The 112691-nt window shown below is 37.1% G+C and overlaps 4 protein-coding genes across 8 annotated transcripts; all 4 read left to right on the top strand.

Moving 5' to 3' along the window:
- Positions 1-344: 344 nt before the first annotated feature.
- hyal2b (hyaluronidase 2b) lies at positions 345-9893 on the top strand. 2 transcript variants are annotated; one of them, XM_042507730.1, is made up of 4 exons: positions 345-520; positions 2676-3655; positions 5000-5089; positions 6437-9893. In XM_042507730.1, exons 2-4 carry the CDS (start codon positions 2705-2707, stop codon positions 6824-6826), a joined length of 1431 nt encoding a protein of 476 aa, XP_042363664.1. In that variant the 5' UTR covers positions 345-520; positions 2676-2704; the 3' UTR covers positions 6827-9893. The 2 variants fall into 2 exon arrangements, with proteins under 2 accessions (XP_042363664.1, XP_042363672.1); XM_042507738.1 differs by having other exon boundaries at positions 2682-3655.
- Positions 9894-11059: 1166 nt separating this feature from the next.
- On the top strand, positions 11060-18345 carry abhd14a (abhydrolase domain containing 14A). Of its 2 annotated transcripts, none has more exons than XM_042497136.1 (5): positions 11060-11415; positions 13811-14091; positions 14272-14387; positions 15951-16186; positions 17581-18345. In XM_042497136.1, exons 2-5 carry the CDS (start codon positions 13829-13831, stop codon positions 17761-17763), a joined length of 798 nt encoding a protein of 265 aa, XP_042353070.1. In that variant the 5' UTR covers positions 11060-11415; positions 13811-13828; the 3' UTR covers positions 17764-18345. The 2 variants fall into 2 exon arrangements, with proteins under 2 accessions (XP_042353070.1, XP_042353077.1); XM_042497143.1 differs by having other exon boundaries at positions 11060-11377.
- A 4301-nt stretch (positions 18346-22646) lies between these two features.
- On the top strand, positions 22647-37686 carry LOC121961092 (aminoacylase-1A-like). 2 transcript variants are annotated; one of them, XM_042510946.1, is made up of 15 exons: positions 22647-22929; positions 24490-24636; positions 26650-26714; positions 26807-26911; positions 27006-27100; positions 27292-27368; positions 29394-29483; positions 30631-30687; positions 30799-30872; positions 31767-31816; positions 33130-33274; positions 33430-33498; positions 33584-33663; positions 36763-36823; positions 36957-37686. In XM_042510946.1, the coding sequence occupies exons 2-15, from the start codon at positions 24510-24512 to the stop codon at positions 37119-37121; spliced, it is 1260 nt and encodes a 419-aa protein (XP_042366880.1). In that variant the 5' UTR covers positions 22647-22929; positions 24490-24509; the 3' UTR covers positions 37122-37686. The 2 variants fall into 2 exon arrangements, with proteins under 2 accessions (XP_042366880.1, XP_042366890.1); XM_042510956.1 differs by lacking the exon at positions 22647-22929 and adding an exon at positions 24184-24202.
- A 9084-nt stretch (positions 37687-46770) lies between these two features.
- LOC121958673 (voltage-dependent calcium channel subunit alpha-2/delta-2-like) lies at positions 46771-109214 on the top strand. 2 transcript variants are annotated; one of them, XM_042507761.1, is made up of 38 exons: positions 46771-47161; positions 65479-65560; positions 74486-74602; positions 75887-75946; positions 80293-80337; positions 80563-80698; positions 80820-80951; positions 82218-82275; positions 82374-82424; positions 85619-85718; positions 86235-86396; positions 86525-86635; positions 86757-86835; positions 94797-94846; positions 95032-95121; positions 95255-95320; positions 95510-95584; positions 95687-95761; positions 95957-96028; positions 96216-96287; positions 97235-97296; positions 97440-97516; positions 97609-97669; positions 97756-97853; positions 97964-98054; positions 99452-99514; positions 99620-99723; positions 99950-100048; positions 100347-100438; positions 100534-100581; positions 101661-101732; positions 102540-102692; positions 102783-102835; positions 103046-103101; positions 103213-103336; positions 103444-103553; positions 103668-103750; positions 105212-109214. In XM_042507761.1, the coding sequence occupies exons 1-38, from the start codon at positions 47046-47048 to the stop codon at positions 105305-105307; spliced, it is 3291 nt and encodes a 1096-aa protein (XP_042363695.1). In that variant the 5' UTR covers positions 46771-47045; the 3' UTR covers positions 105308-109214. The 2 variants fall into 2 exon arrangements, with proteins under 2 accessions (XP_042363695.1, XP_042363703.1); XM_042507769.1 differs by lacking the exon at positions 46771-47161 and adding an exon at positions 57261-57345.
- Positions 109215-112691: the final 3477 nt, after the last annotated feature.

Raw genomic sequence — 112691 nt, forward strand, 5'->3', positions numbered from 1 at the left:
CCGGTTCTAAATAAATAGATAAATAAATAAAAGAGACACTGTATCAGGTGAGAAATCTGTTTCATATTCTCTCTCCTCTACAGTTTATTCAGAGCAGAACTTGAAGAACAGACTACTTTGGTCTGTTACAGGGGGGTGAACAGCACTGGAATGTAATTTTACCTTCAAATCAATGCCAGACAGGATTATGATAATACTTGAGTTTTTAACAACTTATCTCTAAAAGGTAAAATTCTGTGTTGTATCAACAGAATCGGCAAAACAAGACAGTGTGTATTTTTATATATTTTATAAATCCCCCCCTACTGAGGCACTCGATGCAGTGAACTGTTGTTGCTCAACGTTGTCCCCGTCGCTCCTGCCGTGGCTCCTGTTAGCCTAGCTGGCAGTTTTATTAATCATCATCATGGATTGAACGGACTCTGACTGCTGTATTTCACATGGCAGGGCGGTGGAAAAGCAATTTATCCGACGGTTTCATGAGAGGAATAAGCCCCCGTCCTCAGCTTCATCACAACAGGTCAGACTGGTTAGGAAGAAGAAACAACACGTTAGCTAACTTAGCACCTTTTGTTAGTTTCAATGAAACTTTGAGCTAATTTGTCCAGTTTACGCTGACTGAGTTCGTGTACGGAAGAAGTCTGAAGTGGTCCGAAAGAACTTAAATGCAATGTTACATGTTTAAAGTGGATGTTTTTAAGCGATTACCACAAAACTTAGTTGCCACAACTGATTTCGGAAGTAAAATGATTCATGAAAAGTCAATCAAAAAGGGAAGTTGACACCTATTCAGTGCTTATGTGTAACTAGATAAATTCACTTAAGTACAGTATTTAAGTAGCCTACTTATACTTATACTTGAGTATTTTCTTTTCATGACACTTTATTCTTCTACTCCACTGCATTTCAGAGGGAAATATTGTACTTTTTAATTTACTTCATTTACCTGGAAGCTTTAGTTACTAAACAAAGTAAGATTTCTGCATTAAACGAAACCTGAGAAGAGTTTATAAAATCTGATGTTTTGTTAGAATTATGTATTTGACATTTTATACAATATTAATTCTTCAATACATAAAACAAAAACAAATACACTAAACACAACACAGTACAAGTACACAACACAAAAGACAGTTTGGCAGAGACTACAGAGTAGAAAAACTTTTATATTTTACACACTTTATATATTTTACACATTTTACACACAATTTAAATATTCACATATTAGTACCAATTGTCTATTATTGTATTTCTTTACAGCTTTTTTTACACACTTACATACTTAGCATATTATATATATGTTATATTATTGCTCACTCTTACTCTCTGTACTTCTATTTTTATATACTTGCGCTTGTACTTATTCCTACTTGCTTTAATTCTCTATGCTGACATCAGAGGGACTGTTCGAACCACAGTTTCCCCCGGGGATCAATGAAGTATTTCTGGTTCAGAGACATTATTATGATACACAGGTGAGAGGATTATGAGTGGGTTTCTGCCGTCTACATAAAGTGTTTAGTTCCAAATTAGTTTACTGGCTTATCTTAAAAAACAAACAATCAAAAAACATCTCTTAAACTAAATTATATGCCTCTTGTTTCTATACGAGTGTTCATAGTCCATCTAAATCATCTCTATAAAACCTCTGTAGGGCTGATACTGCACGATCCGTCATTATTAGTTATATAAAGTCTTTCAGCCAGTTATTTATATGAAAATAGTTTCATTTTTGCACATGGATGATCCTTTTCACGGAGAGATATGCCAGATTTAGCACTAAATACAGCATATTTTTGACTCCTCAAAATGTTCTTATTTCTAGACAGTGCCACAAAATATGTTTTAAGGATCCTCTATTTCCACAGCCATGTCAGCATAGATCTGAAATATGATGATTCATTTTATTGAGATTGTGTGACATTATATATGTTCAATACAAAATCTCCATCTGTTTAAGTTCATATCTAATGGAATTTAATAAGTAATTTTTTAGTAAAGTTTTGTTAGAAATTAAACTACCCAACAGTTTGTAGCACAGCTGAAACAATTAGTCGATTAGTCAGTTTGCTGATTAACTGACAATTAATATATTTTTTACATTTACATTAAAGTCATTTTCTAGTTTATTTAGAATAATAATATTTGTTATGTACCGGATACTTTTACTTGTAATACTTTAAGTACATCTTTGTGATAATACTAACTTATTCTTACCAAGTAACGTTTTCAGTAAAGTATTTTCACAGTTTGTATAAGTACTTTAACTTAAACAAATTATGTGAAAACTTTCTCCACCATTGCTCCTATTAAGCGTTGCATTACCTGGTAATAGTGGTTTAAAAAAAGTCTCTTGTAATTTACTTTAGACATATTAAAGGTACTGTTTATGCTGTCCTGATATCCTAACAATGTTTATTCCCCAATGTTCAAGATGCTCACTGAAATTCAGTTTACCTTTGCAATCATACTGCTTTTAATACACCCGAAACTCTATAAAATATTACCATAAAGTCAACCAAAAAATTTCCTATTTTCACAGATTTATTGTTGGTGACATTATTGGAAAAGTGTTTGTTTTCTTGATTCTCCTCACAATATTTGAAGCTGTTTTTGTTTTATTTTTATTTTTGGCTCAATTTTAAAAAAAAAACTGCTTTATTTTTCTTTTCAAGAGAAAGAGGAGAGAAGGCGAGCGGTGACCATGGAGGCTGTATTTCACCCTCTCTTCCTCACAGTTGGCCAGCTGCCCTGGTTGCTTCTGACTCTGTTAACATCGTGGACAGTCCTGTGTTCAGCAGATATAAAGCAGACAAGATGGCCATTATATTCCCAGAAACCAGTTCTTCTCGCCTGGAATGCCCCGACACAGGAGTGTGCCCCGCGACATGGCGTTACTTTATCTTTGGACCAGTTTGACATTGTGGCATCCCCCAATGAGGGCTTTGTCCGACAGAACCTCACAATTTTCTATAAGGAGCGCCTTGGGTTGTATCCCTATTATGAGCGTGGTGGCACTGCAGTGAATGGAGGCCTTCCACAGCTTGCCAGCCTCACTCAGCACTATGAAAAGATGCCTGACGGTTTGCAAAAATACATACGTGAGCCAGAGGCAAAAGGTTTGGCTGTAATTGACTGGGAGGAGTGGCGCCCATTGTGGATCCGAAATTGGGATATCAAAGATATCTATCGAAGTAAATCCCGTGAAATGGTGGCCAAAAAGAACGTTAAGTGGACCCCAGAACAAGTGGGGAAAGTTGCACAGCAGGAATTTGAGCTATCAGCTCGCAAATTCATGCTGGAGACTCTGAAACTTGCCAAGAATTTGAGGCCAAATCAACTGTGGGGCTTCTACCTGTTTCCAGATTGTTACAACCACGACTACAGGAGTGGCCTGGAGAACTACACAGGCCGCTGTCCTGCTGTGGAGATGGCCCGCAATGATCAGCTCAACTGGCTGTGGATGGAGTGTACGGCCTTGTTCCCGTCTATATACATTGGTTCTGTACTCGGCTCTACAAATTATGGACGCCTCTTTGTCAGAAACAGGGTGAAGGAGGCGATGCGCCTGGCATCTGTCGGGGATGGATTAGCACGGCCTGTTTTTGTTTACACTCGCCCTACCTACATGAATCAGATGCACCGCCTAACTCAGGTTAGTTGGCTGGAGGAACAATTCATCGAATACAGGAGGCTAACACATTTATTATGTCTTAAGAGGTTTAGTTACACATTGCTGTTGAACAGAAACTGCCTGTAGTAAGGCTGGGTAATAATCAACATTATTTCAATATCGTGATATGAGACTAGATATTGTATTATATTGGTTATTGTAATATCGTATGTGTTTTTTTTTAATGGTTTTAAAGGCTGAATTGCAGTAAAGTGATGTCATTTTCTAAACTTAAGAGACTGTTTTAGCTGTTCCATTATTTGCCTTTACACACTCAGTTGTTATATATATTAGGGATGCACGATAATATGGGCATGCCATCGGCATCAGGAGATATTGGCTTTCAGTCGAAATATTGGAATCAGCCAACATGCTGATTTCTGCTGATATCACAAACTGATTTTTCTTTTTTATTGACAAAGTGAACATGTATTTGATTTTTTTTTTTTTTTTTTTGCACAATGAATGAATAGCCCATATAATGAAAAGCAGTGTATTATAAGTCTCCAGCTGCTGATGGGCCATCACAATGACAGTTTGCATAATATGTTAATTCCACTACAGAAAAGACTTTACTAACTTTGCTATTAATATGTAGCAAAGTGGCCATATCAATATCGTTTATTGGCCACATGAGTTGTTATTTATTGGCATATCTGATATTGTGCATCCCTGATGTATATCCACATTATTGAAGATTATTTATTGAAATTTTATTGCGGAAATATTTTGTGTAATCACCAATAGTTAACCCTACAACATTGTTGCAATATTGATATTGAGGTATTCTGTGTATGAGTCAGTGAAGTCTGGGAAATCAGCAACATAAAACATTTTTTAATCTCGCTTGACACTATAATAACTGTTAAGTTAAGATAAAATACAAGCTAAAAGTAAACTATGCAGGATTGTCGGTAACTGTTTGTACCCCAGATTCCCTCTTATTTGGCATTTCGCTATATTTGTGGGTTTTTTATAAATCCCTGTCCTCACCTGAACACTGTGGGGGCAAACACCCATAAATGCCCAGAACACAGAAATTAAGAAGAAAACAAGAAACTACAGGCAGAGGGCAGAGTCTGTGCAGAAAAACACACCCCCACACACTTTATCATAAGTGATGATTCACAGGGATACTTCTGTATGAGTCTATGCATTGATTTTTGGAAAATCCTGCCTCCTATACCATTGACATGATGCTTTTTTCATTAGCTCAATGACCATTCAAAGTATTGACTTTTGTCAAATGTAAAAAAAAATATTTTCTATGTGATTTTTCCCTCATTGTATGGTACACCACTGAACTGTTTGTGTCATGTTTTGTAGACTGATCTGGTCTCTACCATTGGTGAAAGTGTTGCACTTGGAGCTGCAGGTGTGATCTTCTGGGGGGACACCTCCTACGCAAGCAGCAGCGTAAGTGTCATCCCCTCTGCTCATTTGGTGCTGAATAGCCTAAAGCTGGGATCTTAAATGTTTTCAGGCCAAGGACCACCTTAGCTGAAAGACAGAGGGAGAACCGACCCCACACTACATGTGCAGAATTGAGCTGCATATTTAACTGGGCCTGCAACCCTTTGAAACTTGACTGATATCAGTTTCTTGTGCTCATTGAGATGCCTTTCAAAAGCTATTTGAAATCTGAGCAAATTGGCAAAAAAAAAAAAGGCAAAGACCAGCTCCCCAAGAACTGCCTCCTAAAATTGCTAGAAATTAGAAATAGGTGACAAGAAAATATCCAAAGAAAATAGAGAAAAGTGTCCTTAAAAATATGTATATATATAAATATATTTTTATATTCAAAATTATGTCATGGGGAATATATATATTATGTCATGGGGAATATATATATATAACCCTTTTTTTAGCTTATTTTCAGGGGATTTTCTTGTAACTTTTTGTTATTGTTTTTGCAAATGTTTGGGACATGTCTTGTTTAGTTGCTCATTGCCTTCTCCACGTGTTTTTGAAAGAAATCAAACCAATTTGTTCTGGTTTCAAAGGGTTTACATATCTGGATGTAGTGCATACAAGACTAAGCTTTTAAATGAATAATTATTGACAGATTTATGTATTTATACATCATGGATTTATTTGATTAATTAATTAATTATCTAATTTATTATGAAATAATTAATTAATTAATTTGGTTTTATCTTTACTAATAATATGCTTGGTTTATGTTAATGTGTATTTGTAGACATATTTTTATTTAAAAAAAAAAAAAAGAAAAACACCTTTAAAAAAAACAATACAGTGGGGGATATACCATAATTTATCCTATGCAATGTCCAAATATGTCTTAGAAAAAAATTTTTTTTTTAAACTGAAATGTTTTGCTCGAACACCTCAACCTACAATTTTTTTTTAAATCATTGTTGTTATTATGGTTACTTTAAATTTATTTTAAAATTTTTCTTTTTCTTTTTTTAAATTTCATTTTACTATTTATTTATTCTTTGGGGTGGGGGCAGGGGTGGATTACACCGGTTGTTGTTGTTGTGTTAAATCTTGTCCAGTTTTTTTGTTTTTCTGTCTGTTTGTGTATTTATACAAACATATATACAGTACTGGTATGTGTGTATGTGTATGTCCTTGTTGCTAAAATCAGTAAAGACATTAGTAAAAAAAAATAAAATAAAAAATACACAATTTGGCAGCCCCTCTGCAGTGACTTTGAGGTCCCCTAGGGGTCACGGACCCCCCTGTTAAAAACCCAGGGCCTAGTGTTGACGTAACATCTTTTTCTCTTTTTGCCTGCAGGCCAGCTGCTCCCACCTGAATAAGTATCTCCAGGGCGAGCTCGGTCGGTACCTTCTCAACGTGTCTACAGCAGCAGAACAGTGCAGCAAGGTGGTATGCAAATCTCACGGCCGTTGTCTGCGAAAAATACCAGACAATGACGTGTACCTACATCTCAGCCCCTCGACACACAGCATCACCAGTCAGGGTGGCCAGGTGAAGGTTACAGGCGCGCCTGGCCAAGCCGAGCTGGCTCTTTACCGCACACACTTCCAGTGCCAGTGCTACAGTGGGTACAGGGGTGAGGCCTGTGCTCAGAAAGAAAAAGGGCAGAATAGAGCCTCCTCTGTCTTAGGGACCTGGCCTCTTTGCTTTTTACTCCCACTAGGACTCCTCACTCTGCTACACTGAGGAAACTGAGAAGCCCAAACTATTAACTGCCTCTGCCAGCCCTGAAAAGGACAGTTCAGACTTTTTGACATAAAGGGGGCAAGTTACTGTGCACCAGTGATGCTGATGTGTTGTCAGCAGCAGACAATCAGTCCTGTCATCAGAGATCTCCCATTACGATGGGAGATTTTTATCCCAGCACACAGAGCTGGAGGAGCTCCAACCTCAGGACTGATGTCAATCTACCAATATTGCAACTGGTCATTAACTTATATAAAATTATGTCAAAAATCAGATGTCTTAAAGGCCTCTGTCATGCTCCATGCTGACCCTGACCTCCAGATGAGGAGATGCTGTTTACCATCACTATGCATTAAGTTAGACTATAGTGTGATTGTTGGACTGTTCCCAGAGAGGATAAAATGCCTGAAAAAAAGACTGCTTAAACTAAAAGTTTTTTTTAATTATTTATCATTTTTTAATGAAGGACAGTATAATAGAGCAACAAAAGGCTTGAACAAAAAAGAGGAAGAAAGGTGCATTTAATGCCTAGCGACATACAGTGTTGACAAGTCATTCTTGCATCACAACAGAACAACTTAATGTAATCTGCATTTGCATATTGCTGCCCGTCTCAAACATTATAGTTTGTATCTTTAATATCTGCTGATGGGTCAAGCTGTTAGGTGTTGGCCTTATGAATGAAATGTAAATATTTAATTATGCCAGACAGTAATAAATTATGAGAAATTTAATCTGTAAAATGATTCGGCTTATAGAAACAACATGGCTGGACCTGCCTGTTTCACTTCCTAATTGTGCCTTAACTGGGTGATGAAGTGCTTTTTTTTTTATCGTTGCCTTTGTTTACAAGTTGTGACTATTGAGGTTTTTAAAGCAGTGTTTATCTAGGCCCTCTGCAGGGCACCGTGCTTTATACTCTATACTTACACAGTGCTTTATGAACTCCATATGCCTAAAAGTTTTCATTTTAATTAAGAAGGAAAATATATGTATTTGTAACAAGAAGGGTTGACAGAGCTGTAAAGACAGAAAAAAAACATCAGTGTTACTGTTTAAATGCAAATGTTGTCCTCTAATTTAACTGGACATCACTGTGACACAGATTTTCATGTCAAAAAAGTTGCATTGCAGCATCCAGGTAATTTCACTTTTTCCAAATTGCTGTTAATTTTCATGGAAACAGACACCAGCAGCATCTACAGCTAAACAATAAAAGTCCAATAAAACATGGCAGGATTCCTGCTGAATCTTAAAAACTATTTGAAGGCACTGAACAGGGCTCCTGCAGACCCTTAAAAAAATCTTAAAAGGAATTAAATCAATCCATGTAAAAATAAGGCCTTAATTGGCATTAGAACGTCATAAATCAATCTTTCAAAAGTCTTGAAAAATGCTTAGACAGAGGAAGCAGGATATTATTATTATTATTATTATTATTATATAAACAAAATAGTAATTTACTGAATCCCTCTCGCATTTACATCACTCAGATCAGGATATAGGAAGAAAGTACTTTTTTTACCAAAATTTGAAGTAGATCAACAGACTTTTAAACTTGACCAAAAATGTCATGCTTTATGTTAAAGATTTAGGTGAAATTGACCCTAAACCACAAGTAATTCATGTAAGTTCATTTACATCATTTTTCCTTTTGTAATCATGAAATTGGCCTTAAATTTCATTCCAAGTGGCATTAAAAAAACCTTAAAAACTTAAATCTTACTTGCCTTAAAGCTGTAGGAACCCTATTAAATTTATTGATCTAAAAAGACATTATGAAGTGGTTTTTAAATGTATTAAATTAAAACAAAAAAAAACTGCCAAGGTGAGGGAGCTAGGATATTAAGGCATTAAGTAAGAGGCTCTGTGCATTTTATGCTAAAAGTTTTTCAAACGATGAGAATCAAGGTGGTGGAAGTCAACATACAGAGGGAGAAACACAAAAATGCCAAAAAAAAACCTGCCTACAAACGCCACTTATGTAGCAGTTCTGTTTTACTGTCGTTTGTGCCGCGAGATAAACTAAACACAACAATAAACACTCAGGCAAAATTATCCTAACACTTCTAATTGATGTCAATTCATGTTTTTTTCGTCAGTATTGGTTATTATAAAACTGGTCTTGAATTTAACTCCAAGTGGCAATACGAAAGTCTTAAAAAGTCATAAATCTAACTTGCAGAGATACTGGTATTGCTGTATCTGCCGGCTGAGAAATAACCATAACGTATAATACAAAAATGCCAAATATGTGTTTTCTTCGCTACACATTTACATGTGTTACCCACAAATATTTAAAAACCAAATGTAAGGGATCCGTTTGATCATGTTTGTGTTTATGCTTTTAAAAGAGCAATTTTTGGCTCTCAAATATCAACATCAGCCTCAGAAATGTAGTTTTGCTCTGGCTTTATACGCAATTATCAGTTTCGATTTTTTTTGTGTATGTGTGTTTTTGACCAGCTTGCGTGTCAGCTTGTGTCGAGGTTCCTGCCAGTGATACTATGCTGATAGCAGCTACTTTAGTATTACTTTATTGCCAAGTAAATATATTTGCTGGACTGAAGCTAGCTGAGCAGTTTTATATTTATACAGTAGATTCTGTATTTATTCTCTGTGGCACCACTCACAGAAGTATTAGCTGCCTAGGCAAGTTTATTTAAATAGCACATTACAGCAAAAGGGCAATTTTAAGTGCTTTACATGAAACATCAAATGTATCAGTAGCATTATGATACCAGTGTGCAGGTGGAGGGTTGTGCTGTCTTTCACAAACTGGATATTGCAACAGAACGTTTTTATATGCTGCAAACATTTTTAAAATACTGCACTTTAACTACTTTTTGTTGAGGTGGATCTGGCTTAATTTCATGTTGATACTAATAAGAAGTGAAATTCTGTTCTTTTTTTTTCTTCCTTTAACGTGTCATGTTAAAGATTTATTCCACTGTGAAGTCTGTCTAAAAAGAAACGCTTTTATGATTGTTATGCCTCCCTTGGCTTCTTTTTAGTTGCATTGTAAAGAATAATAGAATAAAAAGTTTTATCATTTGTCATCTTTAAATATGATTTTGTGTTGGAGTAAAGACTTTTGAACGTATTAATCACATTTAGAAACAGTGTTGGATAAAGTATTCAGATGAGTACATATATATATATATATATATATATATACACATATTAGAGGTATACGTAAAAATAAAAAACAAGACAAAAAACAACAAATAAGATAAATAAGGGTACAATCATACAGAAAAAGTACATTCAGTCAGAAAATGTATTTTCTATTGACAAAATGAATATGTACAAAACATCAGGTAAATGGTAACAGCACCTGTAAAAAGCAAAATATCTGAATAACTGAAGTATGTATGAAGACAATAAATGACAAAAGAACAGATAAATAGACAGACAGAAAAAACCCCAAATGGGTACAAGCATATGTTTGAGAGATTATTTTTATTTTTACCAATATATTTTCCATAGATTTTAAGAACTTATTTTCTATTCTATTTTTGTAAAAATGTTATTACTATTTTCTCTTTAAGATTTTTTTAATTTGTATTTTCAAAACATCTGGAAAATATTAACAGCACATTTAATATATATATATGAATGACATAAGTAAATGAGAAGTATACATAAAAATAAACAGACAACAAAAAATCAAACAAAAAAATAAAGAGCCCTTTAAGAGATTATTATTAGTGTTATAATATTATAACTATTGATATAAGAACAGATTAATAAACAGACAAAAAAAAATGTGTACAAGCATATGTTTGAGAGATTATTTTTATTTTTACCAATATATTTTCCATAGATTTTAAGAACTTATTTTCTATTCTATTTTTGTAAAAATGTTATTACTATTTTCTCTTTAAGATTTTTTTAATTTGTATTTTCAAAACATCTGGAAAATATTAACAGCACATTTAATATATATATATATGAATGACATAAGTAAATGAGAAGTATACATAAAAATAAACAACAAAATCAAACAAAAAAATAAAGAGCCCTTTAAGAGATTATTATTAGTGTTTTTATATTATTATTATTATTATTATTATTATTATTATTATTATTATTATTATTATTATTATTATTATTATTATTAGTGCACTATTTTTTCCCTCATAGCGTCAGCAAGGAAATGACGTCTGGTGCTTCGCCGTTGTTATGTGCGGCTCGCAATCTGCTCCGATGAGGAACAGACGATTTAAGCCGTTTATGTGTAACTGTTAGGAAACACACATTCAATTAAAATTCCTGTGCATTTCTCGACTCTCGTGCGACAGTTTCCATCCCAGTTTTTACTCGATTATTGTTCGGACACTTCCTATCGAAGGACCGTAGAATACACAGGCGGTTTCTCGTTAGTTAAACAATGTCCAGCTAGCGTGAAGCCAACAGTTTATCCTTCCAGTTTGAGACGCTAGCTAACACCACCAGCACCGACCCCCGGAGCCTTCCTGCAACATCTCCCATCACTGGCAACCAGCGATGCAGAAGACATGACGATAAAGCAGACGACTTCGTCCTCCTGTCAGTGAGCGTGTCTCCGTGTTATCTCCTGTGTGTCGGTATGTTTACACACGGTGCTGCATCCTTTATGTCTCCAGCAGCGCCCCATTGTACAGGCATTTAGCTAGTAGACAGCTAATGTTAGCTTATTTGCATATTTTGGCTAAATTACATTTGTCAGCTGACTGTTTCTGCTCCACTATTGTATTGATTTTTTGTCCTCTATCACGTAGTTAACATTCCCTAAACTGACTATTTCTTGGGTTTTCTGGGTTCACTTTGTTTCCCTGTAGTCCTAACTGTTGAAACAAATTGATCGTGTTGACTAAACTCTTAGAAACCTGGATCATCATAGATTTTCTCGCGCTGCTTTCAGATGCCTCTCATAAGTATTTAAACCTTTGATCTGTGAGCAAATCGGCTTGATTTCTTTCAAAAACATGGGGTAAAAAAACTATGAGCAACTGGTATGAAATATTTCATAAACTGCAAGAAATTAGTAGATTTAGAAAATTATTTTTGACAAAACGCATATGAAAGAAAAAAGCCAGGGAAAACTTCTGTCTATAATTATAATTTCTTTTTACAAATTATGTTATAAATGTGTTATGAGTTTTAAGGTGCTTCTTTTTTTTAATTTATTGTTCTTTCTTTCTTTTTCAACTAATTTTCAGATAATTTTCTTGAACTTTTAAAAATAAAAAATATTTAGATTTTTTTTTGCTGATTTTTGGGACACTCCCCTGTTTTTGAAAGAAATCAAGCCAAACTGCTTAGGTTGCAAAGGATTAAGACACGACAAGACAAGACTTACTCCCACACTAGGGAAATTCACACGTTACAGCAGGTCAAGAGTCAGAAGCAGAGAAAAATGCAACAAGGTGATTTGAGTTAAAAAAAAAAGGTTTAAATATTATAAAATGTAAAATAAAATTACATTTAAAATCTATATACACTATATACACCTTTTACTTATACAGATACTGTATGTACATGATTGATAGTTGCTTGGAGTAACAGAGACACACATGGTGTTTGGTAAATTTACTGTAAAAATATAGAAATATAGCTTATAAATATAATTGCACTGTGAGTGGTAAAAAAAATTACACAGCATGTTTCAGTGTATAACTATAAAACATACAAATATGCACATATTTTTTGTAAAAATGTTCTGATTATTGAAAAACAGATTATGTGCAGTATATATAATTTGAGGTGGAAAGTGCAAAAGTAACTGCCTCGATGTAAGTTACCGTTCAACGACATCAAACACTTTGCAATGCACTGTTTTAAGCATTGTGAGCAGGAATCATTCAAGTCTATGCTTGGATATAGATGGCATTTGGGAATTTGAAGACAAGTATTCATATATATAATTTTGCTTGTTCTTTCTTTTTTCATTTCCATAAATCTAAAGAGATCAGTGCAAAATAATTTATTTAAAAAGTGTAGGTGCAATGAGCTAAAGCTTCAGTATACACCTTTTTGGTAATCATGAACTTGCTCTGGTTTGTTACTGCTTCAAAAGTAATGCCTTATTATTGTGTGTATTTGAGTTGTATAAGTTGGAAAATTAACAAAATACACTAAACTAAACTGAACTGATGCCTGCCTTCCACACCAAATCAAGGTAGAATTGCCTGTTTTTGATTTTCATTCCTAAATGTTCTGCCAAAATTTTACTCAAGTCAATTGCTGACACCTTGCGACACCTTGAGATGTTGCAACAAGTGTAGACAAAGCTTGCATTCTTGTTCCTCGTATTTCAGCAATGCACTTGGTGAGTATGTTGATAGAAATGATGATTAAAACTATGAAAATGAATTTGGTTTGCAAGATAAGATAAACCTGTATTGATTCCCAGAGGCGAAATTCGAGTGTAAATACAAAGCCATAGATTGAACCACAATGGTCTTGATAAGGGGTCGACTCATATTAGGTCTTCAGTGCTGATACCGTCTATTAGTAGTTAATGAGACCGACAACCAATATTTGGAACCAATATGCATTTACAATAAAAATGAAAATCTTAACATCAATATTTGGAATTTGGACTATAACAAACTCCAACACAAAACTTTGTTTAAATGCCTAACTGAGACTTTCAACATGAAATACAACAAGTTCTAAGCAGCTGTTTTTTTATAGTAAAGTGGCAAAAAAAAATTAAACATGAATGAGTAAAAATAGCTCCCAGAGATTTTACAAAGTAAAAGTTCCTCCCATGCTGGCACTTTCTTTGCACTTTTTATTTAATTAATTTTATCTGTTATCACTAAGATAAAACACTGATACAGATAATCAGCAAAATGCCAAATATTGGCTCCATTAATTGGCCAGGCTGATAATCTGTTGACCCCTGGTTTCTATTGTCAAACAATGAGGAATATTGTATGATCAGAATCCATATGATGGTTTCTCAGACTATGCTCTGTCTACCACTTTTCCCAGATCATTCATCCTGACTAAATGAATTTCTTGCGTAATCGTCTGGTTGTTCTGGGCCTGGTGTTGTTGGCCACGTTACTACTCTACCTGCTGCTGCCATCCATTCGCCAGGGCAGCATGGAGCCGTCCCTCGAAGCCCAGAGAATGGGGCTGATGGGCACCCCTCCTCCTCCGCTTCCAACTATCAACGTGTCCATTCGCACCGGCCAGCTACCCGGGGACCCTCCGCTATTCTTCAGAGAAGCTTTACCTATTGATGGAGCTGGGCGACAGATACTGCCAAGGTGAGGTGAAAGATCTGAGCAGATAACAGGTCTTGTCCTTGTAATCAAGAACAGAGTGAACAAACCAGGCAGTGAGGACAATAAATTAAAACTTGAAGTGCTTCTAACCGACAGCTCTACGCAGATAGTAAATGTCTTGCCTGAAATAAAAACATGAGAAAAAGGTGTTTCTCTGTGCAGGCTGCAAGTGGTCCTTCTGCACGGCCAGGCCTTCACATCCAAAACCTGGGAGGAGCTCGGTACGATGGCCCTGCTGGCAACTAAAGGATATCAGGCCTTAGCGATGGATCTTCCAGGTAAAACTTAAGTCTTATTGTTCATAATCAGCACTTCCGTAAGTGACTGTAATGATGATATTGCTAAAATCTGGAGTATACACAAATTTTTTTTACAACATGTTTAGTCTGATACACTTATGAAGTAGATTTAAAGAGCTGGATTACTTCAAATTTAATATGAACTCAGATAAGGATGACCTCTGAGATTTGGCAGGCCAAGAATTGTCATCTTCTTGTCGTGGTAACTTTTCATCAAATTTCGTGAAGTTGTCTCGTTGAATGCAATTGACCATTTAATAGATTCTTGTGTGTGATTGTCAATGTATAGTAGGAGACTTAGAAATGCCCTGCTGTCAAAAAGTCTTGATTTGGAAAAAGGAGATGACGCTTAGAAACTGTTGTTCATAATGTAAATATGGCGTTAATTCCTGTTTCTCAACATTTCCCCCTCTGTTTTACTGTACTTCTACACTATTTTTTGTGACGTTTTTGAACACCAATATTTAAAATCTATTGATGATTTTGTATTTTTATATTTTATGTCTTGTATGTCCTTTGGGTGAAGCTTTTATATATCCAGTATAGGTTTGGCATGACTTAAGTCGAATAACAGTGACATTCAAACAGTTTTCATCACAATGAATAGTAAAATACTGAAGTCCGTACTGTGCAGAAGTCTAAAAAAAAAAAAATAAAGATGCGTATATGAACATACTCATTCTTAAACAAACCGCACCAGGTCAGTATTGGTGTTTTTTTTTTTTTTTACAGAGAATATCTTTTTTTGCTTGAGTTTCATGAGCTAATAGTGCACTCTGGTGGTCTGAAATTAGAAAATGTTTTATACCTGATCTGACAAGGGGCACATAGGATGTTTCTTTTTCATCTCTGAGATGAAAAAAATACCAAAATAACATTTTCTAAAAGATATACTATGCAGGATTTTCCTAAAAGAACAATGTCATGCAGAAGTAATCCTTCTCAATCAACACTTGATGAGCTGTGTGGTGGTGTATTTTCCTACAGAGTCTCTGCCCTCTGCCTGTATTTTCTTTTTATTTTCTGTGTTCAGGACTTTTTGTAGGGTTTGTAGCCCCACAGTGCTCAGGTGAGGTCGGGGCTTTATAAAAAGGTAGCGTCCAAATGCCAGACTGTAAGCAGCAGCTATCCAAGAGACACAGCGCTGAAAAAACACAAATATAGCGAGGTGAAATGCTAATGAGAGCAAATTTTGGGTTAGTTTTTATTTTTACTTTTGATGATGAGCATGTTCACAAACACTAACCAACAATCCTGCATAGTGTAACTGATTATTTTAAATTAAGTTCGACATAAGCAGTGACATTAGTACATGAAATTTGGTGACTTCATGCCGTTCTCAGCACTGCTCTACCCACCATCAATCTAAACAGAGGTCTAATCAGCCGGAATAAATCCGGATAAACTCTGAGTCCTGAGTCTGAAAAAAGTCACTTTGTGCACATATAAAAGCACACTGGTGTGAATGGATACTGATCTGAGCACACTCATTTTCTAGTTACGCTTACAAACATGTTTTACATGTTGTTGTTCTTCTTGGAGGGTACGGAAAATCGCCGGACTCGGAGGCTCTGAAGACAGATCAGAATCGAGTGGACCTCCTTTCAAGGTTCATGGAGTCTTTGGGCGTCAGGGCCGCTGTGCTCTTGAGCCCTTCCATGAGCGGACATTACTCCATCCCCTTCCTCATGAAGAACAGCGAGCAGCTACATGGCTTCATTCCCATAGCGCCAGTCGGTACCCGAAGTTACACTCCACAGCAGTACCAAAATATCCAGGTGAGTGAGGTGAAGACAGTGGTGATTAATGTATTCAAACAGAAACAACACATGATGGAAACAGCATTTGTGTGTCTCATGTGAGTAAACAAACTCTTCTGGTGTTTCTCATGAAACACTGTGAACTGTAGGGGGTTTGTGTCTGTAACGTGTCTTAAAGTACCCAGTAAGCACAGCACTGTGTGCTTTTTTGGTTCCAAAGGTAAAATACCAGCAGCTTTTGATGGAAATGCAGCTTTAGGGAATGGGCCCTATGGCAGTTGTAAATTTTGTCCAGTCTATAAACGAGCTTCTCAAAGAGGCCGAATCAATATTTTTTATAGCTCATAAAGGAGCAGTGCTTAGGATTTTGCAGATTGCAACAAACTGAATGCCCCTTCCCACATTTCTTACTTTCCAAGTGTTTAGAGAACCTGCGGTGACCTTCAGGTATTGTAAAAACATGAAAGGTCCTCTCTAGAGCCAGTGTTTGGTTTGTCCATTTGGGGCTACTGTACAAACATGGCGGGCTGATGCCTTGGTCCTGCCTGATGCCATCTACTTCTGCTATTATTATACACATATAATTATTATTGTCACATATACATATACTATAATGTATGCATGTCATTTGATATTTCTACTTATATTACTATTGTTATATTTTATGTTATAGTTATTTTACTCTCTCTCTCTCTCTTTTCCATGTGTTGTTTTGTCATTTTGATTACCGTAATTTTATGGTTCTGTAAACATGGCATCTATTTCACGTCTATTTCAGGTTAAAGGTTTTTTTGGGGGGAGTTTTTTCTTATTCGCTGTGAGGGTCCAAGGACAGGGGGATGTCGTATGTTATAGAGCCCTCTGAGGCAAATAGTGACTTGTGATAAAGGGTGCTTTATCAAAAAATAATCAAAAACAATTATTATTTTCAGGTAACTGTAAACTTATGACAACTTAATTATGAATAATATATTCCATTTTTGCCCATATCTCCCCCTAAATCATACACACTGCTCCTTTAAGCATTTCTGTAACAGTAGTGGGAAACTAATGGATTCATTATTTTCATTGTCAACTTGTCAGCTGTTTAATTGCTGGTTAATTATCTGATATCTAAAATGTCACAAAAATGTCTAAAATGGCTAAAGTGGCATTTGGCTAGTTTTGTCCAACAAAAAAAAAGATATTTAGTTTACTATCTTACATAAGGCAGTCAATAGCAGCACATTTTTCATGCAATAGGCACAATTTAGCCAGTTACAGTAGATTTACCACCCACTCATATGTCAGAGGGCTTTGTGTATCTTCACACAGCTGCATCCTGATATTGGTTTGTGTTTGTGTGAAAACATTTTCTTACTCTGTGTCATCTCATCGTCCTCTCACTCCTGTGTGACTTTTTTTTTTTTTAGACTCCCACTCTAATTGTGTTTGGAGCTCTGGGCACAAATTTGGGTGCCCAGTCCCACAAGAACCTCATGCAACTCCCAAATCATTCGGTGCTCAAGTTAGAAGGAGCTCGTCACGCCTGCTACATGGACAAACCCAGAGAATTTCACCAAGGGTTGATCGACTTCCTGAGCAAACTCAAGTGAGACATGTGGCAGAGGAAGAGGAGGTAGAAAGATGAAAACAGTCAGAGGAACACTAGTCAGTGGTTTAGGTTCTAAGATCTTCATCATTCTCATATTATTATCACCTGAAGAGAACAGTGGCATGGGAACAGGTTTTAATACATGAAAATTGGCATGTGAAACCTTGCAGCTACACTTAACAGTACAGTATTTCAGATGTTTCCTTTAATTTTCCATTGTGTCAAATACTAGTTCAGCTGAGCTTGTTCTTAAAAAAAAAAGCTTCAATTTGTATAGTGGTAAGTTTTGTTTCATGTGTTTCATGTCTCTGTTTGCATGTAAAAACATGGAATGTGTTTGTTTCACTCCGTTACCATTTTTGTAGGTGACACGTAGGCTGCTGTAAATATGCAAATGTATTAGGTGCCTGTGTTTGAATAGCTTCTATTAGCTTCACATTTGAGAAACACATTTGTATATTAAGGTCTGGTAACCATTCCAGCTTCTGAGGAAACACATGCTTGACAAAAGCAGAATTGATATTCACTGTAAAATTAAAAAAAACGCACAAAATGGAAAATATAAAATGAAAAAAAAATCACACATTTATTTATATAATGACAAAGTTATATGTAATATATTTGCAATAAGTTTGGACAATCATGCAAAAAACAAACTTAAAATAAGAGATATGCATAGCTTAAAATAAAAACAAAAATGGTGTGTTTTTGTATGTGTCAGTTGATAAAATGCCATATTTTGGGGTTATTTTGATGTACCTTCTGTACTGCTGGCTTTTTCCGTCTTTTGTGAAAGTTTTTGAGAGATACTGACACCACTTTTTCCACCCACTGCTCGCATCTTTTGCAAATGTTGAATACTGTAAGAGGCTGTCTCGGTACAGTTGGTCCCCTCTGGCCTTTAAGTGAGAAAACCCAACAGAACTGTTTCACTTTGCAGCATTTTTTTTCTTTCTAAATGCTGTACATGTGTTGTCAAATCGCTTAGGAGGTTTTTTTATTTTACTTGTGTTTTGTCTCTTTGTATGTTTTGAGCTCTCAATGCCACTGTATGTTTTACTCTTCTAGCGCAACAAATGTCAGAAATATTTAGTTAGAAAGGAGGCAGAGAACACGTAGATTATGTAAAAAACATATCTAAGACCAATGCATATTATATAAAACTAAAGGTATGCTTTTGGCCACGCTGAGTCAAACCATGCCTGGCCAATAAGCATTTCTTTTGTCAGTTTTAACCATAGATTGTGTGTAAAGTATCTTTATATACAGTCTATGGTTTAAACATGCTGAGTATGTGTATTGTATTGTGCTCTCATGGTTCCCTACATTACTTACTGTGTAGAGGTATGGGGAAACACATACAAAACCAATACTATATCCAATTTTCATGCTACAGAAGAGAGCTATAAAATGTGTAAATCCATTGAATTATTATGAGCCAGCCAGCAATATATTTATTAATTTACATTCTTTAAAATGTTGTTGTCTATTTCATATTAAATCTGTACAGAAAAAGTACAAAGCACAAAATAAATAAAAATTTGCCTCCTAACAGTATTCAAAAGTGGTTCTAGCAAGTACAATAATAATCATAATCATCATCAACAAACAAACAAAAAACAAAGACAGACCTAAAGAATTGATGTAACTGTCAAAGGCGTTAAGTTGTCGAATGGTTGCAACAAGGAATAACAACTGTAGTTTACAAAAAAACTGTAACTAAAAATAAGATGTAAACAAATATAAATCTGGGGGATGATTATTATTTTGTATGTTTTTTTTTATTTTGTTATTGTTAATGTTTTGTTGTTTTTCTTGTTGTTGTTGGTTTCTTTTTTTTTTTTTGTATAACCGCATAGTGAATGAGTTCCATATAAGAATAAGCTAAAGTGTAGGAATAATAAGCTACACCTTTCTTCTGTATGTGATTTTGTTTCCCTTTGTTTTTCCTTTTAATTTAATGCCTTGTTTTTATTTATTCTTTATAATCTTTATTCCTTTTGGAAAAATGTTAAGACGCCCTGAGATAAATTACGACTACCACTACTACACAAAGGAGGGAAGGTAATAACAAGAAGAAAAAAATACAAACTTTAAAAAGGATTTGCATGCAAAACATACACTTTGACAGTCAACAACTTGTTGTTGGAGCAGGTGGCCAGCAGGAGGTGTCGTGTCACGTTGGTAAACTGACAGTGATTCCTGTTACTCCTCAAAGACCCGTGGCAGCATGGCTCGTGTCCTGTTCTTCACCTGCAGTAAAAGACAGTTTAAAAAAGCTTTTTGATAAAATGACAGTAAAATTACCAACAGAAAAGCTGAATTTTGTTTGTATAATACTTGCCTATTCGTTGCTTTCATCATGATAGTTTTCTGCTTACTTTGACCCAGAGCCCTTTAAGAGATTTAAGATTTTGTTTATTCTAGTGCACTAGCTTGACCTTCCTGTCACTGGAGCAGGTTGCTAGGAGACAGTTGTCAGAGGAGACAGCACAGCAGGGCACCTCGTTACCGTGGGCCTAGATCTCTTCTCACATGAGAGGCTTTAAAACACCTGAGTCCAAAGGTACAGTGACAACAGTTACACAACTGTATTCAGTTATAGTTTTCTGTCACCCTTTAAGAACACAAATTCCTTCCCAGTGTGAGGAGGTAAAACATCTAATAGTCCACTATTAAATTGGTGATAGCTGGTTTTGCTGTTATTCACTATGTAGCCTGCTGTAAAGTGATTTCCCCTGTGAGGCATTTTCTGCAAATGTAGCTGTATATGCGCAGAAAAACTGCAAACAAACAATACTAAAGATAAAATATGAAACCTACGATGCATCAAAAAAGTTAAAGTTCAAGCGCAAACTAGGATGCTCAGGTTGACATTTATTAACAGTTCACATTAAATAAGAAGGAGCAAACTATGTGTTTTGCATATCACTTTAACAGATTAATTTTTTGTTTAATCACCATCAGTTATTGTTATTATAAATCATCACCTGCTCATTGGCATAGGATGAGACAGGGTGCTACAACATTAAAATTCATGTCAGCTTTAATGTTACTATGTAGAATTCATTTCAATATAAATATACATTTTATAGGATAAAAAATACAATTAATGTAAAGATACAGTGAACAACATATTATAAGGAATATATTCATAAGGGATAATACAATATCCAATACTAAAGACAGAAAAATGTCATAAAGATACCATAAATATCATGTAGTACAAAAAATATATACAAGTACAATACAAAAAAATCATAGAATCTACAAATTAATAAATACACTACAATTCAAAACACATACCAGTAGGGAGAGGTGTATGTTATTTTTAGAGTAAATATATGAAAACTACGGTGTTTTGGCCACAGACATATGTATATGGTTATACAAGATACATGCATACTTTAGGCAGTGTAATTTAAGTGGATGCTGATAAAAAATACTGCATTTTCATTTTTCAAATAAAATCATCCAGCATGGACATACAGTATGTGTATACGTGAAAGGTGTTCACAGCGTATATGGATTTTATATTTTTATACATCGGCTTAGGCTAGAGACATAATGTTTTCAGGCTATCTGTCTGTCCACCTGCCTGCCCATTTTCCTGAACACGATATCTCAGGAGCACTGTGAGGAATTTTCTTCAATTTTAGCACAAAAATCAGCTAGAGCTTGAAGATGAACTGATTAGATTTTGATGGTCATAGGTCAAAAGTCAAGGCTGCTGTGACCTCAAGAACACATTGAGGGAATTTCTTCAAATTTGGCAAACCTGTTTGAGTAGACTAAAGGATGAGCTGGTTAGATTTTGGCGGTCAAAGGTCAAGGTCACACTGACCTTGCATGGGCCTCATTCTTGTGAATGCAATGTCTGAAGATGGCCTTTAGGGAATTTCTTCAAATTTGGCACAAACGTCCACTTGGACTCAAAAATGAGCTGATTTTAATCTAGTGGTCAAAGGTCAAGGTGACCAAATAATAAAATAATTGGCCATAATTCAAAAAGTATTCCGCTCAAATTTTTCACAAATGTCTAATAGGATATATGGAGGTCTGACATTTTATAAATAAGAGGTCAAAGATCAATTGAGACATTATAATGTTCTACCAAATTGCTTTTCTGGCCATTATTCAGCTTCAGAACTACATTTGTTCAGAAACTGAATTGGTGACACTAATCTTATGTGTCCACCTTCAAACATTGCTGGTGCATAGATCTTCTGTGCTGCTGGGGGGGAAGATGTGGGTGACACATCTATGTCTTAACAGACATGGATGTAAACTGTAACTGCAACTTGACTGGTACACAGGCATACAACAGCATGGCTATATAGTTGTTTTGGGTTTTTAGCTTATTTTTATTTTTGCTTTTTATCTAGTCTCATTTTCTTTATCACTCAATTATTTTTTTCTTTCTCCTGCTTCTGACTCTTGCACTGCTGTAATGTGTAAGTTACCCTGGTGATAAATCTTAATCTTAACTTATCTTGTCTTATCTCACCTTATCTTATCTTATCCTATCTTATCCTATTGTATCTTATCTTATCTTATCTTATCTTATCTTATCTTATCTTATCTTATCTTATCTTATCTTATCTTATCTTATCTCATCTTATCTACACGGGAAATGCAGATGTTTGAGGTGTTGTGGCAAGGGAGAAGAGGGAGATTTGTACGAACTGAGCTGAGTTGTTGGTAGATAGAAAAATAGATACATACATACACACATGCATACATACATATAATATAATAATATACCACATGCAATACATACATACACACAAACACACACATGTATATATTTATAGATTTATATAGATACATATAACTATATTATAGCTATACGGGCTTTTGGGCTGGGGAAAAGGGAGCTTACAACAAAAACAATGATAAATGACTGCAATAAAAGCTTCTACCAACAGATGCCACTGCAGAGCGAACGGGTTTTAAAACATTTTAAAACGTTTCAAAGCAATGGTTTAAAGGTATTGAAACGTTTCAAAGTGCCGAATTTGCCGTCTCTAATTTATATACACATCACTGGTGAAACAGTCTTCAACACACCGGCGACGTGTTTTATTTTGAAGGGCAGGAAAAATCTCCACAGCAGCAGTCAGCTGACTGAGCGCAGCTTACCTGATCAGCAAGTTGGACACACGGGGTGAGTCCTGTCACTACAAACTCTCGCAACAATAATTTAATAGATATACGTTGTTCGCTATCGTATAGTCCACATTTACCACCAGCAGCCCCAGACAGTGAGCTAACAAAGCGAAGAGGACGCAGCCAGCTCTGTCTCCTCCTGAGAGAGGTTAACCAGCTACAAGGCTAGCTAGCTGTTTCAGCATTAAAATGGTCCTCGTCGCAGCTTGACGCAGGTACCGTTGATGTTTCAGGCTGCTGGCCTGGCACCTGACGGTCACACTGCAGCTATAACCGGAGCTAACGTCAACACGGCGCCGTTTACGTTGCCAAGAGAGAGACAAGACAAGAGACACAATCACTAGACACGTCTCACTCGATCCCAGTGTTTTGGCATCATGAATATCTAAAATAATACTGTGCATAGCCAGTGAACTCTTGTTATGTTAAAACGGTGTCCTATCTACATGTCAACAGATATCCAAAATATATGTATAGAAATCTACACTTCCACTGTTACTTGTTTAGTCTTAAATCTTATTGAATATGTGTGGAATTGCATTTTTACTTGTCACAATGCCATTTGTGGATAACCATAATAACATTTTTAATGTGTTTATGATATTCGAAATTAGATAATGGGTAGCTGGAATATGTTTTTATTGTGGATATCTAAAGTTAAAATTCTGACTAGTAACAGTGGGATTGTAGATATCTAAAATGAGAATTATTCCTAGTAGGAATTCAATTGCCAATATTCAGAATGGTTATTCTGGATATATAAAATGACATAGTTTGACATCTAAAATTGAAAGTTTTTTCTTTCCCATTGTTTATTTACATATCAGAGTGTAACAAATATCCAGCATGCAGTTTTCGCATATACAAACAAAACAGTAATAAAAGCCACTGCAGTGTTACGTTAAATAAAAACATTATAAGACATACAGATGTAAAGTGTCTTGATGACCTTTTTTGTTAATTGAATCATTGAGTAATTTCATGCAATGTTGAATGTCCTTCAGAAAACTGACAGTATTAGATCTGTGATTGCTAAAGTCATTACCAAATTAATTATGAAATATAGTTTGGGTAATTGAAAAACCCAAACATCACATTTTCCCAAAATATTGTAAAGTCTATGGTCCATGATCAATCTGCATATGTACTTTGTACTTTGTTCTTGGTGTGAGGACAATGCCAAAAAAGATGTAAAACATTTTCAGAGTGCCCATCACAAAACGTGCAGTTCATGTTTGTTTTTCAGATTTCTGCACTGAGTGACTGGAAAGGTAGTACTAAAAAATTTTGTTCCAAAATTAAAAGCCCAGTACACATGGAAGGCAAAATGGATGTCATGTGTCCTCGGAAGAATGACGTTGTGGATATCCTAAATGACAATTGTAGATAGGATGAATGTCATTGTACGTATTTGAAATTTTCATTTTGACCAAGGAGTTTTTAATTACAGATAGCCGCAATACATATCCAGTCTAGCTATTACATGTGAAAACATCTTGCCATTTGCTATTGTGTTTTATTGTAATATGTTTGTTCTAATGTGTTTTTGTGTCCTCAGAGGAGTAAATAAATCGCACCATGCTACCTGACAAAGATGGTCCAGCTGTTGGAGGCGGACAGAGCTGTCCTGAGGGGGAGGACCCCTCTGTGAGTCTGTTCAGAGAGTACCTCCGTCTCAGAACTGTCCACCCAGACCCTGACTATGGTGAGATATCCTCTTTACAAGACACGGATATATCAAGCCATGCCCTTTGGAAATGTCACAGCTGGATTTTTGGCATTTATTTAACAAAAATGTTCAGGGTCAGAGTCAAGCCAGATGTTTGAATATGCCCAAAATGTCTGGAGTGTCCCCCTCCAGTTTACAGCACTTTCTATAATAATATTTATAAACTTTATTTATGAGGTCCTTTTTTAAACAAAGTTACAAAGTACTTTACAAGGTTAATCCCAGATTTAAAATAATGCAGGATTTAAGCAAAATAAATCAGACACTTTCAAGAAAAACAAAGAAACAGCAACCCCAACAGTAACATAAATACCATCAGTGAAGCAGATAAGCAAAGTTGGCAGCTAAGTGCCCAAAAGATTGCACTGAGGTATATAAAATTTAAACAATGAGAATAAAACAAAAATGAAAAAGCATACAATACCCGATGAAAGTTTATGATGATAACATGATTATAAAATAAGACATGTTTAAAATGAACAGTGTGCTAAAATTCATATAATGCTTTTTTAAACAGATAAGTTTTAAGAAGTGATATAAAAGATGTCACTGATCCTGCAAGCCTCAGATCCTCCTTTTATATTATTTTAATACTCATTTGTAAAATCCTTGAAAGTTCTGAAAAAAGTCATGGAATTTTTTTGTTACATGAAATTATTTGTTACAGTACTCTTATGTTGGTAACTTTCCATGTAATGTGGAAGGTAATTGTAAAGCACTTTGTGCTGCATTTCTTGTATGAAACGGCCGATATGCAGTTTATTTTTTATCATTATTATTATTGTAGCTGTGAGGTAATATAGCTTTAATGTGTCAATACGTAAAAACGTTTGTTTAGCATTACATTTGTTTCATTATTTTTTTCTCAAAAATTCTGTCTTTTTTTCCACATATGTCAGCTAACTGGAATTATGTTTCAGTAGAGTTTTAAATCTGACAGATTTAAATAAGAGAAAAATTATGTTGTGACAGTATGATTTAACATGAAGGGCATTGAATCCCAGAGTTATTCCCCAGCTATTCCCCACTACTTATTTTATATTTTACTGCATTTCTGAGATGTTATACATTGTTAATATTCATGAAAATTTCACCACAGGCCCTTTAAAAGTTATGGAAAGGATTTGAAATGTTGCCCATAAAATATGTGGAAACCCTAATCAATTTGTCTTCTGTGATTTATCAAAGTCCAGCTCTTATCTGCATCAGTTAGACATTAAATGCTTCCAGTCATGTATCTAGCTTGCAGTATTGAAAAGAAACCTGGGCAGCTGAGCAAGGCTCTCACTTCACTGGTCAAACAAAACAAACAAACTGGGACCTTGACTGCACATTGACAGCTAAGATTGTTTGTCTGCAGGAAGTTTTGCCATTTGTGTTGGTTCAGGTTAAGACTCACTTGACTAACTTTGCAATTTTGTTACAAATAAAACCCTAACCCTACCCTGTTTTTTCCAATTTAACTTTTTATCAACTTAAAAGCCTAAAAAGTGAGAATTTTCTTTTCCATCTACTGATATTCTAGCACAGTTTCTATCATATATCCTGCAACTTGACACAAATAAAATGAAATCAGATTTTTTTTTTGGAAAGAAATTTAGTTTTATTTCATATTAACATTTTATTTTAATCAACTCATCCTTCAACTCCAAAGATTCAGTAGGATCAAGGACAAATTGTAATTTCTTATTATTACTTATAAATCTATCTTGTATCTTGTACCTTTTACATTTACTTTAACATTCAAATATTTTTTCATTTATGTTATCTATTAGTGTGTTTAGACCAGTATGTGATACAATCATGTTGGTATCAGCAGCAAACAAAATAGGAAAAGAAAATGTACAAACTACTGCAAAATCATTAGTGTAAATAAGAAATAATAAGGGTCCCAAAATATATCCTTGTGGTACACCACATGCTATATAAACTGTGCTTGAAGCATAACCAAAGGGTATTTAAACAGATTGTTCTGCCATTCATTTACAGATGCTGCACTTAAGTTCCTGGACAGAATAGCAGAAGATCTTGAGCTACCCATGAGAAAGATTGAGGTGTGTGCCATTGATAATATTATAATTGATCAGAAATGTTCTTTGTCTGAAACGAAATAGTGGTTCTTATCTGTCATTCCCTCTCCCTGAAGGTTTGTCCGGGCAGAATCGTGTCGATCATGACATGGGAAGGAACGAACCCGAACCTGAAATCCATCTTACTGAATTCCCACACAGATGTTGTACCTGTTTTTCAGGTATGGTGTCTGTCTCTGTTTGTGGAGTTACAAACCTGTTATTATTTGTAATAGACATGGAAAAAAATAGATTTGATATCAATCTCTTCTCCAGGAACATTGGAAATACGATGCTTTCAGTGCTTTCAAAGATGCAGAGGGCAACATTTATGCCCGGGGATCACAGGACATGAAATGTGTAACTATACAGTGGGTATAAACTGCATTGATAACTTGTTTTATTGAACAGGATTTGTACTCTAGTGTTTTTTGATCTTTAGTTTCAATTATGTATGAAACACCTCTCCTAACACCCACCCACTCAACCTGTATACTGTCAGTTCAGACTCCATTTCTTATTTCTGTCATAACTCTGACATGTTTTCTTTTGTTCTTTGCAGGTACATCCAGGCAGTGAGAAGACTGAAGGCAGAGGGACGGAAACTGATGCGCACTGTGCACTTAATGTTTGTTCCTGGTAAGATTATGTGATTGCTTCCCTCCTCTGTGTATAGTGTGTTCGCAAAGCATCTGCCAACCCTTGGGCCACCCATACAGGTGTTTCTACTTGTTTCGCCAGAATGCTTAAGTCTCTCCATGTCACTGCTCACACATGGCCCAGGTGTAACCTGTAGGGCAGGTGATGTACACTGCATGCAAAACATCCTTAATACAGCCTCTCCAGTATGACGTTAATAAAAAGATGATCGTCCGTATTTTTGACAGTATTTAAAAGTACACCTGCAGGATTTCTAAATATCCAACTATACTATAATACCATGATACCGCCTATGCCTAGAGGTTAATCCATATTGATCACAGCAATATAAACCAGACAGTTAAAGAGTCATGCATGCAGATCATGATAGCAAAACCAACAACACTCATGGTAGCTGTCACTGTACCCTGGACAATGTGGGGAAGTGCAAATTCATTAAAAGTTGCCACTCAAAGTTCCCGTGAAATGGAGGAAAGAGTGTCTTTATCTTCTGTACTATGTGTATTTCACAGTGAAACAGAATATTTGAGCGCTGTACAGTTACAAGAGGAATTTAAATCAAACCCCTCCCATTTGATTGGACAGCTAAAAATTGTGTGGGCTTAGATTTTTGCGCAATACAGAGCTATCGAAGACTGCGTGCTCGACACAAACCTGCCTCACTGTAGATCAGGAGGAGGACGAATGAGAGATGAATGAATTAGACCTCCACCAAATGAAAACAAAGCTTATGCCCACGTAATCCAAACGCACATCTCTTCTTACCTCTCTCTATATTGCTATGTTATCTACAAAGACCCACAAACAGTTAAGTGCAGTATATGACCGGTGTGGCTGGCTAATCACCCAAAGTCTCATTTGTTTGGACGAACTTTTATAAACACCCTTGAGTACAGGATGTCATTAAACATTTGAAACCATTTTGCCTGGTTTTACAAAAAAAAAACAGAAGACAGATTTTTTATGTAAAATTACTTTTTAAACTACTTTTTTATGTAAATATTTGTAACATATATTTGACATATAACACAGTTTAGATGATTGAGTTACAGAGTAACAAAGGACCAAAATCAGGGAAAAGGGATTTTCATTTCCTGGGGACTTAAACCAAGATTTTGTGGCATGGCTGTAACTGGTAGGAGGCAATGCATAAGCGGCTTAGTGTATTTTATATAAATATGTTTTTCAAACTGGGAACAATAGGAATCAGACAGTGGAATTGTTCTGTAGTCTTATTTAGCCACCTGTTAGCCGCTGTCTTTTTTAAGACACATTAAAGCTTCAAAGTTCATTGCGGGATATTTACTGACAAATTTTATGTGGTTAAAAAAAACAAAAAACGTGAAAGTCTCTTACACTAGTGTTAACCTCAGATCTTATTTCAGGCATCTAACCAGAAACATGTTCAAAAAAACCATTGACTTTGAGATGAGATGAGATGAGATGAGATGAGGCACCAGATGTGCTGAAATGCTAACAGATTTCTGCATTTTAGGACTCATTACTGGGGTTCTCTATTAGCAGATAATCAAGCAGTGATTCAAGTCTGCACACACACTGGGCTCAGAAGGATTGGGGTGAGGAAAGACGAAAGGAGTCTCTCCATGTTCTGCAGTGTTTTGCAATACTGGAAAAAAAACACCAGTTTTTTTTCTGTCCTCGTCAAATGTCTGTTCATTCTGTAAACCTACAGACTGTCTGTACATAAACATCATTGCTACTGTAAAATCAAAATGTGTTTACCCTGTGAAAAGATTCCAATGTCAAAACATTAGTCCCTTAACTCCTCAAACCACGGGTCCTGCATCATATTTCCGCCCTCGTTCTCATGCGCTCCATCTGTCATGCTTCTGTGCCTTCCTAGTCGGTGCCCGCCACACAGATTGAGAAACGCTCAGTTAAAATATATAACTAACATAACAGACTCTTACCAACTATGAGCATTTTGGCAGTGCAAGTGTGAAATTCATAACTATTATGTGTTTTTTTTATCATTCTTCTTAGATGAAGAAGTCGGGGGTCACAAGGGAATGGAAACATTTGTGAAGCATCCGGAGTTCCAAAAATTAAACGTTGGCTTTGCGCTTGATGAAGGTAAATAAATAACGTTGTTTGTTGTTTGCAACATCTTTTAAGAGTTAATGAATAAGAATCTGAACACTGAAGGTCACTCAGTTACTCAATAAGCTGACACCAGAGCCAGTTACAGAGTTTATACCATAACCTTGAAAAAATCAATTTTCTGTTTCGTTGGCAGGTATTTATTTAAAATTGTATTTCTTGACACCTCAAACATTCGTGCCAATGTTGTGCAATTATCACTCCAGGTCAAGGTACATTTTAATAAACTGCAGGTTACTATAGCAACAACACATTTTCTACATTATCAGTGACTGCAAATGAACTTAAGAAAATGTATGTAAGTTAAATGTATCTTCTTGTATTTGGTTTAATGTCCTTCGAGGTCAAATGAAGGTTGGAGAGATGGAAACATCACTCCAGCCTTAACATTAATTTTATTTCCATATCAAGATATCTTATCAGGCATTTTTACCTTCTTCTGGGTGGTTAATACAGACTAAACCAGTGCTGGCTGATATTACTTTAAAAATTGACATTTTTATGTTAATTATCATAAATGCAAACTATAATTTTCATGCAAATCGCCTTGAATATAAGTTTTGGAAATGCTTAATTATTAGGGGCGTAACAGTTCAGAGGCCGAAAGCAAAACCTTTGAAACCGACGGCCAGTCTCATTTCATGGTTCTGTCTTTCGTGTCTCAGTCTCTGTCTGCACCGTAACTCACAGACTAATCATGTAATGGGGAAAGGTTGCATGATTTATTTATAGCAAGAAAAGGATTTCTGGACATGAAAATTAATTTAAACTCCAAGATCACCTTTATAATTTGACTAAAAGTGAAAATATAGCCATTTCCTAAATTTTGGCTTTTTTGCATAGTTTTTGCAACATATGCTAATAAGGAAAGGTTGCATGGCTGCACAATGGTAACAAATGGATTTCTGGACATCACATACACAGACAGACATGTAGATTAACTTTATATGTTTATCAGAAACAATGCAGTAGCCATTTCTCTTTTATGCTAAATAATTAATTTGCACTAATTATAGTTTTAATTTCAGTTTATAGGAAACAACATTTCTAGGTTTAGTACAGGCCATAAATGAGTTTCCAGTAGACTAAAGGTGTTTTTTTTTCTGTGTTTGTTCTGTAGGTCTGGCCAACCCTGGTGAGGCCTTCACTGTGTTTTATGGAGAGAGGAACCCTTGGTGTGAGTATAAAATACATAAAGTAAAAGACTTCCACCATCTTATCAGACTCCGGGATTTATGAAGGATGATAAAGTCAATGTTGAGTCAAGCAGATGATTTCTTCTCTCCAGGGATCACAGTCCACTGCCCTGGCAGTCCAGGTCATGGGTCTCGGTTTGTGGAGAACACAGCTGCTGAGAAGCTGGTACGTGTCAGTGTCATGTCACAAGTTAATAAAATTGTTTAATCATATAAACACGTAACAAAGACTGAGAGGGACTGTAAGCTGTGGATTCATGGAGAGTATTTCTTCAAGTCGATTGAAATAATTTTGATTAGAGCTTCCACCTTAACTGAAATAACAAAGTAAACAAACTAAAAAAAAAAATATGTGGCATTATCACAATTCCACTAAGTGCAGCATTTATTATTTCAACAAAATAAAATAAACAAACTGAATGTGTCTTCAGGAAATGCTCTCAAATCCACTTAGTGCAGTATTGTAATAAAAGTACAGAGCACTATAATTGAGTAATATAGTAATACAGTTCCACTTATTACAGCATTATCGCCAAAGTAGTCCACTAAATATGAACAACAAAAATTTAAATTCCCCCTAAAGTGGTGTAGCAGCTGAAGTTGAACATAAAAAAATCAGTTTCTACTCTTTGGAGAATCAGCATTACAATAATATCTGCTGCACATTGTGCTCTTTGTTTATGACACCTGTATGATGGCCGACATCAACAAAGGATCGGGCGGCAAATGCTCAAAAAAATCGGTCCAGATCAACTAAAATATCTGCTGATCGGGCCTGATACCGATCTGTCCGATCCGATTGGGACATCCCTAACTGCTAGTGTTAGCAATACAGACAATTCAATACAATCCAGCAAGTTCACATTGCTGTCTGTAGCGACAATGTTACATCAGGCTTATAATTTCTTTATTTATAATTTATAATTATTTATAATTCCTTCTCATCGGACAGGATCAAGCTTGTCTTTTGTGATTGAGTTGGTTTTAGGAGGGATTTTAATTCTGACTATTAGTATAAACATACCTATTGTGAGTGACCGTTCTGCCTTATTCTTCTCAGCGCCAAGTCATAAACTCCTTCCTGAACTTCAGAGAGAAGGAGAAACACAGGTGAGATTGAACTTGATCTATTACATAATGTATATGGCAAGACAGATTTGCTCATTAATACTCGCTTTGGGGTTTAGCTTGAGTTGACAACGCTTGATCTGCTTTGTGCCGTTATTCTACAAATGTGTGTCTTTGCTGCTTTTCATACAGTAGATTCAAATAACCTGCGGTAAGCATCTCTTAAGGGCTGTAAAATTGACATTTTGTCTATTCCAACTGTGCATGTTTTGCTTTGAATGGCCTGTATGTCTGTTTATGGCTGACTCCTCCTGGAGTATTGCGACTGAGATGTTTTAATGAACCATGTGTAACAGTAAAAATGTTGCGTTCATGTTCAGACATTAAGATTGTAAGCAGCCCTGATTTATGGTAGAACCTGTCGAGGCAATAATCTGCCACCTGCGCTACAACCCATTTAACAGAATAATGGCAGTAAAAACGAAGTGACACTCATGGAATACTGATGTTGTTATGCAGGTTGTGTGCTAAACGTGATTTTTTTTTTTAGATGTTTCACAAATCAACAGATGTGGGATTTGGACCTTTTAGTCTTTCACAGTACAGGGACATGTTGCTTACCTTGTATCTTCTGCATGTTAATACTTTATTTTACAGGACTTCATTCAAGGGAATTATTATGAATTGATAGACATGTAGAGGAATTGTAAGAAACTTCATGAATTTGACTCCCGGTCATTTCAACAAAATGCTTATCAGTCATTCAGCCTTATTCAGCAATATTCTCTTAACTTTCTTTTGTATTTTCTGGGTAAGAGAAAACATACCAAACATACTTAACCATCCAAATCTGCTCTTACCCAGGTGTGCTCAATGCTGAACCCCACTTGATCATAAGTCAGGGTTGTAAAAAGAAGAACTTCTGCAGTAGTGAAAGTTATGTAGGCCTACTGTTAAATGTATTGAAGTATTAAAAGTAAAAGTACAGATGATTTTTTTTGCATTAGAAATGACACGATTAAGGAAGAAGAGCAAAAATAAGAAAACATAAGTAAATCCCAAAAATTAATTGTGTACCCACAAAAAAAGAACAAATTGTTGATACGAACAAAAATAAGGCTCATGCATGAGGCCCATTATGTGTTGTGTTTGTGTCCCAGAGACATCAAACAACATGAGCGCAAATGAGTTGATTATTTGTTTTTTTGGTACAAAGAAAAACAAATTTGCTTTGATTAAAAGTTAATTTTCAGTGTTCATGTGAGAGAAATGCAATTTTACTTTAGATTTCATTATGCGTAATTGTGTTGAAATTGCAGTGATGCCATTAACGTGTGTGTTTGTGTGTTTTTCAGGCTAAACACCAGTGAGTGTTTCACGCTGGGTGATGTCACCACAGTGAATATGACCATGGTCAAAGGCGGCGTCGCCTACAACGTCATCCCAGCTGAAATGGACGTCAGCTTTGATCTCAGAATACCACCTACAGTAAATCTACAGGTGTGTACAAGTGCATGTCTGAATGAGTGTGAATGTGAGTCTGAGTTTGTCTGTGTGACTCATGCACACATCTGGATCCACAGGCAGATGCGACCTTGTGAAATGACCTCCAGCTTATTGCTAGCTCTAAACTAACACTATTATTATCCTACCAGGAGTTTGAAAGACAGATCAAAACGTGGTGTAAAGAAGCAGGAGAGGATGTGACCTATGAATTTGCTCAGGTCAGTGCACTTACACCTAGAAATAAAAGTGCTGGTGCTTTGTTCCTGCTGTCAGACAGTTTAAATTCGCTGTCATCTATTGCAGAAACACATGAACCAGAACGTGACTTCTACAGAGGAGAATGATCCTTGGTGGAGCACCTTCAGTGCAGCCTGCAAGGCAATGTGAGTACTGCCCACACCAATGGATTATTTGAATTGGATTTTCTTTTGCATGTTAGATGCAGGGGCACATACAAGGCAGATCTTGTGAAAATGTATTTTTCTAGTGACACTACCCACTAGATAAAAGCAAGTAAAAGCTGCAATATATTGTGACAATTTTGTGTTGTAATCAGAGTTCCCACAGTCATGAAAAACCTGGAAAAGTCATGGAATAAGTAAAAATAGTTGAAAGTTATAGAAAAGTCATTGAGGTTTTACCCCTTTGAAACCTGAGTAAACTAGACTGATTTCTTTCAAAAATAGGGAAAAGACAACAAGCAATGTAAAAGAGGAAATTAGCCAAAAATTTGCGACAAGAAAATCTGTACAAGAAAATTACCTGAACATAAGCAAAAAAGAAAGTTATAAAACAATAACAAACAAGGAAATATCCTGATTCCTTAAAAAGTAATAAAATTCTCCAAAATGATTTTTAATATATAATTATGATAATTAGAAATTTAGTTTTCTCAACATTTTTCCCTAGCTTTTTACAATCATTTTTTAAAACTGCTAAAATTTGCAACAGATTTCTTGTCAAGTTGCTCATTGCCTTTTCCCCCATGTTTTTTGTAAATCAAATCAATTTTCTCAAAGTACCTGTGAAAAGAGTCCGAGGCCGCACAAGAAAATTGATGTAGATCCAGGTTTCAAAGAGTTAAAAATCATTGAAAGTTTGGGAGAGGTCATGAAATGTGTTTGTTCTTAGTAATGAAATTACCATAGTAATCTTCCGTGGATAATCCACCATGTTATATAACATAACGGAACATTTATTTATGAAGCTGTCGATGTAACGTAGCTCTGATATGTGTCGATGTGCTGGTTTGTTTACCTTCATGTAAATTTCCTCATTTTCCTACCGTGTTTCCTTTCTCCCTTTATGTGTGCCAGCTAGCAATAATTGTGTTTAAATCTGTTATGTTTAAAAAACGCTGGGCAAGTGGGGCAAGAAAAATAGAAATTGTAATGAGTCCTTGACAAGTCATGAAAACATTTTTAAAATTATGTCCATGAAAATGTGTGGGAACCTTCTATGATTGTGGTTCCATCTAAACCTACCATTATATCGAATTCAGCAAAGGTTAAATGACTTTTAAATGTCCTCAGCTCCAGCACCTTCCCCAAAAGCCCTAAAAAGGATAAGGGGTTACGGAAAATGAATGAATGAATGAAATGTGCTCAATCAGTGTCCATTTTCTCTTGAGCCTTTCTGAGAAATTTCGAAGCAACAGAAATCTGCTTGCAGAAGATGAGCAATCAATCACTCAGATTTCTGCAGAATAAAATCTTTGTCTGCTGTTTTAGAGATTCATAGAAGAAGAATTGTGTCCTCTGTAATTGCTTACACAACCCTTTTTTTAATGCATTCGTTCCGTCAGGTTTCACACCTTAACTGCAAATATTCACACAGCTCCCACAATCCTCTTCTCTTGTTTATTAAGAACTGTACTGTCTGTCCTGTCTACAGTTACTCGTCTCTGCAGCTGAAGAAAAGCTGATAGTCTTATTTTATTTAATTCATATTCGACTGAAAATATATATATATAGAGAGAGAGAGAGGGGATTTTGGCCATGAATGTCTTACACAGAGATCCTGCGATAGGGCCACATCAAAGTATCTTCAGTCGCTGGCTTTGCTTTTTATGCCTCCGTGCCAGCAGTAGCTGTGGCCGGAGGCACTGTGTTTTTCGGGCTGTACGTCTGTCCACACATACGTCCCATTCTTGTGAATGCGATATCTCTTTGAGGGACTATGTTTGCAGATTTGGAACAAACATTCACTTAGACTCAAGGATAAACTGATTAGATTTTGGTGATCAAAGGTCAAGGTCACAGTGACCTTGCATCCGTCTCATTTTCGTGAACGCTGTCACAAAATCACATAGAGGGAATTACTCCAAATTTAAAACGGGCATGACAGGCGTGACGTGAATCACAACAGCATCAGCCTCTTGTGTGACATACAATATAAGTGTCAGGCGGCGTTTTCTCAACATTAACGACGGCAGAACATGGCAATAAAAATCACTTACCGTACGTGTTCTATGACGGCTGATCTCGTCCTCTGCTCCGATGGTAAGGAGCTCCCTGACCTCATTGTCTCCCCAGTTTGCAGACATTTTTGGCTGCTGTGCTTCTTCTTCTCTGAGTTAGCTGCTAACAGCTGCTAGCTGCTGTTAAAATCTCCTGGCAGTTGGTCACACACATAACATAACAAAATGTCACACCCATCCCGTCCTGCCGGCTGCCTCTTATACACAAACGTGATTTGCAGGGTTCCCATGATCATGAAAATGACCTAACCATGACCTGGAAAAATCATGGAATTTTACAATTGTGTTTTCCAGGCCTGGAATAAGTAAAAAGACTCAAAAGTTTCGGAAAAACTATTGAATTTTTAACCGCAAACTGGACTGATTTCTTTGAAAAATGGGAAAACGGCATCAGTAACTTACGTGAGGAAGTGAGCTAAAAAATTTTGCAACAAATTAGTAAAAAGTATGAAAAAATTGCTATATAATAAAAAGAGGAAAGTGAAAAAACAATAACAAAAAGGGGACATGACCTGAATTTTATAATTTCAGATCAATTTTAATTTTAATTTTAATTCTAAAAACATTTTTCCCTAGCTTTTTGATATAATTGTATAAAACTACCAAATTTGCAGAAAAATTGTTTTAAAGATATTATTTTGGAGGGGCATTTTGGCCTTTAATTGATAGGACAGCACAAGTCGATCTGTCCTATCAAATCTGTTGATATAACGTAGCTCTAATGTGCTTCGATGCATAATGTTTTATTTACCGTTATTGCGTTCATTTTCTCCCCACGACCCGTCTCTCCCTTCATTTGAGCCAGCTACCTGAAATCATGTTTGAATTTGATATGTTTGAAAAACGCCCTGCAAGTGGGGCAAGAAAAAGAAACAACATGGGTCCTTGAAAGGCATGGAAAAGTTTGAAATTTTGTCCATGAAAATGTGTGGGAACACTGAGTTGCAGACAAAACTGAACCTGTCCTTGTGACATAAAAACTTCGTCCCTGTCTCCACTGTAGGAACATGACTCTGGAAAAGGAGATATTTCCTGCTGCCACAGATAGCCGTTTTATCCGAGCGGTGAGTAAATGAACTGAATGTGATGAGAAAAATTCTTTTAGTTTGACTTTAATGACATTTGACGCTGTTGGGCGAAAGCTATTCCATGCCTTCAGTTCTGTGCCGGGTTAATAGGTTTATTTGTTGAATCTAGGTGGGGATCCCTGCTATTGGCTTTTCCCCAATGAACCGCACGCCAATCCTGCTACACGATCACAACGAGTACCTGAATGAGCAAGTCTTCCTGAAAGGCATCAGCGTGTTCGAGAGGCTCATCCCGGCTCTTGCCAGCGTTCCTGCCTTTCCTGACGAGGCTTAAACAAGTCTTTATTTTAATCCTCTCTAAAACGTGTTTCACTGATGATCCGACTATTTCACTTGAAAATTTTACAGAGACTACCAAAGAATTATAACGTGTATATCTAAGCCAAACTGAGCACTTAGCCTTTGGTACTATTGATTTTTTTTTTAATAACTCTCAGGATATAGGCGCAGTAAGCTTTTCATTGCCTAGTATTGCAGTTTTTAAACAACATACTTATTGTATGTCCACATTGTTGATTGAGTGTGCCTGTGTGTGTGCAGTCTTAAAGATAAATCACTATTGTGTAAACAGCATTTTCCATTAGCATGGAAAAATTAACTTTCTAAAATGTGAAGACGACTTTGATTAACCCTGCAATCAAACGTCATTAAATTGCCATTTTTTTCCAAATCTAGCTTGATTTTAAAACAATGATTCCACAGATATAATTTTATTTAATAAACTGGGATTGAATAAATATATATTTGTTTATTACTTTCACGGTCATATTTTCTTCTTCACAAGTTAGAGATTTGTGTCACACTCGCGTGCGGTCTAAACACCAATGAATGAGCAGCAGGATTAGGGAGATGTGTTATGGAAGAAGATTTCTGACTGCCTACGGCAAAGGCATTTAACCTTCAGACAACCATCTGCTTCAAGGACAGGCAATAAAATTTACCATAACTGCATCAATAAAAATGTCCAAACATCAGTTAAAGCAGTGAATCTATCAGTGTAGCCTTCAAATGATCGCAAAGTGCAAAATTACCATTCAGTACTCTGTTTGAGTGTTGTGATGGAGAGTCAAGCCCACACACGACTTTCAGCATTATGTACTAAATGGATGTTGTCTCCACTGTTAATGATAAGCCGGTCAGAACAGGAAGCAAAGAGGCTGAATCATTTTTTTTTTGTTTTGTTTTGTTTTTTTTAAGTAAATTTCCAGCGATGCTAAAATGGCTCTATGGATGGCATTGTTGGTTGTTCAGTCAGTCAGTCTATCAGTGAAATATCTCAACTGTTGGATGGACTGACATGAAATTTTAAACAGACACTCATGCTCCCCTGAGGATAAAACCTGCTTACTAGAGATACACTGACGTTTTCTCTGCTGCCAATTTAATTCAATTCGAAATCACTATTTGTCCTAGAGCGTCAATTAAAAGGCATGTAGAGTAACACACATTGGACAGAGTACACATAGGAAAACTCACACATATCAATAAATACAAAAAAGAAATAAAAGTGCATTGCTGTTGGCAAAAATTTATGCTGTGAGTTCGAAAGTGCAGATGATGATTTTTTTTTAAAAGTTCAGCTGTTTGAGGGTTCAGGTTGACATTTTGTGCGTGTGTGTGTGTGTGTGTGTGTGTGTGTGTGTGCGTGTGTGTGCGTGCGTGCGTGTGTGTGTGTGTGTGTGTGTGTGTGAAATGTCTCAACATCTAAAAGATAGATTCACACAAACTTTCCTACAGACTTTCATCATAAAGTGCAATTTCTCTGGTGAACCCCCTACTTTTTATGTAGCACCTCATGTGGCCCACTTTAAAAAAAAAAAAAAAAAAATCTTTTTTGAGAATTCGTGTTTTTGAAGGTTGTTTCCTTTTAAGATTTTTCTGCACACTTTAATACTCTAATTATATTTTCCTGACAATACTTGCACACTTTTATTTGAGTGACATTTTCAATGCAGGGCTTTATTTTGTAACAGAGTAATTTCACCGTGTGGTATTCGTGTTTTTACCTAAGTCAAGGATCTGAATACTTCGTCCACTGCTGATGCATTCACAAAATCAATGAATTAATTTTACTTAAACACAGTTGCTTAAACACAGGGCCAATGCAAGCCCTCAAACATTTTGAGTGGCCCTTTGAACATGGCATGATGTATTCTATAATACATTGTCCATGTTAGTACTTTTACTTTAAATATCTCACATTTAATACACTAATTGGCTAGTGCGACAAATTGCAGTGGCAATTTTATTTATGTAGCACTTTTAATTACACATAAACTCAAAGTGCTTTACATTGAAAGATAAAAGAAAATATGAGAACGTAGATACCATAAACATAAACATATATGAGCATTAGTTATCAACATCAACATAATAACAGAGAATGTAGAAACAGAAAATTGCAGCCCCCTAAGAAGCTTAAGATTAAAAATGAATAGAAATAGGTTTGTGTTAGACTGCCTGGTGGAAGTGACTGAAATCGAATGTCCTGAACCTTCAGTGATATGAACCAGCATATCACTGAAGGTCCCCTGCAGGCTATAATGGTGTTCAGTCATCTAAACTTTAAGCACCCCTGCTGTAATACTTTGGTTTTAACTAAATACCTGTAAAATTAATGACCTTTCCATCAGCCTCTATTACTTTAAGTGCTATATAGCAATTATTAGCCTGCTAACACCCTAAACTGACATTTAAACATGGAAAACATACCAGCATATTGAAATTAGCATTTAGCTCAAAGCACCGCCAAGTTTCAGTGCAGTTTCACAGGCTTTGCCAGCATAGTTGTTGACTCGGTCTTGAACACACAGGGAAATATCTAATATTTAGCAGAATGATAAAAAAAATTCATATAGATCTTGTGTAACTTAACAACACTCTGTAATAGTGTTTGTACGTTTGTCTGTTAACTTTTTATGCCTCTGTGCCGGTAATAGCTGAAGACGGAGGCATTATGTTTATGGGTTGTCTGCACATTCTTGTGAGCATGATATCTCAAAAACACCTTGAAAATTTGACACAAACATTCACTTGGACTCAGCGATGAGCTTATTCTTGTGAACACAATATCTCAAGAAAACAAAAAGGGAATTTCTACAAATTTTACACAAACATGCACTTTGACCTAACAATGAGCTAATGACAATTTGGTGTTCAAAGGTCAAGGTCACTGTGACCTTGCATCCATATAATTTTCATGAATGCAATATAGTAAGATGGCCTTAAGGGAGTTTTCCTCAATTTTTCCTCAATTTTCCATATCCATTTGGACATTTGTGGCAAACAATACGCTGGGTATAATCTCCTTGGAAAATAAAGGCTTGATTTATGGCACAAAGGAGGTGTGTTAACCATTGCACATCAAAACAGGAAGAGGAAAGTGTTTTGGCGTTCTCCGATAGCTGTTGCCAGGGTGCAAAAGTTGTCTGTTTCCGCTTAAAAAATCTATTACAACATGTACTACTGTTGCCACTATCACTGGAGCGATTGAACCTGAAGCTGTTTCTGCAGCAAATCAACCAAACAAAAGCTTGTTTACATTTGTTAGAGAGAATTTGCCTCAAAGTATTCAGATGAAACGGAGAATTGTTGTAAACAAGGATGTTGTGAAATTGAGATGCAATAAGGGAAATGAGAAGTTGAAAATGTCTTCAAATGTAATGCTGTTTACATGAAGCAAAGGTCGCTCTCATCTACAGTTCAGCTCCCTTTGGAGTTGTCGTCCAATTAACAGTGTATGGCTCTCCGAGGGGGACTGGCAGGAAGACTGTGCAGTCAGTAATTAGTCTTCTCTCTCCCCAGGACATGACAGCAGTATTAGCACATGCGGCCGTCAGGGAGACGACTAAAAGCTGAACCCACATCCTGCCTCTCAGAGGGGGCAGGAATAGGTGCAGTCGTCCTGTCGGGTGAGCTGTCGAGCATCTGAGTGCCTGGCTGTGGAAAAAAAGAAGTGATCTTAAACAGTCTATCGCAGAAAAGTTCCACATGTCACTGTTTCAGGAAATCTTTTTTAATGCTACAGCACAAGAAATTCAACTGTAAAATTGCAGCCTTCCGTTTTAAAGTCGAAATCTTTCATGTGCAGTCATTTATATTTCTTGTGACAAAAAAATCCCTCGACAGTTGCTCTCTCTCTTCCTCAGATAGGGGTCAGGATCAGATTCAATAACAGCGACTCTAAGGAAAGCTCAGGTGGAGATTCAAGTCTCGGTCAAGGACACATTGAGCTTACCCACATGCCGAGATTTAACCCGACTCCTGCAGTGTCTCTCACATGCACCCCGCTGAGGTCTTATCAGCATCAATATTATAATATATACAAGCAGTTCTCAAAGACATAAGACAACCAGAGGACTGATTTGTGCCAATAATGGCTTTGACCTGTACTATAGAGAGGAGATGAGAAGATAAGCTCTAGGGAAAGGGGAGAAGAGGATACTTTCTTACATGCTGTGAAATGAAACAGACCACTATATACATTAAAAAGTCAATCTGTGCATTCCAGTGGTGGAGTGTAACTAAGTAAATGTATTCAAGTATTGAATACTTAAATATGAATTTGAGGTAGTGGTACCTTACTTGAGTATTTTCTTTTCATGTCACCTTTTTATTTTACTCCACTACATTTCAGAATGAAACACTGTACTTGTAACTTCACTAAATTTATCTGAACACTTTAATTACACCACAGATTAAGATTTTTGCATAAAAACACAAGTTCAAAAAAATATGATGTTTTGTATAAATTAAATCGCCAAACACTTTATACAAGTAGAGCTGCAAGGATTAGTTGATATATCAGTGTATTGATAGAAAATGAATTGCAGACTGTTTTGATCATTTTTACATTTTTAATTTTTTTTTCCTTTTTTGAAAATATTAAGTGTTGGGGGAGTTTTCTTTTTCTATTTTTTATTATTCGGGCAGTGTTTTTTTTTTCATTTTTTAAAAAATAATTTTTAGGGTCATTAGGGAGATGTTTTTCTATTTTAATAATTTTGAGTTTGAGTTGTTTTTTTTCAATTATTTTTTATAATTTAAATTTTGGATTGGGGGGTCCTTTCTTATAATTTTGAGGATAATTTAAGGTTTACTTAAAGAATATTTTCTTGATAATACTTACATACATACACAGTGTGGTTTTAGTACTTTTACTAAAGTAAAAGATCTGAATACTTCGTCCACCACTGGTGCATTCACAATATCAATTTCCATTTCACTGTCCTTGCGGCAGCTTTATTTTACATTTTTCAGCATCACAGTGTCGAGTCTCCGCTCTCTGGTTTTCTTGCTTCTGGGGGGAGCTGTTTATATTCACAGATGCTGCAGTGTATGAAGAGACATGCACACTGTAAATCCAGCAGCTAAATGGCATCAATTCGCTACTGTGCTCCTGTCCCCTGCTGTGCTGCTTCAACCGTCCTCTTGGGGTATTTAAAGCCAAACCGTTCTGATACTCACAAGATTTACCCTTAAGTGGGAGTCCATCGGATTAATTGTAGTCCATCACAGATCGCAGCACCACAGTCAATATACTGTGCTAAAAAACATCATGTTGTACTGATACAGTATTTGTCATTATTATTTTTTGCACATTTTATGATACTTGTTTTTGCAAATATTCTCAATACAGCAAAAAAGGTTTTTAATAAAGGATAGATCCTCATTAACCTTTTGCAAACCTTAGCAAATTGGTTTGATTTCATTAAAAAATGGAACAAAGCAACTTAACAATACATTTCTAAAAAAAAAAAACAAAATATAAATACCAAAAAATAAATAATAAAAGAAAAAGTAAAAAAATCAAGAAGAAAGAAAAAAAGAAAAAAGTAGTATATAATTAGAATGATTATAAATGTGTAGTTTTCTTGACATTTTTCCCTAGTTTTTTGATAAGTTTCTAATAATTCTACCCATTTTTTTTTTTTAAACTAATCATTAGGGTTTTTTATCCATCATCTTTAGGTTATTTCTTGCAGTTTGAGAGACGTTTCTTGCCAAGTTGGTCATTAGACGCAAGAACGCCTTGAGAAATTTCCTTATATTTAGCACAAATGTTCTCTTGGACTTAATGATGAATTTATTTAATTTTGATGGTCATAGGTCAAAGGTCAAGGTCACTGTGACCTTGTCTCTCATTCCTGTGAATGTGATATCTCAAGAACATTATTTGGGAATTTCTTTGATGGATGAGCTGATTAGATTTTGGCAGTCAAAGGTCAAGGCCACTATGACCTTGAACCTGTGTCATTTTCATGAAGAATATCTTAAGATGGCCTTGAGGGAGTTTCCTCAAATTTGGCACAAATGTCCACTTGGTCTCAAGAATAGATTGATTAGAATCTGGTGGTCAAAGGTCAAGGTTACAGTGACCTCATACATGTTTTTAGCTATAACTCAAGAACCACCTGGAAACTGCTGATTGTATAGATCTTCTGAAGCATCCATGTTCTCACAGTCATGGATGCAAACTGTAAGTGCAACTTGACTGGTGAGCGGAGGAATTTATTTATTTATTTCTATTTTTTTTTGCTTTCCATGCAACATTTTCAGTTTCAGTCTTGTTTATATAGAGCATGTCTAAAATGTCTGGCCAGTGCAGTATGTGTTACATCATGTGGAGCTCTCCCGCTGCCAGACTTATCTCTGTGCCGTTTCTGCTCAGCAGAGAGATCATTTTGCGCAACTATCAGAGCCAGTCGTATGTATTAACCATAGAGTTGAGTGATATCATTAAGGGCTCAATATTTAACTGAGTATTGTCTGCTGCTTTCATCACCCCTTGCAATTGCTCCTATCTGTATTCTATACTGATGTTTGATTTTAAAAGACTGAGTATGAGACATGCTTACACATCCTTCCTTTTAGAGTATATATACATATTGATATAACAATATTTAATAAATGCAAAATAGATAACAGATTTAGCCCTGATATGATAAATAACAACAATAATAATAATAACAGTAATAATGATAATAATATTTATTTATGAAACAGTTTTTAAAACAGTTACTAATTGTGTTAGTAGGCACCAAATTAGACAGACAAGTCATAAAAACAACAGCTTTAAAAAAAGAAGATAAAACAATATAAAAACACTCACAATGGCTTTGTTCCATTTAGGTGTAAAGCCAACCTGCTCAACACAAACACACAGGCACTGTCATAGCTAAATGGGATGCGGCCACTATTTTAGTTACACCTCTTTAACAAATTAACAAATAAAACTTGACTATTGACTACTATTTATTTATTAAACTATTTAATTTTCTTCATGAATTCTTAACTCTTCTTAAATTATTTAACACAGTCTATTGTGTTTTTATATGTAATATTGCAACAAAAAATAATTCGTTGCGTGCACACTTATCCTGTATTTAGGTCAGATGCAGGACATTCACTTCAAGAACCATACTCGACTAAAAAGTGATGTACATGCCCCTGTACTTTTCAGATTTAATTGGCACATTTTTCACATTTGGGGCTTCATGACTGAGTGCTTACCTCAGAGGGCTGCGTGGTGAATTAACCTGTTAGGGAGTCCCCAGGGCGAAAATTTGCTGTTGACATCCCACCACATTGTGAATGTACCTGTCACCTTCCAGTTCTTAGTTAGTAGTGCTCATAACACACTATATAGCAGCTTCAACAAGCCTTTTGACAGCAGATGTTTTGACATAGGAGGAAAGCAAAAATGTAACATTAATCCAAATCCAAATTTATTTACAAAGCACATTTAAAAACAACAACAGTTGACCAAAGTGCTGTACAATCCCAAAATAACAAATTTGAAAAACAAAACAAAAACAACAACACAAAAAATAATAATAATAAAAACACAGAGAAAAAAAACCCCTCAAGGCCGTGTAATCAGTGCAGTAGGATCACAATAGCTTAAAAGACAAAAGGACAATAATATATAAAAGCTACACTCATACTGAGTTAAAAGCCAGGGAATAAAAATGTGATTTAAGGTGGGATTTAACAACAGGCATTGTAGGGGCCAGCCTAACATGTAGAGGCAACTCGTTTTGGGGCTATAACTGAAAAGGCGGGGAGACAGTGAAGGGAGGCCAGAACGGGGGAAATATGCTCACTCTTTTGTTCCTGTTAAAAGTCGAGCTGCAGTTTTCTGGACCAACTGTAAGCGTGAAAGGGAGGCCTTCAGCTAACACAAAAAAAAAGCATTGCAGTAGTCCAGACAGATGAGATAAAGACATGTATAACTTTCAGAATCACTAAAAGATATAAAAGGACCTTACTTAACAGCCTCAGCTGGTAAAACCTGTTTTCATAACCAAGTTTATCTATCTAATTTGAAATCACATTATGATAACAGCATTCAGCTTCAGGTGTCCCAGTTTCATGTTGTTTCGTGTTGTGCATACGGGCTCTCTGGCTTACTGGGACGCCCGCAGAGGCATCATTAATGCAGCTGTGGTGGTCAAAATGACCCAAATTCATGCTACAGACTTATTCTATACAGTACCACTGATTTTTGTAGCAAAATGTACTGTATTATTTAATAAAAACAGGAAATGATCACTAAATGCATCACCTGGCTTCAATGTCACTGCCAATTAAACTTAAAGGTACAGTTCACGTTAGAGTCAAAAATATGTTTTTTTTCTTCTCTTAACTTTACTGCCATTATCAAGGTTGTTTTGGTTTGAGTGGCAGAGTGTTGGAGATATCGGCCGTAGAGATGTCTGCCCTAATAGAACAACGTGGCGCTCAGTTTATGGTGCTCAAAAAGAGCTCTTTTTGCGGGTATAAAATACCAGGATTTACTGGTCCATAAGGCATGCGCACTAGAGATTTGCGGAGGCCAATGGTACCCGAGCAGGTAACTTCCACTGACAGATCAATTTTAATTTTGCAGCTCTTTAGACTTTCCAAATTGTTGTCAAACTGGATAGCGTAAATCTAGATAGTGAAATTAGTTGTGTCTTGGAGATTTTGACGCATACACAAAATTATTCACTGATTTACCATTGTCTCTTTCCTGATGTTTGTCAATGTGGAAGAGTCTTTCTGGGTCAGTGGGCATCACGTGACCTGGACGGTGTAATTCCACTTTTGGCCACTATGTAAAATTTTACTTCCTGGGGAGCTTGGTTACACTGTGATGTCACCAAGTTACAGAAGTAAACACTGAAAGTCAAACAGCTGTTTCAGGCAGCTAAGGAGCAGTGCCTTCTGAGGAAGAGAGAGCTCCCTTTGGCTTGAACTTTGGACTGTACCACTTAGGAGACCTTGTACAAGCACAAAAATGCTATACCAGGGTTGTAAATTGTAAGCGCTTTCCTTAATTAATCTGTAAATTAAGGATCAATGAATCGTTATTTGGAAAAAAAAAACTTTGATTATTTCAAACAATACCAAATGTGTTGTACCCTCTAAGCTCACAGCAACACATTTCATATATTTTGACAGCATTTCAGCCTATCGATTGATTGATTAAATGTTACGTGTTCGATTAAATTGTTAACGACAGATTAATCAATCATCAATTAATTGTTATCATCCATATACTATACAAACAATAAAATAAGGTGAAAACAACAAAAGCATAATAGGTTTCCTTAAATGAAAATGCGGAAATGACACTTGTCAAATTTGGCTGTATGAACTCAAATGACTTTGACACCCCTGATTTATTACTTTAGCTGTTGCATCCTCCAGCACATCACACAGGAGAAGAGCGGTCAGTCTAGTATTAAAAAAAAAACAACTAAATTTATGCCGATGACAAATCCCACGTGGCTCTGCAGAGATAAATAAAGCCCAAACTAGATTCTTCTTCTGCTCCTCTGTTGCCTGGTGAGCGTGAACGCGCCTGGCTCCACGCGCTGCTGAAGAGAGAGAGAGAGAGAGAGGTGTCGTGGACGCGCGGGGCTGTGTGTTGGTGTTGGTGGTGTTGGTGTTGGTGGTGTATATGTGGGAGCAGGAGGAGAGACTCTGCAGTGTCTTGGCAGCTGCATTAGTGCATCTCCCACCGTCCGCGATGCCTCCGCGGCCAATGCCTGCCTCCTCCTCCGCGTCCACTTGATAACAGAAACCGAGAACATGAACTCGTCGGGAAACTAAACCTCGGACGTCCACACCAGCTAGCTGTATCCCCCCCGGAGACGATCCGGAGCGCTTCATTCACGCACAGAAACCCCGTGACGAGAATTGTTAATGGAAAATGGCGATAGGCAAAAGGTCTTGCAGCATCGTCTGCTTGGTATCTATCCAGATTATCTTGATTTTCAGCGCATCGTGGCCTGGAGCGGCGGCTCTCACGTTCCCGCAGCAGTACACGTAAGTAACCCTGATTGAAAACATACCGGGGGCTCGTGATGGTGGGGAGACAACTTTAGGGCTTGTCCACTCTGCTTTGCTGTCAGGAGATACTTAAGCCAGCCTGTTTTTATTTTTCTGCTGTTATATAATTTGACAGTGTTGGCGATTGCATCAATGTAAACGCTCAGTGCTGTGTAAGGTGTAGTCTACAGTATGACGGGGCATACATGGGAAAGCATAACATTTACATTTAATTAGATATGGACAATCACATTTCTGTGTCTCAGTTAAACAGAAAACCAATTTAAACAATAAATAAAATTGGACTTTATATCAGATGAAGTGTGCAACATTTGGACAATAATTTACCCATTACATTAACATAAAATGAATTATAGCCTTAATTTTTAAATTCTGGTTTAAAAATGATAGCAAGGATGGAAAGATGTTTCCATTGTGACCCTTTAAAACCTGAACAACTTAAAAGCAATAAGCAACTTAACAAGAAATTAGTAATAAGTTACATGAAAATTTCCTGAAAATAAGTAAAAACAAACACTAAAAACCAACAGAGACAAGGAAATGACCTATAGAGAGCACAAAAATATTTTCTTCCATGACAAATTTTAAAATATATGATCATTTTTAGTTGTCTGAACACTGAAAACTATAAACCTATTTGCATTTCACCTCACATGATGTGTCTTATTGATGCCAAATACTTTGTTTTTAATATGGTTTGAAAATGTTAGTGAGGATGGATAAATGTTTTGATCGTGACATTTGACCCTTAAGGACCTGAGCAAATCAAAAGCAATGAGCAGCTTTACCAGAAATGGCACAAAAATTAAATATGTAGAAGGTTCAAAGAAAATTAGCTAAAAATAAGTAAAAACAAACCCTAAAAAGTAAAAAACAAAAAATGACACTAAGAAGGTTCTAAAAATAGGTTATTTTTTGTTGCAAAATTTTAAGCATGTAATTATAAGAAATCGAAATATATTTTCTTGACATTTTTAACTGTCTGAACATGAAAGCTGAGAGGGATTGGAGATTTTGTTAAACAAAACATGCCTTTCAAACCCACGTGCAGGTCCTGGGGTTCTGACAATATTTAAAAAACAAACAACAAAACAAAACACAACCATCTAAAGTTTAATGTACCTCCCAAAAACCAAATTAAAAAAACACAACTCCCCAGTGTTTTCAAAAACATGGAAAGAGGGTGACAAAAAACAAGAGATGGTCAAAAATTAGTAAGAAATTAGTAAAAAATATATATATTTTTAAAAGTATCCAAAAAACCCCAAAGAAAATCATCTGAAAGAAAGCTGTAAAACTATATATATTTTCTTTTTTTGTAACATAATTTTATGATTTACACACTTATATAGTTTTCTTGATATTCTTTTCCTAATTTTTTGATAATATCTTATAGGCCGATGTCAAACCAGGTGTTACATGGTTAAAAAAACATTTGAAGTGCTTCCCTCATTTGCACCCGTTCTTTTCATAAATCAGAAACAGTCTCTAATAGGTGAGCGCTGGTAGTTAAAGCAGCGAGAGGCTCATTGTATTTGACAGGCAGCATTAAGTCTTGTGAAACTGAAAGGGCTTTTTTCAGCGTTTCCCTCGCTGCTGTTGTGCACCACTACTAGATTTTTCCACGCAGGCTTTCAAGTTTCTTGAGAAATAACCTCCTGCGAAAATCAACAGTGCAGTAATAGCTTCTAGTGCATGCTCTGTAGTGCTAGTAGGCCTACCAAAGAGGGAAGGTGTTTCTTTTACTGTGAATTCCTGCTAAAGGCGACTTTAAAATGAACACTCTCTGTATTTTAATCAATCCTGTGCTTACTTTTTAATTATTAACCTTTAACCCATTGCTGTTAAGTACAGCTGGCACTTTACTTGAGACTCCAGTTATCTGGGCCCACCTCCAGGCTCTGCAATCAGGCCGCTCTGGAGGGAGGAACAGGCCAGATGGTCCACTCATCTTCGGGGCACACAGTGAGGGATTTCTGGCCAATCACAACTGGAGGTTCGATGTGTATTTACCAATTAGGAAAGGGGTCTATAAATCAGGGGGGTTGTGGGTGTGTATATGCAACTGTTTTATGATGAATTGGGTTATTTCAAGTAGGGTATATAGATGTTGCTTTCTCCACCTCCTACTCTTCCTCCTCCTCCTCCTTTCCGCTGATTTTTCTGCTGAGTGCTCTGAAACACAGCTACATAGCCCTCTGCCCTGGGTCTCTTCATGTAAGCTAAATGAAGCAGAATCGCTACGCTGAAGAACAGCATCTCTTTCCAATTAAGAATTAATACTGCAGCAGTGAGGATTTATTCCCCTTCGCCCTTTTCTCTCCCGCCCCTTCTGTCTTGACTCTGTCTGTCTCCTGCTCTCCGTCTCTGCATACCGATGGATGGATAGATACATAAATGGATGGATAGAGAGATGGACATAGAGATTATAGATGGATGGATGGAGGGAGGGACAGACGGATTGATGGAAAGGCTATAGATAGATAGAGAGACAGGTAGACAAATAGACTGATAAATGGATAGACTGAAAGACGGATAGATAGATGGAAAGATAGATGGAGAGATGTTAGATAGACAGACTGATGGATAGATGGAAAGATGGATATATAGCAACCATGTCTCCTCCATAATATCTTTATACACCACTTAACTGCTCTCCAGGTACGTCGTGGAGGAACTGTAGTTGCTGCTTTGATTAGATTCACTGATAGTGGCGTTAAACTTTACACATGGTCACGAAAAACCTGAAAAAGTCAATGAATTTCACAATCACTTTTTACAGGCCTGGAAAAGGCAGGGAGGAAGCCAAAATTATTGACAGTTTAGGAAAAGACATTGAATTTTTGACCCTTTGAAGCCTGAGCAAACTGGTTTGATTTCTTTTAAAAATGGGAAGAAGGCAATGAGCAACTTCTATGAAGAATTTACCCCCAAATTTGCAACAAATTAGTAAAATGTACAAGAAAACTACATGAATATGAGCCCAAAAATGGAAAGTAAAAATGTATCTCCTCTAATTTTTTAAACCAGACACCCCAAGCTCCATTAAAATACGTAGCTACTGGTAAGACTTTTAAATATTTTATTACTATTTTTGAAATTCTTTTTAGTTTTCAAGTTATTCTCTTCTCCAAACTATGCAGTCATTGTCTATGGGGTCCAATATTAGGGTCTATTTAATACTGCGTTTTGCCTATTGAAAGATGAGGGGACCCCCCTCCCCTTCTGGCAAGTCTTATTTTGACAAAATGACATGTAAAGGGCAAAGTGTGTCAGGCTTTTACAGGGAAGGAAAGGAAAGAAGATGATGCTTGTCCAGTATCATCGAGTCAAATCTGAAATATGACAAAGCATGTCGTGCTCTCCAGATCACTGTCAGTGGAGCGGGAGAGCCTTGTGTCTTTTGTGTTTCATAAATGTTTGATAATTATATTTGCACTGCAGTAACTCGTAAGAAACACACAAAAAATTGTTGTCATGTTCTTGATATCAGGATAATGCTCATTTAAAAGAAATCTGTTTGCCTGATGTAATCAGCTTACAGTGATCTGAATCAGAGAGCAGCAGTGGATCGTCATGCTTTGGCGTTTTTGCCTCATGACTAACCTGAGCTGATTCATTTTGTTGTCTGCTGTCGAGTAGTTTCTTGTTGATTGACTAATCAGCTTATTTACTAATTGTTTCAGCCGTTTTCATTTTTGGTTGAGTGCAAAAAATGTTTTGTAGTTCAAAGCAGTGTTCACTTTTTTCAACATTTAACCCAAACATGGTATTTTCTTCCCTTTGCTAAGAGCTTTGAGCTGCCTAAATGTCGTTGTACAGAAATACATGAAATAACTCAACGTATGTGGCAGAGAAAGCAGAACCCCAAATCTGTGTTTGTTGCCAGTAATTTGACAGCAAGACTAAGATCTCTTCTATTCTCTTTTTACATTTGAAAAAAGACCTGTTTGCTTCAATTGTTGTGAACGTCACTGCCCTCATACGTCCTTTATGTTGACATGGATACATCCAATAGATGGCACGAGAGTCAAGAGTTTCTGACAACAACAACAACAACAACAACAACAACAACATGGCAACAGTGGGGGAGGCTGTAATATTGTACCGTTTAACAGAGACAGCGTTGTTGAGGGCGGTGGTCTGTGCCCCCATGATTTGCGGTGGTACTAGTTTGTTTCGTCTGTGTCAGTAAGCTTTCAGAAATGTGCACAAATATGAAACCAACGGAGAGTATGGACAAAAGTCTCCATCTTTGTCCCTATAATTTTCTGTCCGACCCTTTTCTAAATCACAATGAAAATAAATTGATTCACACCGACAACTTTTTGTTCTTTGAATGTAAAAACATGAAAATGGAGCCCCGACAGAAGCACAGGCTTATTTTTCATATGTTAAAGCAAAAAAAAAAAATTCCTTTGAGTTTTAAAAAAAATCTGCTTTCATATAAGATTGTAACACGGATCCGCAAAAACAACTGAAAATGCTGTAGTATGCATGCCAGGCCAGTAGTTGATGCTGTCAGCTTTAATGCGTTAATTGCAATGCGATTAAGGTCCATAATTAACGCATTCATTTTTTAAAATCTGGTTAATTGCCGTCTTTAAGAGGCTGTACAGGGCTGAGTTTTAAATTTAGAGCAATGATACTGATATGTGGTACCAATCATGTCGTGTTAGCTTCTCAGTAAGGGGGCATCAACAAAGTCAATAACCTTCATCCTGTGGAGGAACATGAGTGTCTACACAAAATGCAATGTCGATCCAGCGTGTTGTTGTTGAGATATTTCAGCCTGGAACAAAGTGGTGGACACACTAACATCCATAGAGACAGGCCGCTTGTTTGTTAAAAATATGAAACGGGCAACGTTATGTGTCCTACAAAACATACTTGCCCTTCCATATTAGTCGCATATAACAGAATTTTTTAGGAGACGGCGCTTCATGGTTGGATTTATACAGTACTATAGATAGACAGATATAGTGCATCCATATAGCTGTGAACGTCTGCTCTCTCTGCTTCTTATACTCCACCTTTCGCTCTGCTGCTCCACCCTCTCAACCTCTCGCTCTCTCTGCTGTAAGTGAATATGGGTCACGTCACATACTGCTTCTCTCTATCTCATCCCAGGGGTGTGTGAGTATAGCAGGTAACAGAGTAGAGGCACAAGCGCGTTGTTCTGTACAACGGCTTCATCGCAGCACTGCGATACAGAGTTTTCTGACGTCCCACAGGGCTCGAGAGGCGAGGAAATGGAGCACACACAGTAAAAAAACTTATATTGTGCTTCAGCTGCGCTGACTCACATGGTCAGAGCTGCTCTGCATTTCTGTAGGCTACAGTCATGTAACAAACCTGATTTATTCCTACAGTAGAGTATTTACAAGACTTTTTAAGGACATTTAAAATTAATTAGTGATGCAACAAGCTTGTTGACTCTTTTTTTAACATGCAAACAAAAGCAGCTTGTTTTAAATTCTGATAGTGCAAGAAATTAAGGACCAAAGTCTTATAATATGACAGCTGCTATAAACCACATCTGCAGACCAACAAATCAAAATATGCCATAAAATTACACGGTACTGACTGACCAATGCAAAGCCGAGGTTCCCATGGTCATGAAAAATACTCACAGAATTTCACAGTCACATTTTCTAGACCTGGAAAAGTGATGGAACTAGCAATCATGGAAATTTGTCGTGTGTAATAAATTAAATTACCTTAATGAAGCATAACAGTGAATCTTTTTTCTGTAGCTGTTGATGTAATGTAATTTTGATATGCATTTGAAAGGCACATTTTCCTTAAAAATGCAGCTTGTTCTACTTTTTAAAAATTGTTGGCGTTTTTTTTTCTTTTAAAATTGTGGCATGTTTAAAGAAAATGTAAAAAATGTTTGTGTTTTTCTTTTTCATTTTTGTCAAAAATAACATGAGTTTGAAGGCATATATATATATAAAAAAAATATTGCTTAATTTTTAAAAAAGATTTTTTTTTGAATTTATATATTTATTTTTTTAAGGGAACCGTCTTGGGGTGCATGACCACCAAAAATTTCACCATTTATCATAGCCAGAAACCGTTTAAAGAGAAATAATTGTTGGTCCTGGAACACATTATTGGGGACGCCAAAATTATGTTTCAATAGAGTTTGTATTGTGTGTGTTTGATATACGCTCGGCAAGTGGGGCAAGGGAAAAAGTATATATATATATTATATATTAATATATATTAAATATATATTTATATATATCGCGGTTCAAGGATGTATATATTTTTGGTCATGGAGAAGTTTTGAAATTTTGTCGATGAAAATGTATGGGAGCCCTGGAGGTAGAATTAAATTTACTTCTGCTGCATTATCAAAACATGAGTGGTGCAGATGGGTGATGTGAGCTGAATCTTCCTTTAAAATTTTAAACCAGCCCCAGGATTTCCCAAGCATTAATGTGACATGCCTCAAAATTGGTAGCATGCAGTCAGATTGTGACAAATATTTTATGAGAACCATCTCATTCAGTGTGATATGTAATGAACCTGCAAGACTGCTGTTATCAGACACTGTGAAGGGACTTTAAAGAAGCACGAGAGACATAGAGTGAAATTGATTTGACTTGAATTTTTAAGATTTTTGTGCCTCTCAGTGAAGTTGTACGTATCTGTTTAATGTTATGGTGTTGTGTCTTTGTGAGAATCAGTCGTTGTATCCCCAAAACAAACATCTGAAAACATAATGCGATTATAGAGCGACACAACGTATAAGGCATAAAACTAGAATGAGAGTAGAGCGGACATTAAACTGTTTGCAGTGGTCATTCAACTGGTTTGAAGAAAACAACAGCAGATTGTGACATAACTCATCAGTGGGGTCGTGAAGTATGTGACACTAGTTTGAGAACCCGTTTCGGCCTCGCATACACACTGGGTCGGTGTTGTCCTTTTGTCTGGCTCTTGTTGGTGCCGCGCCAATAATCACAGTCATAATTATTAGCATCTGTGTGTCCTGACATCTGACATTAGGGACATGGATAACATCGCCAAACATGGCCAGAGATTGTGATTCTCTTACTTACTGGCAGAAATACAGAGCAGTTAACTCTTAGTGACTGTTTGGTGTATTTGGTGTAATTTTTTTTTTTTTTATCATTTTGGCTGTGTTTATGCATATAGCATACATTTTGGCAAGAATGTGTATTTTTGTTTAAACTTGTTTTTTGTTCCTACAATAAGTCCAAAATACACTGTGTAAACAAAATTGTGAGATTCATAGTTAAGTGCAATAAACTGTGCTATTGAAACCCATTCAAACTGCAATTTTTAGCCCCACAGCCATCATAAAAAAAAAAACCTACGAGTTTTTTACTCATGTTCGAAGTAATTTGTGACAAAGATAAATTAACATGCCATCCCTGAACATCCAAAACTGACAGGAGGTTACGCAGAGCATCATATTTTGATGTGAGGGGTTGTCCGATGAGTTGTTGTCAGTGAAAATGTGTTGGTGGGCATTTCATGTAGCCACCGAACAGAATGATGCAGCAGCTATACGTGTCTCACAACATTAACCCTTTGAAACTTGAGCAAATTGCCTTTATTTCTTTTAAAACCATAGGAAGAAGGCAATTAGCAACTTGAGAGGAAATATCCCAAAATTAGAAGAAATTAGGCAAAAGTGCAGGAAAAAATTCTAAAAATTAGCAAAAAAAGAAGTAAGGAGAAAAGGGAAATGTTAAAAGAATAAAAGTGAAAATAAGGCAAGAGGGAAAAAGGTGAGTTAAAAAAATGAAATTAATTGGAAAAAAATGCTTAAAAATAAGAATAACATAATTGTAACATCATTTTTGAATAAACATTCATGAGAATTATAAATATCTGGACATTCGCCCTAGCTTTTTTTAAAAGATAATTTTCTAAATCTACAATTTTCTTGCACTTTGCGTGATATATTTTGCCAAGTTTCTCATTATTTTTTTTTCACTTTTAAAAAAAAGGGTTCAAAGGGTTAACAGAAAAAAGGGTCACCACCCTGACCATCCTGCTGAGTTGACATGAAGGACAATATCAGTTCTACTCTCATTTTATTTCTATGGTATAAGATTAGACTGATTTAAATAAGAACAATTCAGAATAGAATAACAGAATAACAAGATGCTGACTCACCATTGTTCTGCGTAATAATTAAATTTGGAAATGTGTCTCTGTAGCAGGAAATAACTGCTCAGTTATTATTCTCACAATAAACATTTTCATTTGATCAGCTGAGGTGGTCTTCAGGGCTGCAGTAATCACATTAACACATTTGTCTGTGACAGATTGGAAGAAAATTAAGCCTCGTGATAACTAGATTATGTTTTTAAACGGGTTTTTTTAAACAAAAAAGTCCTGTCTGCTGCTGCTCTTTTTTTCAGATCACTCGTCACTTCTGTCTGCGGCTTCCTCGACCGCCTCGAGCTGAAAATAATTTCACTTTTAAGTAGTGCTGTGCTTGTCGTAGACACTTTGTCAGGCATTCAATCATATCTTGAGTGAGCTTTTGGAGTGATAGAAAAGAAAAATTAGCTTACATCTTAGTTTTCCACACCAGCTTTAACTTTTCTATGAGAAAGTCAAGCATGTGTACTCCTGTTGTCTATTCGTCATCATGTCTAAAAGTCCTTCGCTCACGTTCAGCTCATAATAAGATAAAAAAGCAAGGAAACAAATAATATTCAAATACAGGGTCCTTAGTGTGAAAGTCTCTGGACAGTTGAGTTGAGATTTGTGGCTCGTCCAACACGAGAAACAAGCCCAGCAAGACTTTAATCTGTGATGTTGTCTCGTAACTCTGCTGGGAGCTGTCTGACGGATAATGAATAGACTCTCGGGGCACTAACAGGATCCGGGGTGATTTTCTGGGTATTGAGATTTATTTCCTGATTCAAACTAATTTAAGTAAAAAGCTCAAATAAATGTTTAGCTCTCCACAAAGTCTTCTCTAATCCATTTGGCCAGACTGAGACGCTCGATCACGTCCAGCCAGTGAATGAAGATTGAAGCAGTGAAGTGAGGCAGGTGAACAGAAGGAGATGTGAATCTTTCTGTCTGAGTCTAGTTTTTGTCTTTAAATGCAGTGGTTCCCAACTGGTGGGTTGCATTCATTCTGAATGAGTCGCAAGTGACTCGTGACTATGTCAAGTCTGTGGAAAAGCTGCCTGTTTTTTTTTTTTTGGACCCTCCTCAAAGCTACTGTGTTTTTTTGGCCTCCCTCAGTGACTCAGGAAAAATGCATAAGGTGTTTGTCCCACAGGATGTGTTCAAGGACCATTGCAAATTTCTGCAAAAAATGTTTTTATTTTGGTGGGCCTGTGGTTTGGAAGGCATGTTTTCTTTAAAAAACCCAGAAAAAAGTTTAGAGAAAAAAAAATTACCCAAAAATTTTAGAGAAAAAAAATCGCCAAAAATGTTTAAAAATCACCTTTTCAAAAACTTTTCTAAAAAAAGCAAAACTTTTGAAAGAAAAAAAATTAAATGCCAAAAGTTTTTTTTAAAATATCCTAAAAATTAAAAAAATATATAAGTGCCAAAAATTGGTTTAAAACATTTGCACTTCATTCTTGCAATATATTTTATTTATCGTTTTTTCAGCCCACATGTTATTTACATTTTGTCAAATTTTCAAATTTCTCTTATGTGTAGACCTTGAACTAATGACTAAGGAAAAATCGGTTGTAATAAAAATGTAATACAATAAAGTCGGCACTTACCAGGCATAGGCGGACTTTACCATTAGGCCAAACAAGCATTCACCTGGAACCCCGGGTCTTTGAGGCCCCATAAAATGCCCTCCCTTTATTTATTTATTTTTGCTCATTTATTATGTTTTTTAAGAAATCCCTGCGAAAAAATAGCATCGGAATGCCTAATTCACCAGCAACTCACGTCGGAGTCTGTCTGGGCCCAACCCCCCTTCAGTTGGCACTACATGGACTATTCCATGATGCGCATCACCGTACTGCGCAGCGCTTATGCGGAAATGATTCCAGCGCGCTGAGAATCAAATCCTGTAAACACAACACGGACTGAGAGACTAGTCGAGATAAACCATGAAGCGAAGCTACGAGAGCAGTTCACAGAAAAAGAAGACGAGGGAGAAAAAACAGTTTTTAACAAACCTGCCAAAGGTATCTACCTGCTCATAGTAACGTTAGGAAAATGAAATATGTGATAGCAAGATTTGCTGAAGCCCCAATATAGTTAGGTTCGCCACTGCTGACAGGTTGTGTAGGGTTTGTGTGTGCTGCTTTAAAACTGCATTTTGGGATGAAACTTTGCTGTTTATTACCGAGAACACATTTATGCTGTTTTCCATGCTGTACTGAAAATAAGTTCATCGGAGTGAAAGATTTACAGTCAGATCGATCAGTTAAGTTTCTTTGGTCCAGACCTTTGAATGCACTCACTTCACTGAATTTTCAGTTTACTGCAAGTGAAAACAGAGTGTAATGAGTTGAAAAATCAATTTTATATCATGCTATCAGTTAAGTTATGGTGGTTTGGCTGTTTATGTGACCTGAGTTCGAGTTAAAGCTGGAGTCTGTGACTTTTACATTCTTAGTGAAAGTATGTTATGTTTGCCAGGAAAAGCTTATCTGTATTTCTCTCTAAACCAGAGTTGTGGTGTCTGGCGCGCTGGAAGTAATCTGTTTTACATCAGCCAGATTTAGAAAAAAAGGGGGGCGAGATTAATTCATTTTAGATTTGTTAAATTGTTGTTGTCTTTTTCTGTTTGGTACTACTTTTTATTTCGTTATCTAAGTGATTCATCTGTATGTGTGCGATTCTGCTGTTTTCTTCTGATGCTATGTATGTTGACACTTTAATGTAAAGACCATTGTTAAGTTTTTGGGCTGTCCATCCGTCCGGCCTATTCTCATGAATGTGAAATCTCAAGAACGCCTTAAGGGAATTTCTTCAAATTTGGCGCAAGTGTTTTCTTTGACTCAACAATGAGATGATTAGAATTTGGCAGTCAAAAGTCCATCTCATTCTCATGACTTCAGTATTTCAAGAGGGCCTAGAGGGAGTTTCCTCAAATTTGGGCCAAATATCCCCTTGGACTTCAGAATGAACTGAACTGTGTAACTTCACAACAAGAATTCATAATTATGAAAAATTTTCACACAAATGTCTAAAAGAATAAAAGAATGAAGTGATCACATTTACATCCAAAACTTCAAAGGTCACTGTGCCATCATAATGTTATGCAAAAACACTTTCCTGGCCATTACTCAATGTCATAAGTCAGGAACAGCAGGGGAGACATTTGCTCAGATACTGAATTGATTCATTCAGTCTAATCCACCTTGAAACTGTGCCGACTGTATAGATATTTTGTGCTTCTGGATGTTGTTGCTGAAGATGTTTGTGAAGCATCCATGTTTTCACAGACATGAATGTAAACTGTAAGTACAATTTGACTCATTCACGAAGGCTTACACCTGCAAGGTGGTAATTCTAGTTTTCATAAAAAGGAAGGAGAGAGTTACCATAGCGACAGAGCAGCAGCTAGGAGTATGATGGAAGCTTTGGTGGAAAATCCTCAGAAGTGTCCAAGAAAAGTTTTCAGAAGTGGATGCTCCAGATATAAAAGAAACTTGACTTTCAGAGGAAGGATAAAGGTAAAAAAAAAAGAGCTTCTGTTGACAGGGGAGATGCAGCGAGCTCACCTGAAGGCATACGTTATAAGCGCGTCGGCAGTGTTTGTATAATTACTCTCACTGCCAGAGGGGGGAGACAAAAGCTCTGCACTCCAGCTTCAAAGTCATCCGGGAACTGACCTATTTATCAAACAAATATTCCACACAGTTGTTGGAATCAGTGAAAATATTTGATAATGTTTCATTTAATTAGTCAGGTCTAAGCATTAATGTTGCCATGATGAGTCACAGCTGAAACGTGACTTATTGTAATTGGTTTTGCGAAGTGGTTAACGCTGTATTCTCCAGACACTTGTTTGCCTCTTGCATTAGATACATCCAACCTTACAGCCTCACCATTTACTTAAACTTGGCACCATTTACAAGCAATACCACTCGGCTCGGGAAAACAGTCGAATAATGTTTTCTGTGGTTCTGGAGGGAGCTTTCCAAAGTCTGAGACAATAACCCTGAAAAGTGCTGACAGCACATATATGTATGTATTATAGGTTAATAATTCAGTGCAGAGAAACACATAAAAAACACGTTAAAGCTGAGCTAGGCAAAATCTGGAAAAGGTGAAAAAAATGACTGAATTTGAAAATACACCCTCCTCCTGTAGTTCTCACCTTTTTGTCCTAAGGCCCTCCCACCAGATGACCAGGGGCACATGCATGTGCTTCATACAGTACCCCACTGTTCCCCATATATTGATCTTTTTTTAATGTAGAGTTTCACGTCACTCAGTCTTTCAGCCCTCCTTGCCTCGCTCTCTTTCTGTTTATCAGACCACAGATGAGACAAGAATTAGTTAGCCACCCCACAGTCCATCCACCTCACTCCCATCCGCTGTGGACTGCTTTCTGGGGAGGAGTGGGCAGCAGCTCTGGGGAAAGAGCATTGTTCGGCAGCTGTAGTGGCTGGAATTCGGCCAGCGCAAAATTCTCAGCAATAAGTGTTGCGCCTTAGACACACTACATGCATAAGAGGTGTGTGTGAGCAGTGCACGAGTGGCCCAGAGTCTGTTTTTTTTCATCATTATTAGTCATTTTTTAAATGTAGTTTAAAAAAATGTAATCATAGTTTCAAAGATGAAATTAAAATGTGTCCTTGTTTATATGTACACATATACACTTTGTGATTGTCAAAGCCCCTCTTCATCCCAGTACCACTTTTGCCAAATGACATAAAAATTAAATTGCAGTCCTAGCTTTAATAAACATTTTAGTGTTGGATTATATTCTTTTAGCCTCTATACAAGCTATCTATTGTTTGCTTTGTCCCACTGCCATGTGACCTGAGTCTGCGTTTGATCATTTAGAGAAAAAGCCCTCACCTCAGGCACTAAACATGAGCAGAGTCGAGTAAATCCTGGTAGCTTGTTACTCAGATGTAGCATGACTCTCAGTTTTCTGGAGGTTATTTAAATTTCCATAGCTTGGACTTGTTCTTGGTTGAATCATATCTGCAGTCTCATCAAAAGGCGAGAAAAACAACTGCTGTAAATATCTGTCTTCCTGACATTGTAAGGATGTGGTTAGCCTCTGAGGATTCACCTTGAGTTTGAGTTACACCACTTTTCCACTTGATGTTTTCCACTGTTAGTTTATGCTCTAAAAATAATGAAATTGGTTATGAAGGAAAAAGACTGTGTCTCAGAAGGACATAATAACTCCATATGCATTAAGTTAGTCCAGTGTGGTTTTATCTGCATGTTTGTTTTTTTGCAGGTCTGAATGTGAAAGTGTCCCAAAAATACATATTGTATTGAAATGCTCAGTGAGCTGCTTCTTCCTCTTGTCGTAATAGAAAACCTGTTTTGGTTTGTGTAGGCTGAGAGGGAATTAGCTGCTGGAACCACATGTGCTGCTGGTTGTTTTTGGCGTTTCTGGTGTGCAGTCGATGGTGGGTGTTGATCTCTGTGTTGGAGTTGACATTTAACAGATGCAATGGTAGGAGTGCTGATACTGCTGTCAAATACTCACCAGCTACTAAAACTTTCTCCTCATTAGTTCACTTTAAAAAATCCTGCTGGCAGTCCTCCATCACCAGCTGCAGTGGTTGTTGTCGATATCGCTGGTGTTTCTGCTGCTTACTTTGATGTATTATTTGCAACATTTCTGCACAGTTTCACAGACCCTGTGTGGAGACTCTCTCTAGCTCCTGTTGTTCATTTTCTTGTATGCTTTTATTTTTTTCAAAATACTGTGATATTGTTGAAACAAAATCAATAGGATGAAATGTGGGGAGGGTGAAAGTGCAGTCCACAGTAGCTGGGTGAAAAATACTTTGCTTTCTATTTTTTGTTCAAATGAAAGAATTTGATAATCTGTTTTATTGTCATACTAAATATTTTGTGATTATTGCTATTGTGACTATTTATTAGGGGTCGACAGATTATTTGACTGGCCGATTATTGGCCCCAATATCTGGCATTTTGCTGATTTTCTGTATATGTGTTGTATTTTAATGATCGCTGATCAAGTTAATTTATTAAAAACTACAAAGTTCCACATGGGAGGAACTTATACTTTGTAAACCCTCAGGGGGCTATGTTGATTTTTTCATTTGTATTTAAATTTTCACGTGACTTTATCAAAAAAATTACTGGGAACTAAAACAACACCAATATCGGTCAACCACTACTATTTATCTGACAGCAATAAAAAATGACTTGACCTTGAATTTTACATTATTATGTAGTGGATATGTTGAAACTTTAAGTGTCAACAAAGCTGTAGTCATTGTGTGGTTTTGATGTTTGTTGGTCTCAAACTGTGGTTTGCAGTGGTCTATACTTTGGTAGGCACCAATGTGACACGCCATCCTCCATCCACCTACTGATAACAAATCCAGCTCGTATTATATGTCACTGTAGAAATGTTGATACAATATGTATAAAACACATAAATGTAATATATCCATTGTTTGCAGAAATGTACAGTGCCAACATTGTTGTCTGGCAACTGGGCTGTGACTCTGCGTCTCTACCGAGCCTAATGACTGCGCACACAGCCGTGCATATTTCAGAGTATTGCTCATGTGTAACTCGGTACAGCTTAATGTGTGTGATAAGGGTAGTTTTGGGCCCTAGGGTTAAAAGGTGATACAGATATATGTTAAAAGCAGCTGTAGATTATGTTTTTATAATAATAACATTTCAAATTACGATGAAAGAGGTGTTGCTGTAGCAATGAACCTACACTGAATTATCACCTTGCTGCTCCCTTCAGCTTTACAGAGCTTTAAAGTGAGCTTCAGCTTATTGTTAAGCTGTTTGGATCACAACTTTATTGTTTGGATTGTCTCTCACTCCTCTTACAGTGTTGTTTTTGGTTGCAGCAGGCAGCTGTTTTCGGTGACGGAGCTCTAAAACCCAGTGTACACTATCTGCTCAACAGGAAACAGCAGATAGACACAGTCAGAGACAAGCTGGTGAACATAGTGAAGTATTTAGCAGCTAAAGACTAAGATGGTTGGACCAAAGTTAAAGAGTTAAGAGTTAAAACAATGAATATTGGACTTTTATTCATTGTCACACATTGTGTTCACAACTTAGTTATCACAGGCTAAACCATATTAAGTCTATATTTTCAAGCAAAATAGAAAAAATACACTTTTGGAGTAGTTGTGGGAATCACAGAGGCCCCACATAGTGCTATTATCCCCATATATGGGTCAAGATTAATGCAATTTTAAATGTTTTGCTATATACTGAGTTTTGCAATTCCATATAATTTGATATTACTTTTTTTAACTGCATATTATGTCCCCGTAGGAAAACTTGGAAGTTGTTGGTCTGTTTATTTCATTTAAGTTGTTTTTTGTAGGAGCAAAGTGTATCTAGTAGACTATAAAAGCAATTGGTTTTGTTATTATTTTTTAGGGCTGACTGTGGCTGAGGAGGTAACGGTTCGTCCACTAATCGTAAGATTCGTCATTGAACCTTGACTCCTCCAGTCCGCATGTTGAAATTTTCTTGGGCAAAATACTAAATCCAGTGTTTCCCACAGAATTATTATCTATGTGTGGTGGTAGGGCAAGGTAGTCCAAACCTTTAGACCCAGCGCAATCAAGGTTTAAGTTTCACTTTCACTGCTTCTGTTGTTCTGCTGCTCCGTCTGTGACCAGAGTACACTCTGCACTCCAAGAGTGGTGCAATGCTGAACAGCATATACAGTATATTCTAATAGCACTCCTAATGATGGCCCACCTCCAAAAACAGAAAAGCAACACTTGATCGCAGATTTTAATCATGACGGGCCACCACAGAGACAAAAAAAAAAAAAAAAAGAATGTGTGGGAAACGCTGTTGAACCCCAAATTGCTCATGATGGGTGCGTGTGAATGACTGAATGTGGCTCTGTTGTAGAAGTGCTTTGAGTGGCCGAAAGGCTAGGAAGGCGCTATACAAATGCAAGTCCATTTAACATTAATTCTAATAGACTAGGCTACCAAAAGTTTAAGTGGTATTAGCAATGTGAATAAATTACATATTTAAACTAGATATACTGCCATACAGTTGTATGCCTCTGTGCACCAGTCAAGCTACAGTTACAATTCACGTCCATGTCTGTGAAAACATGGATGCTTCACACATCCAGCAGCACAGAAGACCGATACAATCAGCAGAGTTTTAAGCTGGACACCCAAGATTTGTGTCAAGAGTTCAGTATCTGTACAAATGTCTCCCCTTCTTTTCCTGAATTATGACATTGAGTAATGGCCAGAAAAGTGTTTTTGGAGATCATTATGATGTTATAGTTGACCCTTAAACTCCTGGATATAAATTGCCAGAACTGCATCATTATATATATATATATATATATATATATATATATATATATATATATATATATATATATATATTATATATAAGACAATTGTGTAAATTCTGATATTATGAATTCTTGAGTTATGGCCAAAAACATGTTTTACGGGGGACACAGTGGCATTGACCTTTGACCACCAAAATCTAATCAGTTTATTGTTGAGTCCAAGTGGATGTTTGAGCTAAATTTGAAGAAATTCCCTGAAGTTGTTCTTGAGATATCGAGTTCACAAGAACGGACCGGATGGACAACTTGAAAACATAATGCCTCCGTTCTCAGCTGTTGCCTGTGCAGAGGCACAAAAATCCATACTTGGCATCTGTTTATGTGTACAATATTGTCATGCAAAATATCCCCCACCTAACCATGAGGCAGAATTTTATGGAGTCTGTAGAGATGTGACTGTCGATGTGACTGTCGCGGCTATAATTTGCACTGCCCAGAGACTGTTAAATTACTCTAGAGCCACACGTCTACCTCTCTGTTACTGAATTTCCTCTGTCATTGTTGCTTTTAACGTTCACAGCACAGAGGCTGTTTTGTTCATCCTGCCTCATTAGTTGTTCTATTTTGGGGGTTTTGCAAGAAATGCCAGTTGCATCAAGTGATCTTGGCAGTTGCAGCAGGTTTTAAAAAGCTGTTTACGTACTTATATAATAATGATGTAGCAAATTGTATTTTTCTTTGCTCCGGAAATATCCTTTCACAGAATTATGATGATGAGTCAATAAAGCTGATTAGGTAGCGTTACTAACATTTCAAGGCTTACTCTCCACCTGTTGTCTAAGCTTCTTTTCTATTCCTGATGTCGTTCAATGAAAGTGGAATAGAATTTTCTTTTTAAAAGTGGTAATGAGACAAATGGATTTTTTTTCTTGAAAAGGTCTTGTTGATAGTGTTTCAGAGAGATGCACATCTAAGATGTTCTCCAAAGGTGTGAAATTCTCAGAAATGTTCAGCCTTTTTTTTTCTCCTATAAGTTTTGTTGTTTACTTTGCTGCATGTGGAAGTGACTGCATCACTGGTGCCTTATTAATTGTGTTGGCTGAAGTGTAAAGGCACTTTTTATTTTATTCATTAAGTACATCTTGAAACAACATGTATTTAATTTAGTAAAAGCCAAAAGACATAGAGGTAATAATGTGTTTTGGTTTTTATTAAAGGGAATATGGTATTTTTTAACCTGGACCCTATTTACCATGTTTTTGTGTAGAATTCTTTTTTCACCAAAATAAATGGGAGAAAAACAATTGAAAATAGGAAGTGCTTTTCCATTGCCAGAAGACCAGACATGGTGCATGACTCTGCAGTAGTATTCTCTCAGTTTTTTTTGTTTTTTTTTAAAGCATGATGGGTGCAACGTGTAACACAACAGCTCTGTTATATGGCAAGTGATCTTTTCCTCTGTGCAGAGGTTAAGGAGCTCATGAAATGTCATTGTTTTTCCACTTTGTGGACAATTATGGATGTTGTTCTTGTTTGAGTTAGCTGCTATGTTGTAAGTATTTGGCTGTAATTTTAGTTTACAGCAATTTGTCACAGTGTCTGAAAATAGGATCCAGGTTGAAGAAAAAGGACAAGTTTCCCTTGAAATAATGTATGTTCTGATAATTTGTGCTTAAATCCATGCATAGGTAACAGCTATTTTTGTTGGAAAATAACTGCTTCTGTGAAACACACACACACACACACACACACACACACACACACACACACACAAACACAGACTGTATCTTTTTCATTTGTTTGTGCTGAGTGACAGTCAGCGTGTGATGTTTATCCACAGGATAATGCACTGGGCCAGGCGCATCGAGCAGGAGATTGACAGAGTCTTTCAGCACATCACTGGAGCTCAGCAGTTGAAAGGGGTGAGTGTGTCGCTCTCTTTTTATAGTACACAGGTCCTACTCATCATAGTGCTGCATAAGCCCAACAAGAAATGCACCGAGCAGAGAGGTCAGGGTGCAAAATAACGGTAAATCCATTAAGTTTAAGAGCTAAAGCTAAATAGCTGCGTAAAACTGGAAAACAATTACAGTCTGCCATTCAGAAACAACTTTGTTTCTTTTTTTTCATGATTATCTGGGACTCCTTGCAGAGACATGAATAGCCAATAACACATTTTTGTTTTCCCTGGACAGACATAAAACTCTTAGCTTAGCTCATAGCTTTTATATTCATCAGCTTCCTGAATGTATGCTCTGATATTGTAGCCAAATCTGGCTGGCACTTTGTGTATTGTTTGCAATAATTATCAATCTTGCACACATTTCACAATTCCTATAAAGCGAAAAAAATGCCTGAACAGACGCCCACGGTGGTTACATTTAGAATATGTTTCATGAAGTCATGAGCTTAATAACACCTACATACATGAATACTAATTCAAGTCTTTCATAAGATGATCATGTAATGTATGTGTGTGTGTGTTTTTTTTTTTTTTTTTACAAATGGAACAATTCACATTTCATGAACTGTTTTATTACTTTCAGTGGTGTTTGTCAACAAGATCTCATTCAGATGCATTTTTTCTTACATTTTACATGACATGGATTAAGATTATCTGACATGTGGCTCTCTGTTGTGGTCTGATTTCTAAACTGTTATAAATGAGAAACCTAGTTTCATTATTAAGAATAAATGGGCATACAGGGTTTTTTTTCTTCTGTAAAATGTAGCTGCAGTGAAAACTTTTGCCCCGTCTGTGAATTAAACAGAGTAATGAGGACTTTGTTTAGAGATGTTTATAAAATTTTAAAGGATAAGGTTGGGCATATTCACTTTATTCGTTATTGTCAACAAATCTCATGAAAAGACCAAAACTCAAAAGTCTTGACACTTGACAGTGTTGTGCAGTTGTGAGCATCTTTCACTCTAGTGTTTGTGTTGTGTCCTGCGCTCCTGGCAGAAGTCTGCCCTTGTTGCTGGGTTTTCAGCTGATTCAGTATGTAGAAATGGCGTTGGTAAAGCCTTCTGTAAATGAAATCCATCCGATTGACAGTTCTGCTCAGTGCACGAGAGCAGAAATGGAAATGAGAAATACACTCAAACATGTCAAGAGGGTGTGAGATCTAAACAAACTTGTTTTATTAGGTAAGATTTTTGTTAGCAACGGAGTTCTTAGCAGCAACAGTTTGTAATTATTTGTGTTTTTGTCCACCAGTGCGTGTCAGTATCATTTGTTCTCTCAACATCAGGGTGTCTTGTTACCCTGTTAATGTGCTAACTGGCTGACTAGTCTTGAATATGTCCTGTCGGTCTTTTGATTTTCCCTTTTTAAATAATAAAATACCCCTAACAGTAACACATATCTAAAGGCCATTGACTTTGTTCACATAGGATTACATTTTGGATTTTTTTATATTTTTGAATGTTGGCATAAAGTCACATCCCTAAAGATACAGAAACCACAAAGCACCACCACCTGCTGCTATAGAGAGTTACATCCTGACAGCAGGCACATAACATACGTGCTAGTTGACCGTTGGCAACATCAGGCAACTGAAAAACTGCCGTTTGTCGTCACTTGTTCGTTGATGCCGGTTTCGTGAGTCTCTCCCTTAATACGTGTTTGCCTGCTTGCAACACTTTACAGCCTCCTGACTCTGACAATAATCATTTGTAGGATCATTTCATTATTTTTTGTGAAAAAATGTCGAAAATTACCAGACTTGTCTTTGAAATGTAATTTTTCGCTTTCCATTCAGCTCTCATTTTCTGAGAAATCTTAGAAGGATATCTCAAAAGCTGGGCACATACAAGTGAAAAAAACCCTTTTCTTTTTTATAATATTGGTGAAAAGAAATGGACAACTTTCAATGAAGATGATTATTTGGTCATGTATACACAGAGACATGGTTCTGGCATTAAAATAATTTGAACCTAAGACATTTAGCTGATTATTAGTCATTTGACAGAAAATTAATCAGCGACTATTTTGATAATTAATAAATTGTCTAAGTATTTTTTTTTAATAAATTCTGGTTCCAGTTTCTTAAATTTAAGGATTAGATGCCTTTTTTTGTGTTTTATAATAGCAAGCTAAATATGTTTTAGTTTTTCAACAGTTATAAAATATTGATAATTGAAATAAAACTAATTGTGGGTTGTAGCCATAAAATAATTTATTCCAAAGTTTGAAACTGAGCTAAACTGTATTGCTCTTGAAGATCTGGTCAAGTGTATGTTCTGTAAATTGCATCTAAGATATTATTATTTAATGCATTGACTGCATAAAAATGCACTTTCCTGTTTTCACCTGATTCTCTAAGTAATCTGGCTTCTTGTGTGCATATGAACATAGTCTGCTGCGGGGAATACGCTGCATATTAATTAAAAATGCTCATTTTGTGTCCAATAAGTCATCAAGGTCCTTTCACATCCTGCCTGTAACAGGTGGCTGGGAATAAGGGGTTGTCCCTGAGCAGGTAAATGCCAAAAACTGGGCTAGAGATCAACTGTAGGGGGCAAGAGAGCGTCGCTCTGTGAAGATGTGTGGGGGCGTTCCCACAGCAGAGGGCAGCGGCACGTGTCCTCTCTGTTTGTGTCACAGCAGAGCAGATGGTCAGCCTGCAGCCTGCAGTAATGCCTTGATGTGACACTCACTTGTTCATTCAGTCCTCATTAATCCCTCCGTGCTCCTGAAACACTCTGGATCTGTTAAAGAAATTGTTTCTCTCTGCGCGGAAAGCCCAGTGCAATCTCCTCTTGTCGAGGAAACGCTTGTAATCTGAATGAAACGTCATTTTTGATTCCTCAACCAATACAAAGCCCCGCTTTAATGTGGATGCTGTTGATGGCCTCTGTGATACAGCCCTGCTCTACATCAGGCTTGTTTTAGCACTTAGGCCTAGTGCACATGGATATTTTTGAAAATAGGGCATTTCCCTTCTTTGTTCTAAAAAAAAAGGAGATGATGAACAAATAGAGGCATGAAGAAAGCCATTACCAGAAGGCTATCTGCAGTTCTGACCTCCGCAGCACATTTTGACACCTCTGTTTCTCAGTGTAGTGGAAGAGTAAGAGCACATTTATGTGTAAACATGTAAAATGTCTTGTGAGCGAGGTTTGCACCAGCGCTGTTTTGGTCTCTGTCAATGAGGTAACCCATTGTCTTACCTTGGCGTGCAAATCCGGACCGTAGACTGTGTATAAAGATGGACGATGCATCTCCACTTCCTCCCACTGCACAAAACATGAGGCCAAAACATCCCGCATATGGCTACTGCCATCTTGTGCTAGTGAAGTCATTTAGAGCCAGAGTCTACACAATAAGTAATCTCCGTGGTATCAAGTTCCCACCCATACACCTGTCCGACCAGTCACGAGAAGCACTTTGAACTTTGAGTACAGTATTGGCACAGACAGCTTTCAATTATGTTGTCAAACCCCCTTTTTATAGCATGAAAATAACTTATTTAAACTAAACTTATTAGAAAAAAAACACTTGAACATACATCAATGTGATTAACCAGGATGCTAATATGCTGGTGTTTAGCAGGTATAATGTTCACCATGTTCACCATCTGAGTTTAGTCAGGTAATTATCACTAAGACAATCAGATATTGAAGGGAATTACATTAGTTTTGCAGGTATTTGGTCATAAGCCAAAGTACTGGACAGATGATAATATTGAAATCAGGGCATCACTGAAGTTGGTCTGTTTTTTTCTTCAGTACAATCCACAAAGTAAACAATAAGATATTCCACTGATTGAGTACGCATACTGACCTTCTTCTTCTTCTTCTCTTGTTTTTAATGGTTAACATTCAAAATGTTGCATTACTGCCAACAGCTGGATTTAAATTGCAGTCTTCCCTTAGTAAATCTTAGTCTTAGTAAATTGTTTTGTGGGTCTTTCTGGCTCATGCTCAAATACGACAGTACAGTCTTTCTTCTCATTGACAGTTACCTTCTCCTTGACTTCACTACTCTCTGACACCTCCCCTCATTAACCCTCGTCTATCGCGAGCCGACCAGTGGAGATGATGGAGAGTTTTATGTACTGCAGCGTCATCCTACTACAGACAAACAATAAATGCTGCCAACAAAGAATCTCCACCATCCACAAACTTGGGGCTCTCTCAGTCGAACCCAACCTCCTGCTCCTTCTCTGTCATGCCGTTATTGAACCCATCCTCCTGTACTGCGCTCCCTGTTATTTTGCCATGCTCTCCAACAGAAACAAGCTCCAATCTATACCAATATATACATTAAAATAATTGGTTTCTCCAGTCCCAACCTGCCATGTGTCAGTGACACAGACACCACCAGCAGAACACTGACCATAGCACACAACCGCTGCCACCCCATCAACCCACGTTTCATCCTCCTCCCCTTCAGATACAGACAACTACTCTGGAAAAAAAAACCCAAAAACCTCACCTTGATATTTTGCGCCCTCCTTCGTCACTGCCTCAAACAACAGATCTTTTGTGCTGTTGAGATGTTCCTGTGTGTTTATACCCTGTCCCTGAGTGTTGCATGTTTTTGAGTGTTTTGATTGTATACAGACTGTGAAAGCAAATTTCCTCTACAGGCGACACAAAAAAATGAATCTGAAACTGAAAAAAATTAAAAAACAACCCTTTCCACCCACTTCCCATTCGGCTATAAATCCTCTATTTTCCAGGCATTTGCTAGCCTAAAATCCTCTCAACTGTTGCTGCACAACCTCTCCAGAAACTCCCATAACACCCAGAAATCTCCTCGCTGCATCTATGATTATGGAAATTTCCTCAGACTTCCTTTCTGCTCCAGCAGTACACATACCAATGCCAAAAAAGGCCAAAAACTTCATGTTACGAATACAGAAATCCCTGATGCCTTCTGGCTGATTTGTTCTTGTTAAGTTTTGTTTATATCTGTGCAAGACACTGTGGCACTGGACTCAGTGGATACTATCAGCTATAAGCGTGCAATATGCACCGAAATGCCAAAGAAATGCCGAAATGTACAAACAACATTCTGAGGATAAGTGAGACGTCAATGGGAGTAAACAGAAAAACATTTTTGGAAAAGTAGGCACCCCGGCAACGGCAGTAAACAGTTATGTACTGACAAACATTGCATTTGTATATTTATATAGCTGTTTTTTAGCCTTAACAGCGATCTCTCCTTCTTCCACACACTGTGGCAAAAAGCCTACTCTTTCCCCAGTGTGGCTGTTATTTCGGAACGAGGATGTAAGGCCATTTGACCGAGCCTGTGGTCTCTCGATGAAGAGATGTCTAAACAGTTGAACCTGCTTGGACAGTCCTTCCATAATGAACTGAAATGCTTGATGCAAAAAGGGGTCATTTTTGTAGCACGAACCTTAGACGGGGAACACTTTACTTTCACAGTCCTCTTTCACATTTATCTCCACCATTTACCTATGGGGTAAAATCACTCCTGCACACAAACAGAGTGCCCAAACTTGCAAAATTTTGTACACTTTGGTGACATTTATTTCATCCCACTGTATACTTTTATCCCACTACATTTCAGAGGGAAATATTGCACTTTTTAATTCACTATATTTATCTGACTGCTTTAGTTTCTTCACAAATTAAGATTTTTTTTCCATAAAAAACTTAAGTAAACTTAAGACAAATCATAAAATATCATGTTTTGTTAAAAACTACACCAATAGTTCATAGAAACACATCTGATATTATTAATCAATTAATCAATTAGATGATGACAGAAAATTAATTGGAAACTTTTTTAATAAACATTTTTATTATAGTAGTTATATAGTATAGTTATTTTCTTCTCTCTCTCTCTCTCTCTCTTCTCTCTCTCTCTCTCTCTCTCTCTCTCTCTCTCTCTCTCCTCTCTCTCTTCCCCGCTCTCTCTTTTTCTCTCTTTTAATACTTTTGAGTTTTTTTGTGTTTTTTATTTTTCTGGATCAGGTACTTTGGCAACTATTTCTCTCTCTTTTGAAATAATTTTGAGTTTTAGGGTGAGTTTTCTGAATTGGGTGCTTTGCCAACTATTTTAATAAACACCTTTAGTCATTTTCTCTTTTTTGTGTTTTAATATTTTAGAGTTTTTCAGTGTTACTTTAAATTTTTTAATTAGGTACTTTGGCAACTATTTTAATAAACATTTAACTACTTAAGTACTTTTTTTCTTCCCTTTTTTGATAGCTTTGAATTGTGGGGTGTGTGGTTTTTTTTTTCTTTTTTTAGATTTTTGAGAATAGTGTAATTTTCTGTTCATACTTTTAAGTACATTCTCTTTATTAATACTACTTTTACTTAACTAACATTTTTAATGCAGGACTCTTCACAGAGTATTTTCACAGTGAGGAATTAGTACTTTTACATAAGTAAAGGGAACTGAATACTTCCCCCACCACCGATCGCCGGTAGTAGGTCTTGGTTCTGAATCTGTTCTACACAGGACCTAGTTCATCTTAGACAGCACCCACTTCACAGAAACACCCTGATCATTACTGCATGCTCCCATCTGCGCAGTTCGGGCCAGTAAAGCATCTGGTCAGTACACATCTTGAGGGGTGTCTTGAAGTTCTTCTGGTGAAGTCCATTTATAGGGACAGGACGGTCATACAGTGTGCAGGTTTGCCAAATGTATTCGTCCAGGTCACTGTCTGTCTTCTCTCTGACATCTTTCCTCATGAGGTAGAGAGGCTGCTGGCCTGAAAACCCAGCAGCCTCTCAGCAAAGCTTAGAGCAGGATACTGTTGGTTTCTCTTATGCCCTGCATATCTGATGATGATGAACCTCTTGAACTCCCAGTCAGCACGGTTTGTGTGTGTAATAATATACCGCAGACACTGTTTCTGTAGTTGATACTGCCGGCAAAACAAAGCATGTAATCAAAGCTGTTGTTTATTTTTGGAGAGGTCTGAATGTGGGCAGCTGCCAACTAAACCTAGGAAAGTTCCTCTTTGTGAATGTGCAAACAGGCAGTATTTTATGCCAAAAGCTACCAAACTTTTTCTGTCCCAAACTTTCTCTACAAAGTCACAAGTAAGTTTGAAAAAAGTTACTGGAATATTTGCTCATGCAGCTCAGTGTCACTTCCAGATGTCTCCTGATGACCCATAAAGTTCTCTGGAGTAAGAAATCATAAGGAATGCTTTGAAAGCATGTTGAAAGGCCACGTCTCTGAAGTTAACTGTGATGTGTTTCCATGTGGGTCTACTTTAACTTCACGTCCTCTGGAGAAGAGCATTAAGAGCAGAATCTGGGTGAATCTGTAAACGCTGGTCCCAATTCAGATGTGAAAGTGCAGCTTGAGTGCAGATCTCCACCAGGTGTTTGTGGGGGGATGTGGGTGGGTAACGGGGAGTGCAGGTCAGGCTGAGTGTCCAACATGCATGCATGACAGAATTAATCTGCAGATTCTCCGGTTCAAAATGAGACCAAACTTTTCTATGGATATCAGTTTTTGAGACATTATAAAAGCCAAAATCTGGCCCACAACAGACTGGGTAACGCACGGCAACAGACGTGGCTGGAAGGATTATGTTTTCGGGTTGTTTGTCCATCAACAAGATATTTCAAGAATGCCTTGAGTGAGTTTCTTAAAATTTAGCACAAATGTCCACTTGGACTCAAGGGTGAACTGATAACATTTTGGTGGTCAAATGTCAGAGGTCACAGTGATCTTTCATTCATCTCATTCTGGTGAAAGCGATATCTCAAGAACACCTTGAGGGAATTCCTTAAAATCTGACACAAAAAATCACTTGGTCTCAATGATGGTCAAGGTCACAGTGACCTTGCATCCCACTCATGTTTGTGAACACAGTACCTCAATTTGGCCTTCAAGGAGTTTCATCAGATTTGGTACAATCGTCCACTTGGTCTCAAAAATGAACTGATTAGAATCTGGTGGTCAAAGGTCAAGGTCACACTGACCTCATACAACATGTCTTTGGCCATAACTCAAGAGCCCTCAAGAACCACCTTGAAACGGTGCTAAATGTGTAGACCTTCTGTGTGAAGCATCCATGTTTTCACAGACAAGGATGTAAACTTTCAGTGCAACTTGACTGGTGCGTAGATGCAGCAGGATTCTTACGGTGGTTTGAACAAAATCGTCCTGTATATGTATCACCAACTTTACTGGGCAAAGTCACACTTTGTCTGTTTTGTTGTTTTTGTTGTTAAAAACAACAGTCAACAGCTTTAGGTTTATTTTTTCACATCAAGTTAAATAAAATGTAGCAGTAACATGGGATGACGATGTGTTTATCTTTAATCTACTAAAAATCAAGCTGTTCTTCTATGTAAAATATTATTATTCTAAGATTATTTAATGGCTAAGAGTATAAATGCCACATGGTGTCATTTATGTATGAAATTCCACTTATGTGATTCTTCAGTGAAACCTTCCTTCAGAGACCGCAGACATTGTGTGTGAATAGATTGCATGAAAGGATCCATATTTAGATTTGGATTAAACACACAAACACAACAAGTGACTGCTCCCCCCTGTGTCCTCACTGTTTAAATATAAAAAGGATTTGCTTTTGCAAATTCATGAGCTTTGTTCTAAGATGCTTCAAACTCATCATTCCTTTCCTTTAGTGTTTGTTTCTTTAGCTTTACAAAATACAGCCTTGTAATTCATTATTTTCAATAACACCACATACTGCCCCTAACAATCAGCTGCACTAATGGAGACCCAGATTTATGTTAAGTCAGCTCACACAATATGCCAAAGCTTACAAAAAGTCAATAGCAGGACATTAGGTCAGCAGAAACAGACTTAATAGAGGGACTGTTCAGCTGTTATTACTCTTAAGTTTTTAACTTTGTCCATTAAATATTTACAGATTTACAACGAGGAGAGACGGCGGTTCAGTCTGGTGAAGAATCAGCCGCGGAAGATTGTAGAAAGGGTGGCCTCAGATATAGAGAAGCTCCTGGCTAAGAAGCGCAAAGCACTCGATGTAAGTATATGTTTCTTATAAATATTAAACACTTCATTTATGCAATTATATTTTCTGCTACTTAGAATTGTCAATGTTTTTCTTTCTGCAAGTGAAGTGATCTCTCTCAGAGCTACATCCTCCAGTTTAGAATTATAAAGTAAAGAAGTGGCTAATTTTGGTAATTTTTCTGTCTAATTAAGATATGTTTCAGTTGCTCTCATATATTAGCATTGGGGTTTATAAGAACATAGAAAATAAGAAATAAGTATTTAAGAGTATTAAATGATGGGCATTATGCAATACATAACACAATTTCTGTGTATAAAAAGAAAAATAAGAGTAAGAAATGTGTTCAAATGTGCATCACATTAAAACGTTTTAAATTTATATACAAGATTAATTAATTAAGAAAACAATCAGAAGCAACTGCAACAGGTTGCATGCAGGTCAGTGCGTGCAAACTAATTAAATGTTTGATATAATATCTTTCCATGCGATGATGATAGTACTGCTACTACTGCTACTACTACAACTACTACTACTAATAATAATATGAATACAATAATAATCATCATAATATAGTATTACATTCATACATTTTAACAACAAGTGTTTGATCTGTTGGATGAAAATGAGACTTTGAGTTGTTTTCATCTTGGCCGGATGATTTTGAAAAAAAACAAACAAAAAAAACAAAAACCTGTGCACACTTGAATTTATGACAGTTGCATTGGAGGAGGTGCAGACTTGAAGACAAAGAGCTCCTGCACACTGTCTCTCTTATTGCTGAAGTTTTTATTTATTATTGATTTGTCTGACAAAGGTCTAAAGAACTGAAATGTTACCTCAATTAATGAAGCAATTCTTGCAAAACTTTAAAGTTAATCCGTTAAAGATATAGTTACAGGATATCAACAATACTGTCTGACGGTAATTAATACATTGTAATAGCTCTGTTATTGATATTTGATGTCATGTAGTAAAAAATATACCTTTTTAACTTGTTTTAATGGCTGTTTAAACACAACCTAGTAGCTAGTAGCTTCAGAATGACAACAGTGTTTGCAATTAAAAACAAAAAAATAGACTGTGATAAAAAAGTGTTTGAATGACAGCATTCTTAATATTTTCTGAACAGCTCTCTTGTGGTACTAAGTACAGGGTGACACTGTTTGCAAGAGCCAGTAAACCGAGTTCTGCCTCAGCACCCTGCTTCACTCTGTTCCTACTTTTTGATTAGAAAATTCAGACATGTCATCGTACTTGCTTCTCTGATGTGAGTGTTTCTCTGTTTTCATGCAGAGGTTAGCCAGTGAAGCTGAGCGGCTCCAGCGAGAGCATCTATGGCAGGATGGAATCAAGGTAAAATCTTTATCTTTTCTTTTTCTTTGTGATCCGATTTTTCTCTTGTTGACATTGTTAATACACAGTGATGGAAGAAGTATCCAGATCCTTTTACTTAAGTAAAAGTAGTAATACCACACTGTGAAAATATTCTGATACTAGTGTCCTGCACTGAAAATGGCGCTTAAGTAAAAGTAAGTAAGTATAATCAGTAAAATGCACTAAAAGTATGAAAAGTAAAAAATATACAATGCAGAAAAAAACAAACAAAAATAAAATGTATTTGAAAAATAATAATAATACAAAAAACACCACCAAACTCAAAATTATTTAAAAGAAAAAAAAATTAAAAACTCAATTATAAACAAAATATATAATAACACTTCCCCCCAAAATCATATTTTAGAAACTGTTCTTATGTGTTTTATCCCAAAATCTTAATTTGTAAAGTAACTAAAGCTGTCAATCACATATACAATATTATACAATATTATTAATATCCCTCTGAAATGCAGTGGAGTAAAAGTATAAAGTAATATGAAAATAAAATACTCAAATAAAGTACAAGTACCTCAAATCCATACTTAAGTACAGTACTTGAGTAAATGTACTTAGTTACCTTCCACCACTGGTTATACACCTTATAGAAACAGAAAAGGTAAGACTTGACATAAGACATAGCAACACACACAATCAGTGTGTAAAAGACAAAACAGAGGTAATAAAACAAAAGTTAAAAAAAACAACAAAACACTCATCCCACTTAAAGGGCCATCACACCCCTCCCACGCAGGATCCAGACTACTGACTTCTGGCAAAAATATTAATTCAAACAGGCTTTTAAGGCACAGTGACACCAAGCTTCATACCTCTATTGTTAACTCCTTTGCTCCATGTATCCGGGCTGTCGACAGCTCCCAAATACACATAATCAACGCACATCAAAACCCTCATTTCAATAAAGAAGGAAGTATGGTTAAACATCATATTTGCACATAAATTGATGCATTTGTCATCACATGTAGTCAGCATTATTAAGAGCGCTTGATATAAATCAGAATACTGTATCTGGTCAATATTATTGACAGCTCTTTATGTTGTTTTTTTCTCACGCAAACCCCCAAATTTCCATTTGTCTGTTATGTTTTCTTTTTTCTTTTCTTTTTTTTTTTTTTAAATTTATCCTCATTTCATCCCATAATGGAAATGTTATGCAGTTAAATTTATCCACTGATGTAAATTCAAACCAGATGGGTCTGATGTCTCCAGGCGCTGTGACTCTAAATGGGACGACCTGAGAAAGACAGAACATTTACACCAGTCAGCTGAGCAGCTCCCTCAGCGCTCAGCTGGGTGAAACAGATGACCGTGTGCACTCAGCCGTGCAGTTCGGTTGAGTCCAACACACATTGGCATTCCACTTTTCCACTCGGTCTGCTTCATTTGCCAACAAAGTGAGATGGGGTTAACCTCATCCTCTCACATGGCCTCTCCGTCTCTCTCTGAGGCGCTGAATCCCTCTGTCACTTTAAAACACGCCCGTGGTTTTGGGTGTTTTTAGCTCATTCACTGAAAGAGGTGAACACTTTTCAACTCTGTCAAATATTTTCCAAAGCACGCCATCCGACTTTGTGCCTTCCTTTGAGTTTTCTAGTGTCTACTGCACATGATGCCTATCTAGTAAATACAATGTAAAAATCATCCCAAAATAGTGTTGTTTTTTGTTTGTTTTTTTCTGGCAGTGAAAAATGTAGCCAACATAATGGGAGTAGTTTGACATAATCGGAAATATTCACTTTTTTTCTAATCTCTGAGAGTTAATAATAGTAATAATAATAATAAGATAATGATGATGATAATAATTAGCATTATTGTTACAGTTATTAATTTAATGCAGGAAGAAGACTGTAAAATGCTCCCAATTTAATGCTGTTTGCTTGAATAAATACATTTTAAAAAGCTTCATATGCTCACACACCTTTCTCTGCTTTTTTCTGTCAGTCATTTAGCAATCCTCATCAAGACCAGTTAGCATAACTGTCCGTTATATTTCATATGCAGTTCAGAGGGCAAAGGACAGGAGTCAGTAGTCTGGCACACAGTGCGACGAAATCTGAAAATATAGTGCCAGCTTTGTTTTTATTGAATCCAGAAAAATTTTGAGTCGATTCCCTCCCCTAAACATTTCTTATAGAATCAGTAGATTCTTTATCATCTCTAAAACAGGTTAAACATTTACCAGGGGACTGAAACACTGCAGACGGGCTCAGATGTTACGAAGCTGAGCTCTCAGGAGAAGTTAACATGGAGGATGAGCAGTGTCACTTCTCTGGACGGACTGATAAAAACTAGCGGCTGATAACGGCTGGATGTTTTCAGAGCCGTAGTCCTCTGAGGACCGGAGATCCGTATTACTAACAGCAACAAGACAAACAGCCGACAGAGAGAGAGACTTGTCATATTAGTTGAAATGTAATATAGGCTAAGGCGCTCTGCAGAGATAAGATTTGGTAAATCAGAACAGGCCAAAAATAGGACCAAAGCAGCCTCTGAGTAGATGTCTCGCTTATCCTGAAGTATGTTAGGTCGCTTCAGAAACTTAGACTAACAGATGGCGATGCTCTATCCAAGCCTTACAGCCTGTCTGCTGATTTATAATGTGACAGAACTCTGCAGAAAACAATAGCAAACATTTGGTGGATACAGCGTCACACATGCAAGGATATGAGACTTTTTAAAATATTACTGCATAAAGAACTTTAACTTTTTCTTCTCCACCCCTCCCTCCCTGTGTGCCAAGCTTTTTTAGCCATAAATCTGTGATAAACATACTGTTTTGGTTCGTTGCCAGGTCAAACTTGGGTTTGATACCATTTGTTACACAAATTTGATATTGAAATTTACCAATTTTTTATTTCTCGAAAGTTGATAAAAATGGTCAAAATCCATTTTGTGAATTGATGGTGAGCACTTCTGTCTGGACACTGCTGAGAAACCCCCTTTTTGTAAATATTTTTATGAAAGACATACATCCTCTGAGTACCTGACATCTATAGTTCGTCTATAGGTCATTTTATACATTTGGGCTCATGAATCCACGAGTGTCTCAGCCTTCCAGTCGAACTTAATTTATGCAATTCCAAGACTGTTGAGGGACCTCAGTATGCATGAATATTCAAATACAATAGGCAAAAATAACACATCTGTACTGCAAGAAATAAACAGTTTTGCCCTAGACCGCACGGGATCAGTATTAAGAGGGCATGTCTATAAATTGGAGACTCATGGGTTCCCATAGAACCAGTGGTGGAAGAAGTATTTAGATCCTTTTCTTTAGTAAAAGTATTAATGCCACACTGTGAAAATACTGTTATAAGTAAAAGTCCTTCATCAAAAACATAATTTCAGTAAAAGTAAAAAAGCATTATCAGGAAAATGCATTCATTTTCTCTGAATCAACATATTTATACATAAATAATCACATATTAATTGAATTCTCATTGCAGCTGGTATTATATAAGCAGTTTGGCAATTCAATTTAGAACAAATCATCATATAAACTAATGTTTTTATGCAAAAATCTTAATTTTTAAAGTAACTAAAGCTGGTGGACAAATAAAGTGAAGTGAAAAGTACAATATTTCCCTCTGAAGTGGAGTAAAAGTATAAAATAGCATGAATAGCAGGTACTCAAGCAAAGTACAAGTACCTAAAATCCTCACTTAAGTAAAGGTACTTGAGTAAATGTACTTAGTTACACGCTACCATTTCATAGAACCAATTTGCAGTTTTTCAAGGACACATGAAAATGGCCATGTCAGTTTTTCCCATAGTTTAGTCTAACTTTGCCAACAAGCTAGCATGACCTGATTGGCACCAATGATTTTATTGGGTCTTTTATTTTCATATGATATAAGTATCTTCACAAGCTTTAAAACTCAGCCCGACACAGCCTCTAGAAGACAGTAATGTTGGCCATGGATGATAGATTGATTAGAAATTCATCGCACAAAATTGATAAATTTCATATTCCTTATGAAATCTATCCATCATAGATTACGATTGCAAACAGCCTGGGTTAGCCTGAAAGAATATGTGTATTGTGAAGCTAATTGCAGACTGAAGAGGCAGATAAATGAAAGTACAAGTACAAAAATGTAGCTGAGTTTATGACATTAATCATTAGTAAAGGTTAATTACGATTAACCAAAACAGCCTAATTAACCTGATTTAGTAGCCTCGGTGTGTCTGAATGAATGGTCAGAATGACCTGACCTGTACATGCTGTGTGACTGCTAGACCTCATGTTGTTTACTGGTTGCCAATAGTGCAGCATCCTCATATCTGCATCTGTTTTCTCCCAGGAGCTGGACATGGCTTATTATGACTCCAAGGCAGAGCTGGATTATGTGAGTAAGAGACAAACGAGCAGATTTGTCTGATGAGTTTATATTTACTGGGGCTCCTCGACAGATGGGAGATTACTTGATGTGTAGTAAGTGTCTCATTGAATTAAACAGACTCCAAAAAACTGGCAATTTGCAATTTATAACAAAGGTAAAGCTGTTGTGATAATCGTGCTGATGAAAAGATGAAGTTTAAAATGTGATGTGTGCTCTCTTATGTTCTCACAGTACTCCATGGATGGAGAAGGAGAGGTGGAAAATCCTTCGCACATCAAACTGGAGTTTGTTTATGATCCAAACTTCAAAAATAATGTCAACTATTCCTACACAGCGGTTCAGATTCCCACAGATATTTATAAAGGAGGCAAGTGAAGTTCTGACTTTATTATTTATTACTCAGCAGCCTGGAACGATGCTTGTGATTTAGAATTAATTATTTTACATATTATAAGGAGCATATCTAAAAAATATCTCTTTTCCATCAGCTCCAGTGATTCTGAATGAGCTGAACTGGACGCAGGCGCTGGAGAAAGTTTTCATGGAAAACAGTCAGGAGGATCCCTCACTGCTATGGCAGGCATTCGGGAGTGCGACGGGTGTCACTCGCTACTACCCAGGTAGATTTTAACGCCAATCATAATGCTTTTTAACTAGTGATGCCCCAGTTGTGAAATTCTAGGCCGATACCACTATTAAAAGTAACAATTTGGCTTGTAGCCAAAAGTGTTCTTTTGCAATTTATTTTGTTTTGTTGTTATGTATTTATCGCCTTTTGCCAGGGAAACAAAAAATCTACTCAAAAAAATAACTTTTTAAAATAATCCCTTCATAACACATCCTTTGAATGAGCACAAGTCCAATCTAACACATTTATCAAACAACCTTTAATATAATCTTTCACATGAAAAACATCTTTCAAAAAACTGCTTTAAGAGCAATTTACTATATATATAATTCTCTCCCTATATCTGTTTCATATTTGCTGTGGAATTTTTCAAGTTTCCTTCCAAAAACTACATTTTACAAGATAACAGTGAAAACATTATGATAACTTTATAATTTACCTACACAAAATACTCATTTTTACTGAATACTGCTTGAACACATCTTAATGTAACTCAGTGCAACCTCTGTCAGCAGTTAGGATGTATCTGTAGTCCAAACCCGTTGCTGTTTTCACAAACATTTTGAGAAAACTCTGAGAGAGCTCCTAACTTAGCATAAAGACTTCTAGCAAGAAGTTCTGTGTGATTTAAGAAAATTCTCATTGCAACTTTAAGCAAGGGAGGGATGAAACCTTTATCTTGGTGAAGAGCTGTGGTTAACCCCTGTAGGTTTGATGCATTCTTTTAACCGATGTGATTGGTTGTCACAGACAAACTTTTTTGTGAGCCTGCACGATGTGGACACCCAGTGGAAATTAAATGAACTGCATCCCAATATTAGATTGTGAAAGAGCTTTTTTTTTGGCATTATATCGTATTTTGTTGAGTGGGAGATGTGAGCACGTTTGGCATCAGGTTGACCAAAAAAATTTCCCTGCTACGTCATATATGTATTTTTTATTAACTCACTGTCATCCAGAGTTTTTCTTCGACCTTTTTCTCTTTCACCATTTTATCCTCTGTTTAAAAAACTCTTGAGCCTCTCAAAAGTCCTCCGTTCTACCCCTAACAGTTTTCCCCTTTAGGAGCTCTCTAAGGGCTAAGATGCTTTGTGAATAACTTTTTTCTTTACAAGTATCTAGTCTTAACTTTGAGGAGAAATTCTAAGAATTTCTTACTAGGAGCAACTTTTTGTACTAGGAAGGTTTGTGAATACAGCCCCTGATGTTGAATATGACTGGTTAATTTTGAGTGGCATTTTTTGTTTTGTTTTTTCAGCTACACCTTGGAAAGCCCCTGATAAAATTGACTTGTATGACGTCAGGAGGAGACCCTGGTACAGTATGCTGCTTAAGACATATTTTCAGGACGGCCCATTACAGGTGCAGATTTACAGCATTGATTTATGGCATCCTCTCTTCTGTTTTGTTATAGGTACATCCAGGGAGCCTCATCGCCCAAAGATATGGTCATTCTTGTTGATGTGTAAGTAATCAATAACATTTCAAAAGGTTTGGTTCAGAATTTTCCTGGGTTTAGTAATTGCCTTACATGTGAATGTATTAAAGGTATATTGACAAAAGTATATGTTTCTACCACTGCTAATGTACTTGTGAATTTATTTTAACATACAATACTCACTTTCTCCACAGTTTTAAATAATTAAGTGCTGTTGAAATCCATCTGAAATTTTCCTCAGCCTCCCTTGCACTTCTTTATTACACATTAGTGAGCAGCCCCTTTCTGCTTCTGATCGTATAGTGCAGCAAAACTATAGATAGAAGAAAGACTAAAGGTGTACTGTCATGGAAAAACAGTGCACCTGGCACTGAATCTGCAGTAAAACCAGCTGAGAGCGCAGCTCATAATGCTGCTCATGTGTAACAGCCTAAAGGTCAAGTGAGAGATGATTCAGACACAAGGACAAAATTTAAATTTTTTTAGTGTAAAACTGGAGAAACAGCAGATCAAACAATTTAATTAGACATAAGCTTTAAGATTTAAAGGAATAGTTCAACATTTTGGGAAACACACTTTGTAGCACAGTCAGATGATGAGACTTGATACCACTCTCATGTGTATCTGTTAAAGCTACAAACAGCAGCCAGGTAACTTCATTTAGCACAAAGTCTAGAAACGGGAAAACAGCTAGCCTGCAAAGTCTTTGGGAAGTAGCTAGCTCCCAGCTTAGAAATAGTCATGGCCTGATCACGTTTAAGCACAAAGGAAGCACAAAGGGACAGTTAGCCCCAAAATCAAATATATAATGTTATTTTCTCATATCTGTGGTGCTGTTAATCAAACTATATTGTTTGGTATGAGTTGCTAAGTGTTGGAGATATTGGCCGTGGAGATGTCTGACCTTTCTCCAATATAATTGAACTGCTCAAAGTGCCAAAAAATACAATACACACTTCCTTCTGCACGGTGATATGGTTGGTGAGAGGAAAAAGTTCCTACATGAAAGTGCAGACAATAAGGTCTGTGGATTATCTTGAGAAATTGCGTCATGATTTCTGGAAAGTGACAATACTTTTCCAAACATAATTTTTCTTTATGGCGCTTTGAACACAGCAGCCCGAGTGCCGTCTAGTTCCATTGTATTGGAGAGAAGTCAGACATTTCTATGGCTGAAATCTCTAACACGTTGCAACGTACATCAAAACAATTCAGATTAATAAAAAGCATTATACATAAGAGAAAAAATATGTATTTCTAATTTGGGGGTGAACTGTGCCTTTAAGCTTGAACACAATAAGACCATGTTCTGCCTCTTGTTTCAATGGTGGATTAGTTTGTCGAGTGTGTTTGCTGAGTGTGGTCAAACTCACGGTCGTGGTCGAGTACAGCAGCCTGTTGTTACTTTTCTGTTCCCATGGTTGCCATTTATTGTGGTGTGATGGGCAGTTAATTGAAACTCTTCGCAAGGTTAATGTTGTCATCGAGCTGAATGTGGCAAACAGGAGAGTAGTCCTCATGAATGACCTTTAATAAGTGTGGTTCATCACATGTACATGAAGACTGTCACAGAGACGGTATTGTATTCAAGTACAAACAACGAGTAATGAACAATGGAAAAATACTAACGCAATGTGTTGCTTTGTATTTTTTAAGTGTCGTATTATTTTTAGGCTGCAAACCTGAAAATAATTGGCCTTGTGTTTATTCATTCAGACAGTATTTAGACACATCAGGGTACATTCACTAAATATTGTTTGTCCATATTTTTTCTGGAGTTTCATTACATTTTGTGTTTGCAATTTTAGCAGCATTGCTGAAAATTTTTTATGGGGTAAAAAACAAACAAACTGTATATCAGTGTTTTCCTCTGGACTGAAAAATATGGGAGGTCGAAATACAAACAAAGCTGACAAGAATGTATCAGTGTTGATTAATAATTGTGGCAGGGGAAATAATGTCTGTGACTGAACATCTGGAGGTAGCATGTGTAAAGTTTTTAGCACTGATAAAGACTTTAGTCAGGCATTCAGAGGGGGTGCATTGTGAACAAAGCAGTTAATTGTTCTGCACTTATTAAATAGACCTATTGGGTTTTAAAAAAAATCTTCTACATTATTCATTAATTTATATTTCTTTATAATTTTTAGGGGCTTTTGCATTTGAACTACTGATCGTTTTGTTAAGCAAATATTTTCACACATATTCTTAATTGTTTTGTGGAATATATGAAATTCTGCAACTGACTGGACTGGCACTACACCAGATGACTTTTGAAGCAATTTCAGCAATTTCTGTCAGACTATTTTCCATTATCTGGATAAAACTTCCTCAGTGGGTGCATGCTTCTGTGATCTCGATTGTTTGTGTAAGGTGGTCATAAAACTCAGTCCGAGCTGTTTTAAGTCAGTCTTTCTCATCTTGACATTATGACAAAATGAAACAAGTATAATATTATTAAAAAGTTTCAGTGATGTGCATATTGTCAATGAATAATTGCACTGTTTCCAGCACTAAAAAGGAAGTAGCACACAGGTACAGAGTAAACATAAATGTTAACAAGTCTTGGATCTCTTGTGCTGTGGAAAAGGAAAAGTCAGTGCATGTATGAGCACTTATTTTAGAGAGGAATCTTAATTTTTGAAGAGGTTCACCTCTCCTTTTAAAAAAGTGCAGGTAGTGAGTTGAGGCGACAAAATGTTGACAAATACACTTTATGGATTACACTGATGCTGAATTGACAAGAAAATAGTGACTCGACGCCTTTTTTTCGTTCGTTTTGAGGACATGGAAGAAAATTTTAATATCTCATATTTCTTAAAGGGACTTTGGCGTAACTTTGGTGTAATATTTTTCATTGGGAGCAGGGTGGAAAAAAATTCTCAAAAGGCATCTTTGTGGTCTTGCAAACACTGAACCTGCAGGATACCCAGTCTTCACAAAATCCTATAGTGGCTCACATTGTCTTTAGATGTTGGAGGGTATCAGACTTTAGTCATTAAAAAGTCCTTTTACAGTTTTCTAGTTTATGTTTGGCATAATTTGCACAAAATGTGCCTCGAACAGCATAAAATTAGCATATAGTATTTAGCAGCATTGAAGCTGGGCTTGAATACTGTTCACTGTATGATGTGCTGCTGCATAATTTTGTAGACCTTTAAGTAAAACAGTCTTTTTACCTGTTTTCTAGTAATTGGGTTGATACTTGTGTGTTTCCTCAGGAGCGGCAGTGTCAGCGGGCTCACTCTGAAACTCATCAAAGCGTCAGTAATGGAAATGCTGGACACTTTGTCTGATGATGACTATGTTAACGTGGCCAGGGTTGGTATCTACTATCTTAATTAACTGCCTTGTTTCCTTAACTTTTAAAACATAGGAAGAGGACAATGAGCAATGAAAGAAGAAATGACTCAAAAATTAGCAAGAAATGAGTAAAGAGTTGAAGACAATGACCTGAAAATTAGGTTGTTTTTTTCTTTTAAAAAAAAAGGAAACGAAATAAACAGAAAAAGTGCCTAAAAATGTCATAAATTCAGTAAAATAATTTTAAATATGTAATTATGGTAACTGTAAATATATATTTCCCCTACCTTTTTTTCCTCAAGACATTTAACTATAATGAAAATAATCTAAATTTCTAGCAATTTATGAAACGTTTCTTACCAAGTTGCTCGTTGCCTTTTTTTCCCATCTTTTAGAATGAAATCGCACGAATTTGCAAAGGGGTTCAAAGGTTTAAATACTGGTAAAAGGTGTCTAAAAGCAGCACAAGAAAAGTGATGTTGCTCCAGGTTTCAGAGGGTTAAAGCCCAAACTGTGTCTCCTGCTGTGTTCCAGTTTAACGAGAAGGCCGAGGCTGTTGTTCCCTGCTTCAAACATCTCGTCCAGGCTAACGTGCGCAACAAAAAGATCTTCAAGGATGCAGTGCAGCAGATGCAGGCCAAAGGCACCACCGACTACAAGTCTGGATTTCATTTTGCCTTCAACCAGCTGTTAAATGTACGTCACATATTGATCTAAATCAGCTGGGAATTAAGTCAATACAAATGTCTCGACACATCGTTTTACTGTATTGACCAAACCTGCTGTTCGGTCTCATCTATCTCCTTTTGAAATGTATTTTTCAGAAGACAAATGTTCCCCGGGCCAACTGCAATAAAATAATCATGCTGTTTACGGACGGAGGAGAGGACAGAGCTCAAGATGTCTTCATGCAATACAACTGGCCCAACAAAACAGTCAGTTTTATCCGTAACAAACACTTCAAGTTACATCCAGCCTTTGAAATGAGATGCCCTGCAGTATCTTAATCACCCGCTGAAAACTTGTGTTTATTTTTCCTCATTTGTTCCTCCAAAGGTTCGAGTTTTCACCTTTTCTGTGGGTCAACACAACTATGATGTCACACCTTTACAGTGGATCGCATGCACCAATAAAGGTGAGCTAAATTTTCTGTGTGAATCATCCACCCATCCATTTTCTTCCACTTCCACCGGGGTCGGGTCGCGGGGGCAGCAGCCTAAGCAGGGTAGTCCAGACTTCCCTCTCCCTGGCCACTTTGTCCAGCTCTTCCCGGGGGATCCCGAGGCGTTCCCAGGCCGGCTGAGAGACACAGTCTCTCCAGCGTGTCCTGGGACTTCCGGAGGGTCTCCTACCAGTGGGATGTGCCCTGAACACCTCACTGGGGAAGCGTCCGGGAGGCATCCTAATTAGATGCCCAAGCCACCTCATCTGGCTCTTCTCAACGCGGAGGAGCAGCAGCTCTACTCCGAGCTCCTCCCAGGTGACCGAGCTTCTCACCCTGTCTCTAAGGGAGAGCCTGGCCACCCTACGGAGGAAGCTCATTTCGGCCACTTGTACCCGTGATCTTGTTCTTTTGGTCACTATGCAAAGCTCATGACCATAGGTGTGTGAATCATTCATTTTATTTTATTCCTATTCCCCGTATCACACAATGTAGAGAGTTGGTTAACTGCCTTTTTTTCTGTTCACTCACAGCCCCTCATCAGTACCACCTGTTAAGTTTCAATTGCGTTCTCATTAACATCTGATAAACTGTATGTTCTTTAACACAGTTAATTACATAAAATGAGATGCTTTTATTCAGTTTTTTTAATTGTCAGTGACAAAATTTTTCTGCACACTAACATTCCACTTTTGTTCTGAAAATGGCAATATTCTGAATTTTATGTTGGTCATGTAAAACCAATATTCTATTTGCATATTGTGAATTAAGCTTTTTGTTCTAATTTAGCAATTTCTGTTTAAGACTTGTAGGATAGGCATCTTACTGGTTATGAATTTACTTAAGACCAGCGTAAAACCAATTTGTAAACTATATGGGAGTTTATTTACTTCATTGAAATATGAGGATATATTTTTTAATCTTTCCACGTACCCCCTGGCAACTGCAGAAGTACAAGTATCCCCTTGTGTAAAACTACTCACTGCAGCTGATTAATGAAATTACACAATGCCAGTGGAATTGTCCCATGTTATAAAATAATGATACAGTACATGGTTTTCAGAAATTAAGACAGCAGTCTTTAGTTCCAAACAGTATCATTGTTGTAATAGTAAAACAATGACAGGGGACATTTTACTACACAGTGACTACTTTAACTTTAGTACTTCAGGTACATTTTCCTTATAATATTTATTTATTGTTATTATTTATTTCTTTTATTTAAAAGGGTACCGTACCAGATTATAGCTTAGAGCAAATTCACATCTGCAGTCCCTTGTGCAACCCGTGTGACTTTTCCCTCTCTCTGTGTGTTGTAAATAAGAATAGAAGAAGTTAAAAAGGTTGTTCAGGCATCTCACCCTTCATGAACACAGAGGTGCAGCCTACACCTCACTAAAAACTGGTCCCTTGGCTTTATGTCTAAAATAATGTCCCAGTCAGGAGCACATCCAAAATGCATGAAGAAGTGACCCAAAAGCTTCTATGCTTCAGACTGAGCCTTTTACAGTGGCACAGATTCCGAATAATAGGTCGCTGGGCCATGGTTTCTATTAGCCAGTTGACTGACTTGACAGCCCTCGCCGCTCTAGTGACAACCCTATCCCTAACTGTGACTTGGTCAGGGGCATGACTGTGAATGTCTGCCTGTGGGCTGACATAGCGGTGATCAGAGGACTGAGGTGGGGCAGAGGTAGTGGCTGAAACAGGCTAAATTTCTCCAGAGTCGGCAGGGGAATGATCAGGGACGATGGCAGAGGCAAGCAGTTTTCCTACAGAGTTGACAGGAGAGGGAACTGCGAAAGGCTGAGGCTCGTTGGAGATGGGAGGGAAGGAGGCCATGCCAGGTAGTGTCTTTGGAGAGATGGCATGAGGCTGTGGAAGTCAGTCTTGTCAGGGGAGCTGACTGGAGTGGAGACTGCGCCAGCTTGTGATCCAGGTAAGTCAGGAGCAAAGTGTTCATCCCATTCACTTCATCACAGTAAATATAGGCGTCAACAGCAATTTGCAAAACAACCTCCCCTTCTACAGTGTTTCCATGTATCATATAATGTGACGTGGACAGGACCCACACAGATGTCTGCGCTTGAGAGGACTCTTTCTCCAAACTGCTGAGTCCATCCGTCTCTCCACTGACACAGGATCCACCAATGTCTGATGAGCTGTCCAAAGTCTGACTCTCCAGTGAACCTCGGGCAGAAGAAAACTCACATCCAATAGTAGATTTCTATGCACAACCTTACACTGGCCTGAGGCATCACTGATTCTGTAGATATGAGTTTTGGGGTTCATTTCTACAACAGTGTACACTGTGGGTTCCCACTTGTCAGCCATTTTTTTTCTTGCCCCGTTCGCCTCTGTTGGCAAGCAGAACTTGATCTCCAACATGCAAGGAGACTTCCTCAACTTGTTGTACTGATGGGCCAGGTGCTCTTGCTCTTTGTCTGTGTGCTGCTGAGCGATTTTGGCAGCCTCAGCCAGATAAGACAGAGGGGTTTTGGAGTAACTACCATAGTCTGTTACAGATGGATTGTGCAGGACAGATTTGAACATGATATCAACTGGAAGCCTTGAAATATACCCGAACATCAGGTGGAACAGCACATAGCCAGGAGTTTCATGGACAGTTGCATTGTAGGCAAAAGTCAGTGTCTGGATCTGTTGTGGCCATTCTTGCTGGGCTCTGAGAGGGAGGACTCGCAACATATTGCAGAGGGTGTGGTTGAACTGCTCTGTGCCACCATTACCCATAAGATGATAGGTGGTGTTGTGGGACTCGTCAATGCCTGACAGCTGCAGCAGCCCAGACACTAGTTCACTCTCAAAGCTGGGAACCTGATCCGAGTGAATACCTTCAGGGAACCCATAGACACAGAATACACAGTCCCACAACTTCCGAGCAGTCTGATTCCTGCACGGGAAGGCATAAGCCATCTTTGTGAAGCGGTCTGTTGCCACTAGCACATCAACAGAGCTCTTGTTTTTGTCCTATGCTGACCAGAAGTCGATGCAGACAAGTTCCATGTTAGCGGAAGTCTTTATGCTTTCCAAAGGATCTCTTCCTGCGGGCTCTGGAGTCCTTGCTCAGTGGGTCCCTCGTCTCCCTGTACAGGAGTCCATCCTTTAAGTCTAAATTCTTGCTTGTGTTGTACGTCGCTTTGGATAAAAGCGTCTGCTAAATGAAATTGTAGATTGTAGATTGTAGATCCTCAACTTTGAGCCTGTCGCATTGCCTCAACATAGCCACTGACCTGGTCTCCATACCATGCCTCTCTCGTCTGGAGGGGCATCTTCTCTGGACCACGAATGGCAGGACACTGGAGATAATCGGGTCTTGGTGTTGGTGATCCTCCAGCTCAGGCAAGGTAAGTGGGGGTAAGGTATCTCGACCAGTAGGCTGCAGATGTTGGACATGGTGGACAAAGTGAGCAGCCCTGGTCATTGCACTGTTCCGCAGGCACTCTGATACAGCAAGGCAACCTTGAACTCTGGTGAGCTACAGGCACTTGTTGCGACAGGGACAGACTCTGCTTGCTGGACCACGTTAAGGTGCTGGATTCCGATTTTTAGAGCATCCTGCAATTAGTGAGCTTTTGCACCTTCCGCTTCTTGTACCAAGCAGCTGCATGGCTCCTGAATGTGACGTTTGCTGATAGAGGAGGCAAAGGAATCATGACTCAGTGCATCTGCATTTGCGACATTTTTTGGACCTGAGATGTACTTCAAGTCGAAGTTGTAGGACAGCAGCTTTGCCACCCACCTCTGTTCATAAGCATCAAGCTTAGGCTTGGTCAGTATATGGATCAGGGGGTGGTTGTCGGTCAACACTGTGAACTCATGCCCCTTCAGCCAGTAACTAAACTTCTCAGATACGCTCCACTGCTACTCCACTCCTCCCCAGTGGGATATGAGACAACACCGCTCACAATTCATCTAGTAACGCATCCACTGACAGGATAAAGGGCCTTGAAAAGTCGGGGACAGCCAACACAGCACAAGTGAGAAGTTCACTCTTGAGTCTGTGGAAGGCCTCATTGCATGCAGGGCTCCAATCTGCAAGAGACAACTTCTGGAACATGCCAGCACCCTTCCCATTCTTATCAGTCCATTCCCTCCTCATCTGAGGAGTAAATGCAATGGCTTATCATGCAATGGCTGAGCATCCCTGAACGAAAATCTGATAGAAAAAGAACATGCCCAGGAAAGACTTAAGCTTCTTAACAGAGGGTTTGCAACCATCTTCTTCCATCAGGGCCTCTCTCGGCATGCTAGAGATCACATCCACCTTAGCTGGATCCACAATGACACTATTCTAGTTGATTACATGACCAAGGAAATTGACTGACTTGCGCAGCAGGTGACATTTCTTAGGGCTTAGCTTGAGATTATTTTCCTTTAGCTTCTGGAGGACTACTCAGAGCCTGCTCAGGGCCTCTTCTTCAGTGGGTGCAAAAAATAAGTAGGTCATTCAAATAGCAGAGCAGATTGGTGAAGTTGTGAAGTTAAGGTCGCCAAAGATGTTCAACATCATACGCATGAATGAGGCTGAACTGTTGCAGAGTTGCTGCGGCATTCTGTTGTACTTGTATTGGCCGGCTGGTGTTGTGAAGGCAGTGTACTTGTTGTAAAACTCAGAGGTTAAGTCCATGGTACTGAAAAAAGCATTGCCTCCAAGTGCTGCGAGGCAGTCTGCCTGGTAAGGGAGCAGATGGGCATCCTTCAGAGTCCATGCATTTAGCCATCTGAAATCTGTGCAAATCTTTAGCTCACCATCCTTCTTCCAGACCATGACAGGAGGAGAAGCTTACTCTGTTGGAGCATATACTGTCAGAGCTGTTGGTAGTGTGCAGGTGGCACTCTTCTGTGCGGCATGTAGAACGGGCTGTCTTCTATCGGGTGGATGTGGTGTACAAACCCTTTGGCCTCGCCACAGTCAAGGGAGTGTTGGGAGAAAATACCTTCATACTCTCATGAGCTTTGCTAGCTCTCTCTTTGAGTGGGGGCTGGTGTGTCACGAGTAAACATCAATGTCAGCTAAATCCAAGTTGGAGAGTCTGTCCCAGAAGTTAGCATCAGTGGCGGCTAACCTGTTGGGCTGTTCCGGCTCCTTAACCACCATTTCACAAAAGCTCTGTTGGATATCAAGATCTTCCTCAGCAAGGCATGGTGAGACATCAGCGACTTTGGTATTGCGCTTCAGAGTGACTGGTTTTGATGAGAGGTTTGTCAGCTTCATGGGCACCCACTGATTGCCCCACATCGGTGTGACAACACGTCCAACAAGAATATCTCTCAGTCTGGACTTAGAAGTGCAGGGTTCCACGATAATGGTGCTGCCTGGAGCCTCTGGCACGTTGCTTGGCAGTCTGCCCCATACCAGGTGTTCACACTGAGGGAGCAAGGTAACAGGTGAACAGGTGATTTGGTGCAATTCACAAGCTGTTAATATGCATCTGCTACACTCGGAAGGTCAGAACAAATACACAGCACAATGACATGACAATACAGAGTTGTGCAAAGAGAATAGAAAAGACTCACACGAGACAAATAATACACACAATAGCACATGATATTAAGTAATACAAAGAAGAATACACAAAACAGACAATGCAACATAAAACCATGCAAAAATCATATCACATTGAAAACACAATAAAAAGCTACACACAATAGTGCGTCACAAGTGAATGCTTGTCAAATTAAAACCAAGTTATAAAGGACTCAAATACTTTTACTTCAGTAAGGTCTGGAATCCAGGACTTTTACATGAAGTGCATTATTTGTAAGATTTGATTACAAAAACTGCAATTTTGCTTCTCTCTTCTACAATTGAAGTGGCATGGGCCCATTGCTAACAGAGAATGATTATAGAGAATAGAGAGATTTATAGCCATGCATTTTTCATAGGACGAATTTTGGATTTCTTACTTGCTGTTGGAGTGGGTCTACCACCATTCATATACCCATTGTTAATGAGAAGACAGTTGTGTTAGCTAACGTGCACTGAATATGCAAGCTGCAACACGTTCAATAAAACTCAGTAATGACAAATACTATAGTCTAGTTTTTTAATTTATACTGCAACAATAATGGTATTTTTTTGTTTTCGAGGTATTGAAAAGGTCTTAAAAGTAATTCAGTTTGTACTTCAAAATGTTCAGATACCCTCATTGTTATAAGTTGGACTTTAAAACTTTTGCTTCATAATAGCTGTGCTATCCTACAACAACTATAAACTGAGAACATGTATTTTTATCTGAGCAGTAAATCTTAAAGAGCATTGCTATAATAGCCCCACTAAGTCTGTACTTTAAAAGAGTTGTCTGCTGTATATTTATTAATCAATGCTGAGACAGAGGAACTAATAAATAAATTGCTGAGTCTAATGTACGGTACAACGTGCACTAACCAGACTAATGGGCCCTCCTCTCAGATCTGTGAGCAGACCAGTGTCAGTGTTTTCTCATGCAGAGGTCACTTTCGCTTGTGTAGATCAGAGTTGCTCTCGGCTGAGAGATGACAATAATGGTCCCGGGAGAACTGACATTCGTGAGAATGGTTTTTGCTCGTGCAGAGACCGCGACTTAACGGTACCCAGAATACTTGTGCATAAGAGTTATGTTTTGTTCACACAGAGCTGTTTTCTTTTTAGTGAAGGTTTTGTTTTTATTCTGATGCAATATGCTGGATTCAAACTGAAGGAGAACAAGTTGTATTTGTGGGGGTTAATGCCCTTTTATTATTTAGTGGTGTGGTGTGAGAAGAATTCACTTATTATCAATCCAAAGGAAACACAAGAAATATTTTTTAGTCATCCTGTGAACTCGTATTCTCTATCAATTACTGCCCGTAACACAGACTGATATTTTGATAACTTGGTTCTGGGCTGTTGGTTTGACAAAATAAGACATTTTCTGACATTTCATAACATAATTTATACCCAATAATAAGCAGTGAATAGGGAAATAATCAACAGTAATCAGCAATCATCATCAGTAATCATCACATATTTTTAATCACTTCTTAAAACCCATTTTTATAGGCTTACTTTTACATGATGTCATCTGTTTGAATTTGTTTGTTTGAATTCATCTATTTTAGTTTGTATTTTATTTTATCTTTTAATTTTTTCCTTTTATTCTGCCACAATCGTGTTCAATTATATTATTAGTACTATTATTTCTGTGTTTGCTGCTAATATTCCGTGAACTGTATTTACTCTTATTGGTATGGGTTGTTGTTATTTTTGTTTTGTAATTGTTTTGTCTTTTGTCTGGTCTTTGTTTGGCATTATTGTTTTTTGATTGTTATCTTTTGTTTTTTTTATTTTTTTTTTCTTTTGTTTTTTTTTTTTTTTTATGGCATTATTGCACTGCAATAGGGCTGTAACCAGTGATTATATATTCATACTGTATTCATAATAATAATAATAATGATAATAACTATACATATATTTAGCACTCAGTTTTTAAAGGTGCTATATATATGTATAGTTATTATCATTATTATTATTATTATGAATACAGTATGAATATATAATCACTGGTTACAGCCCTATTGCAGTGAGGTGTGATGGGAAACCAGATCTTTTATATTAAAAAGAAACTTACAGGAATATTTTTTATATGAAGCAGACTCTGGTACAAAATAATTTTTTGGGATTAACAGGAGCTTTTAGTTTTGACACTCAGCTGATCTCAAGGCTTTGGCTGAACTGTACAAATAGATACATCAGTTTTTAAAGCTCAGTGGTATTCCTCTTTAAGCTTCCTATCTGTGGGAGTTAAGTGGCTGAATCACTGGTCTAGTAACATCTAGTAAAATCTGGAATATTTATGAGCACCACTTGAGGTTTTTTTCTGATAGCATTGCTCACACATGCTCTCTCTCTTTCTCTCTCTGTTGGTCTTTTTTTTTCCTCTGTCGCTTGCCAGGTTACTATTTTGAGATCCGTTCCATCTGTGCTATAAGGATTAACACCCAGGTGGGTTTGTCTAGTGCCTCTGACACAGCTGATCCTCGTTCACTGTTTCTAATTCTCCTTGTGGAGCTCATTCACTCTGCAGAAACATCTACTTCCATTTGTTTGAACACCCATTCTCCCCCTGGCCTGATGTTGTTGGTTATTTTATCGCTGCAGCCGGTCACGTATCTCTTTTGTTTGGTCAGGAGTACCTCGACGTGCTGGGGCGCCCCATGGTGCTCGCAGGCAGTGATGCCAAGCAGGTTCAGTGGACCAATGTGTATCAGGATGCTTTGGTGAGACTGCATGACCTCATTGGCTGTATGCGATTAAATATAGTAAATGCACCAGACGTGCATTATATATACACACAGAATAAATAAACTTACAATTCATATTGATTTGGGACTTTCTCGTTGGACTTTCTAGGGTCTTGGTATGGTCGTAACTGGGACTTTGCCCGTATTTAATCTCACCATGGATGGAAACTCACAGGTATTAAAACTGGTTATTATATGAAAGTGTTATTTTGTTTGCATGTTGCAGGTTTGTGTTCATTTCCTCCAAAATCTTTTTGCTTTTCAGAATTTAACTCTGTTATATAATGTCATAGAAATGATGATACCACAGGTATTTTCTCAAAATATCAAACTTCCTCTAATTAGCTGTGTTTTGTCTGACCAGAATCAGCTGATATTAGGTGTGATGGGAGTTGACGTGCATCTTGATGAGATAAAGCGACTAACACCACGGTACAATGTATGTACATCTTATTAGTGCAATTGTGAGTCACATTTTTCTTCATTTGTACCTGTGATGGAGAGTATGGACCAACGCACTGCTGTTCCTTTTTATTGTCAGCTTGGAGCCAATGGATACATATTTGCCATCGATCCAAATGGATATCTTCTCCTTCACCCCAATCTTCAGCCAAAGGTGGAGTATATTTAACCTTCCAAACAAACTGTTTTACTGTGGGTTGCAAGAACAGGGAGGCATACGGAGAATACAGATCCTTCAGGGTTTCAAATTGTAATTGGTTATGCATAGTTAAGATAATTATAATGCTGTTATACCTGTTCTACATATGATTTTCATGTAACCTGGTTTTTCTCACTTCAATCCTCTCAGCTGGTGAACCTCCCTGAGCCAGTGACGCTGGACTTCCTGGATGCGGAGGTGGAGGACAGCAATAAAGAGGAGGTGAGAACTTCGTTCTGAAAAGTTTCTGGTTTCTGGTTTCAGGCGTTTTCTTTTTCTTCCTGTTGTTCAAAGGTCTTATTGTTCCAGTGAACAACATTTTCTGCCTACCAGGGAACTGAAGGCCCCATGTAATATATTGTTGTTACATGTTTGTGGAAAAAAAATGCTTTGTGTTTTCATTTTTTAGATCCGGCGACAAATGATTGACGGTAGACCAGGAGAAATGCAGGTCAAAACTCTCATCAAGTCGATTGACGAGGCAAGTAAATCCTCTTTATGAATAGCTTCACATATTTCACCTTTGTCCGGCATAATGTACATCATAGTTTTGCTGGCTGACATTGTTTTTAAGAGTCTGGGATGGAAGAAATTGTGGTTGCCTTTGACGGTGGCTTGACTATTAAAAAATGCTATTTTTTGCGGGATGTCCCATTTTGCTTATTTGATGAATGCAAATGTTTTGCTGTAGTTGTAACCTCTTAAACAATTTATTTTCACAATAATTGTAACATTTTTCCAACATTGTGGTGGAAATACACAATATCCAAGGTGCCCTGAAGTGAATTTTCCCATAAAGGATTATCTTAAGCTGCTCTAAGGTTTGAGATCTCCAATATCATTAAAAAACAAAATTTTAAATTAGTTTCAATGGATTTGAACAACATATAGTCAAACCAGAGGAGCCAGAGATTGGTCCAGCAGAGTTAAAGAGGTCAAAGAGGTCCACTGCGCTGTCTGAGGTTTCTATACATACTGTTATGTCCTCATGTTCAAACACCTCACAAAAAACATATGTTACATAAAGTAATGGCCGGTAAACGGTAGCCCAGTAATACTCGACTTGACAGGCAACTGGCTCACGATAGGGTGCTGGCTGGCCCATCAAGCATTTTCTAATTCATGATGAAAACAATTCACATTGGACTTTTATTTTCTTTATTTTTTTGTACTTTGAGTATAAAAAAGGCCCCTGTGTGCATAAGCATCAAAACAGAGCTTGTTTATCAAAAAAGACACCAGGGAAGGTTACCCGGATGCCCAGACAGACCAAGCATTAAATGTCCTAAATCCTATAAGCGTCCCTAACTGGCCCCTGGCGTCCTGCCATTTTGCAAAAGTGGCCCCGGGGAAAAGCAGGTTAAGGATCTCTGCTCCAGCCTGTTACTTTTGTTGCTGAAGTGTCCTCAAATATCTCCTCTACTGTAGCAATACATCGATGAGGTGTACAGAAGTTACACCTGGACGCCCATCAACGGCACAGATTACAGGTGAGCAGCTACAATGTTACCAGTTACAAAGAATTACCAACCAGCTGTGTCCTGATGTGGACTGCATGGCAGATGCATTCACTCTCCTCCTCTCTGTATCTCCCCGTCCATGTGTCTTCCTGTTGGGATGCCGCCACCTGCAGTCTCGGTCTTGTATTACCTCCTTACAATGAGTACTTCATCCAGGCAGACCTAAGCGACGTGATGCTGCAGCTCCAGTGTGAGTACAGAGAGATAGACAGCTTTCAAGGTTCTGTGTTTATTAAGATTCAAAGACGAGATGAAAACCGAACATCGCTGCCTCTGTTACAGATATGCAGTCGCTGCTGCCCAGCTCCTTTGAATCCTCAGGACATGTGTTTCTGGCTCCAAGGTGACTACCGTTTCTCTTGTTTTTGCTCTTTTTTTGTCTGTTAGTAAATGGAAAGCTTTTATTAATTCTGCTTTCTGTTTCTTCAGGGAATACTGCAAACGTCTGCATCTTTCTGACAACAACACCCAGTTTTTGCAGAACTTCCTCTCACTCATGCTGGAGATTTCCCCAGAATCTGATGAATGTGAGCATGTTAACAGCATTTGATAGTTTACAATATCTACCAATGCTGCAGGTACATAGATCATGTAATATATCTAGCTTATATGTATTATATCTTGTTTTTTGTCTCAGGTGACCAAGGCCTCATCCACAACCTGATCTTGGATTCCAGGATTATCGGGCAGCTGGCCTCTCGTGTTTGGAAGAACAAGGACTTGAATGCGTGAGTCAGCTTGTTTGATGCTTTTCACACCATTCACAATGGTGCAAATGTGCTTTTTAGAAAAATACACTTTGTGTAAACTTAAAGCAGTCTTCTTTAATGGTATCAGATTAAAGGGGAACACTTTATTTTTTCAACCAGGACACTATTTTCCCACATTTTTGTGTGTAAGTGGCTCATGGGAACAACAATTTTTGGTCCTGTATCCAGATCAGCTCCACCCTTCATTTTACAAAACTAAAAATGGTCAGCATTCCCTCTGATATCGCGGTGTACGGATATGGAACGATAAAGCACGCGTTATCTAGAGCTTATTATCTTTAAACAAAAATTAGAATTACATTTAATTCATAATGTTTGATTTTTTTTGATGTGTGTATATGTACAGTATATGTGTGTGTGTGTGTGTGTATATTGTATGTATAAGCCTGTGGTTTCTTGACCTCTCCTGGCACATATTTTATTTTTATCTGGATTTTATGCAGTTTATCATTGTGTGCATACCACACTACGCTATGCTATGCTATACTTCTAGACTGCAGTGTAACCACTATGTAATTTTTTACCATCCTTTTATGTCTATTGAAAGTGCTTCTTTTTTTGCTATTATCCTTGCCACGTCAACACAATAACTTTAGCTAATAATATATCACCTCTACTTTGTCTGTCTCTTCACTCTTGGAAAAGCATTTTTCTTTAGGTATAAGCACTTTGGTACAGGATGTCCTCTGTGGTCTGTAAGATGCAGTGTGTTAGGGTCAAGTTGTAGCACAACTAGTCACAACTTCAGCATGTCCCTATACCCCAAAGGTATCCTACGAAAGCTGTTGGTAGTGTAGTTTGGCATTTTGTTGGCACAGTTGACAAACACAAAGGATTTTTCCTTTTTTCGTAAGTTCTCAGATAAAAGTAACATTTGCTGTCTGTACTCCAAGACAACAAACTATTTGCAGCACTTCTCTCTGCAACCCTCACTTGTACTTCCACCAATTTCTTCCTGCAACAAGCCCCCTCTTGTGAGATTTTAGAGCAAGACTTTTTTATAAAGATCTTGACAAAAAACAGACCAGACCAAGCAAAAGATAAGGAAAAACATTTAATCTTTCTGTAATGCTGTAAGACACTCCTAATAACAATCCCAACTTTTTAGTGGTAAAAACAAGTGCTTTTAATAAACGTAAATCCAAGGATCGACCTGCCCCAAGATGTAACAATGCAGCCTGTTTTGCTGCTGCCGGCTGCAGCGCTCTCTGTCAGTCCTGGACCAATTTCAAAAACTATTGTCCCCACGTGTTACTTACTCACAAAAATGTATAAAAACAAGTGTCCAAGTAGAAAATACCCGAATTCCTTTTTAAAATAAACAGAGCTGACTAAGTAGAGACTACTTTTTACAGGTACGGTTTCCTGGCTGTATTTGCGTCCACTGATGGAGGAATAACACGAGTCTTTCCCAACATGTGAGTAAAATTAATGCATTTACTAAAGCAGAGAAATATGCTGTAATCTCACAGATATTCTGTTTATAAACAGATCATTTAATGATTTATGTTGTGTTTGTACAGAGCTGCGGAGCTTTGGGATGAGGATCCTGAACCTTTCAATTCGAATTACTACAGACGGAGTCTCGACAACAAAGGCTACATGTTCAGAGCTCCATCAAGATCCTGTGAGTAACTACCCGTGTCGCAGCGTAGAATTTTAATGTTTCGCCATAAAACACACAGACACACACACACACACACACACACACACACACACACACACATATACACACACTATATGTATACCTTTAGGTATGCAGAGTCTTATAGGATTTTTCAGCTCGTTGTTTTGGTTTTACAACCCACCACTTAACTCTTTTTTTAAAAAAATCATGTTTTGTTTGTGAACAGCGTTGGATGACCCAGTGGGTGCAGAAAACGGCACCATTGGAATCCTGGTTAGTTCGGCTATAGAGGTCAATTTGGGAGGCAAACTGCTCAAACCTTCAGGTAAGAAAAACACTTTTATTTAGCAAGCTTTATTTTTTCAGATGATGTAATGTAATTTCATTTAGGAGAGATGCATTGTGTCGGGTTTTAGCAAAATTGCTATTTTGCACCCATAGTCCCTGGGCAGGTAGGTGGAACAAATAAATGAATAAGAGAATTTGATGTACATAGACCACAAAACACCAGGTCATTACATTGTGTTGTTTTAGTTGTCTGTTTTGTACTCTCATCACCAAAACACTGCTTCTTGCCCTCTTCTTCCTCTCTCCGCTCTGATGTGGTGGATGTTGTCACTCAGTGGTCGGGGTGAAGCTGGACTTGGAGGCGTGGGTGGACAAGTTTAAAATCCTGGCCAGCAATGTGTCAGACAGTCGACAGGGCTCACACAAGGTACAGCACGCTGCCATTAAATACTTATTATCATTGACCTCTAAGTTAGACTGCATGTAGTGTTACATAAGTGACATTATTGTCTCATTAAACAGTGTGGACCATCCAGAAGCTGTGAGATGGACTGTGAAGTGAACACTGATGTAAGAATGTTTTTTATTTCATTCTGCAGACGTTAAATGCATTCTTGATACTCTTGTGATAATTAAATCTTTGCATACAATTTACCACCAAAACAGAGCTGTTGTCTCCCGTCTCTCTCTCAGTCCGTCAGATAAGAGGAACACTTGAAAAAGCTGACATGTAACAAAATTCACAGTGCTGCCTCTGTATGATTTAAGATTAAGAACGTGTTTCAGGCTGTGAACTCAACTTTTGCCCAGTAAGAAATTACACTGTGAAAAGTACTCCTCTTAACCACAAATTTAGTGAGATATTGAGCCCTAAAATCACAACTGGAAAAAAAAGATTAAAAAAAAGAGATTATTTCACCTCTTTCTCATACATTCGTGTACCAACTTGTTATATCCTTTATATTATATTAATGATTTTCTTCATCCTTTTTTTGACATTTAAATCTAAACCTTTAACCTGGATCAGTATCAGTTTTGTTCTGCATTCTGATGTCTTTCACAAGCATTTGAATTTTATTTATTTTTTAACTGTTTTCAGGTCATTTCCTTGTTTTTTTGTGTGTGTTTGTTTTTACTTTTTTGTGTGCTAATTGCCAGGTAATTTCTTGTAACTGTCACTATTTTCATGCTAATTCTTTTGGGTCATTCCTGTAAAGTTGCTCAGTGCCTTTGTATTACGATCTTGAAAGAAATTAGGCCAGTTTGTTTAGGTTTCAGAGGGTGTATTACTTGAAAACTTGGACCAAGTGTACCAGATTCACTTTATATACAAAAAGGCTTGTTTTGACAAGCATGCTTAATTTAAATGACATAAAATAAATGATTTTTGCACTTTAATTCATTTTTATACAACTGCAATAAACATAAATTGCAAGGATGTAGTCTGCCTTAAGCACATATGAAGACACACTGTATTTTTTATTGGTTTTTTTTAGCTTTTCACACAGGCCTGCAGGTTTTTCACTGTCTACATTTTCCTCTTGTAAGACCAGGTCAGCCTGTATCTTGAAATGTTCTGCTGCTGTTCCATTCAAAGAGTTAAAAACTGTTCACTTGATGCAAAGATGTGCCATGTTGTCATGTTGCAGGACCTCCTCTGCTATCTCATTGATGATGGTGGGTTCCTGGTTATGTCCAATCAGAGAGATCACTGGAAGAAGGTACTTTGTGTGGTGATGTTCTTACTATTAAATTAGTATATATTCTACTGTCTACTTTTAGAAGAAAATGTTTAGTATGTCTTATTTACTTCATATTTTAAAAGTGACGCAAATCTAAAGGAATATAAAAAAACTCTAAGTCAGGTTTTATATGCAGAAGTGAAGTTCTGAGGTTTTGTTCAACTAAGTGGGTGTTAATTGTATTATGCATGCTTTACATCACATTTTGTGTTTGCTGTTTTTGTTGCATAATCATTTAAATATGTAAATCGAGTCAGCAATTCTAGAGAAAGATTGATGATATTTGAATTCAAACACCCAAACAAATATGCCCCCTTTCAACAGTGGTCTCATCAGCTTCCCTCCCACTGCCTTTTTCTTTATAAATCCATGAAAATTTCCCTTTGCTGTGCACAGACACGAATGTCCCGTGTTGCTGATTGACTGGAATAGTGTTGTGCAGCTCTGTCCAAGCCACTATACTTTGTTTCTTTTTACAAGACTAGGCCTGTGTATTAATACCAAATTTATTTTTCAGCACATACAGAAAGGACAGCTACCAGACTGCAGAAAGTGTATTGCATTAGAATTGCATCTTGCACCTTTAACACAACTAATCTAAAGTCAGTTACAGCACTTCAGTTCAACTGTCACTGCAGGGCCAAATAAACAAAACAGCAAAATAGAGAAGAAAGAAACAAGTGCAAACATGAATAAAGTTTGCATTAAACCTCTTTGTGGTACTGCTTCCTTATACACCTTCTCTTCCTCTCTGTAACTGTCTTTCCTTTCTTTCATCCATCACAGATCGGTCTTTTCTTTGGTGATGTGGACCCTTACCTGATGCACGCCCTCTACAACAACTCAATCTTCACCCGCCGTCAGTCTTTCCACTACCAGTCTGCATGTGAACCAGTCAGCAGCAGCCATACTGGTGCAGCACCTAGGGGTATCTTTGTGGTAAGAGACCAGCTGCAGATTTTAGATTCAGGGACATTTTATAATTTTGGATCGAAAACTCTTATCTGTAACTACTCTGTGTGTCTGCAGCCGTCCATTGCTGACATCCTCAGCTTGGCCTGGTGGACGTCCACTGTGGCCTGGTGAGACTTTGTTTACTGCAAATCCAGTGACACCAAGAGCATGTGAGGTGGCCTTTAAAACAATGTAAACTGCGTACAGACTTCTGCACATGAAACCACGGGGCTTATTTTTAGCCCAGTTATGATGTAGCCGTGACATGACTGATATTTATTGATGTTTACAGATTGTATTTCATTTTTTAATGAAGTGACATTTGAACACTTTTTCAGGTCTGTGACCCAGCAGCTACTGTATGGACTGGTTTACAACAGCTGGCTCTACCAAGGTGGATTTGTGCATCTTAACACGATCTTTGTGTGCACACTTGAATATCTGCATGGATTAAGCAGGTTATAAACAGTATGTTAAATGATCAAATTGTATGTTTGTGTTCTAGATGATGTCCTGGTTGAAGGTTTTGAGACGAGGGAAAGCAGCTGTGTGACCATCCAAAGTCAGTTCTACTTTACAAACACCACCAACTCCTACAATGTGCTGCAGGACTGTGGAAACTGCTCACGGTGTGTTTTTTTTTTCCTGAGCGTCAGCAGAATGCGTTTGTGCTTTTATACCTGAATTGTACATACTGTATGAAATTGGCTGAAATATCCATCACTGTCTCCCGCAGGCTGTTCCACGCCAAGCGGATAGAAAACACCAACCTCCTGTTTGTGGTCGCTGAGACGCTCCCCTGCAGCTCGTGTGAGATAGAGAGGTTAACGCAGATCAGGACTGAGTGTATCCTTTTCCATCTCACACACTCTGTGCTGCCTTCATTTGTGCTAAAAGTGGAAATCTTCTCTAATTTGTGCGGTGAATTCACTGTTACCTCCCTTAAATGAAAACACACAGTTCAAGAGGAGAATCCATGCGAAGTACTGAGTAACGCGCGTTATCGAAAAGGCCCGACATCCTGCTTTGACTACAGTGCCTTAGTAAGTAGATACACTATATTACAGCATTATGTTTGTGCTTCTGTCTTGAATGTGCAATGGGACATTTTGAGCAAAAAAAAAAACATATTTTGGAAACATATCAACTATATATTGTAGATAAAATATCACAAAGAATAATTAGAGTTTTAACAAACAGCAGGTAACAAAGCGAGTTGGCTAACTAAAAAGCTGAAACATTAACATAGTTTTAAAAAAGAATTTTAACTGCTAAAGATGTAGCAGGATCAAGGACAAAAGTACTTTTGAATTTTCAACTTGGTTTAAAAAATTACCAATAAATCTACCTTTTACTTCTGAAGCAGATCCACAGGATGTGTCACATTGCATTATAATAATTTCTCTATAAACCTTTCTTTGTATTTTTTTACCTATTGTATTTATGTTTTATTTCCTTTCATTTGTGGTTTTATTGTTGTTGTTTTTTTTTTTGGTCAGTTTGTGTTATTTCATATTGACATATTGCATCCTACGTCTTGCATTGTTTGTCCTCTTGTTTTAATTTTCTCCTAACTCGACCCTATTTTCATCTCACCTGTGTTCAGTAGGACCTTTTGGCTTTCTGTTGTTGTATTGCCTTCTTTATATTCCATTTATGCTTTTGCTGTGTTTGTCAAAACACTTTGTAAACTCAATAAACTAAATAAAGTTATAAAGTATATTGCACTTTTTACACAAAGATCAAGCTATGGGGTCGCTCAGAGTCACTTTTTATTGCTTCTTTTGCATTTTTACACTGAACCAAACAACAACAACATTCTGCTGCTCAGTTGTGTAATTTATGCAGCATGTTGCCATTGCAGAAATATATGCATGATGGGCGTGCATGTAAAACAACAGGGTTTTAAGAGAGAGCTTTAAAAGGTCTTCTGCTGAAATTAAGTCTGTGTATATGGGACAGCCAGCAGGACAGAATCATAGGCAGTATGGATGTTTTGATGATGTGTCGTGTGCAACCCTCTGACGGGAGATTTAAAAAATAGCTCAGCCACCATATAACAGGGACAGTATATGATTGATATTGCTGCTGTATTGCTGTTGTTATTGTTCAGAAAGCATTGTCAATGCTGTGTTATATGTCACACTAGAGGCAGACTCTGTTTTTTTAAATGTTACCCCTGTCATGCCTCTTGCTTCTGTAATGCCGGCATGCTGTCTAAAATCACACACTGGAGTGGAACGATGCTGCTGTTATTTGGTTCTGTGTAAAAATGCAAAGGAGGCATAAAGAAGGGACTACAGTGTGATTTCTGTGTAAAAAGGGCTTATAATTCATATGTTTGGAAAAAACAAAATAAAAAAAAAGCGTTTCTCTGTTCAAAATGTCCCCTTGCACAAACTCCATATATGAAGTGCCAAAACAACCACTTGAATTTTCCTTATGTGTAAGTGATGAATCATTGACTTTTGAAAAAGAGGATTTATTGAAGACTCTCGTTGCAGGAAAACACGTCAGAGTGTGGACGGGGTCATGCACTGCAGTCTTCCATAGGAGCCCTTCTCTTTATTCAGCTCATTCTGCCTCTTTTTCATCTCTGACACGTACAAACACTCTAACTGGCATCTTTCATCTCTTTGGGTTTAGGCTCGGATCTACTGCAGGTCAGATCAAACAGCAACTGCAAAATTCTTCTTTTTTGATCTACAAACGGCACTCTGTGCATTTGTGCTTGAAAAAGAAATACGTGGATCAGCTCTTAGTGTTTTTTGCCTTATCGCTTATGCATTTGTTGGTGTTTCAGGGCTTGAGTGCAAAATGTAGGAAGAGAATGTGTTGAGTGTGCATGCTGCTTAAACTAGGACAAGCATGTTTAACATATTTGCACACTGGCTGAGCCATGTAAGTGACCACTTAAAAGTCAGGGAGGCAGCTGAAATGTACTTTTAACGGGCCAGTAAATGATCACCTAACAGGGGCAAACGTCAATCCCAATTTTAAGTTGGACTGTGGCCGTTGAATTATAAAAGATCTAAAAACTCATTTTAATTCATTTGCTTTGTGGTAAATACACAGTGCTGGATCAGATGTTTAACTTTGGTAAAGATGCTCTAGAAATACAAATAAAAGTCATGTATTTGAGATTTTACTTAGAGCGGAAGTATTAACAACAAAATTAACTTCAAGTATGAAGTAAAAATGCTCCAGCGTTATCTCACTATATCATGCATTACAGTTTTAAATAAATATTACTAATCTAATCAAGATGAAGCTGATTTTAATAGTTTTATCTATAAAAATCATTAACATATCAACATCACAATATTTTCCTTTGCGATACAATGGGGCCAAAGTATTAAAGGTAGTCTGTAAAGTTTTCTTGCAAAAAGTTGTTGTTTACCAATGTATTGAATGCCCTTTCTGCCTCATTGGGAAAAAAAGGGAAATAAAAGCAAAGTAATTTATTCACAAATGTGTTTACTTGCCTGCAGTTTTCTCCTTCCCTGCATTTTCTGGTATATTGAAGCTTTCTGGGGGGAAACGTTAATGACAGGCCTGTTGTGGGGATGTTACTTATGACTAATTTCCATGACATTTTAAGGAAAGTTTTAGTGAAAAGAGTAGTTGACCAGTCTAAGAGTTGAATTTTTTTTATCAATTTAATCCTTAAGGTTAAATTTTTTTCAAAAATAAATTGCAGATATTAAAGGAGAGAGAAGAACATACGTGAAGTTTCTGCATATGAGTGCGATGCAACGTGATTTCATAATCGGTTATAATCAGGTTTTTAAAATTCCTGTAGTCTGAGCTCAGCTTTAATGTTTTGCTCAGTAGGACTACTGGTGGTCAAAAACTCCACAGGCTACCTTTTAATAGCTTGAATGCAATTATTCATGTAAAGTATGAGCGACCTCAACACTGTACTTTTATTTACATTTTTTTTTATTTGCACAATAAAACCACAAAAAGACAGTTTAAACAGTTTAAAACTGATTATGCAAGTGAAATTAAAACTCCATAAAGGCTGATAAAGATGTCTCACCTTAATAAACAATTCAGATAGCAATGAAGACAAGACACAACTAAAATTAAAAAAAGCAAATGATAATAATAATAAACGCTTGTTTTCTAGAATAAACATCAGAAAAAAATGGATGATAATGGAAAGTTTTATACAAGACAATTGAACACAAGAATAAGGAAGAAAAGCTGACATAAAGAGACATGTCCCTATTTAAAATTAAAAATTGCCTTGTCTTCCACCAAAAACAAGTGCAACATTTATCCTTAAATTTGAAAAAAGAAATTAAGGATAAATTTTGAATGTAAACATATTAAGAATTGTTTTCAGTTGCTCTTAAATATTGACAGAGATGGAGAAATAGAAGTAAAGCACCTGGTTTAGTCTTAGTTTTATCAGCAATTGGCTGAACACAGCTGTCAACATAACTTTATGGAGGGAGTATTCTTAGTTTTTAGATCTTTTATTGTCACTGTCCGACACCTTGTTGAACAGCTCTGAATATATTTATTTGGCATTTTTTTGGCAGTTGGTTTAACAGCACATGTGTGTTTGGGATGACTCATGAGACGAGGCCCACATCAGTCGTTAACTGTTTATACGGATTTACAGATTCCATACAACAGCTGGGTAAAGCTATCCAAGGCATTCACATACCTGACCGTTTTAAAGCTAACTGCTGCAGCATGAAAATGTAAATAAATAGAATCTGCTGAGCTCAGATGCTGCTGCTTCTGGCAAATTCTGCTTTTGTGGGCTTTGTGAAATTCAAAATGAATTATCTGCGCCACTTTTCATTTGCATGTCTGCTCCCAGCAATCGTCTTTGCATTTGAAGGAGCTCCCTGCACCTGCAGCAGGTTTTACATGACAGTAGATTCGGACCTTAACCTCACATTCACTTCAGTGTCTTTCAATCCACCTCTGACCTTTGCCAAGACAGTTTCAGTGCTATAAATTGCATCTTACATGACCCAGAATGATGTCCCTCAGCTGTCTCATGTACGCCCTGTCTCTTAAATCTAAGCAGAAGTAATCCCTTCCCCTAAAAATATTCTCTCAGAGCACTTTGACAAAAGAGACCACAGATGAGAAAAGACTTAGATCTCCAGCAAGATTTTGTGACTTTTCATAACACATATCAGAGATGAGACAGAGTCGTTTCATTAATACAAGGATTGTTTAAGTCAGGGTTTGTTTTGCTGAAATGCTTCCACAGATCATGTTAACTAAGCTAGTGTGATCATGAAGTGCTTCCAGTCGATAAGAATTGTTAAAATGGACAGAAAACAGACCAAAATTATCAAAAGTTACCCTTGATTTTGTTACAAAGATGTGGTAGTTCATCCTTGCAACGGCTGCATGATTTAGTGCAATAACGCTGTGATTATCTGTACTTTAGCGGTAATTATTATGACCATTACTTTATCGTCAAATTTTAGACTTGAAGTCATTTACAGTGTTATCTCTGTAGTCTAAGAGCACAGAAAATGCTCAGACGTCAGTGTGTGGCCAACATGTTTTTAAAAATCTGTATTTTAATCAAAGGGAAGCTCTCTGTCCCTTGTTTTTGTATCTTGTATTTGTCAAACCTGAATTTATGCACTTATGTATGCTTCTGTATGGGGAATGTAGCTTCTGAACAGCTTTCAGTGTTATCAATATGTTATCAGTATGTGATGCTCCTTGACCCTCTGTTGAGAATCCCCTGATGTCTTGTTGAAAGTGATGATTCACTGTGGCAAAATATTTTATCATGCATACCTCAACGGGGCAGTGAGATCGGATTTTGTGCTAAATTATAAGGCTGTAAGATTTGGTCATTTAGTCACAAAGAAATGTTAGCCTAGTACTGTGTGTGTGTGTGTGATCACAACTACTGGAGTTATGAGTATTGCTCTAAAAAATGTTTTCCAGTTATTTTAATTTATGTCAGGATTAAAACTATTTTTTCAGGTTTTTGTAAAAAACAAAACAGAAGTACACACAACATAAATTTGAGCTGCAAATAATGATTATTGTCATTATTTGATATTGTGCCCATTATTTTCTAAAATTATCAACAATGAGTTGTTTTGTCATATTGCATTTAAAATAATACATTAATAGAAAGCTTTTTTTTTAAAAAAACATCAAATGTTCACCCTGCAGAGGATAGAACAAGCAAATGTTTGGTATTGCAATTCATTTTTTCTTAACCGACAAATAAGCCAATTAGTTGATTATTTGGACTGCAACATACATGCACGGGATAATGCACAGTGAGCAGGTCATTATGATGATTCTGGGATGATTGAAGACCCCTTCGATTCACATCTGGGCTTCTATAAAACCCTGTTTTCATTTTACAATAATGACCCATTTGCTGTAAACTTTCTGCTTATTACACAGCTACTTATGAAAGAAATCATTAATGTCACACAAAATATTGATTTAATATTTTGTTACTTAAGCTAAGTGTCTATTATCAGAATTGCATCCATACCAGCGGTCGTTAATCATAATCTCTTCTAATCTCTTTTTAATATAAAAATTAGATAAAATTATTTTAACTTCATTGTTTTAAATTTCTTTTAATATTTTATATTATTTTATTCTTCTTCTTGTGTACTTTTACTTTTGTTTTTGTGTGATGGATTTTTCTTGACATCATTGTAAATGAGAGCTTGCTCTCAATGATCCATTGAGACAAAATAAAGAGGTATATATAACTGACCAATTAGAAACTAATTTTAAACCAAGCCGTTTTATATTTAATGCTTTAAGCACTGTAGTTGTAAGGCTTACATGTCATACACTTTATTTAATTCAAAGAGTGAGCAGCGTGTTCATTTGGCTCACAGGGTGTTTTTCACTAAAACGCTCTTTTATCTGGATAAACGAGGCTGCAGCATATGTAATGTTAAAGCACAATAAAAGTGTTAATGTGCCATATTAAAAATGTTGTTTTAAGACTTAAAAATATATGCGTACAAAAAAAGATAAAACACCTTATTAAGCCACAGTTGACTCAATTTGTGATGTCACAAATCCATGTGAACTCATATTTAAGCACAAAAAAACCTTTTTTTTAAGCAGATGCATGTGAAAACTTGGCACATAAATCATTCTGCAAAGTGGAACCATCCAAATAAAGTAACAATAAGCAAAATAGATTTTTGAGTCAAGGGGTACGAGATCTACTGAGGTTGACCGACAATGGCTGTAAAACATTGTAGTGTGTCCTTTGAACTACAAAGATGTAGCAGGATCAAGGACAAATTGTAATTTCGTTTTTTTAGACTTTGTTTAAAAAAAATGACTCATAAATCTGCCTTGTACCTTATTTGTTAGGAGTTATGCATGATAAAATCCTGACAACATTTCCCCTCAGTGATTCATCCCCCCCGATGTCTTTTTGTGTTTTTGATCATTTGACCTGGTAAAGAGTTATGGGGGATATTTTTAAAAAGCTTTTTTGACAAAATATTTGTAAAATGCTGTTTCTCTCCGTCTGCCTGGTGTTCCACCCTGCAGTGCCTTGTTGCACTCATTTTGGATGGCAGGAACATTTGGCTCTTAGATGTGTGGACTCTTGTCCCGCAGGGCCTTGCGAAAGACACACTTGAATTTCAAGGGTTGCAATGGTTCGGCTCTAAACGGACTTCTCGGTCAGGGAACAAAAAAAAAAAAGATGCTCCTCATGAACTTATGAAGCATTTTAAAGGAGCACAGTTGTGAAAGAGCACAACAAAAGTGCGTTGAGCAGCTGGCCTCGCCTCCTGCCTTCTCATGGACAAAATGTTTGTGAAAGCAAGGAGAACGAACCCTGCTGCCCCTCTGCTATGTGTTGTTTATCTCTACACTGTGGTTCAGCCTCGAATCAAAGCACAGACACTGTCCATTTTCATAGATTTACTTCATTCCATCTGCACACTGTATATTCTATATTTGAAGCCTGTCAGAAACAAACTTTTCCATTACGACTGACTGAAACGAGTGAATGCTTATGTACAGTATTACCTACTTTTGTGCATCTCTGCTGTACCCGAGCATGGCGGGAAACCGGAGAGAAAGATAAAAGCTCAACACTGTTTGGAGACCTCAGCAGAAACACTGCTTTAAGAAAAACAACAAACAAAAAAAAAAAGTGTCAACTCTGTGACCTGCAGTATTAACTTCAGGTCGTATTGCATTATTCAAACAACACTGTTGTACATTGAGGGACATTTTGTGGAACTCTTTATAGCCTACAATATATTACAACTGTTGAGGTCAGTGTTGTAGTTTCGTTTTGAATTACCGGTATTTATTTGCATGATATTTTGAACAATCTACAGATTTGTGTACATAGTCTGATGGATATTTTACATTCCTGTCCACATCCAGCTCTTCAGTGCTGTGGGGAAGAGTGAGGGTGCCCTCTGAGGATATTTGGGTGGATGTGGAGGCCTCAGAGCTCTTAGTTGTGGCTAACCGAATGAAGCTGAAAGTTTGACTTCAGTGAAGCCTACAATAACTGACAGTGTTTGCAATTTAGGTCTTTTGCAGCAAGTGAAAGCACAGAGAAGTTTAGAGTTATGAGCAACATACTGCCTGATTATACCTTTGTCATTCATTTAGGAAAAAAGTGACAAAACCACTGGTGATTTATGCATTTAACGGCTGTATAACAAACAAATAAGGCAGTGGCATGTGTGGGGACACCCCTTTATTAATCACTTTGTTTATTAAATATATTTTAAGTGTTGCTTATTTAATTTACTTATGTATTTTATTTGTTGATTTATTTGGGTATTGTGAATTATATTTGTATTGAAAAGGAAGGAGATGAATGTGTTTGAAGCTTGTGTGGGCACAATAAGCAGTTTACAAGAAAATTGCAAAGTAGACAAAAAATATATATACTGTATGTCCATGTCCTTTTATTTATTGGGTATGAAAACATAAGAATGTTAATGTTTTTTGCTGTAATTTTGCTTTTCATTTTGCTGACATTGTCGTTTACTTGGGACATTTTCTCTCTTTGTGCCAGTCTCCAATGCCACCTCATTTTTGTACAGACAATGTGAAGCAGTCAGCAGAAGATGAAGGCTAAATTTGTAAAGATTTTGTCAGTCACACTACAAAAATGGATATTTAAATGTTTATATCTTTGGTGATTAAATGCTGTTGATATTTTTCACTTCAGCTCTGATTACTTATTGTTCTTTACTGACGTGTTGTTTTTCAGAAGGTGGTTTCTCCTGCTGGTGAATGGAGGCCCTCAGATCATTTAGTGCAGATGTAGTATAAGCCATTGTTCACTGTCACTATGACATTAGTATGTCGTCCAAAATCACAAAAAAACATCATAGTATAGTATATCATCCAATATTGAGAAAAAAAATGTTATGGTATAGTATGTCGTCAAAAATTGTGACAAAACATCATAGTATAATATGTCATCCAAAATGGCTTAAAACATTATAGTACAGTATGGCATCAGAAATGGCAAAAAATGTCATTATATAGTATGTAGTCCAAAATGTCAAATGAACGTCGTAGTATAGTATGTATTCCCACTTTGTATGCTTCAGCTATTTTTAGGAGGGGTCAAAATTTGACTTTTCTCGACATACTATACTATTGCCTTGTTGGCAATTTTTTTGACGTTCTAAATCATGAGGTTTTTGGCTTTTTTTTAGCCTTTATTCCCACTTTGTATGATATAACGCGTATCTACAAGCTATTCTGTGTTATTTTCATTAGTTTTTAATGGGGGTCAAAATTTGACATTTTTCGACATACTATACTATTGCCTTGTTGACCGGCCATTTTTTTGACATGCTAAATTATGAGGTTTTTTTTACTCTTTTGGACTTTATTCCCACTTTGTATGCTGCAACGTGTTTCTACAAGTTATTCTATGTCGTTTTTAGCTATTTTTAGGAGGGGTCAAAATTTTACATTTGTCGACATACTGTACTATTGCCTTGTTGGCCA

The sequence above is a fragment of the Plectropomus leopardus genome, chromosome 2 (genome assembly GCF_008729295.1).
Source record: "Plectropomus leopardus isolate mb chromosome 2, YSFRI_Pleo_2.0, whole genome shotgun sequence".
Taxonomy (NCBI): domain Eukaryota; kingdom Metazoa; phylum Chordata; class Actinopteri; order Perciformes; family Serranidae; genus Plectropomus; species Plectropomus leopardus.

Bases quoted from the DNA above. Each gene is read 5' to 3' on its own strand.
- hyal2b (XM_042507730.1), top strand. From the start codon at position 2,705: ATGGAGGCTGTATTTCACCCTCTCTTCCTCACAGTTGGCCAGCTGCCC. The intron at 3,656-4,999 runs GTTAGTTGGCTG...CATGTTTTGTAG, and splicing joins AGATGCACCGCCTAACTCAG to ACTGATCTGGTCTCTACCAT. The intron at 5,090-6,436 runs GTAAGTGTCATC...TTTTGCCTGCAG, and splicing joins CCTCCTACGCAAGCAGCAGC to GCCAGCTGCTCCCACCTGAA.
- abhd14a (XM_042497136.1), top strand. From the start codon at position 13,829: ATGAATTTCTTGCGTAATCGTCTGGTTGTTCTGGGCCTGGTGTTGTTG. The intron at 14,092-14,271 runs GTGAGGTGAAAG...TTCTCTGTGCAG, and splicing joins GGGCGACAGATACTGCCAAG to GCTGCAAGTGGTCCTTCTGC. The intron at 16,187-17,580 runs GTGAGTGAGGTG...TTTTTTTTTTAG, and splicing joins AGCAGTACCAAAATATCCAG to ACTCCCACTCTAATTGTGTT.
- LOC121961092 (XM_042510946.1), top strand. From the start codon at position 24,510: ATGCTACCTGACAAAGATGGTCCAGCTGTTGGAGGCGGACAGAGCTGT. The intron at 26,715-26,806 runs GTGTGTGCCATT...CTCTCCCTGAAG, and splicing joins TACCCATGAGAAAGATTGAG to GTTTGTCCGGGCAGAATCGT. The intron at 29,484-30,630 runs GTAAATAAATAA...TTTGTTCTGTAG, and splicing joins TGGCTTTGCGCTTGATGAAG to GTCTGGCCAACCCTGGTGAG.
- LOC121958673 (XM_042507761.1), top strand. From the start codon at position 47,046: ATGGCGATAGGCAAAAGGTCTTGCAGCATCGTCTGCTTGGTATCTATC. The intron at 82,425-85,618 runs GTAAGTAATCAA...GTGTTTCCTCAG, and splicing joins ATGGTCATTCTTGTTGATGT to GAGCGGCAGTGTCAGCGGGC. The intron at 103,337-103,443 runs GTGTGTTTTTTT...TGTCTCCCGCAG, and splicing joins GACTGTGGAAACTGCTCACG to GCTGTTCCACGCCAAGCGGA.